A 116,837-nucleotide genomic window follows, 5' to 3' on the forward strand; every position below is an offset into this window, starting at 1 on the left:
TGGGAAAAATGAAACAAAATGAAACAAATTAAAAATTAAAAAAAAAATCCCCTCAGGCTCTTAGACTTAACCTGAAGGTGTATATGTAAAGTGCCTGGCATAGAGGGGCTCTGACTCTGCTTGGAAAAAAAAAAAGAAAATTAAATAGATAAAATATATTTTAATTTTTTTAAATTTAAAAAAGTATTTTTTCCCCCAGGTTCTTAGACTTGACCTGAAGGTATATATGTAAAGTGTCTGGCATAGAGGGGCCCTGCCTCTGCTTGGGGGAAAAAAAAAAACCAACAAAAAACCAAAAAACCCCAAACAAAACCAAATGAAAAAAAATTAAAAAATATTTAAAAAAATATTTTTTTCCCCCAGGCTCTTAGATTTAACCTGAAGGTGTGTGTGTAAAGTGTCTGGCATAGAGGGGCTCTGACTCTGCTTGGGAAAAAAATAATAATAATAAAAAAATAACGAAACAGATAAAATATATATTAAAAAATGTTAATCTAAAAAAGTATTTTTTTCCCCCCAGGCTCTTAGACTTGACCTGAAGGTGTACATGTAAAGTGTCCGGCATAGAGGGGCCCTGCCTCTGCTTGGAGAAAAAAAAAAAGAGAAAAAAAAAAAAAGGAAAAAAATGAAACAAATGAAAAAATTAAAAAAAAAAATTTAAAAAATATTTTTTCCCCCCAGGCTCTTAGACCTAACCTGAAGGTGTGTATGTAAAGTGTCTGGCACGCAAGGGACCTGCCTCTGCTTGGAGCTGCTGGACAATAAAAAGACCCCGACCCTCACCCCGCCGGGGCCAGCAGGGTAAGGACACCTGGGTGACGGGCAGGTGCTGGGTGACCGTGTCACCGGCGCAGTGCCCACCAAAGTGGCAGTGAGGCCCTGGGGGCGTTGCTGCCAGCTTCCGTGGAGGCAAATTTCAGCTGCGGCTTTTGTTGAAATCGAGTGTTAGGGTACAGCACTTGTGATTACGGCCTCTTGGGTCTGTCACGCTGTATTTGCTCGTTGCGGAGGTCCTTAGGCCTTCTGGCATGTTCTCCAAGGGGATTGGAAAGGATCATTTACAAATACCTAACTGAATGTTTACTACCCTTGCCCCAAGTGGAATTGTGCCGGTTTATAAATACGCGTCCAATCCTTCTTGGATGCAGAGGAGTCTCAGCTCAATTTAAATCCTGTGGGGATGAGTTCCATACGTTGCGTATGTGCTGGATGCAAAGGGATTTTATACGTTGAAACATTGCCTTTCGAACTGAAGTCATCTTGTTCTTGTATTATTAAAAGGGGGTAACCAGTCAGCCCAGAGCTGACAACAGAGACCTTAAACTGTGCATGTTAGTGTCAGAACATGTCAAGCACAAACAGGACTTGGGTTACTATTCACTGTTGTTAATGTCCAGACTCTCTCTAGACTCACTTAAAATTTCTGTGTGAAACAGTGTTTCCTCTGCTCAGATTTGAGTTTTGCACCCGTTCCACTTCCTTGCACATCCGTGTATTCAGACATCAAGACAGGAGAGAGCCACGTTCCCATTCCTGTGTCAATCCTGTTCATTCCAGGGTGTGCTTATATCAAGTTTTCTCTCGCTTTTCTGTCCCGAGAAGTCCTGGCCTTTCAATCTTTGAATTTTCCCAGGGCCTGTATCATCAGCATCTCTGTGAAGATGAAGTGGCAACAGCTTGAGGGCGGGTGTTTTACCCCGTCACGGGCAGGGCTGTAACCTCCCTTCCTTCCTCGTACCGCTTAACACTGCTCATGATTTTTTTCCATAAGCTGAAAGAGTAGCTGTTTGATTTCACATAGTCACAGCTGCATGGTGCTCACGTATCTCAGGTTCTTGCAAAGATATTTTATTTTTTCACTGTCCTGTACCTCAAGCACCCAGATGCCTTGCTGCCTTCGTTGACCATAGCTACACGTTCCCCTGCAGGCTTTCCAAAGATGTTTGCAGTAATACTCAGGTAGATTTTGTATCAGCACCATTAACTGTGAGCAGCAAGGTCTGAAAACAACCATGCCTAATTACTCTACTGAAGTACAATTATCTCTTAAAATGCCCGGACCAGGCTAGCCTTCATTTTATCCCCTATAATTGAAATTTGGCTTGAAGTGTTTCTAACTACAGCCAGTAAACAGGGAGAAAACCCAATTCCTCAGCAGTAACTCATTCACCCGTTGTCCACCGCTGTCTCCAGTGCTTTATTTGATGACTGTTGCTTGGCTGTGTACCAGGTGGGGTGAGCATCAAAATGATGCTCATCAGGACAGATAGGAGTGCTGATGAAAAAGCAGGTTCAATACCGCTGAACGATTTGGAGAGTGTGTTGGAGACTATTGTATATACTGAAGATCGAAATGTATGTTTCTCAAAGGAGTAGGAGATGGTGTCAAAATACGTGCATCTTTAAATAAGCGGGCATCCAGATTTTGTTACCCTTATTTAAGGTTAACCCAACAGGCCAACTCTCAGACTTTATTGAAGTTTGCTCATATAAGGACTGGGTTCTCTTTCTCCTTGGATTTTGTCCAGAAAAAGTAGGGAGCAGCCATCAGCGAGCTTCCAGTAGTGCTCCGAGTAGAGGGTATGGCCAGCACATAGGAAAATAAGATAGCATTACTCACTGTAAGAAGTGGCAAATCTGGCCTGTAGATATCACCACTATTTTTCTACTTATACAGAGTATTGGTCATATGCCAATAGAAAGAGCTGCCAACTAAAATGTTTTAAGAAAGGAAACACTGTTTGAAGCCTGGCAATAAATGTTTTGTTTCCCCTGAAATATGTGCTGAACATATATAGAAAGAAGACTCCAAAGAAGTGCCTAGCGAGGTTTAACATTTTGTAATTGTATGGATGGATCTGCTAACATTTTGCACACTTTGTTCTTTAATAGGTGAGCATTGTAACTAACATTGTTTGGTTAAAAACAGCAATTAAACACTGAAAACAAGAGATAATGTAACGCAGTTGGATAAATCCCTGAAAAAGGCAAGAGTGTAACATTAAAATGCCAACACCATGAATTCTTTGTTGGTTTAAAATTCCTTTGCTGTTCTGCCACTTTCTTTGTTTCTTTATGCTGCTGTTTTTTCTTGTAACTGAAAACATCAGATGACCACGAGTGATGAATATGCAGCGGTGCTGCCTCCCAGGATGTGTAGCTGCAGCCTCTAAGCCCAGCGTTAGGGCAGCAGTCAGGATCCACGTGGCCGATTGTTTTGCAGACATAATGGTGGCGTATTTATATATTTCTAAACTTGTTTTTCAGGATCTGTGGCTGCCTGCGTATCGTGAAGCTCGCTGCTTAACAACAGAAATAAAGCACTTGTCAGGCAGAAGCAATGCGTCAGTGCGAAATGGAATTCGCAAGACTAAAGTTTACACGAGGCAACAACAAAATCTACTGTGCCATTCTGTTAGGCAACAAAGGTAATTTGTTATGCAATATAATGAGGACTTGTGTGTGATAGACGGCAGCGGCTCTCGGTTACAGGGCGTTGACATCAACAAGCACATGCGGCATGCAGATATAAGAGAATTGCTCTACATAGCAGAGAATTCAAGAGCTTTGTTGTTATTACGGGGGGGTGTCCAACTTCAAAATCATGGAATAAACAAACACACTGAGACCAGTCCTGCAGTCCTCTATGGTCTGGGTAGGACCTTCATCGTTTCCTTTTGGGTTGGTCCGTGTCTTAGAATTGACTGTCAGCCTAGGGGCCACAAGGTCAGGGCTCACCCGTGTCACGCGTTTCATGTGGCTCTGACACATTTGGCAGCCCTCAGGATGACAAGGGAAGAGCGAGTGGAGGGGGAGAAGTAAGATACACTCGCAATGCTGCTTGCCGCTGCCCAGAAGTCCACGATGTCTAATCCCACGTGCTCCTCTGCTGCTGTTAGCATATATGCTCCTACAAGTCGGTTATCCTTCCTGTAGGGAGGCAACGGTTATTCACCCATTCCGTACACAAACTGCCAGCAAGAGGGCTGTGTACAGAGCTGGGGACAGAGCCGTGGTTTAGCAAGCAGCGAGGTTCATCTGCTTTGCTATATCACCTTTCAAAACAAATCTACCTGCTGGTGCGATTTGGCCTCTTGTTTATGATGACTTCGGCTGCTCTCTGCCTCCGGAGCTGGGGCTAGACCCAAAGATCCTGTTTGCTGACATTCCAGTGCTGTCTTGCAAATGTTTGTGTAACTCACTCTCAGGTATGTGTTCTCCTGGCCCACACTGAATGTTTCCCTTGTGGTTCAGCTGGAAAAGAGAGTCTGGGAGCAATCTCTTCCTGAGAGCTGCAGGGATGAGTCTGGGCTCAAGCTTCGCTGGTAAATTCATACAGGAAAAATAAGGAATCGAGGCTGTTGCTACATGGCATGTAGAGGACTAAGCTGAAGTGGTGTTGGTAGCTTTTGCCCTGGTGATTTGTGGGGTTGATTCTGTTTTTTCAGCGTGCATGTAGCATTGTACCTTACACATGATATTCTGGAATAGTTCATAATCAAGCGAAGAGTTTTATTCCATGACTGCTGTGTTAATCTGGAATTAACACTTGCTTTTTGCCTCAAATCATGGTCAAGCCTGGTTGGCCCAACCACATTAGGGGAAGCTGCTCCTGTAGAAAAGTCGAAGATGCCCATTCCCGTGTGTACTGTGCCTTAAGCATCCCTGCCCGTGCCAGGATGTCGGAGTTCTGACTGTGCCAGTGACTCAGCAAGGGCCTGATCCGTTTGCTTCTACTCCAACAGGAGCATGACTACTCAGTGCAGTTATGGCAGCAGTACAGTTAAGTGTAAACCACTGAGTTAGCCACTACTTTGGTCAAACTACTTTACCTCTCGGTGGCTTGGGCTACACAGGAGTATCATCGACTTACTGGCTGGTGCTTGAGGGTTTAACCAAACAGGCTGAAATAGCTAGAGAAAAGCTGTGAAACAAAAGCTGCTTTAACGATTTACAGAGTAATGCTGGGCATGACACTCAGGCTGAGGTATTCAAACTAGTAGGTGATTGAGAAAAATTTTGCTTTTGGTGCCAAACAGGCAACCTGTACTCCTTTTCCTGAGATGCCAGGCACCTGCTATTCAGCAGTGGTTTTCCCACATTATAGGGCAGATGGGATTGTCTGGCCCTGTTTTTCTTGTGCATTTTTTTTTTCACAGCCTCTTGAACAATAGGAATCTAATCATGATGGAGATATTTTAGGATATGATAGAAATACTTCATGATGATACTGGTTTGTTTTTTTAATTTAAGAAATGTTAATTTAATTACCAACCAAAGTAATGAAATTAAGTCTAATCAAATTAGTATTGCATCATAAGAAGCAGTAAGATTCCATACTGTGAGGATAAGAAGCAAACCAACCAACCCTTCCTTTCATGCAGAAGATGCTATCTGGCATTTGCATAGATATTGTATATGTAATTAAAGCCATCCTTAATACGTAATGCTGTTACTAAAGCCCTTGCTATTTTGTACCAGTTGGTAGACCTTATAATGAAGAAGTATAAAAATATCCCAGGGACTCTAGAAAGCATTACAGCAACTTTGCAGACAATGACTATCTTAAAGCAAACCCCAGAAGCATCCTTACTTTTTTCACCGGGAAGCATCTTGTTAGCATCCGTCAGTAGGAATGCCATTTTGCATCAAGCAAATGCTGATCATAGAACAGCACTGAAAGCTCACAGGTGAGTAAGCCGGCTGGCTCACTCTGCAGTGCAAGTGCAGAGTGTTTTCCCGTTCGCAGTGCTGCTTGGCTGAGCCTCGGGTCATGGGGAGGTGAGCTGCTGTGCCAGACAGCCCCGGTGAGCCGCCATCCCGGGGGTACCGCGCTTGGCTGCGCGGTACCGCGCAATTATGCAGAGGTAGGTGATCCCGTGTCGGATGTGCCGGAGGGTTGTCTTTCCGCCTGAATGCAGCGACTTGCATATGTAATGCTGCTTCGTTCCTCTGCAGCACTGCTTTCAGGACCAATTCAAGGTCAAGGCTGTTAGCCGGGCTGAGTGCAGCGCTCCCTCCCAGGCTGTGAGGTCCTTGGTACAGGGGGGATTATTTACGATACACTTGTACGGTACCTAGTACACTGAAATACTGCTTTCCTCAGCATTTGCAACCTGCCTAGCAGCTGCACAGTTCGTGTGCATTTTGTGCAGCTGTAAGCCCTGCTGCCTGTCCCCCAGGGTCCCCAGGAGGGCAGCTGGGCTACCCCAGGTACCGTTCACAGGGGGCAGCTGGGGGGATCAAAGCCAGCTTCTGGGGCTTCCTTCACCAGCCCTTCCCTTTCGCAGGGAGCACACAGCCTCGAGCAGTGCCAGCACGCAGAACCACTTTTGGACCCCTTACCCAGCCCCGAGGTCTCTCTGTCAGCACTTCTTTCTCCCTCACTTGTTCTTTCATCTCCTGCCCCTGTAGCAGAGGATGCCCCACTACTGTCTCAGGTCCCTTGCCCTGTTCTGTGGAGATGTGTGTTCCCTTTCCAGCGCTACTTGAGTCACGTACAGCAAGGTGAAGGAACAGCAACGTTTAGCCGAATAAAATATCACACACAGAACTGCACAGAACTTGCACCGTTTCCATCAGCAGCTTCTCAGAATATGAATATGATTGTTCAAAAGCCACATTAGGGATTTTCACAAGTAAGCATTTGGACCAAGATTTGGGACGGTGGCAGATATATGTGTGGTTTAGGTCTCTACTGTCTTCAAGGTACTGCACTAGTGTCAGGCTCATCTGGGCCGAAATGGTGGAATTTGCTCCTTGGAAGGAAACCTGCCATCTGATTGCTTCATGTTGTTTTTCATGCACATGGTGTATCTGGAGTGCTTCAAAGTCAGCGTTGTGCCCAAACTGCCCCTAGAGAAGCCTTGTCAAACTTCAGGAAATGTGTCCATAGCAGGATTTTATTTTAATGATTAAAAGGACCAAAAGTTAATAGATATCCCTTAATCTGCTTGCAAGGAACACTGCACCAGGTGAGTGTTAGACACAGGAGGAGTGGGACTGTTAAGGACTGATAGGTGACCAACTTTAGTTGACCAGATTGGTGGGTTTTAAATTGTAATTTAAATTGAGGTTCAAAGCAGGTGTGTTAGAGGTATTTGCTAAGTGCTAGGGCTCAGTAAGTGCTGTTAGTAAGATGAAACTTTGAGTTATACACTTTGAAAGTCGGAACAGGTCAAGTGGCTAAAGAAAAACTAAAGAATGAAGTTAGTGGGGACAAGAGAGCTCCCACCAGAGCAATAACCCAGTCCCTGAAAGCAGCCAGCAGCCTCTGTGGAGGGAGTCAGCGTGCTCTCTTCCTGCTGTGGAAGCTGTGGCTTGCCTTAATTTTCATTTTGTTTGTTGTCAGCACAGGCTGATTTGAATATGGCCCAAGTAAAAACAGTTAAAATCTCAAGATCTGCCTCCGAGAGAGTTTCAGCTGTGTTTGCAGAAGTGGCCGTGCACAAGGGTTCTTCACTTAGTAGTCTGTTATTGCATAGCCTTGTCTTACTTTTGTACCTCTTAGTTACAGAGCAAGAAACACTCAGAAATCCACTGCGTTCATCGTAGACAAAGATAACTTACTGAAAGGGAAATGTTTGGGAGTAATGTGCCAGTTTTCCCCAGCGTTTCCTTACCTAGGGCTTGGGACTACCAGGAGTTACTGCAAGCTCGCTCTGCCTCTCAGCCTGCTGTCTCCTTCCCTTTGCTCCCCTGGATCAGCTCATGGGTTACACTGAACGCTTCTTACAGGGCTGCTCGCTCCCTGAGGCTCACTGCTGTGCTGCTGCTTTACGTGGACGTGGACGGTTGGGTTTGGCTGCCTTTTCTTCCCCCAGGGAAAGTGAAATGCTGGGCACCCCCATTGCCCATTGACACAGGGCCCCACGCCAGGGCAGTGGGACCTCTTGGTGGTGGTGCCAGACACTGACTCGAGCACATCTTCTGGTGGGGGTATGTGGGGGTGTGCGTGTGCTGGTTTGGGGTTTTCTTGAAAGATGCTTGACCTTTAAAGTTATGGTAATAAAAGAAAGTGTCAACCTGAAAAACAAAACCCCACCCCCCATCCCCCCAACATACCAAACCCCCATTTGTAGTCCTTATAAAAAAGAAAAGAATTTAAATGAATAATATATTATAAAATATAATTTTTGTCCGAATGGTTGCATGAAAAACATTTGAGATGCAGCTGTAACCTAATAGTTCATGCAGAAATTAACTGATAATTAATATGAAAATGTCAAACCTTTAAATCCATTTGCATGATTTTTAAATGCTATCATCTTTTTAATGGCTAAATTCAAGACTACGATACTGTTTTTCCTCCAAATAATGTAAATATGTAAAAGTATGTTTAATACTGTTAGTTAGTATGTTTAATACTGTTAGTTGATTAGAATTGGGTGAACATACGCAAGCAAAAAATACGGAACTACACAAAGTCATTTCCTTGCAGACTTTACAGGACCATCAGGACATTCTCACTGCTTATCAGAAAATATGTAAATAGCTCCTGGCTCCCTTACTTCCTCAGATAGTGAGGCAAGATCTTTTTCTGTAAGCCTTCTTCCAGGAAACTCACCCTTCTCAAGGTGTGTAATGAGATAGGACAGTAAAAAGAAAAAACAAGAATAAAAGGCAAGGCTGGATAATGACAAGAATACAAAGATCCTGGGAAGTGGTGAGGGAGAGGCATGGATTGCCAGGATCTGAAGAATGCTAAATGTGCTGATAAGTGATAGTTGGAGGAGATGAAACTGTGGTCAGGAGTATTTAAGTTAAGCCAGGCAGACAAGCTGTCTGTGGGCTGAAAAATTCAACTAGGCTAGTGGACATTCAAAGTAAGATTTCTTCACAGCAAGGGCAAGAACCTGAGCAAGTCAGTCTTGCTCTGCAGTACCTTAGGACTTATTTTTACCCTTTCAGGTGATGCTTGGGTGCTGCAGCTGTGTTCTGTGCATGGGGAACAGCCTTGGGGAGAACCATCTGTGCAGGGGTGGCTGGTGGAGGGTGGAAGAAGTGAACCATTAAGCTTGCTCTGGGGGAGGGAATTGGAGATTTGGATTAAGGAGCTGTCTGAGGGACACTGAGTGAAGAATTGGAGCCAGCAGTGCCTTTGCTGCTGGTAGTTCTCTTGGATTTTTAAGTTGACACATTAGCTCCCATGGCGTAGGTGTTCATACCGGCGTGTCAAAAGGAAGAGGAATCCTTTCAACATGTGGTTTAACCTACAGATGCCATAAGAGCTGCTGGTAAAGTGCTGTCAAAAGTCAGTCATGGAGATCTATACTTCACTCAAAATCTGTCAGTTCTGATGCAGATATAAATTCAAAACCACCAGTAGCCTCTGAGACTTAGTGGTGGAAAACAATTCATAAGGTCCTGACCAAAATTATTTCTCCTAGTTGTTCCTTCTCAGCTGCTTATAGGGTTTTCAACACATCTGCTGTTGATTTTTATAGGTGTTAGGGTAGGTACCTGAAATTAGATTATTAAACAACCACTTCCAGATACAGAAATTAATACTGGCACTTCTGTGCTGTAAGAAACCAGCAGAATATGTTCTTTTTCCTTTAAGAAGGCAGTTGTTAAGGAGAAGTCACAAGTACATTGGGAAAAGAAGCAATAAGCTCTGGTTTAGCCTGGGTTAGTTCACTCATCCCGTTTGCCCGGTGGCAAAGAAGCTTGCAACAGTGGAAAGGAGGTGGCAACGCAGAGAGCATCAGTAGTGGGCAAGGGAAGGTGGTGTCTTCTTGTGGTGTGGGTTTATGCCAGATGAAATTTTGACTAAACTCTGGCTTTACTCTTTCTGCAACTCCAGAAGGAAGCTGCATGTCCAGAGTGCCCTGAAGCACTTCTCTGTAGGGAGGGTGAGTTGCAGTGTGGTAAGGCAGTGATGGTAGGCAGTGATGTTTGTTCAAGGGGAGGGGAACCAGCACCCTGCAAGAAATGGCAAGGAGGCTACTGCTAGCTGGATTTTGTTCTCTGTCGGTGAAGAGGGAGGGTTTTGCTCATTCCAGGGGATGGGGAGGCAAGACCTGTGGCACTGAGGATCTGCAAAGCAAACCCATGAGCATGGGCTCCAGAGCAGCCTGGAAAAGGAAACTCCAGGTGGAGGCTGCTTTGCGTTCTTTTGTTCTGTGCCACTGGCTTTCCTGCCCTGCTCAGACCTTCTTTGTGACCAGTACAGCTGTAGAAGGGAGTTTGGAGTTGCTATTGTTCACTGCAGCCTATTGCCCATACCAAGCATTAAAAGAATGTCAGGCTTCACAAATATGTTGCCGCATTTTTAGTGTGTGTTCCAACTTTGTAGGCTTGAAAATTCTCATTAAACCTTTCTGCAAGTACTAAAATTTGCAAAAGACCATTGCCTCAAGTTCCTCTGCTGCTGAACACTATTCTTGCTGCTTATGACAGCCGATAAAACAGGAATATGATGTTCAGCTTGCCCTGCGGGATGTTCCAGGCCTCCTGCTAGGGCACTTTTTTGGATTCATACTTTTCTTAGAAGCCACATTTGCGTTTGCTCCCAGTGATTGAGGCCACCCCTTCTGTGGGGGCTGCTTACTGTCCTTTTCGCTCTAATAGTTGTCTCCTGTCTCCTACAGCAGACACCCCCCGCGGCCTTCCCACCAAACACAACCTGCAGCTCACAGCAGCAAACGTTTTGTGCTCGACTGTGCTCAACCTGACATATTGCCAAACGTGGCGACCGCATCTGCGCATCCGTGAGCCCCACACCCGAAGTTACAGGTTTGGACTTATTAAAATACCGTTTCCCAAGCGGTGGCCTGAAACCCGGTGGCTGCATGGCTGGTGAAGGTTGGCACAAGATGCTACTGAAGTGCAGAGGAGGGTGCTTTGCGTTCAGGCATTTTGAGGGCCAGAGGCTAGCAAGATGTGTGTATTTGACTGTGGGTAGCTGGTTTCTGCTGATGAAAGACATGCAGCAGTACTGGGCTGCCTCGGGCAAGCCGGAGCGTCCCCTGGTCTTGCAGGGCTGTCCTTGCGGGATGGCGTGTGTCAGTCTGAGGGGCTGACAAGGGGCTTCTGCATGAGTTTCTCTGGTAGGCAGAGGCCTGTGGCACGTGTGACATTTGCGAGGAAGGCGGGTACCATGGGTGGCTGGCTGGATGCACCACCCTGAGACACGGCTGGGAGGAGGAGGAGGAGGTGTGAGATGGCAGGGATGCAGTGCCCTGGGCTGGCCATGGCAGAGCTGGGGCCTGTGTCCCGCATCGGTGTCACCTATTACCTGGTCCTTTCCAGGCTGTTCCTCCGGAGGAATTGCAGACTGGGGTGCGACCAGCCGGCAGTTTTTATAGCAATAATCACCTTTCCTGCGGGAAGGAGATAAAGGGGGAGAGAGAGCAAGGAATAGCTGGGCAGCATTTGCATGACTCCGTATTTCACTACCAAGTGTAAAGTCATGGCTGAATAAAACCGTGCTTGAAAACCTTGAGGGCTGGCCCGTTGTCCTGCCCGGGGGAAGGCCAGCCACTGTCCCGGGCGGTGGCCCGATGGCCGCCTGAGCGGGGCTCCCTTCGGCGGTGCTGACCCGGGCGGGGAGCCAAGTCGGACCGTGCCGAAGCCCCGGGGGGAGCAGGGTGCCGGGAGCCCAGCCCGGTACACCCGGGTGCGATAACCCCGCGGTCCGGCTGTGCCTCGGCTGCGGGGCCGGGCCGAGCAGCAGGAGGAGGAGGAAGAGGCGGCGGCCGGCCCCGGGGTGGGGCGGGCGGCCGGTGCCGCCGTGTGGGTGCGAGCCTGCGGCAGACGGGTCCCCGCCAGCACAGCCGGGTAGGGCCGCGGCGCTTGTTCCTCCTTTCCTTCGTGTCCTGCCTCCCCCCGACCCCTTCCCAGGACCGGGAGCCCCGGGGCGGGCTGCGGGTGCCGGGGGCTGGCAGGGCGGGACACGGGCTCGGCTTCCCTCGGAGCGCGGCTCCGCTCCGGGGGGCTGGCATGGCACGGCTCGGCATTGCTCCGGCTGGCTGGCACGGCTCGGCTCTGCTCCGGGTGGGTGGCTGGCACGGCACGGCTCCGGGTGGCTGGCACGGCTCGGCATTGCTCCGGGTGGCTGGCACGGCTCGGCTCTGCTCCGGGTGGGTGGCTGGCACGGCACGGCACGGCACGGCTCCGGGTGGGTGGGTGACACGGCTCGGCTTAGCTCTGGGTGGGTGGCTGGCACGGCTCGGCTCGGCTCCGGGTGGCTGGCACGGCACGGCTCGGCCTCGGGTGGCTGGCACGGCTCAGCCCTGGGTGGCTGGCACGGCTCGGCTCGGCTCCGGGTGGCTGGCACGGCTCAGCCCCGGCCACGGCCACGGCACAGCTCCGGGTGGCTGGCATGGCACGGCACGGCTCGGCCTCGGGTGGGTGGCACGGCACGGCTCGGCGCCGGGAGGCTGAGGGGGAGCACATCCCGCCCCGCTGCCGCGCCAGCCCGGCCGCTGCGGTGGGGGAGCGGAGCTGGCCCTGCCCCACCGCGGGTGCCCCCCGCCCCGGAGGTGCTGCTGGGGGCCCTGCCCGGGCTCGGGGGTGCGCTGGGGGGCTGAGACTGAAACAGAGGGGGGGATGCTGCTGCTGCTCCAAAAGAAACCGGGGGTGGGGTGGGGTGTGGAGTTAAAACCGCCGCGGAGAGGTGACTGCAGAGGCGAGCTCGGCAGCGAGCAGTGGGAGCAGGGCCTCCAGCAGGGAACCTGGCGGCTGCCGGGAGCGGGACGTGTGGCTGGCAGCGTGGCTGAGGCTCACACCTCCCGCCTGCCAGCGTGTGTCAGGCTGCTCAGGGTGTTAATGGGAAGAATTCACCGACTGAACATTTCATCTTTTTTCCCTTAAATGTTTTCCATGTGTGCTGTCTTGAAGAGTAACCTCAATTTTTTGTAACAATGTAAAGCATTAGTGTCACCTGTCTTCTGCAGCAAGGTGTTTTCCTTAGCGGTGATTAATCACCCTGTTTTTCTGTTCTAATTAAGCTGCTCGCTTGGAGCACCGAGACCATCACTGTCTCATCGGCTAAGCTGGTCTCAGAACCACAGCAGGTTTGTGCCTCAGATTGAACTCTTGGTAGGCCGGAGGTATTTTCAGTTTCAGGTTGTTGTATTTTACTGGCAATTGTAACGTGCGGGAGGTTGCTGGTGTCGGTGACCTGTTCCAGCATGAGCAGGCTGGGAGGGGTGTGATAAGAGCAGCGCTTGATTGCACACCCATGGGTGCGCTGGGGCTGGCTGACACCTTGTGAGGGCGCAGGCAGCTGCTGCGGCGCCATGGGCCACTCATTGCCCTCGGATCAGAACCTGTGTGAACCGATTGAACGCGATGTTCCAGGAGTAGCTTTTGTACATTAAACACAGAGCCCAGCCAGTTAATCTTTGACATCGACATCGTCAGGGTGATGGGCAAGGTTTCCTGGTGAGCTTAGTCCCCTTTGGCAGTACGAGTGGACTGGTGCTGGAACCCAGTTGCTTGCGGAGGGGACGAAGTGGAGGAGGAGGAGGTAACTCCTTGCAATTCCCAAGCATGGGAAGAGTCTGGCAGTGGCTCCCATTGCTGGGGCCTCCTGCATCCTGGTGTAATTGGCTCCATCTTTAGCAGTGGCAGCTTCAAGGGTCCCCAGAAACGGTGAGGAGCACACCTGATCACCAAATATATTATTTTGCATAAAATTTTGAAGTGAGACAGATTACTTTTACTGACACTAATGGTATACATATATATATATATATATATATATTTTTTTTTTTTAAGTTTTGAATACTTTTGATTGGCAGGTTTGACTCAGCTGCAGACTGACTTCCCTGGCTGGGCTGTATCTCCCTGGTGGTGTCACCACCCCCCTTTGGGTGCTGTCACGCTGCCCGGTGGGAGGTGTGCTCTGGTGGGTGCTGAGCCGCAGCCCCTGTGAGGCACCACTTCAAACTCTAGTTTTTGTTGGAAAACAAAAGGTAGCAGGTCTTGTGGGTTTAGAAATGAGATACTAGCCAGAGTGAATGCTTTTAGTGGAAAGTTTTGGGTTTGGTTTTCATTTGTTTTGGGTTTTTTTGGTTTTTTTTTCCCCTGAAGAAAGCCACAATTTCCAGTAGAAAAACATAGTGAAGGGAGTTTTTGGAGCAGCTCCGGGCAGCGGTTATTCAGATCCAATATTAATGGAGGGATGGGAAATGAATGCAGTTGATCTTGTCTGTTTCTTGCCTTGACAGCAACCATGAGTGAAACGCTGACTGCCACGTCATCCCAGTGTGGCACTTTCTTCCTGAAGAGTAGGTGGCCTGTGTAAATCTTTACACTTCGCTCCCAAAGCCTGTGTGGAGTGTGTGGCAATACTAGTCCCTTTCATGCCTTGCTGAATTTTGTACTGTTTGTGCACCAGTTGCCTCCTTCCTAGGCTAACAGAGCAGTGAGTAGCCAGGTTTATTTTCCATGCTTTTAAGGCATAGATGAAAGTTTTTAGGACCTGAGAGTTCTGCTGGGATGCTGTGTGCTGTACCAAGTGTTGTTTTCAGGGAAAAAAGTTCTAAACTTTATGACCATGGATGTCACGTTCCAAGCAGTGGATCTTGTTTTCTACCTTGCATAATATTTCTCTAACTTGGTAGTGAATTTTAGCAGAACTTCTTTGGCCTGTCTTGCAGGAATCGCATTTAAGTCTGTCAAACACTGGCTGGGAACTTTCCTCTGCAACATCTGGATATGAGCAGTGCTGGAAACAAGATCCTTGGCAAAAGCGAACCTTGCCTCTGAGCCATTGTGGGTTTTTTAATGAGATCAGTTTGCCACCTGCATCTCACTGGGTTGTGACTTAATTTTAGAGATACTGTAAATGTATAAACAACCTTCTGACCTTCCTCACTTCCATCTTTTGCTTTATTCTCCATTTCCTTCTCTTCCTCTTCATCCTCTCTCACAGCCCTGTGTCCTGGCAGGCGTTCCTTATTGCTGGCTTGAGACACGTTGCCAATTGACCATTGTTTCACAGCTACTTCAAACAAGAGGAGGAAGGAGCTTGTGCCGTGAAACAGATTGCCTTCAGCATTTAATGAGCACCCCCTGAATAGCACAATCAGCTAAGCTCTGGTGTTTTTGTTTTTTTCGAAGGCATCACAGTACCCTGGTCCTCGCCCTCTGACTCCTGACCATTTGCAGTGGCTTGGCAGAGCTCAGTGGTGGAACCTCTGCGTGTATATATCGAATTAGCTTCTTCATTTCTGGATAGAACGGACTTTAAAAAAAGTTGTGAACAGTGTGACCAGAATTCCCCAGTGGCACTGTGATCCAGGAACTCAATTACCCTGTGAGAGGTAGGTTTATTATTATTTTTAATGGAAGTTTTTCAGATATAAGGAATTTATGTGCAAGGCCTAAATATTTGGGATAATATTTTTTTATTAATTGTCATCAGTCAAAACAACATTGGCACTGAAGCTTCTGTGGGAAGGTTGTTTGTGAACTATTAATTCTTTTCAGTCTACCTGGCGTAATGTGAAGGGTTATTAACATAACCAGTCTTGCAGGTGATGAGAAATTCAACAAGCATTACTTCTACTTTTTAAAGAGCTTGGGTTTCATTATTATGAATCTTTCACATAGATGCCCTCTTCCAGCTGACACAAAATCCTTTCAGAGCTGACCTAAACCTTGTAATTTGTCAGGAATCTGAGATAACTTTTTATTTAAAATACAATTTCCTCTCTTAACGTAGTGACCAAACCCAGGGCTTTCATTTCATCTTGTTGAAAGCGAAACACCATGACATTATCTCAACATTGCGAAGTTACCTTACATTCAACTCTGTGTCTTACCAATTAATCTTAAAAGGAATAAATGTCTGTTAAATCACAGGGTAATTTTTGTCATCTTTGTCAATTAAATACCTTCCCTCACCAATATGGTCAGGAGGAAAGTTGTTTTCGGTTGTTCCTGTATATTTACTTTCAATACTGAGTGTAGCAGCCTGAATGGCAGAGGTCAGGCTGAGAACGGCCGTGATGCTGGTGAGGAGGATCTGTGCATCTTGGACCAGCTTGTACTTCGGATCTACCTACAGCCTCCTTCGTGGGGTTACTCACAGCTCTGCCTGCCATAGTACTGTCAGCACATGCGTAAGCATTAAATTGCTTTTGTGGCTTTGATGGACATTTGTTTGGGTGAATATATATTAGTTTCTTGCTGCAACTAGTATCCAGGTTGAAATGAAAGACCAGTGATGTAATCTTACTCCTTTTACTGCATGTGTTCAGGTCATTTCTAAGCGTGCGTTTGCTGTGCGGTACCATAGTATATTGAACCCATGGGACACCTTAGTAGTCAACGACTTTTGAAAATGCAGCAATAAAACATAAATTCATAAGAAAGTAACAGATAGGCATTCACATTATATATTGACTGAAATGTATGTGTGAGAAAAGTTAGCCTTCTGATAGCCTAAATACAGAGCTACTCGTGTGCATCTGTAGGAAAGAAAAAAAGTTGTTTCCCCCCGCAGTCTTATTTTTATTAATAGTAAATACTTTTACCTTTTCCCTTATTGAGCAGGTGTAGTAATGCTATATCTGTAGTTATAGGAAATTAATCTGTTCTTGGTTTAGTCGCTTGCTTGTTTTGGGGCATCAGATGAGTGAAGGTCACTTCCCATGGTTAGAAGTACTCTGGTTCTGATGTGACGACAGCATGACTCTTCTGATGAAAACATACCTTTTGGTATCCCACCCTTACAGCTCTTTTATCAGTGACTTACTGAACTGTCCCTAGCCTAAAAAAAGCTTTGGTGCTGCTGTTTGTGTTAGTCATTTCATTGTAGACACAAGTACTTTTTTTTTTGATTTTTTCAGTTCCACTGAAATCTGCCCTGCGTTGTTCTTTTGATACAGATGGCTTTGTGGAACTTGAATTAAGCTGTCATGAGAAATATTGGTTATTCTAAGCTGAACTTAAACAGAGCCTTAGTGCTTAGAGCGGAGAGTGCAGGCATACCCTACAAGCAGTGATGACATGTGTCATCTCCATATGTCCTTAAGTCTTTTTGCTTCCAGTTAGAGACAGAAATGTGTAGCAATGTACATAATTGCTTATATCCCTCTTTTCTATGTGCCTCCACAATTAAAATGCTGTAGACAAGTAAATATTAAAAAAGAATGTCTATTTCTTGTCTCACTTTTAACTCAAGTAACATTTCAATGGCAAATTTCTATCCTTTCTATCTGCCGTTCTCCTTTTGTGACATGGTCCAGCAAGTAAGTGTAAACTGTATTTAAAAATACCAATTCTAAAGAACAAAGAGATGGCTGGGAGAAGCTGGTATTGCCAGTACACATTTCAGGGCTCCTTCAGGAGTACAGGTGACACCAGAAGTCAGCAAGTGTCCTCTCAACTTTGTTTCCTCAAATACAGATTCAGCTGAATTTCCTTTGCCCGATAACTGAGCTCTCAAGGCGATGGCCACTTCCTCAGAAGGGCTCCAACCTGAGTTAATACTGTGGGGAACTTTCTTATGAATGACCTAAGTGAATTTTATAGTCCTCCTTTCAATTTTTTTACTTGCTTTTCCCAGCTTTTTCAGCTGCGTGTTTTACACTATTTGCACTCTGGTTTTGGTGAGCAAGGTGGGAACACGGAAACCCCATTTTTCGTGTTCCCCAGCTGCACAGCCGGTGTATTACAGTTCCACCTGTGTTGGCAGGAATTTCCTGTTTTAGAAGCTTAATTAGAGTTGAGTAACTCTGAGTTCCTCTGAAAGAAATGGTTTTCCTTTCCTATATGGCAAGGGAGATCACAATCTTCTGAGGCTGTAAACTTGTTCATACCTATCAATGACGCAGCTGTACTGTTTGGAGATGCCTGCCTGCCTGGTTTCAGTTCTGTTCTGGTACATGGATGTAAATCTGAGTAGCTGCTGGGGCTTCTTTTACCTCTTTTAGAGATTGTTGTCCTCGTAGCCAGATTTTTTTCATCCAGCTAGAAGTTTTCCTCTCACTCTCTCTTTTTTCCAAGGCAAAGGCTGCTCTATCTGTATTTTACTACATCTTAGAAAACGACTGTCCTGGTTGGCTTCATAACTTTAATTCAGCAAGTGGCACAAAAATGGTTTCTAACATAGCTTCCCAGTTTGGATGTCCCGCCGGAGGTATTCATGGGAAACAGTTTCACTTGTGTTTTGGGTTGGGGTTTTTTTGTTTGATTTGTTTTGTTTCTGTTTTTTTCCTTTTCCACTCCCCGCCCCCACTGGTTGAATGGCTAGTGCTTCTGCCTCACCCAGCAGCTTGTCCTGGTCTAGTTCCAAAAGTCAGAGGGTGAGGAAATGGCCTTTTTCCTGGTGAATTTGGCCTGTGACAATTTTTCTCATTCATGTCTACCGCATTAAATTGGCATATTTCTTACCTTGTTATGAAATAATATTTGAACATAGCTTGCTTAAGAGAGCTAGATTCTGGCTTTGTACCCATTTTGTTGGGCTGTCGTTGGGTGTGTGGTACCATTTGGTTTGAATATCGACATTTGGGTGCACGTCCTCATCCCCTGGAGATGCGCTGCCAGAACCACAGTACAATTAGCCTTGATGTACCGATGTCTGAGGAAGCTGAAGGAGCCGGTAGTGGCTGTGTTGCAAGACTGCCTGCCTTTCACAGTGGGGTGAGGGCAGAATGTATAAAGAAGGCAGCGCCGAAGCCTTCTAATCCAAACCTGGACCCAGCAGACAGATGAGACGCATGCAAAGTGAAGCAGCAGGGATGTACGCTGGGCTTGTTTTCTGAAACATGTTGTGGTGATAAGTGAACCAGAAAGAAGGCTCTTTCCACATGGTTCTCCCCAAAGCCCAGCTGTCTACCTTTGCTAGCCTGAGCTGCAACAGAGGTGCTCGGCTTCTCGGGCAGCGGCCAGTGGCAGAGGTGCTGCAGGCAGCCAGTGCTTGGGCTGCCGACCAAAAGTTCCTTCTCTGATGCTCTACAGATCTGTGAAACCACACTGCAGCAACAGAAGCACATGGCACGCATGGCGTGGTCTTATTTTCTTCACCTCTATAATACAAGCAAGTAGGAGTCCTATTGTTGAATATTCCATTACTACAGTTACTATAAGGCTGTTACAGGGAAACATAGGCGGCTTGGTTAAGGTAAAATAACTGTGCCAGAACCTGCAGCCAGGCTGCTGAGTTCAGATGTGCCCTGAGAAGGCGGCCCTGCCCCTCAGGATTTCTGGCATAGTTGTGTAATTATGGTTTCTGCATACTTCCTGGAACGAAAATATTAAAAATAATCTTAGACAGTTTAAGCTGCATCTGCTGCTGGCTTCTGCCAGTGTAACTTCATCATTTTGCTTGAAACTGGGAACACTCGGGAAAGATAACACCATAATTTTAAGGAGTTTTAGATTTTACTGTTTGTTTTTGGCTGGTTTTTTTTCCTTCTGTGCTTTTTATTAATGGCTTATTTGGGGGAGGCAAGATGGGAAGGTCTCTTCATAGCTGGAAATTGCCAGATTTCCAAAATGCCAGAACTTGGTGCATCACATCTCTGAATCCGGTATGTGGTTACAAGTGAACATGAAGTCAAGATGCAGTAGGATGGGAAGTGTGGAGAGACAAGGGACAAGAAAGGATGAGAGGAAGAAAAAAAATAATAAAGGGCACAGTGTGTCATCCAAAATGAATAGGAGAATGTGGAGAGAAGGGAAGGAGTTCATGAGGGACGTTGAGATTTTAAATCTTGTTTCTAATTTAGGCACTAGATATAAAAATATATGTATTCATATTTCTCTCATGTGACTTGCTTTGAAGGCTAGTAACATTTTCCATGAATAAAGCTCTTTGTTCCTCTCTCTGACCTGCCATGCTTAATCTGTTAAAATAGTTGGGATTTAAAGAAGATATTTGAACTAGTCTCCTGATTCCACCCGAGCATCCAGAACCAACACACCAATCAGTGACTTAGCTGTAAGAAACAAGCAACTTGGTCTGCATGTGCTGTGGGCACACAACTTACTGGAGATGGCAGGGCAGCAGGATGGGATGTTGTCCTGTACTATTTTCAACAGATCTCATCGAGCCCAGATCTAGCACTGTTGATTTGAGACTACTGTTGATGTGAGATTAAGAAAGAAAATGATTCTTAACAAACACTTGGGAAATACTGTTCAAGAGATGTAGTTTTTCTCCCACTCCTGCTCTGTGTCTAGGTGGAATTTTGGCCACAAACCAGGCTTTTGTGTGTTTTTTTCCACCATGCACTTCATTTGTCTCATGCAGTTTGAAAGAGTTAGATTAAAAGATGTTAGCTCGGCTAGAGAGCATTTTTTTGATCTGATGTAACAAAAATAATTTGATACTGATTTTAAAACTCACACTGACAAAAACTGGAAAAATAACTTCACAAATGACAGGCCTGTGCCAAATGCTTTTGAAAAGGTCACAGTCAGCCAGCCGGTTTGGAGAAACACTATGGAAAGAAATTGAGTCAAGCTAGTTCTTGAATAAATTTCCCCTTAATATCATTACAATGTACATCAGATAGGAAAAACTGAAAGGAAAAAGGTGAATCTGAAACCTTGGAAAATCATAGTCAAGTGGATGGAAAGGCTATAAACAGATGGGATGAACTGGAAAAGGGCAAAATGTACAGAACCAGACATGCACTGAGCGCAGGCTGGTTTGGAAAGGTGGTTGAACTTGGCAGGATTGCTCGTGTGTGTAAGGTTACGTGTGCGGGTATGTGGAATCGATCACTACAGACCCAGAGTGCAAAACAAATTATGATTTTCTGTCCATTAAGAAGGCAGATTGCTAATTAAGATACTCAGTATCTGTCAAGGAACTCGAATGAAGCAACAGCAGTAATGCAGATCTGGCAATAAACTTGCTATACAGAAGTTCGTTGGTCATCTTCTGGCTTTGGTAACCTTAAATCTAATCCTAATGCGTTTGTGTGCTATCAGTTGCAAAGTACTCGGCTAATCTGCAGGTTAGTTACTTGCTACTGAGTGAATTGGTCATGTGTATCAGCTGCAAGTGCGTATTCCCATCAGTGTGAGCTGCAGGTGGGAGCGAGAGCTGATTTTTAGCGTAAGGACTGGGAGGAGCTGCTGTCAGGATCGCTGAGGTTGGTGACAGCCTGCAGGCAACGCCACGGGTGCCCCCACTGCGCCGTACACCTTGCACGTGCTCTCTGCGCCGGCGTGCTTGAACGTGGTGTTCAGGGCTACCTTACTGGGCAGGTGATTTATTCAGACTTTGCCCAGCAGGATTTATTTCAAAATTCTTAGTTTCAGGCAAGATGTGTAGCACGGGACACCGGCTTGTCCTTTTCAAATACACTACAAAAGCGCCTTTCAGGTATATCTTAGCAGGGCGTGGAAAAAATCAGATGATGGCATTCAGCCTGCTTGCAGTGCTGGAAGGGGCAGGCGTGCGGAGGAGCCCGTACCAGCTCCGGTGGGAAACACAAAGCATCTTTTGTTGAGTCTCCCTATATTATTAGTCTAATTCAGGGTTTACACAGTGCAACAGCCCCACTTCTTTATCAGATACTAATTAAGATCTGTTCATATTTTTTTATCTTTTGAAGGAGGTTATCACCTGATCTTTTAACAACTTGAAATAATCAGTTTTTTAATAGAGTTCAGGTGGCCAAGCCACTGTAGAACTGCATGTCTGTTCCCTCAGCTGTTGTCATGCGGAAGGAGAGAAAACAACAAAAGAAAATCATGCTGTTTTTCAAGTTATGTTTATGGTAAACGACAATTTAGCTGAGCATCATTAACTCCTAAGTTTGCATAAAATGATTAAGCCACAAAGTGTAACAGCATGTTCTTTGATAGGAAACTTGATATCCTGTTTTTCCATATCTATGTGTATTTCCATACCTATTTTCCATATCTATGTGTATGTCTCTTTAACATATATCTGTGAAAAATGGTAATTTGAGATGTGACTAAGATTAGAAGAGGTGAGGTACATTATTCTCTCTAGTTCTTTACTCAAGACAAGACTTTTTCTCAGAAGACTGTTCAGCATTGGAGTCAAGATTTGAAGGTTGACTATAAATTTTTAAGTTAAATTTTTAAAGGAGAGCACTGATGTTAAATTGTAGTGTTTTAAGAGGTTATTTTGGATATGTTATATGAAGAAAATGGCATAGGATGGGTTTTAAGTTTACAGGCCATATTTCACAAATAGAGACTTTTTTTGCTGCAGTGTGGAGATTTTTTTCTGTGTTGTGGCTGTTCTAGGTATTGGATCCATTTGTTGTTAGTGGTGCTTGAGAGCAAAGATGGCATTTTTGAGGCGCGTGAGATCTGATACTTGATACCTTTTGCTGTTGTGAAACACCTCTCTAGTCCACACTATAATTGATTGCCCCTAACTGGAGTTGTGCTTGGGAGAAGAAATTTTAAAAATGGTTTAATGACAAGGTAAGGATATGTTTAGAATTTCAGTTTAGACGATTCTGTGTTTGTACCAGTTGTATGGTGACGTTAGAAATGCTGTTGGATTTGCGTGGGATAATTGAAGGCAGTGTGCTCTCATTTAACGTCATGGCATCACTGCTCTGCTCTAGCAGCTCGCTGCAGTGTCAGGTATGGATCACTGCAGCTGCAACAGGCTTGCCAAAGTCCTCGGCTCGAGGCTCTGTGACTCCGCGTACAGCAGTAAGGATACAGATCTATGGGTAGACAGGGTAAACATCTCAACAGGCTAAATGTGTATGGACTCTCGGTACCGTCCAGTCTTGGCCTTCCGTAGTCATCGTTATCTCCCTGGCGGGCTGCGGTTACGGAACTCATGCGGAGAGGGCACGGAGGCTGCGCAGGGGCTCTGCAGTCTTGCCAGGCACTGCTTTAGAACAAGAAAATGATGGTGGACGTCAGGCTGAGGTCTGTCATTTCTTGCATGTACTGAAAGACAGAAGGCCAAGTTGCGGTGAAGTCGCAGGGAGGTGTGTGTTATCGGGTGGGTGATGTACATCTATGCGTGTGCAATGTGCACACCAATAATACCCCTCAGGAAAGCCCCTCTCCCCTGTCGGCAGTGCTGCCCCTGCTTTATCCCAGATGCTGCTGGTGCGGAGGCTCCGGCAGAACCTGCCTCTCCCCCGGATCCCTGCAGAGGCATCTCGGGGCACGAGCCATGGAGACGCTTCTTGGCTGCAGGTGGTGGTGGGTGATGGGGGAAAAAGGAGAGTGCAAATGCATTTCTTTACCTGTCATCACATTCCTCCTGTATAGGGAGTTTATACCTGAGCTCTGGGGCCCTGGATGAAAAATCAACAGCTTTTCAGTTAAACAGAATTTCTTGAAAAATCTAGAAGCCACTGGTCTTTCTGAGAGTCCACTTAGCTCTGGCAGTAATGTTCTTAGAAGCCTAGAAAGCTGACATTTTATTAGTCTTTCACCAAAAAAGCTTATTTCATGGTACAAAGAAGGATGAAGAATGCCTTGAGTTACTCTTTCTTAGGAAAGCAGCAGTGGCTAGCCAGCAAAGGTGTTTGTGGGTGGGTTGGTCTTTCCAGTAGTTCCTCTTCTGTGAGGGAACTAAAAGCAGCAGGGAAGTAGCATTCAAAAACCTTTCTTTAAAAAAACACTCCTTACTGAGCACTGGCATTCCTGCGATAGCTGTAATGCAATCATTAACTCATTGCTGTGTTGCTGGAAACAATTTTCTGAGCAAGACAGGCTCATTCTAGCGTGGTTTTTGCTTTGTGCCTGTCCTGATCAGCCCAGACACAGAAATAGGCCCACATCAGGTACTGAGGTGTGCACAACCATGTTCCTGTTATTGTGATCTGATTTTGCCATGGTGGCCATGCTTTGTTTCCCTGTGCTTTGCTGTCTTTGAACAGCCTGTGATGCCTACGCTGCAGGTACCGTACAGAGGTGGACATCTACTGAGAGCTGGTGGCCTTGGGGTTGGGAGCTGTGACATTCAGCACCATTAACCCATGACTTCTCATCCTGGTGTGACAGATCAGGCAAAAAAAGGCTGCTGCTGTAAGCAGGGGGAAAGAAAGAGCGTGGTAAAGGTTGTCCTCTGGTATTTCTGCTTTCCATATATTGCCCAAACAGAAGCACATTTCTTACTCGGTGCAGTTGGTCTCTGGGAGCAGTCTTGTTGCAACTCCATAATGAAGCCCAAGGAAACTCAACTCACTTTAAGACAGTCTTCCAAAAAGTTGTATTGGAGCTAAATGATTAGTGAACATCAAAACAGGTTATTAATCTTCTGTTCTTTGGGTATTTTTATGTCTTGTTGTGCCAGAAGACTCCACGTGTGTCATTGTTTACAAGCTCCTATAAAAATCACATTGAAACCCAGTGTTAGTTCCAGCTTGGAAGATCAACTGAGCTTTTTCCTTTTCGAGCATCTTTGAGTACTGAGCAAGATTTTATTTTATTTTTTGGGATCAGTGAGACCCTTGGTTCTAAGCAATATTTAGCACTGCTGGTGTCATGCCCTCCGCTGGGCTGCAAACTGGATTGCCAGGAAAACGATTCCCTTAGGCAAAGGAGAGCAATCCAGCTTGCCCCACAGCTCTCAGCCCTGTGCAGCTAGCAGGCATTAAAATACATTTATACTTGGAGAAAGTTGTAGCAAATGCATTATTTTACCTTCCTACTTAACAGCTCTGTTCAAACTTTTCACCCAAACACTTTCCAGAGTGGAATTTGGTGTGTTTCCTAGGAGTTCCTCAGATACATGACCCTAGGTCAGTTTCTTCTACAGAAACCCCTTTGGGAAAGTACAAATTCCAGTGGAAAATCCCAGAAATTTCCTTTGGCAGTTCTCCTTTGGGATTAATGGTTCTCAGTCTCATGAAGGTGATTCAAGAGCCCGTTTTCACCCCAGTGATGCTTTAGCTGTTCAGCATGTCCCGGTGGGGGTAGCTGGCTCTGAGCCACGTTTGCCCCTGTTGCGGAGTGTCACAGACAGCAAAGGCAAATGAATTACTGGCATATGCTGTACAAACCGTATGTGCCTGGAGCGGGACTAAATTCCAAGGGGATTTCCTCTACCAGATTGAAAAGGGCTGTGGCTTCCCAACACTGTGCTCTCACACCCTTGGGGAAAAATATGTAAAAATACATAATCTCGAAATTGATTGGCCTGGGGAGGGGCACGGAATATTGTTGGACAGTTCATGTTGGGAAGCCAGGGGTTGATAGAAAACATCCTTGGTGGCATGAGAAGAAGCCAACTCGCTTCCAATTGGAATTTGTCATTTGTCCTGGAGTGTATTACCAGAACTGTAATACTTTTGGGACGTCAAATTACCCCATTGCATAGGCTGTAGGGTCAATTAGGGGCTTTCAGAGAAGGACATCTCTGAGTAAGGCATCATTAGATAAGTTTTCGAGGGTTTAAAAGTTTTATTGAGAGATAGGGGAGGAGGAAGATTTCCGTCAGTGACTGGTAGGAAATGCCTCATTAATATTAAGCTTTAGGTGCAGAAGAGCTAAGGAAGTTGTTTTTCCATTATCACAGAGGGAAGCAATACCAGTTAAGCCAAGGTCTGCAGTGGGAACATTTACTGGAAATGTTTACATGTTACTTAATACCTTGACATGCATTATTCAACTTGTGTAATGTCAGCTGGGGTGGAGCAGGGGCGAATGGCTTTGCAGAAGAATTCATTTGCTCCCCATGGAATATTTTCCTGAGCATAGCTACCTTCTTTGGCAATGAGGTACATTCCAGGAATAAAAAAAGAAAAATGCTCTTCAGCCACGTTTTTATTAACTGCTGGAATGTGTTCTCTTGTAAAGGTGACCTAACTGTGTCCAGCTGGCTAGCCCTTCTCTGGGCAGTGATATCCTGTCAGTCTGTCTTCATAGGGCAGAACAGTAACGAAAACCCCCTCTGAGCCCCTTCTAAGCAGGAGGGCTAAGCACTAAATGGTGGAGCTGTTTAAATGGATGCACTTCTTGTGTTGGAAATGAACACCCCCCCCCATTCCCTCTTAGAGGCATACGCAGCAAGCATGCACTCCTGAGCAAACCCCTTAAGCAAGTGCTTCAGTTTTCCTGATGTGTCTAAAGGACTTTCTGAACTGCAGCCAAATGGGCTGCGTGTGCAGGGAAATCAGGCAAGAAGAGTTCGGTGCTATTAGCAGTGCCACAGTGATACGGCAGGGGAGATGGGAAGGAGGAATAGACTGGGAAGTGTGAACTTCAGCTGGCATCTCCCGGCTTCCCTCTCTTGTTTACTTGGCATCCACAGAGACAGGAATTTCATGATTCACCTGCTGAATGATTTGTTTCGCTGACAAAGCTGTGATAAATAGAGACTTGGCATCATTTGCATAGTTGTTTAATCTAAAGGCGTATGAGTCATATAAATGAAGCTTTCAGACTTGTTGTGATAGATCGCCAGACAGAGTGGGTGAAGCGCACACATATTTTGATTGGGTTTATCAATACCTGGAAACACTGTTGTAAACAAAAAGTGATTTAGCACAAAGCCTGGAGTTTCCAAAATAGTAAGGCAAGCTTAATTTGTTAGTTTTGAAAGTAATAATAATACACTTTTCCTCTTATGCCACAAGAATCTTTTTTTTTTTTTTTTTATGGCATCTAGCCAGGTTTAGTAATGTTAACTATTAAGGACTAAAAAAAGATGATGATGCATATGTAGCTTGAAGAAATTGTCTAAAATGTAATTCTTAGAAATAACACGAGTCTTTCTGATTCAGGATGACTGGATTGTCTTGCAACAAAAGGTTGTCCGGAGTATTGCTCCCAGAGATGTACTGGCACTTTTGGAGTATTCCCAGGATCTCTCCTGCGTTGGTGGTGCAGTGCCCGTTAATAGCACTTTGTGGGCACTGTTCTGGAACGTGTCAGAGTGCTGGATTTTCTGAGGGTGGGACTCATGGCTCCTGATCATGGGAATTTAAATTAATAGAATTGTGAGATGAAAGTGATTTTGTTTGTTCCAGCACAGCACTGAATGTTCTTGGTTCTCACTGTGTCTTTAGTGACTGTTTGCACTGATCCTAGTGTAGAAGAACAGTTTTATAGCAAAAGAAACATTGATATGATTAGGTGCTTGTAAATTAATATTGGAGAGGTTTCTAGACACTTGAAACATCCTTAATAAGAAATCTTTAAATGCCTCTTAGCTAGGTAGCTGTATTTTTGATAGTTCTTTTAAAAATAGAAAGTCATAAGTAATATTAAAATGGTAACTCATTCACCAGAGGGAAGAAGTTCAAATCTGAGATTTTAAATAGGGATTGAGAATAATTATCCATTTCTAGCTAAGAACTGATATTTTTAGAGGAATGATGTTACATATAGTATTTGTTATTTTTCTTCTGCTTATTGTTTTTTAAAATATCACATGAACTTTTTCAGTTTGTCTTGATACATAGGTATAGATAGATACAGATGTACTAGCTTTCCAGTAGTGTGTCATAAGCAATGATATTAAAGCAATCATGTTTTCCCGTGGGCTAGTGAAATGTTAATGTGTACCTGTGTTCTATGGTAGCAGCAATATATTGCATTTGCTTTTCTCTCTTTATTTGATTTGCACGTGACTTATAACTTGCGTGAGATAAAGATTTATTTTTGAGCAAGTCTTTCATGGTTCGCAAATGGTACGTGACCAAAATCAGAGGTGATGTTCACTGTGTACTGCAGGTCAGTAAATGTATTTGACTCAAAGGATAACTACATCGGTGTGATTTGGGGCTAAAGACTCGTGTTGTTTTCTCTCTTATGGCAGTTCTATGCAAAATGAAGTCTTGCTAACCCTGACTCACACCGTTGTGACTGGCCAATGAGCTTCTCTAAGCAAACTTGACAAACCATGAGTTGAAAGTCTTCTGCAAGGCCAAATCCAGAAACAATATAGTGTATTTCATATCCATAGTCATTAAAAAGTGCAGTAGGCTCAATAGTATTCATGATCGTGATTCGTTTTCACAGTTGTTACATCTATTCTGTTATCAGAATAGCCTTAGGAAAAGGCCAGCTATAAAATAAATATGTAAAGAAGGTGGGAGAGATATGGCTTGCTTTAAACCATTTGTGTTCCAGTTCCCATAATGAATCTCTTTCTAGTCTTCGCCTCTGGCTGAGAATAGTAATATACCATTAACCCAAGAGATGTAAAACATGCTGTGCTGTGCTTCGAAGGGTGTCAGAAACTCTTCCTGTAAGGATGAGAAGGTATTTTACTGCCTTTTCAATTGTTGGATAGTCTAATCCTAGTAAGCATTTTAGCAAAATGGAACTACTAAAGTAATTGTGAAGCCTGATGTTTGATCTTCATCATCAGCATCTTGCAAAGACCAACTGGTAATAAAGCTGTATCGAGCCAGGTACGGCAGCTATTACACTTGAAGTGCTTTCTAACACATTACAACCTGCTGGACATTGAAGCCTATTTTTAGTAAAAGAATAAATAAGCCAGCTGTGCCCTACTTTTTGTCAAAATGTGTCATGGGATCTTTATATTTGATTAGAAAAGTCAGCAGAAATAACACAAGGGAACTCAGTGCCTCATCTAAAAACTGGCAGTTCTAACAACGCAGTGCTGCTCTTTATTACAGAAATATGTTAGTATTGGGTGTGAGGTCAGACCCATAAAGTGGGCAGAGGAGAGAATAGCTGGTGGGGTACTTGCCTGTGTGGTGAGTGACGTTACATGTGGACAGAAGTCCTGGTTCTATCAGGCACCAGCTATTCACGATGCTTTTGATGAAACAAGTTGTTTTGTATTGATGAATGGAACTATTTTTGCAAAATCTGTATTAGGAAACTGGAAAAATGAAAAACTGTGTGAAGGTATTTATATAAAAAGAAAGAACATTGCAGCAAAGTCAGATGGACTCTTCAGGACACTCCTGATCTTTGTAAAGACCTAACTCTTCCTAATTCTGGGCAACGTTTTTGATCTTCATTGGCTGATACAAGGTGGGTGTCCACATACCTCAGGAACAAGCTGTCAAGTGTGGCCGTATGCAGAAACCTCTGTTTGTCATGAGCAGATGCAGAAAATAAGCAACTACATATACAATTGCTGTAGTATAGAATTAGTGACAGCAAAGTGCTTTGAACCAGTTTCTCTACAGATACGTGATATAAAAAATCAGCTGCTTTATTACAATAGATTTGGCATAAAGTGATCAAGAATGTCGCCATGCCTAAGAGCTCCTGATGGTGGAAGCAATATGATGATGTGTCTTCCAGGTGTGGATTTACAGGGTAGGGTAGGCAGGTTCAGCTCCCAGCTCTTACTGGCATGCTTGCAGCCTCCATACAGAGGGACTCTCCAGTTCCCCCAGTCCACAGCCCAGATTTAGGGAGCCTGAGAGAAGCAGCCATGCTTGGTGGGATCACAAGCAAAGCTGGTGCTCCAGAAGGAGAGCTTTGGTCAGTTAAGGCCTCTCTTCAGCATGGACCTGCTGCTGCATGCCAGCTCACACAGCTTGCCTGAGCAGGCAAAAGGGGAAGGAGCTCAGCCCACTCATGCGCAGCGGGGCTCTCTCTGCCCTGACGGGTGAATCAGCTGACGTGCTGGTACTGCTGGTGTGTGCAACAACGGGCAGCGGAGGTCAGGGAGGTTGAGGAAGAGGCCCTCTATTTCAAGTGGCGTTACGTCATTTACGTTAGGCTTAAAATTTTAAAATGAGAGGCCTCAGACACCAAATTCAGTAGGGGGAACGGAACAGTAAAGTGGCAGGGTGCTGAATATTTGGGTATCAGTGCTGCTGGCTGTTTGAGCTGCTGCTGTAGATAACAGGTTTGCCTCTCTGGCTCCTGTACGTATGCTGTAAGTTCTCAGAGAAGTTTTCCACTGAATTTTACGCATACCAAATCACTCGGTTTAGCAAAGCACTGTTAAAAGCTGCTTGTTCTTGCTGCAGGCTGTAGCTTCATTAGCCAAATTCAGCATCCGTTTTGTCTGACATCTGCATTTGCAGTCTGGTACTGAATGTCACTCAGTCCATTATTTGCTGCTGCCTCCCCCTTCACCGGAGTCAGTGTGGGAAACAAAGAGAAGCTTATTATAGACACACATGCTGGTGCAAGCGCAGGAAGAGAGACCAATGCACTGTACAGGACACGTTTAAGGGAACGTTATGTTTACAAAATTGAGCCAGAGTGACACACCGCTTTTTTCACCATGCCATTAGCACTTTATCAGTGCACCGTGAGAGGCCCTAATGGCAGTGGCCAGCTTTGCTTTCACAGCTTGGTCTAACATCTGCAGAGATGGGGAAGGTCCAGTCCAGCAGGCCAGCTTCTATTTATCAGCTGAGACTGTTGTAGTGTCATGCTGTCTGCATACCATATCTTCTCTGTCATATCATTCATGTATGTTGTAGTATTTTAACCTAATGCCTGAAATCATGTATAGACTTAGTAAATGTATTTTTAACAAACAAAATTCCTTGGGAATCTCTTAGTGATTCCTTTTTAGGAGATGAAATACAACTTTGACGTATAACCTGATTCTTGTGGTTTATTTTTTCTAAACATGTTGGCTTGAAATAGTCACGTCAAAATTATTTGCTTGCTTATTAACACCTCTTAAATTTCAGTGACTAACCAGCGATTCTGTCCCCCAAATGGTAACAACTGACACCTTAGGCAATGGGACATTTTTTTTTCTTCTAGTACAGATAAAGGAGGGACTTCTTCATTTATGTCAAGATGAAAGTTTTGTTAATTCTAGATAAGCTATTTTTTGAAAGTTATAATCCAAACTGGCTTTCCTTTAGTGACTGCTTAGGAGGCTGTCATGTTATTTTTCATACACAAGATGTTCTAAAGCCTTTTATTAGGATGACAGTAGGCAGCGTGCTGACAAAGGAATGACTGCATGGTGTAAAGTGGCCATTCTTCTTTCTACCATTGCTCACACAGTTTTCATGTATTTTTTTTTTTAAGAAAGAAAAGAAAGACTCATGAGAGATTCTCATCTTATTTTGTATTCACCACAAAACATTCCTGTGCATTAACTACTCCAAGCTGATTTGGTTTGTAGATGTTGCCATTGTATCACTGTATCAGACACTAGCAAGTTGCTACGAACATTTACATTTTGTAATAAATGATTTCTAAGTATCTCCTGCCCAGTATTCAGCTGTGCTCTGGATCACTGTGTTTTAGATTTACTAACTTTAATTTTTCTCAGACCAGCTTTTTCTATTTTAGGCCAAACATCCTTCATGTGGCATTTCACTTGAATTTTCTTTCTCGCTCTGTCCGGGTCTGCTGCCACAGTTCTGTTATGTCTGCAGATACGCAGACAACTTGAGTGTTAGTTCCTTTCTTCTGATCACTGCAGTGACACAGGGCTGAAATAATGTAAACCCAGAATGCTGAAAATGACACATTTTCAAGTGACCAAGAATATGCCCTAGGTGTACAGCTGTTTCACATGCAAAGACATGACTCAGATACAGCCTTACAGCCTTTTTAGACAAAACCCTTTTGTTACACTGAGAACACATGTAACAATAGCCGGGGGAGGAGGGGAGAGAGAGAATAATAGAACATTGGTTGTTTTGTGAAGGGAGGTAGGAAGAGAATCTAAAGATAAGGAAATTGAAAATTAAAATTTTATTTAAAGTCTGTTGGTTTTTTTTCATTGCCACGTAGGTATCAAAACATTTAAGATGTTTCAAGACAAGTTCCTTATCCCTATTGCACACACTGTCCATAGTAACTCCACGTGTGACAAGAACATGAATATATCATGCAAGTGGGTCAACTATAATATGAAGTATCTTGATAACTACTGATTGAGATCTCTTTACTTCCACTGCTAAATACTGATATTGTTTTTGCAGGCATTAAGACACAAAATGGAAAGGAAGTTTGAAGCCAGGGATTACAACCCTACAGAAAAACTCTGTGTGGGCAGATTTTGTTGAAGTGCATTCATAGATATAGCAGAAGTTGTTTATACAAGACAATTTTTAAGTGCTTGGGGCTTTATGCATGACAGACACTTCAAAGTATCATTATTAAATTGAAAAGATGGCAGCACAGACAGATTTTCAAGTTTCTGGATTGTAGCCCTTTGCTCTGTCTAGTAAATCACATCATAGTTAACTTACACTTCACAAAGACTGCACTGGATCTAGTAGAAGAGCAACATAATGTTGCAAGATCCAGAGTCAGTACCTCTTTTTCTAAAAACAAACCCATTATCTAGCCTTTCCAGGCACAAACGCATTTGTCATCAGTGAGGCCACCTAGCAAGCCACGGCTTGAATGTCTAGGCCCAGACTATCTGGAATATTTAATGTCAAACCCACAAGTATTAGGATGGTTTGAAAAGTTACATATCTGGGTCTTTTTGCACTACTGGATTTCATTAATACCTTATTTTTTCATATATATATTTCAGTACCAATAAACTCTAAACAAAAAGAGACAAGTAGTTCAATGTGTTGAACTGAATTTCATTATATAGGACATGATCCACAGAGATGATACTGTCTTTGTATGATCCGTACGCTTGCCTGAGAAACTGGTTACTTTCATTTGAAATCGATTGGCTTTATTTTAATTTTTTTTCCAGGAATAAGGGAAATCAAGTGAAGTTACCACACCCCTGCGGTATGAAGCAGCAGCATGACGTTCAGCAACAATGCCTGTAGTACTGAGTGGCCTTAAAAGAACTGGCTAAAAGCAGGAAGGGGAGCTGTTAATTGAAACAGGCAACAGGCGGGCTGTGGAGGCAACTGGTGGTAGGCAAGGTTTCTCATTAACTTCTGCCCTTCCACTGAGATTTGCCTAGATGCTCTATCCCGTGGTCACCGTTCCTGAAAAAATCCCATTTGCTGAAGTAAGTGGGGAGATAGCTGTCCTTCCCACGGATCCAGTCAGTCCACGTTGTAGTTGTTTGGAACAAACAGCTAAATATTCTCTAGATGTTGTCTAATTCAAATTTAATGAATTTTTAGCGCCTTGAGGATCGGCAGGCAGATGAAGTTGATGAGGAAGTAGATCCATCCATCTTTCTATTGTCAGAACTGGAATAACTGGGAAAAGGAACAGAGTACACTAGACAAGAGTTAATAACACAGCAGGATTATTAGCAGAGGGATGTTAAAATAGGCATAACGTGATCACAGTCCCCCGGAGCGCGGGCAGGGATGGGGCGCTGGGCCCGTTCCCTCACGGGCGGTGGGGACGCTGCTGGTTTGGGGGGGGGGGGCGGGGCCAGCTGCCCCCCAAAGTCAGTGGCTTCATTAACGGCTACATTCCGCCTTCCTTTTCCTTGATTGCTACTTTTAACCCTTGGAAACCCGCCTGTTTTTCACGCGTGCTGGTTTCGCGGCAGTCACTCCCGACAGCTCAGCGCCGAGGCCTCCCGCGAGGGCGCAGCACCGAGGCCGCGGGCCGGGCAGCGGGCGCCTGGGGCGCGGGCCACGCTGCTGCCTTCCCACCGCCGCTCCTGTGCACACAGGCAGCTCGTCAACCGGCGGGGCTGGGCGGCAGCCGGCCGGGCCCCGCTGGCGGCGCTCCGCGGCACGGCCCCTAGGGCGCACGGCGGGACGGGCCACCGGCCAGAGGCGCAGCGGGTGCCCGGGGCAGGGCCCCTCGCGGGCCAGGGGGCGAGGCCGCGCGGCGCGATTGGCCGCCGCCCGCGATTTGATACCGAAAGCCGCACTCGGGTTGGCGGCCCGCGGCGAGGGGGCGGGGCGAGACCCGGGGGTGGGGGGCGAAGCTATTGCCTAGGTAACGCGCGGCACCCCCCCGCGGAGAGCCGGCGGAGGAGGCGGCAGCGCGCGGCGCGGCGCGGCCGTGGCCGGTGGCGGCGTGAGGGAGCGGGTCCCCGCTGGCGCCGGCGCCGCCGCGCTGGCTGGGGGCGGCGCAGGGGACGGCGGCGACCGCTGCCCGGGCAGGTGGGTGTGCGCGGGCGCGTTGGGCGGCCCGAGCTGGTGGTGCCGCGGCGTGCGCGCCGCGCTCTGAGGGGGACGCGACGGGGCGGGCGGGTCTGCGTGGCGATGGGGGGTGCGGCGGGGCTTCCCCTCGGCCAGCGGCGGCGGCCCGGTTTGGTCCCTCCCCGCCCCGCGCGCCGAGCCCCGCAGGAAGAGGGCACTTCTCGGCTGCCGCCCGTTGCGACACGGGCAGTTGCTCAACGGGGCGGGAGGCTCTGCCCGCTCCCCGGCGCGGGGAAGGGCCCGGCAGGGGCGGCCGTTCTGTCAGCGGAGAGGGGCCGGGGGCGGCGGGGGCCGCGCTCCGGTCACCGGCCGCCTCGGCGGAGCGGGCGGGAGCCTTTGTGCCGCCCTGCCGCCCGCCGGCGCTGCGCAGAGTGCGCGGCGGGAACGGCCACCGCAACAAGTGGCCGGCGCGACCCCGGGGCTCGGCAGGCGGTCGGCCGGGGCTGGCCGGGCGGGCGGCGGGCGGCTCGCAGGGCGGCCCCTGGGCCCCGCGGGTCGGGTGCGGGCTGTGTCCCCTTGTCAGAGCCCCGCGGGGCCCCCTGCGCGGCCCGGCCCGGCGGCACCTGGCAGGGCTCGGCGGGCCCGCGGTGCCCCGCCGGGGGGCTTCCCCGGGCAGGCTGGGTCCCTGCGCTGTGCCTGCCGATCTTTACGTTTCTTTTTCCGAGCGATAGCTTTGTGATCTTTGTGACGTTTGCATTTACTTCTGGCTGTTTTCAGCCAAGTTTCGAGCCCTGTTTTCCTCCCGAACCGCAGGAATGTCCGCGGCGAGGCAGCGCGCCCGAGAGCGGAGGCTCCAGCCCGCTGCGCCGTCCCTGCAGCCCAGGGGCAGCGCGGAGCCGCCTTGGCAGGCTGCTGTCATCGTGTGCTTTCCAAAGGGACAGCTAAACCCTTCCCCAGATGAGGGACCTGTGTCTGTGTTAGGGGGGAATCAATCTTCATTAGTCTCAAAGAGTTCCTGAAAGAGAATCGGAAACTTTTTGTGCCAGAATCGCTGGTTTGTCTAGCTCCAACGCATGTGTGCTTACAGACTGGTGTTGGATACCTTCCAAAATCAAGAAAGCTTTCAGTTTGGGTTTTTTTTTCTTTTTTTTTTTTTTTCCTCCCAGAGCTTTCTGCGTTTACAGACTTTTCTTGTCACCAGATAGGTTGATGAGTTTTGTTCATTTGGAACTGACGGCTGTAGCCAAAGCAAATGTTGTGCACTCTCTTAAGTCAACACTGCTGTTATGCTGTTGATACTGAACTTTATTCAGGCTTAAGGAAGTTTTTGAAGCTGGGCATTACTAGAGACCCCAGTAACACACCATTTATGTTTTCAGGACTGTAGTTTAGCATTTCAAGTTATGTGAATACATGAAGGGTGTCTTAGAAATTCGATCAGCCTGTGGTTTGCAGTATTGTCCAGGGACTCCCACAACTATAGGTCTTCAAAGGTTAATTAAAAGGCAAAATAAAACTGTATAATACGCTTGCTTTTAGGAAAATTGCATATAAAGAAATACTGAATATCCATGCACTTGCTGAAGCGTTGTGAAGCCTAGTGGAATGCATTAAGGTGGCTGGGGAATCAAATCACCAGGTCACTTGGAAACTTCCATCTAGAAGCTTCACTTCAGACTGATGGTTTTCCAGACTTGGGAAGTTTCATGCCAGCAGGCAGCTCTTCCCAGACAAGTGAGAGGAAGAAAAGGTTTATTGAACAGAAATTCTTTGGTAACTGTTTTTTTTTTTTAGCCTTTTAAAAAATAACGTTAGGGATATTGGTAATGTTAAAAATGTTTTGTTGTGGATTGATTTGGAAACATGTTTGGGTGGGGTTTCAGCTTGTAATTCAAAGTTTTTGAAAAAGTTTTTTAAAAGGAGCTTCCTTCATATGTGGTCTTAAAACATTTTTGTTGATGCCATTTAAATACATGGTTTTTTTGAATAAAATTCACTTCCGTTAAATCAGGTTTCACTTCCTTGGAATATCTGTTGTCATAAATTCACCAGTTCTCCAATTGTCTATAGACTTGGCAGAACTCCAAATTCTAGTGTAGGAGAGCCTTCTTAAAAAAATAAAAATTTCTTTGATTCTTGTGATATAGTAAAGAGAGAATGTATCCTGCCTCTTCTACTCTACAACTCCTTTCACTTTCTTGGAAGTTGAAGGCAGAGTCAATAGGCTTGTGAAGTGTGCACGCTTTTTTAAAAGTTCACAACTGACTGCAGTATGTTCTGTTTTGCAAATGTGAAATTTAAAACCAAAATCCAGTAAAAATGCAAGCCGTCGTAATGTTATATGTACAAGGAGGCTACAGGAAAAAATACTAACCGTTGTAATTTAGAACTTGGGTGGAAATGCATGCTGGTGTTTTGGCGGTTCAGCTGGAAAGTTGGTATTGTGTTTCAGTGACAAGAGCCACAGAGCTCAAGTAGCTTCAGTGTTTTTTCATAGATCTAGAGATACATATGGAAGCTTTGCCCTTGGTTCTTGAAAAGGTGCCACCAGTTAACTTATCTGAAAATAAATACTTGGGTTGTTGGGCAGTGGAATGTGGCGCATTGTATTTTATGCAAAGTCCATAGGGTTGCTTCGTTTGAGGTGGGCTTTCTGAATTGCCACACTTGGTAGCAGCAGACCATTAAGTTATGAAGTTAACCCTTCTTCACAGCTGGCGGTCTCTGTGAAAGCAGTCCAGGAGCAAAAAATCTGAAATAAGTACTATTTAAAAAATTACATAGAAGAGCTTGCTTGTTTAGGTTGTTTTTTTTAGTAAATGCGTGTTTGTACTCAAACTGATACCCTTGGAGCATTGACACGGTATTGTGTACTACATCTCGGTTATTTGCCTCAGAATATGAGGACTTTGAATCATGGAGGGCTAAAAAAAGTTCAGTTTCAGCATCTGAGTGCATTAAACAATTTGTTTTGTGGCAGTGCTGTTACTCCTCACAATCACTCAGCAGTGTGTTTTGTTTTGGTAGCTGAATGCTATCTGGTGGTAGAAATTATCATGCATTAGAAATGTAAGGGGTTTTTAAAAAGTAATTCTTAGAAATCACAGTAGTAACTTGTCAGCAGGCGGTTTTGCTTCAGGTTGTTGAGGTGTATACTTAGGGTCCAGAGTTAACAGCAGGTAACATGGTTCTGTCAAAAATCACAAATCTGAGATTCTGCAAGGTTAAGGTGACATGTATTGTATTTGTGTAATACCTGAAGTACCGGTTAGTTATGTGCAACATTGACCAATCTGTGTTACAATCTGTCAGATTTACATGGGTAAATTTTTGTATCTCAGCCTTTGGTGGAAGTAACTTCAGGAATGGGGTTTCATTTACATGTATTAGAGCTGCAGAGTGAGGCCTTCATGTGCAAATGCTTGTGGATATGTAGCCACCAAAATAATTGAATTTACATACTGGCTTCAGAAGATTAAAGAAACAAATAGTGACACTGATGTGTCAAAAAAAGCTTCCTTGGAAAAGTAGGATTGGAGCAATTATACTGTCTGCCACTGATGATTTTTTTTGAGGGGCTGGGGCATGCACATTGTTTATTTGTTTTGGTTTGGCAGTTTTAGGTAGCTAAAGTTTAATTGCTAGTGTGCTACAAAATACAGCCTTTTGTAGATTTGGTTGTGCGCAAATAAGAGAACCCAGACTGTCCTCAGGTACCATCTTTGCTATTTCCACTTCAGAGCTTTGGCTGTTGGCCATGGGGGCGGGAAATGCCCCAAATCTTTTTCACTTGTATTAAAAAGAGAAGGGAGGGGAAAAACCCAAACAAACCAACCAGGGAGAGGGCAGCTCCGAGAACTCTGATTATTCAGTTTCTTACCTTAGACACTCTTGACTTAAAATTGTGAATTAATTGAACTCAGGAGTAATTTTGTATCTTTGGAACTAAATCTAGATATATAGAAATAATTTTTTGTATTTACTTTAAAAAGAACAAAAGAATTATGAGTACTATAATTTTTCTCTTGATGCAAAATATAATTAATACAAATTTGCTACTCACAGCTTGCTTTTGTTTCTTTCAAAATTGTCAAACTTGCATGTTTTTGATAGGTGCTGTTGCATTTCATTATGAAGCTGAATTTAAGGAGTGCTCTTTTGTTTCCTGAATATTTTGCTGCTATTTGCAGTAGTTATTCTGATTTTTAGAATAGCTCTGTGAATTCTGCATCAAAATATCTTACAGGAGCTCCATCGTATATATCAGTGTCTATAGTTTTATGTTTGTGTAACTTAACTCTCTCTGTTGCTGTAATACTGAACGAACGATCCCCAGATTTTTTACTACTTCACTTTTTTTTCCCTTCTTTTTTAAAACAGAAAATTTGAAGAAGTGAGGTACAGTTCCTTGGGGCAGCGGTGGACTGAGTTGACCAGGTGGGATAGATCTGCCTCTAAAAATAAAGTACTTCTAAGAGATTATGAAGTATTGTGAATATTGCACATTAAAAAAAGCTGTATAAATACACTTTTTTTTTCTTCTTCTGGAAACGATGATGATTGAATGGGAAAGATATGCCCTGTAATGGAAAAAAAAATTGCGTTGTGGGTTTAATTTTTGTGCCAGTATGTGATGGTATCTTTCTTTGCATGAGTTTACATGTAAGAGGGGAGGAGGCGACCATCCTGTGATTTCTAATTTGTTTTTACAAGACCCAAGTAATCAGTGTCTGCGTGGTACTGTCTTTTGAAGTTCACTTTTGGGGATTACTTAAGGTTTGGACTGGAGAGTTTAAACTTCCTTTCACAATGTTCTTCTGAGGCTTTTGTTCCCAGATTTCTTGTATCCAGAGCAGAGGCTTTTGTTCATGTGTTAATTTTGAACCAATGAACATTTTTGTCCGTTAGGAGCTTGCACTGTTTGCTCTCCCTTTGGGTCATTCCTGTCCTCCACTTGCCCCCAGTTTATTTTATTTTAATCCACTGGATTAAAAAAACCTGAGGGGATTCAGAGATGAGTTAGATGATGTAAGTTTTGAGTTCACATCAACTGGCAGCATGTGTGCAGTAGCTTGTTTGGTTAATAGAGGTAGATAAATGTTTTTGTGGAAGTCATGGGAGTGTTTGTCAGTTTTGTGTTGTCACTTTTATTAAAAATAATAGTGTGCCTTTGGTTTTATGATGTGGTATTGTTATGAAGCGTTTGCTGATTTTCAGTGTTTCTGAGAGTCCTTTGTTGTCTGAATGCACAGAAGATATCTTTAAGAAGGCAATGAAATATTTAAAAAATAAGCATAAGAATAGTCAGTTGTTCCTAAAAACTTTTGTGTGGAATGTGCAATAGATGGTGTTCTGTAAGACTGACCTGAGATGGCAACAGGCTCACAGCCCTGCTGTCAAGTGGTTTTGTGGCAGATTTAATATGGAAGACTTGTGCTTGTATGCAGCTACAGAGTACTAGAAGCAGTTTTAAAAACAGAGTAGGTAGATGGTTTTGAGAATCTTGTAAAAAATCTCTAAAAAATAGAGTAACTGGTAACATTTGTAGTGTTCTTGAGGTTCATGTGGTAGTTATGTATTGAGCAATGCCTTTTTATCTTTTGTAAATAAGGTGCTTGAGAGATGGATTTTGATGTTGTTGCATCTGAGATTGAAAGGTGATGTTTCAAAATGTGCTAGGGTCAGTTAACAATTTGACGTTTATCAGCATAGAATGTTAATAACAGAATAATCTACAGCATATCTGGTTTTGAAAACTGATTAAATCTGTGTCACTACAAATAAACCCCAGAAAGACTGCTTTCGGGTGCTACAGTATGATGGTTTCTGTCAGTGGTGTAGTGCTGTGCCCTCCAGAAGGTAAGTTAGCCTGTGGTCTGTGTATATGCACACAGGTACGTACGCACAGAAGAGAACCAGGTAAACAAAGGTAAATGTTGTCAGTAGAAACTCAAAGCTGAGTACAAAGTTGATGTGGTAGAAAGAAACACGTAAAATGTTATTTAAAAATTGTATCACCTTCCTGATAGGCTTCATGCCTCAAATTCCTCTGGTTTTGAAAAGCCCTTTGGTCCTTACTCCTGTACTTTTTTCCACTTTGCCTACCTTTCAGTATTCCTGCGTTTTTACTTTTTTCCCCTCCTCCATCTTCTTGCAGTCAATCAATAAATTTACTGCTCTTGGCTTATTCCTTCTCCCCAGATCCCCCATTATTTCCCTCCCAACCCACAATGAAACTAAGACCTGTGTGTTAATCAAGTGTGAGTCTTCACTGAGTGTCCTGTCTTTTTAGAGTGCTGTTCCTGGAGGCATAGGTTAACGTTCCTTACAGTGCTCTGCGGAATTCTGTGGTGAGGGGGTGTATTGGAAATAACTTATGCTTTACAAAGTATAATATTCTGTAAAATGGAATCTGCAGAAGCAAGGACTCTGGTGACAGCTGTAGGAGGGAAGGGAAGCAGTAGTCACAGATGATGTCCGGACTGGGAAACGAGTGGACTGCTATGGTAAGGGCTCAGCAGTCTGAGGCTAGAGGTATACTGGGGAGGCGCAGGGGCTGGTGTGGTGGGAATTGTGATACTGGGAGACCTGCTTTTGGATCCTCTATGTTTCAATGTTTAAAGTGGCTGGCAGTAATGTATGTTTTCTGCTGGCATGTTGTATGGTTTCTTTTTATTTATTTATTTATTTTTTTAGGTCCCTGCTAAGGTAGCCAAAGTCTTTGGGATTCTCCATTGTGTGTGGTGCTCTGAAAGTCGTGTGGGTTTGGAGTGTTTGTATTCCCAGCCTTTGGTGCTTTTGTTTCAGCTGATACAGAGGAGGACATCTGAATTTACTGTCTCGTTATCTATATGCCCTCCTAAGGATGTAATTCAACACATCTGTGAAGATATTTAAGGAGGATTGTCTGAGTAATAACTGGGGATCCTCTAGGCAAAGAACAGTTAGTAGGTGGTATATAGACAGCAGTAAACCACAGATAGATATATGTGTGTATATGTGTATGTCATATCCATATAGGCATATGAAATAGCTGGATATCAATGAGACACAGTAGGATGTAAGTCCTGTTACTTATGGATGGAAATCGGCAAGAATAAGAAATGCAATAATGAGTTCAAACCTAGTAGGAAATAAAGTTGGAAATGTAGCTTTGCAAGTACCTGGCGGGAGGTTGTAGTGAGGTGCATGTTGGTCTCTCTCCCAAGTAACAAGCGATAGGACAAGACAAAACAGCCTCAAGTTGTGCCAGGGGAGATTGAGATTGGATACTAGGAAAAATTTCTTCACCGAAAGGGTTGTCAAGCATTGGAATGAGCTGCCCGGGGAAGTGGTTGAGTCACCATCCCTGGAGGTATTTGAATGACATGTAGACGTGGCACTTAGGGACATGGTTTAGTGGTGGACTTGGCAGTGCTGGGTTAATGGTTGGGCCCTTTGTCTTTTCCAACCTAAACAATTCTATGATTTTATTCTTTCAGTTTTCTTATGTCAGGTTTGCATGGAAGTTTCGTGTGCACCATGACATTAGGATTAAGCCATAATATCAGGAGGTGAAGAATGCTTGTCTGTGTCTGTTGAAGTATTTTGAATTATTTACTTCTAGTAGTAATTTAAATGTGAAGAGTCATGTGTATGTGGGTGTGGAGAGGAGCTGTCTTGTTTTTCTTTTCATGGGAGGACTGTATTCCGGAATCTGTAATAAATGCTGACTGGAAAGTGAGTAGCAGTTTCTGAACCCTCTTGAGTGAAGAAAAGCATCATTAGTCTGGCAGGTTGTCAGCAGCAAATGGTACATTAACTTTTGGCCCAAAACTCTTGGTAGCAAAAGAAGAGAATTTCCTTGCTGCTGTTAATAATAAAAATAAGAAGGAACTGATTCTCAGCAGGCAGGTATTGTTCAGCTTCTTTCTAATATCCACATAAGAGAGACAATGCTTTTGATAAAGTCCTTTTATATTTTAAAAAATACTTCCTAGTATACTGATAATCTGCATCCATCTACATAACTAACTTAACTTTTCTTTAAATAATAAATCTATTATGACATAAACTATTACAAACTATGTATAAACTATTGCAAAATTTCGAGTGTTATTAAAAGATAAAAGAGATACCACTATTAAGTTGTGTATTAAACTGTATGGAATATGGTAAGCTGTTATCCTAGGAGCAATTTTACTTGCCCAGTGCTTCAGAAGTACTGTTTTATGTCTACTAGTAGTGGAAATAATATAAGGAAGTCATATTTTTAATAAAAATATAATTGTTTACCCTTGAATTAGGTGATCTCTAGCTATGTCAAATTTTACGAAGCTTGATGATTTAACTTTATTTTTTTATCTGAGTAATAATAAAAGCATTTGTCTTTAGTGAATTGTTGCTTTAAGTGTTAGGGTACCATTTTCTACTACTAAATGTGATACTGCCTAAGTTCTTAGAGCTCTGATAGCACAAGTACATAAAGATTGTTTATTTTTATATGGCAGTCTGTTTTGATAACTATAGTAAATTCTGCTTCCTTTAAGTGCTATAAATAAATCTGGTGTATGAAGAGCTACAGTGATTAAGAATAGCGATAAAGTATTGCAATAAAAAGGAGAAGTTATTAAATAGGAATTGAGTTCTTCAGTAAAAACAAGATTTGCAAGAATGTGAAGATGAAATTTTAAAGTTAGAAGTGATGTTAAGGCCACAGTCAAGCCTTTTCCTCATAATTTCTGGTCTGAATTTGTAGTGGTTTCATCAAGATTTGCAGGAGCTCCGTATCTTTTGAAACTGAATGTGCATATTGTATGCTTTTATAATTTCTGACACTGCAAATGTGCTGGTTTACAACAAACTTTGTTTGATTCGCTGTTCACCACAGAATGACAAAAGGCCTTATCTGTTTCTGCTTTTTAAATAAAGAACTTCTGTTTTTCCTTTACTCCATTTTGTTAAACTTGAAAGCTTCAACTTAATTTATTTGGGTGAGAAGTACTGTGGGTAGAGCACTGGCTGGGGATTTCTAATAATTAGATCCTGTTTCCAAGTGTGTCACACGGCTGTTGTTTGAGTTTAGCCAAGTTTGATTATCATGATATATCTATGTGTTGGGGATGAGGTGGTTACTTTTTCGTCCATCGGTGTCTTTGCTGGATAAACTTTTGTGTTTATGTCATTGAATGTCTATAATGTCATCTGTCATCCCCGGAGGTATTTAAAAGATGTGTAGATGCCATGCTTAGGGACATGGTTTAGTGGTGGACTTGGCAGTGCTGGGTTAACAGTTGGACTCAATTACCTTAAAGGTCTTTTCCAACCTAAACAAATCTATGATTCTATGCTAATTCAGGATAAATGCAAATGCTTAATTGAAAAATACTTTGTAGCAGCTATGGTTGTTGAAATGAATAGCAGATAGGTTTTATGTGCTTTATATTAGGATGGAGAAAAGGCAAATGTATTTTTAAGTGGCCTCATTTAAAAAGATCCATTTAAATGGCCACATACAATCGTCCCAGCTGATGTACAGCCTTGTGTTGCCTAGTATCTGTGAAAATGCTTCTGTTGAAAGAAAATCTCGGTTACTGTGTTTTAAAAAAGAAATAAGAGAAATTACTCATAAAAAGTAGGTAGAAGCAGACTGTAGTACAGCTGCTAAAGTATTTTCAAAGCATCACATTAAAAGATTAGCAAGTTAGAATCTTTAGTGTATTGTTGTCATGGGAAAAGAACTTTGAATGATTAACCCCCTTCTATTTATAGCTGTTTTCTCTGAGTTAATATTCCCATTGCAGTTAACTTCTAGGTAAATTTTATGAGAAGGCAGAACAATTCTTGCCTTAGTCTATCACTGCAGCTAATCATTTTAGTGTCCTCAAGTTACTTTTTTTAATGTGAATTTCAGAAATCATGTCACTATATTTTCAGATTTGTAGTTTGGTAACTTGTCAACTTTTATTGCATGCAAGTACAGAATTTAAAGAGGCCTTCAGCATTTGGTGGCTCCTTTGGTCCTCCCATCACTGCTTGATGGTTTTTAAAATACTGGTGTATCACCGATTAAGACTGATCTTGTGGGGTTATTGGCTGATGAGAACGAGAGGTGCAGGCTATGTGTGCTATACTGATATGGATCGAAAGAGCCAGACCTAATATATACCAGTTATTATGAAAATTTTCCACCCTCTTGATGCCAAAAGTTCCTTCTTCATTGTTAATTTAGTTGGGGCTTGTTGGCCAGGAAAGTAGCATGCTGCTTTTACACTGGTTTTTAACACTTCTTCGTGGGGTAATAAAGTGTTTCTGCCTGCGTAATGGTGATTTGCTTGAAAAACAGGCAGTGAGATTGGTCAGACCCCTCCTGTAAGAAGTCTTCAGAAAGAGCAGCATTCCTGAAACTTTCAGCTCAAGCTTCTACAGTTTGGGGATTAACAGTTAACCTGAAGAAAGATTTTTTTGGGATGTGCTGGCAAATGAAACGGTCTCAGTGTTGTTTAATTTTCTGTTATTCTGTGATGCATTATTTTTTCCTGTAATTTACTTGTGAGAAGTAAAATAGGATTATAGAGGGCCTTTGTTTTCTTTCTGGCTTATCATGGGAGAGAATTTGAAAGGAGTTAAGGCAAGTATTTTTTGAGTCTTTACTCAAGATTGCACCCCTTGGCCAATCACACTTTTGTTGTCAGAGGTGATGGTGAGAAATACTGAAAAAAAGCCTTTGCTTTCATTTGCAAGAGCCACTTTTTTGCTTTCTGATTTTATGGCATGATTTTAAGAATAGTTTTCTTAACTACAGATGCTGCTGCTCCAGTGCTCTTCTATGTGCCCAGGTTTATATACCTTGTATACTATCACTGCTGTTATTTGGAGGTGAAGCAACATGCAAAAGAAAGTTGTTCTGATGTGAAGTGGTTGTCAAGGTCTCTAGTGGTTCACTGTGGAAGGAGGAGGAGCTTATTCTCATTTATCAGAAAGAGCTGTTTTTAGGTGCATGCTGCCAGAAACTGATGTAAATATTGATCTTGTAATTCAGTGGTAGCAGGGGGATAAAAGCATTCTCCAGAATGCATCTGCTCCTCATCTCCTCAGTCCTTCCACACCTTGCCTGGGAAAATATCAGAAAATGTATGATTTTCAGTCCAGCCTTTGTCAGGTTCCTCTTTTGTGGTTTAAGAGGTGTTACACAGAAGGCTGACGGCTGTATTTTATTGTCCGTCTTGCTGTTCATGGTTCATCTCCGTGTCAGGAATCGCTTTGCAATGTGAACATGTTGAATACAGAATGAAGCCGGTTAGAGCAGTCCTGTTCACCATGGCATCTACAATACTATGGGTAAAAAGGCGTTCATCTATCTTAGAGATCTGCCAAGCAGATTGCTCTCTTTATGGAGGAAGCGTATTCCCCAAGTATTTCTGTGCTTTGCCAGTGCTGCTTTCACACGGGGTCATAGCTGTTGCTACTCTTTGTGCAAAATTGGCTGAGGGGAATACACATGGCAATGCACCCAAAAGGGCACTTAGAGCGAAGTTTCAACTCTAGTAGTACTTAGCTCTGTTCCCTCTCAGCATATAGAGGTAAATTTCTCATTGCCTTGTTCCCTGATGCCACAAAAAGCTTTTACTTCTGCCAGAAATAAGCCTGTAGAAAAGAGAGTTCTTCAATGTACTGAAACCTTTTCGTTAATGAAGGAAGCTGAAAAAGGTCATATAGTCTAAATTACCATGTTGAGCATTGCAGCTGATGAAAACAGGGGTTGGTTGGTTGGTTTGTTTCTTACATCAAGTGTTATAATTTTAGGTGATATGTCTAAAGGCAATGTAAAACACATGAATGCTATTCAAACCTGGTCTTTGGATCCAAATCGAGATTTGAACTGTTGATTTGATGAGAGGAAGGCTGTCTTTTGTGGTTGGTTGGTTTGTTTTGCTTTTTAAATCAAATACTCCCCTGCTCCTAGCCTGGGAGTAGTGCAGATTTAGGGTTCTTAAATTATGCAGTATTATGAATTGTCATGCTGAAATTACACTTGATATTTTTACATATTTTTTTTCCTGAAAAACACCCAACAACCAAACAACACCCAAACCTCAAAATACCCACCCAAAACCCAGCTAAACTTCCACGAGCAGAGCTGGGTAGCTGCATACTTGTTGAGTTATTCTTCCTGTTCTTGATACGTAGTGACTTTAATGAAAAAACACAATTAAGCTTAATATGGAGGGGATTTTTTTTTTTTAATAAAATTTGTTGGTGATGCTAGGAATTATCAGCTCTAAGAAGACAAATCTTTGATCACCACACACTTTTTCTTGTTAAATAATGGATGTACCAGATGATTGAGAAGGTTGTGGAACTTTTATGTAAAGATGCGTTAAAGAAGGCGGTCTACCAATATGTATCAGATTGCAGCTTTTATTATATTGAAGAAAAAGTAGTTAATTAAAGGGATGAAATAGCGTTGCTATAACTATAGATATTAATGTGAGAGGTTATATTACAACCTGGGAATATCATTGTTTAATTTTATATTAGAAAATTTGCTCCCAAATTACTCCCAGGTACATTCTATATTGTAAACTGTGCACCGCCAATCTTAAATTCATACATACGGACTAGAAGGAATAGGGATATCATAAAGCTTCTGTCATTTCAATGTTTCAGAGGAAGTGTAAGAATTGAACCAAAAGCCCAAACTTTCATTCAGGCTTGCTATTAGTTTTCTGTTCAGTTTCCTTGTTTTCCCCCACCTTTTAAATGCATATCAGGCTTGCTGTTGAGCAGCTAGTAGGAGCAGGAGCGCGGCTGTCCTTGCTTTCTTCTAACTGCTCATCTTGCTTCCATGTTCCCCTAGTGATACTCTCCCTTTCCGTTTTGTAACACAGTTGAGGTTCTTGAAGGGTTTCCATACATACACTGAGAACCTGAATTTGTACGTTCTGGCATAGAACATGCAACTTCTTTGCTAATACCCTGAGTTTTCAGCACTGGAGCATGAGGCCATAGAAGTCTCACTACCTGAGAAAGGGGGAAAAGAGGAGAAAGAGCGAATTAAAATGCAGTGTTTCATTACCTAGAAGACCTTAATAGATTTGCTTTTGAGTGTTGGATATAGCTGAAGGTAAACTGCTTTTGTTAAATGCCTGAAATTTTCCTTCTCCAGCACAAGGAATAGTGATTACTTTTAGTTTCAGATGGTATTTACTGTATACATGATGTTAATGATGAAATACTGTTGATGCTTATCATGTGGTGATACTTGGAATCAAACCAAGTGGGTAAGTGGGACCACAGCAGCATGTCTTTGAAGTACACTTAGCTGGATGCTGTTGTGTTTGTTCATATTCTTTTGCAATCCATGCTTTGGAGTTCGTTTTTTTTGTAAAGAACAAAGCCTTTATACTGGTACCTGGAGTGGAGTGGGAAGCAGCTTTGCAAAATGGTTCGTAACAATTAATTACTGAAAAATTGTTTATTAAACTCCACTAATAGTTCTCATTTATATAAAATTAAATGTGCACACACCAAAAAGCAGAATTTGAGAACTAACTAGAAGTAAATTGGTGTAGTTTCACCATATTCGGCATCTAACAGAATGTAAATGGGAAGTGAAACATCAGCATGTGAAAGTAGCGAAGAAAATAGACTACACAGAAGGGATCACAAGAAACAGAAATCACGAGTAATCCTATTAATAATGTTTTGAGTAACTAATTAATTGTGATGAGATCTTTGCAGAGCCGAGATGAAGACTCACTGTTTTATTTCTGTGCTTTAAATACAAGGAAATATTTATTCATTTAGTAACTTTTGGGTGGAACCAGTAGGTTTTTTTTGCAGTGTTTTTGCAGTCTGACACACTAGTGAGTAGTAAATGCATCAGCAATAAGGGCCATATTCATGTATCCTGAGTTCTGAGGAAATGCCTGGTCAGTGAGAACTATGCACCTTAAGGCTTTCAGAGTTTGAGCCAGAGGGAGATCGTGGAGAAGGACTTCTTCATAAACTTCAGCATGTCTGAAAATGGCCCTGAGCTTATTAAATCAATATAAGATTTCTTTATCAAAAAATAATGGCATGGAGGCAATTTTATTCCTTAGCAGTTCCTGGTGTTCTGTGTTATGCCGAATAGTTAACTTAGCTTTGAAAGTAGGTTTTAAAAACAAAGTATGGGGCATAATTGTGGTGTGATACAGGACCAAAAGAGCCAGTGCCTAACTGACATTTCCCAGGTACAGCAAATGCTGTGCTGCTGGTAATCAATGCCCCCCTCCCTGAGGCTTCTATTTTGAAATACTGTGTTAGATGTAGTGAAAACCCATGCAGAATCAAATTCTTTATTATTGCTTGCAATCCATTTCAGTATTCAGAAAGGTGAATTGCAGTAGTGTGACTGCTGAGGGAGCACAGTGCTTGCTGACCAGCTGAGTGGCTGTTCATTAACTGTCGCAAACATCTCTGTAGATGTCACAAGGTCTTGTGTGGGGTGGTGGGTTTGTTTGCACCTGCCTGAACTACTGTGCAGCGGTTGTTAGCTCAGCCTCCAGCCTTTGAGCTTCACGCTCTGTGTGTGTGTGCATGTGCGTGCACGTCTAGGTATGGATTTCTTGGAAGAGGAGCACTGCTCTGTGACCATGACTTCTAATTCTTTACTTCTGTGAACCAGGTGTAGAAAAACTGCAGCACTGCCTGGAGGTGCAAGTGATCTGTGGGCTCTGAGACAAGGTGGACAACTATCTATCTACAAATCAATGTTAACTGTTGATTTCTTTGTCACCAGCTTTGGAGTTTCTGAACCAGTTGGGTAATCGCTTATGCACCGAACGGGAAATGAGTTGGAAAGTGCTACTCATTTGACTCCATGTTTATGAATCAATGTAAAGCAAATCTAAGCACTTATTTGTGAGTCATCCGAAATAATAAAAACACTGCTGTTTTTAGAAAATAGTCACATGCAGCCTAGAACTTTGTGCTTTTTGAACTATAGAGCAGCCTCGGATCTAGTACGTTCTCCAGCCTGGAATCTCTTCTAGGATGTGTTGGTATTTTGCAGTTGTCACTGTAAGTTGTCAGCATGGCAGCCAGCTCTCTAATGCTGAGCACATTTGCAGGGTTTCCCCACTTAGAGAGACTTTGCTAATCTTGATTTCAGCACACTACTCTCAAATCGGGGAATGTTTGTTTGACCAACAGAGTGAGAGGAAAAATTTGCCATCTACTAGAGTCTTTTTTTTTGTTAAGCTTCATGAACAGTGATGTCTTCCCCTTCTGCTTTGCCCAGAGGCATTTCTTTTGAAGGTGGCTGAGTGGAAGAAACATGGCTGAATCATTTGGGGAAAATAAACATGAATTATTTTTGTTTAGGTTTTTGTTGTTTGATCCTGACTTGTGGAGGTGATGATGCCTTGTCATCTGGAAGTATCTGTGCTTTGCTCCTTTAGTTGCAAGTCCTTTATTTTCCAGTGCCGGTAAGAACTGTAAGATTGTAATTTGCCTCACAGTTTCAACGATACCGAGATCTAAACTACAGTGGGTAGGAGGATTAGTGGGTTACTTAACCCTGAGCACCATCGAGATACATCACTGTGAAAGAGCGATTTGCTTTCCCCACACCCTCCCCTTAAATTTCCATGTCAGTAACTGACACGCTGTTAGAAATCAGTGTCAAAATAAAGAGTTGATGAAAACCTGCAATGTCTTTTTAGTATTGTCTTACAGTTCTAAAGTGAAAGGAATTCAGCAGTGTGTGTAACAAAGTAAAAAAATTTATTGTAAAATTGATTTATTGTAAAGCATATTAGTATGTGCTTGTGTGGAGTATAAATTTCTTTTAAACAAGCCTGTTAGACACTGCAGGGGATTTCACAGAGGTGAGCCATAGCTTGGTGGGGCTGGCTCTCTGGGAAGAGTGGGCACGGCTTCGTTAGAGGGCAACTCATTGCAGTGGAGTAAAGAGCTCCTACTCTGAATCACTGACTGGATAAATGTAATTATGATACAGAGTTCTTAATGAAGACATGACTGAATTTACATGTTTCTAACTGTTATCTGTTTAACTTAAAGAATAACACTGACCCACATCTTTTAGTTATTCATGAAAATGCTCTGTGGTCTTTGTTTTGTCCATCTTGAGAAAAAAGAAAGGCTGTAATTTGGCTTGTAGTTCTGACGTCGATCTCTCTTTGCAACTCATTTGGCTTAGAGCTTGGTTTTCAGCAGTTTCTGTCTCTGCTGGGGTTTTCTTTGGTTTTGTTTTTTTTTTTTTTTAAATTTTCTGTGGGTATTTGTACGTGATGAGAGCTTGTAGCTATATGCCTGATTTGTTTTGGTTGAAGAGATTTTATACAAGATACATAGGTTTTGTAGAGCAATTGTGTTCTGCATTTTAAAGTGTCATATTTCAGAAAAGGTTGAGGCTTTTTTTTAAAAAGGGTATTACTGGTTTTTGACCAACCACCACACCTGTGAAAGTAGAACATAAGGAAGAACACTGCTGTGCGTACACTGTCCATTAGCAATAAAATATTTTGTTGCTTGATATTACTGCAGAAATATATGCCACCTTTAAAAGGTTAAAACTGCTCTCTGATGAGATTATGGACACTGCATAATTAGGATGATGCTTATGTATAGTTCTACTGTTTGGATCAGTTTGCATGCAACACTGCAATATATAGGAAATAATTTTTTCAGATTCAGGGTTTAACTTGCATTTTCAACATTTACGCCAAGATGTACAGTATGTGGAAGTCAGAAGTTGCTGTGATTTAGCCAAATGTGCATTGCTGCAAGTTCTTTTTCTCACTGTTTTCTGTTTCTTTCTCACTGTTTCTCACAGGCTTAATTACTGATAGTGAAAATTCTTGGAGAATTTTGTGCCTATTATTGTTGAAACTTAAGACTGTAGAAGGAGGGAAAAGAACGTTGCTTTATATTTCTCAGTATTTTTTTCATTTGAAGATATTTAGTGTATTTACTGACGGTTAATCCTCTTCTTGTCTCGGACTTGGTGAAATGGTGAGTTTCTTCATTGCTGAGTGGATGCTACAGCAGCTAATTCAGCTTGACATTTGCTTGTCCATTCTTCAGTGCTATTGAGAGCATGAAGTGCATGAGACAACTTTGAGGTAGCTGAAGAGGTGAACCAAAAGCTATGAAATACCCTAGCTATATGTTTCTCTATGTGTCGCTGTCCAAAACATCTGCTAATGTTCTCAGTGCTGTTCCTGATGTCTTCCTCAATGTATTCTTCCAGAGTAGATTTATTTGCAGAGAGGAAGATACTCAAGAAACTGCTCTATCATGTCATTCAACCCACTCAGAGTTCCTTATCCTAAAGCAAACCCAGAGCATCCTCTCTAACAAACGGTTTCTTTGTCTGCTTTGGCAGAATTCACAGAGGAGCCTGGCTGATGCATCTGGGACTTGTTATAGAGCAGAAGACCACAGGGCCACAATTAGCCCAGTAATTTCGATGTGGCACCTTTATATTGCTTATTTTTCTTTTTTGTTCCCGCCCCCCCCCCCCCCCCCCCCCCGCCTTTTCTTTGCAAGTGGCCTACTTCCCTGGCTTATAACTGTTCCTGTTTTACATTAGATGCCACACAGGAATTTCAGGCAAAGTTTGTTGTATGTTTTCCCCCTTTCTTCCCTTGTGGTACAGTATTTTTGGTCATACATTCATAACTGTTTTTGGGGCCAGAAAGAAGTATAGAGGGTGTAGAAAGTTTTACTGTATTGTCACAGCCATTTTGATTGCCAGCAAACGATTTTATGATTCCTGAATTACTTTGTAGGACTTTTTTTTTTTTTTTCCCCCTATAACAGTTATGATTTGCATGAAAACGGTATCTATGTAATAAAGGTGTACTGAAAGGAGTCATGAAAATGATTATTCTGCACAATACAACTTCTCATGCAGAAGTTGCAAGTTGAAATGGAACAGAATTTCTGTTAGGTCCCTGGTGGCACTTTCTGCAGAAAGGCTGTGGACCCAGGGGCAGGGTCCCAAAGGTGGTTCTGTGTGATGCTTTTGGCTGAGCTCGCTGTCAACAGAGACCCATGAAGGAGGCCCTGCTGGTACCATCCAGGTGACAGTTCTGCTTTTCCTGTGTTCCCCAGAAAGATGCAGTGGGGAAAAGGTGTGTGCTGTTTGTGTTCCCTGCTTGAGGCAGTTGCTTCAGGTCTTTCTGATCTTTATTCTGTTCCCAGAGGTTATTCTTCTGTATTTCTTGTAGTTGGGAGTTCTCACTACCTGTTTATGGTAGTTAAAGGGCCAGCAGAGTTTGTACCTTGGTCTGTTAGTCAAAATAGCTGCCAGCCTTGGAAAAATGTTTCACTCGTGCTTTGAAGGCAGCAAGTGTACTGGCATATGAAAGGTTGACCGTGATGTGATCTGCAGTTATATGATAACCATCTCTCCTAACCTCTCTTCTGCTGGTCTGAAAAACAAGAAGTGTTGATTAGCTGGAAAATAAAGCTGCACACTGTCATCCTGTAATTATTTGTTTCTAATGCTTGAATACAGTAGCAGGTAGTTTGTATGCATCAGAAACGTTTGAAGGTCTGGAGGGCTAGCCATTCCCCTGGCTATCCCCAGTGTACAGTCGGTTGCAGAGGACCAGCAGGAAGCCTGTTGTCAATGTCACGTTGGAATTGCAGTGGAAATGCAAACTACTGTGAGAATAGAGGGGAGGAAAGGACAGAGAGCTGTAGGGAAGCGAGCAGAAATCTGGCAGGTAAGAGGCTGTGGAGAACACAGGAACTGATAAACTGTGACAGGAGCTGTTCACGATGTACTGACTTGTTAAACATGTACAATTTAGGGACCCTGAGTATTTTCTGGGCTTTATGCTTGTGCCCAGCTCTTGTATCAGACACCAGTACATTGACCACTGTGCTAATACACGTTTCTTTTATTTCTTAACCAAATTCTGAGTAAGGCATGAGGACCATTAGCTCTCCTTGCCTTGCTAATGTCTTGGAGATGCATACAGCGCAGGAGGTTGACTGTTTAAGATGGGGATGATTTGAAGCACGATGGGAACCAAGCAGCTGTCTCCTGTTCCAGGTCACAGTTCGCCCTATGTGGTGTGAAGAGAAAGGAAAGAATGAGACAGAAGAAGGTTCGGAGCAGAAATTTCAGTGCTAATGTGACTGCCTGCTTTCTCTTCTGGTATTTATTTCACCAAGTGCATTTCATTTTTTCTAGTGCCAACTCTGTGTGTGTGTGTGTGTGTTTCAAATGCACTTTTAGTCAAGAAATCTGACAACATATCTGTGTTACATTTTTCCCATTTATGAACTTAATAAAAAGGATAGATAGTATGGTATAGGGAAGGAATAGGGTCACAGTTTTTTCCAGTATATCAGTGCTGACATTACAAAATTAGCATTGTACATTTTGCCTGTGATTCCCGTGTTTCATTTGGGAGGGTCCTCTGTGGTTTGCCAACCTCTATGGATGTGGTTGACTGGTGGGTGGTAGAGTAAGTTTATATTGTAATACCAGCAGTGGCATATATGCACTTTCAAAACGCTGTTCTTTGCTATGCTGGTAGGTTTCTCGTGAAAGGTTTCCTGTGAATTTAGAGTGGTGTGTTAGGCTCCCACCATCTGACTTGTCATCACATGACTAGTTAGCCACAGACCTCTAGAAGGTTGGGATGTCCAGTGTTGTGTTAAAATAACATCCTGCTTCTGCCCCATGTTATGGTACTTCAGACATACACTGTGTCTCCCTCCCTCCCCTCTCCTCCTTTGAGGGGCCACAGATCATAAAAGATTGCTTCCACAGGTGGAAGTTCTGGAAGCAATGACTATTTATCTTCTATCTATAGTATGATGCGTTTCACACCCTGTCCCAAGCGTCTGCCTTCTGGCCACTAGCTTTTGATTCTGATTTTTCTGACTCCATAAGCACAAGTTTGACATGGCTGTCAACATTAATGCGAGACTGGTACTTCAGCATTGGTTCTAAGAAATTCACACTGTTCCTTTGTCCTTGCAATTTCTAAATTGTGTAAGGCTGCCTTCATTTTTCTCTAGTCTTTCATTTTGTCTGTTGCCTGCTGTAGGCTCCTGGGCTTTAATTGTGAGAAGTTTCTGAACTGGTTCATACCTTTTGAAAACAGCAATGTGGTACATAAAGGTTGTGCATGGTGCGGTAACAATTCTTTCAGACTTAAACAGATGGGGCAGCAACTATTTTCCCCTCAAAGCCACTGAATAAATGTAAGTTGCTTCAAAATGCTCTACATGCTGATCCACAGAGAGGTTCTGCTCTGCGTGGGACTGAGGGAATGATAGTTCCTGATCGCTGTATGGAATTGTGTCCCTACAAGCACTGTGTGGACTGCTTGGTGTGGTTTAGAAAAACAATTGTTTGTAGGAGGAGGAATGTAGTTACATGCCTTGTGTTTTGTGGCTTAGCCTACAAACCTGTAGATAATATCAGTGCAAACTGATAGCACTACTTTGTTCTCAATGGGGTTTTAAATTATTTTTTGTTTATTTCAGTTTGCTGAGAGTCTGGTTTGCAAGGTAGAGTTAAATGGAGATGATATCTTGGCTTTGTGGCTGCATTTTGTCCTGTACATCTGCAGGATGTTGGTAAGGGGAGATGTGTTGAACCTTTCTTCTGCTGCTTCACAAGTTGAAATATGAATAGGAAGATGGGATCACTTGTGTCATCAACTCGTATTCTCCACAATAGAACTACAGATGGCATTACACTTAAAAACCCACACCAACAAACAACCAACAAAACAAAAAACACCAAAAAAACTCACCAGCTTACAGCCAAGTGTAAAAGAAAAGATGTGGTTAGGAGAGCAAAGGCAACTCTGATTCCCTTTCTTTTGTCTTTAATTACAGTGGATGTCTGTTGATCTCATCCACATTGAGCATACAAAAATTTACAAATATTTGTAGCAACTAAAAAATGTTTTTGGCTACGTAATTCATGATTATGATGCCTGTATTGTTAAAATTACATATTTTTCCCTTTTTTTACTTTCTGGTAACTGAGTGAGTATTTGACATTCGTTTAATTGTTAGATTGTGTAATGTGAATATGGTACTGTAGTATCCAAAGATTAGATATTAGAGTTAATTCGATACTTCTGCACGAAAAAGTTTATGGAGCTATTAAACCAACTATAAATTGCTTGTTTTCTCATTTGGTTAATTACATTATGTTGTGTTTTGCTTCTTTAGGTCACATTTAGGTCACCTTGCAGAACCTTCCGAGAAAACAAGGGTTATAGTAAGAAAGCGATGTTTAATAGCACTATCTTCACTACACAGTCAGACTGAAACAGGAACAGGTCGTCTGGAGTAAGTATTACGGGTTGTGGTTGGCTGTTTTGGTGGGTTTTTGTTTGTTCTGTTTTTTTTTTTTTTTCTTTTCTTCCTGTAAACTCAGTAGCATAGTTATTAGGCTATTATTGTATTTAACTTTGTTATAGTTGCTTTTAAAATAAATCCATCAGTGACTCCATACTTATTTCATTTGATCAGCTGGTAATGGACACTCTTTTGGACTCTTAGTGAAGCGTCTCCCATCTTGAAAGCAATTGTGTCTTATGAAATTTAGATGGGCTTAGGATTTTTCTCCTGTGTATTCTGGGTATGGTTTTGAGCGGGAAGCAGCCTAGTGTCGATGTACTTACGTATAACCCCAGATTTGCTGGGAAAAGTTAAAGCCCTGCCTGTATCTTCCAGGGAATTTGAAAATATAGTTGTTTTTTTAGCAGTAACTTTTCCCTCCTGGCTCTTTCTGTGTGATATTCATATTTTTGTTGTCTGTTTGTCTTGTATTGCAGTTCCATCATCCATCAAACTAGGATAAGTCTTTAGTTATGGATCTCAGATATGTCTTTTCTTTGCCGTTTGTAGGTAACTTCTAGCTTTTGTAAATTCTAGACTGTGATATGTCTGTCTCATTTATGCTACATGAAGCTTAACTACCTAACTCAGGGACTGTGGATTGCATCTTTTGGTAGTAGATACCTAAACATTTATATACTGATGCAGTGTAATTCTTAATTTCTTTGTGCTTCGCTTGCTTGAGATGGGATATGTTATCATTTTTCTGTCACCTAGTTTGCATCAGATTGTAAAATGTTTAAACATATTCTTGTAGGGGTTAGAAACTGGGAAAAATCTGCAGCATTTTCTGTCTGATGCAGATTTTACTCATGCTGTGTGATATATTCATGTAATTCTGCAGGAGTCATTGGAAATACACTTGAATGCATAGTTAGGAATGAAAAATATCTGGCCATTAGAACTGAAGGGGTGTGGAAGATGGTTTTAGTGTGCAAGAAGTATATTTTGACATATTGCTTTATTGCCAAGAGGAAATGACTCTTCTTAGCTTCTTCTTTAAAAAGGGATGTGTACATGGTGTCATAATTTGGGCAGAAAAATGTCTGTGAAACCTAGTCAGACAAGCTAAACTTCCTACTTGGTATTTTTCCAAGGTGTTTTTAACTGGCAGGTTTGGATTTATAACTTTTTTTAAAGGCAGGACATTTTTATAAAATTTTAATTAAATGTGGATTTGAAGAGGTCAATGTGTGTGCTAGTTCCCTTTCTGTAAGTACTTGAAGCAAATGCTCCAATTTTAAGTCAGCACATGTAAATTTGTATCAGTTCCTGATCTAGGCCATATGTCAAGTGACAGGTAAATATACCGGTGAGAGGTTCTTGTAGCACCTGATACTTGAATTCTGGCTTCTGAAGTTTTCAGAAACTGTGTTTTGTGAAGTTGTTTGTCTTTAACTGACTCACCAGACAACACAGTAGAAATACAGGCACCTGTTACAATGTCCTAATAAAATAACACCTATTTGCTCCTTACACACTATTTTGACAAGTTAATTCTTGACTCCAGTAGTCAAGTTACTCAAATGGTTGGGCAATAGAGTTGAAACTGAGCTATTCAAACAAAGGAAATTTAAAAATGTCTACTGGAGGCAGCATTAGTCATATTAAATAGTCATATGCAGGCTTATTGCAGGCACAAAACTTGCTCATGGTTTTAGCGGCCAGTGAACTTTTCAGATGCTGTAACCTAAGATTGATTCTAATTTTTCCTTTTTGCGGAAATATTTTTGAACCCTTTTTGTTTGTTTGTTTAGATTTGGACATTTGAGTATGCTTGTACAGGTTTCAGTCATCACAAAGTATTTTACAATTGACATCTTCCATTGAAGTAGTAAAACAATTAAAATAAAGTCTGAGTAGTGTCTATATTCAAGATAAAAAGCCAAGTGGAGTTCTCACAGTGTTTTAAAAGAAGGAAAGGAGACAAAGATCTTTTACTAGAGATTTCCACTGCCTGAAGGAGGCTGATTATAGAGAAGATATGGCCACGTGTCTGCAAGGTGGAGGGAAAGACAGAATGCAAGTGGCAGAATGTGCAAGTTGCAACAAAAGAAATTCCAGTTGCACAGGAGGAAAAAAAAATCACTATGAAGGTGGTTAAGCACTGGAGTGGGTTGCTCATGGAGACTTTTAAAAATTAACTGTGCGAACTCTTAAGCAACATGCTTTAACTTCAGTGTTGAAACTGATCTTGGGAGCAGTAGAGTCCCACAGGTTCCTTCCGACCTAAATTAGTCTGTGATTCTTAGATAATCTTAATTATTTTTGGTCCTTATGATGAATGGCCAGGCCTACTTTTGGCTTTATTACCATTAACTTCATGACAAAAGCATTGTTTGTGTGCAATTTTTAGGATTGTTCTTTTCTACCAAATAGCATTATATTTCAAGTTGACTTAAAAATAAGTGTAATGAAAAAGGTGTATAAAATATGTCTAAATATTTGCATTAGACTTGAATTGTTGGCTTTCTTTCAATGCTTGTTCAGCATTAAACAGTCCTGTTCATATAACAAACAGCTGTGAAACAGCCACCTCTGAATCTGTATAGTGGGTGACATGGAAGCTGGTGTTGGAAGAAAACTAAGTGCAAAAATCCAGACCAGATCGCTCTGTGTAAGAAACCAGCCCGGTCAGGAAGAATGTCTGACGGAGGATGTAAATTATTATTCTATTTTTTCCTTAAAGGGCATCTTTTTAGCTTTTAATATCCGTAGCATCTCTGTATATGAGACTTAAGCACAGTCTGCTTATGTGACGGCTCTGTGTTTTGGTCTGTGTGCCCTCCTTTTTGGACAAAATTTCACTCCTCGTTAGTTTTCCACTCTTTAATTATTTCACTTTTTTACCTCTCTTTCTAGATGCATACAATCTGTCTGCTGGAGAATAACCCTCTTTCCTAGAGGTTTTGATTGAAATATCAGAAATAATTGAAAAGTGAATCTTTTAGTCCCTGTGTGAAGAAGTATCTATATATAGGAAAACCTCAATTTCTAGTCTTAACTTTTTTTATAGTAGAAAGTCATTAGCTCATAATTTAGAGACTTAACATTTTGATAGCTGAAAGAAATAGTGAGCTGCTGGTAACACTTAATGGTCTAAGTCCCTTTGTACAATTCAAAAGGAGAGGAAATACTAACCATACATTTATGTATTTGAATGTATTGTGGGTGGAATATTTCCTTGTCTTTTCCTCTGTGTTTACAGTGGGACAAGTAATTACTCTTGAGTGGTAGAACAGATGAGAAAATACTGGGGAGCAGAACTAATACTTACTTAGTATTTCCTAGTCTTTTTGTTAAGACTATTAAGAATTCTTGTATAATTCTTTCATAGCAATGTGGGGATAGAGACCCTACAGTTTACTTAATACAGTAAATCAATAAGAGCACAACTCCAGATAATTAATGCATCTTTTCAAATTCATGACAGACACATTACATGCTTGAATAATAGCTTGAGCTGTTATAATGCCAGGCCTTTAGGCTGTAGTTTTACCTGCATTTGTTAGAATGAGCTTAAGAACTGTAAAGTGGCAACCCAGCCCTGGGGCTGGAAGAAGCTGTCACTCTTTCTCCACCACTCATCCTGCTTCTATTTACATCTTCACTTTGCTGGCACAAGCAGTTATGCAGCTTTGTAGGAAATTGTCTGACTCACCTGTGTTAAAATGACATCTTTATTCTTGGTTAAAAGGTTCTTCTGGGCTGAGGTTGAGCTCTTTCGCCTCCTTTCCCTTGCAGTCTGACTGTCCAGTCCTCTTTCTTCCCTTGTGCCAGCTACATTCACCTTTTTTGTTAAGCTTGATTTTTTTTTTTTATTGTTTAAAATATCTATGTGAGCATTCCATCATTGAGATGTTTAGTAGAACCTTTTTCTAATATTAGAACTCAACATATCCTAAGATTTCATGCTAACTTTCCCCTAGTACATAAAATTATCTACAGTGATCTGGATTATCAAAAGCAAATTATCTAGGTTGTGAACTAACCCGGTCTAATCTTCTCTCAAATCATCATCAGTCTCACTTTACTCTCCTGGAGCATGCTATACAGAATGCATTGGCCTTCACGTGAGGTCCCACTCTGCCTGCTGCTATTTAAAACCTGCCAAAATATCTAAGAGAGCTGTTGACACATTTTCCTAGAGGTGAGCATATGAGATGTTCTCACAGCCCAGTTGACGTAGAATGCTGAATTACTTGACTTCTGCTTCATTTGAGCTTCTTTCCTTCTTGTCTCCCTGACTGTTGGTTGAGGTGTCAAATTAACTGTTACTTACATGACAGTGCTCTTAAAATCTGCTGTTTTCTTCCATTTCTTTATATTCTTTATATTCAGAACTGGAATCCATTGAGCTGAAAGGGGATGTTTTCTTATAGCGGCCCCAGCTTCAGTGTGATCCCTGATCAAATGCTTCTAAAGACAATTTCAGGCAGTAGCATTTAAATGTGAAAGAAGTCTTTATTTCTCCTTGCCACTCACTTTAACAGTACAATACAAAAAGATGACCTGAACTCCTTATTTTTATGTATGTATTTCAGGATAGAGCAAAGGATAGTCATGAACTGGCTGTGAGAAGCTGTTATGTTACTTTCATATTTTGTGTTCCTTGTGAACGATGTGCTGTCTGAAGCCTATCAGAAGCCTGAGCTTAAGTTTTATTAGTTTGGTTCATTGAGAATAATATCTGGAGGGAGCAGGAACTGTGTTTAGTTACCTGAGTATAAAGTAACGAAGAGTAATAATTTCCTTTTATCCTTGTTGTTCAAACCAGTTCTGATAAGTCTTCTGAGCCTGGACTACCAGTTTAATAGTGTTGTTTCCTACCTGTAGACTTGTTTTGCAGGAAAATTTTTTCTGAAGACGATAATCTCATTTACAGCTAGTTTTAAAATTACACTTTAATTGAATCATAGAATAATTTCCATAAGAAGGGATGACCAGAGGTAATCTAATCTAACCGTGTGCTCAAATCAAGTTGCTTAAAATTGAATTAAATTTTAATTTGAAACCAGTTAATGTTGGCATTGTTTTCATATCTCTTTTTAGTGGCATTAATATCAAAGTAGAAACTCCATTTATTGTGGTTTTAAAATTCTGGCTTTAGTTTTTAAAACTTACTCTGCAATTCTATAGGTACAGCAGAGGAATAAAGCTACAGAAGATGAACAGGCAAAGTAATCGGGGACCATGGAAAAAACCCTAATTTAATTCTTTGTGGGAAATTAGCTGTATTTCATGAGGAACATGAGAGAATTGAGATTTGAATGGCTGAGAGACCACTCTTGGTACCAGTCTGAGCGTTGTGAGGGAATCACATTTAAATAAGTACTTTCATGTTTCCTATGCATAGATATTTTTAGAAAAATAAACAGCGATATTTTTATTCTGATTTCTGCAGGAATCCTGACTAAATGGACACTTAATCTTCCATTCCATAGGGCCAGCTCATGTGGCAGTTGAACTAAACTGCTGGGAAATATTTATAGTACCACATGATCTTTAAAAATAACTTTACAGGCTACGCTGTAGATGTCTTGAATTCTTAAAATCTTTGCTATTGTAGATAGATAACTGTGACATTTCTGGAGTGGGAAAACCTTAGCTTTGCTGATATAGGCATTTGTATTTATAATCAAGTTGTTTGTATTTATTTTTAAATTAGTAAGCAGTTTAGATTGAAATTCACCTGTGCAGCTGTAGAAGGCCTTGAGCGGGTTCACTTTTTAGGACAAAACAGGAATTTCAGTGGCATGGTGTGAAATGACATACAGCATAAACTTCAAGTGTCATCATCATACACTAAAGTGTATCAGATCCCATGTTTAGAAGAGGGTCAGTACTGATCCTGTGTGAACTGTGAGGTCCAGTGAACAGAAAATACAGTTTTTAGTAGTACGTGTGTTGCTTAGCATAGGTGCTTTCTCTTGTCATACTAAACCTTTAAACAAAACCTAGGCTGTAATTCTGCTTTACACCTGACTTCACCCCTGTGACTGGTGCTGGAGGGTATGGCAGTGTTGTCACCTCAGCATCGCTTCAGATACGATATCTGCTTGTCACAGGGTGAGGCAGATCGAGGCCCGAGTTGGTGGAAGACTAGTAATATTTGTTCGTGCTGGTTTTCCGTTGTGTGGCTAGGCAAGTGGGGACCAGCCAGGAAGGGGAAAATCGTAACAGTGCTGCTTCTCCCTGTGGGCTGCCCTCAAAGCGAGCTACGGAGAAGGTGAAAAGGCACGCAGGGAGCGGTGTGGCTTACGAGGGTCAAGCCAGTGTCTGAAGTGATGCTGTTGCAGATTATTATATGTATAAATAGAGCAGCGTCAGCAGAGTGGGAGCCCCTTGCAACCCCGAGGCTGCTGCCAGTGTGCTGACTGCAGAGCGGTCCTGGGCCCGCGAGCGCACGGGGGTGCCAGCAGCTCTGAATTTGTCACAGGTTTGGGAACAGAAGAGGATGCAGCTCTACAAAGCCATGAACTGGCACACAGATTTTAGTGTATGTATTGTTGAATTCAGAGCCTTCAGAAGTCTGTCAAATACTATGAAGGAGGAATTTTTCCTTTGATGTTTTTTTCAAGTGTCTGCTAAGTTGCATAGGACATAAACCTGCCTGCGTATTTTGACTCCTTTTCGATCTTTGCTGCTAGATTCTTTTCCCTTATTTGTTCTCAAATATTTCCTTTATAGCTCGCTCATCTTTTTATAGTTCTGGATGTTTGCGTAGTTAGAAAAACGATTACAATGATTTTATTGTGTAAGTGCTTAGTGTTTCTCCTACTTACACGATGTGATATGCTGCTGCTGTTTCCTAGAAAATTACTGTGGTCAGATTGTCATCTAGTCTGTTCTGGACAGTGAGATATTGTTTAAACAGTGTTCTTGTGTGCCTGGATAGGGTGGCCTTTTTCAACTGCTTTCACTGCTACAAGACTTTTTTTTTTTTTTTTTTTTAGCCCCTTGACTGCCACATGACAGAGCAAGCAGTAGATAAAGAGCTGTATTGATCACAGTGATGATCTCCTCGAATGTGGTGCTTAACAGTTGTATTAACTTATTATATAAAGCAAAAATCTGGATAAGCAGAATACTCTTAGGTTTTGCATAATCAAAACAAGCTAGTTTCTGAATATTTGTCCTTTATGTAAATATTCATGTTTTTAGTGAAAAGAAAAATAAACCCAGGTTTGTATTTAACATGCAGAGCTGTAGATACTTCTGTGCCCTTAAAATGCAACTTTGCTTGAAAGAGGTCGTGTAAAATAAACTTAATTCTTAAGGAAATGGACTTTTTCATACACATAATCCTGCCCCCCCCCTCCCCCCAATTTTGCCATCTATTTGGGATAGCATGCTTACTTCATCCTGTGGATTGTGACCACATTTCAGGGATAAGTGACAATTTCAGATGTCTGAAGACTGGATTTCCTTGGTGCTATGAGGCAGCCCAGGAGATGCTATGAGAGGTAACAGGGCATCAGAGTTTTCCTCTAACACTTTATTATATGGGTATTTATATTCACCAGCTTCCTTGCAGCTTCTTTTACTTGTCTTTTATTAGATTCTTTTTAATTATGCTTCAGGATAATAGGTTGAATGTTCCATTGGATTTTACATTGACATTCTTTTAATAACAGAAAAATACACCTCAGAGGATGAGCGTTAGGAGATTTGTGGTGAGTTCACAAGTAAAGGAGAATTTCTAACTTAATGACACAGTGTGAGATTTCAGAGTTGGTGCATTCTTCAAAATAATGTTTGTTTCGGAAGAACTTACCTGACAGGGATTAATGTTGGGTATTGATAACAATCTATGCATATTTGTGAGTACTTTTTAACGTCTAAGTCTTTTGCTGAGATGATAAATTAGTTTCAAAGGGAAGTTCATTGCATTGTTATTCCACGTCTTAATATTTTGCAGTACCTCCAGACAGGCTCGCTTTCTCTGCGCATATTCTTGTTGAGCTCTTAATTTGAGGATAACCTTATAAAATCTCTCCTGCGCTTCGTTTCATCCTTCATACCTTCTTGGTCAGTACTGTTTCATGTCAGATATTTGCACCTTCTGGATTTAATTCCTTTACATGAGCAAGTTAACTACTCGACGCAGGTAAAACTGAGTTTACCAGCTCTTGTAGCAGTGGTGTTGAAGCCTGTGCAGCTGGGTGGGCTCTCACACTGCCTTGTCCTGAAGTAGTCGTGATGGAATTGAGTGTGCCACAAACTGGTCTTGCCTGCCTTCTTGGCAAAACGGGATTAGCTTCTGAGTGGATGGCTTAGTAAGGCAACTTGGCCCCAGCTTGTAACCACAGCTTCTGAAACCCTCCTGATCCTTTAGTCTAAAAGAAGTCTTGTAACTCTTGGAATGTTGTGAATGCCTGGGTTCTGTAAATTTATACTGTGTAATGTTCTGGTGGTTCTGCTAGTGACTGGCACTGGCTGGAAGTGTTGCCTATATTGTTTTACAAGCTGCTTTTGTACCTGCACTGTACAGCCCAGGCACGCATGGTTCTAGTTCCATGTTTTGGTTAGGGGAAAAAAGATGAGTGGGCTGCAATTCACCGAAAAACTTCTATAGCTTACTTTTGACTTGTCATCTTTCCTGAAACCCTTTTAGGAATCAATGAAGAAGCAGCCTGCGCCTGGTAGTCCTTTTTTTTCCCTGTTTGGTTAGTTTTTTTCTGTTTTTCCTTTATTAGTGGTCTCTTTGGCTAGACGATGAGAGATACTTTTGTTGGGGGATGGAGAGGAAGTTACAAGGTCTCTTTTCTTCTGGAATAAGGCTGTTGGAACTAGAGCAAATTTTTCTGTCTGCCTAGAGATGGTTAAGTCCTTTAAAAAACAAAACGCCCCCCAACAAAACAAGAACAATAAAGAACTCTGCACCTGGGAACACATAGCTGTTCTCAGTAGCTGTTCAGGGGCTGTGGCCTGTTGGCTGGTCTCTTCTGCTTAAAATATCTGATTATTTTATGATCAAGGTCACAACACAGAGGAAAGACAAAGTTAAATTCTGTAACTTTCACATTGGTTTCACAGAGGAAATTCTCACTCTCTGCAGGAATCCATAATGGAGACAAAAATATGGTACAAGAGGCTGGTCCGTTGGTGAAGCAGTTTCAAGACAAGTGAATGTTTATGGAAGACACCAGTGATGAAAATCTATGTAACTTATTGTATGGTTCACAAGATTCCTCCCTCCCCTTTTACCGAGCTGGAACTGTGTTATTATGTGAAGTACGCATTTTGGTTTAGGCATTTAGAGTTTTAATTGCCTTTTATTTGGGAATTCTTTCTTTCTGGTGAAAGCAAATGAAAGTGTTATTTCATGTGTCGCTTCAGTTGTTCAGAATGCAGACTGCTGTCCGAAGGGATGCTCCTGCCCTGCTCCCAGCTAAGTGTTACCACCACCTTCTTTCTGTGTTCATGCAGCCTGCCTGCTTGGAAAGCTGTTCACTGAAAACTGTTCTTAAAGAAGAGAAATACCTAAAGTCTCAGTTGGATCAGTGCTCTTACCACGCTGACAGGAAGAGCAGTGTGATCTCCTATCAGTTTTAGCCCACTGTAGAGCTGCGTTTGAGGCCCTAGTTACCTGAAGCGCAGTGACACAACCTGGGGCCTTGCTGCTGATGGGAAAGTCCTGCTTCCATTCCTCTCCTTTCAGAGGCTCTGGCACCCTTCAGATCCTTCTGTGATTTACTTCAACTAGATAACGTGAAGGAAAATTACTCATTGATTCCACCTGGATGATAAGCTGATACTGTTTGTGAGGTGTGCTGGGGCAGGATGGGGCAGCCTGGAGTAGAGGGAGCAGAAGCGGGGAGGTGGGCATTCCCCTCTAGCTGTCGGTGGGCCGGGCGTTGGATTGCACGGCTCACTTGGGAATGTGTTAGGAAAACCGTATTATGGTGCAGTGTGGAGGCTTACAACCTAGATGTTGACAGCTTGTAGTGATAGTTGTTCCACTTCAGTCTTAACGCTTGGTGCACATACCAGATGTACGGATTTATAGATGTAAAAATTGCAGGCAGTTGTCTTGGTTTGAGAAATCTTGTAGGGCTTCTTGTCTGTGTATATTAAATATAAAGATGAGTGTTAAAATTTTCTTTCTGTCTTTCCTGTTCTGCAGATGTTTTGTTTCTTTCCATTAGTCTAAGCAGCTCTTTTGGAACTGTTGGTATATTAAAATATAAATTGAGCAGTTTTGAGATTGTATGTGTGTGTCACATACATATATATGAATCTGAAAATAATAAGTCAAAGTTTAGAGATAATTTACAGCTTACATGGGAAGGTTTGAATGCTGTCTGTCAATATTACATACCTGTGACTTAGAAGAGCATTTAATATTTGGCTTAACTGCTATTAAATGCAAATAATCATTGATTAGATACTTGAGTAGCCAAGATTAAGTACTCTTTTAATTACTTCCTCCTTTTGCATGAGAAGTTGTTTTTACCATGACAGTAGGCAAGAATAGCTATGAGGTTAACAGCCTGAAATAGCTTTTTATTATTATTTTGATTGTTCGTTTTTTCCTTTAGCTGGAAGTTGTTTAAAATGTCTCCGGTGCTATTGCTCCCAATCCAGATGGCTTTCTGCCTTTGTTTCAGTTACTAGATGTCAGATTGTTAGTCACTAGTGCCACCACACATTTTACAGTTTGGCCCGTGACTCATTCTCACAGCCGTCTTATGTTGGCAATCAGTGTTATTCTCAGTATAAATACTTGTTCTCTCTTGACCCCTGTGATGTCAGCTACTGGTGGAAACTGGGTGATGACTGTGTAAGACAGTAACCTGTTTCCTTGAGGAAGGAAATATTGAGTAAGTGTCTGAAAGCAAGAATAGCTTCCCAGCATGCTCAGATTGATGTGATGATTTCTCTTCCCTTTTTAGTTGAAAATGGAAATGTAATTTTAAAAGATTCTGATGTTTGTTTTGGAAATCCATAATTATAAACAAGTGTCTTACAAGAAGTTTATAACTCTGTGCATTGCGGTGCCTAGGTTATAGGGTATGTAACAGCATTTTTGAGTTTTGTTTTTTAGAACGTTTTAAAATTTTGCTGATGCGCTAAAGTGGTTTCGACAATTGCAAATGTGCTGGAAAAACATCCAAAAGAGGATGAAAATAGAAAAGGTCTTGTGCTGAATTAAAACAGAAATGATAAACAAAATATATTCACCTGTTCCTTGTAGTTTTTCCTTGCTGCTGTACCTGTTAAAATAATGCTTTATAATGGTGATACTGCTTTATTTTACCATGATGACCACAGATAACTGAAAATATACCATGTCCAAGTATGAAAAATTTTTAGTTTTAGATAATTCACATGATTTTTTCTGTGACTGCTGTTGTCAGTTACAACAAAATTGCAGCCAAGATGTCACGGGTAGAAGTAGCTGGATGAAAGAAAAGAAATAGTTTCATATTTAAGTAGTAGCTTGTTAAAGGTATACTGATTGATAGTGAGGAACTATGCGTTTTCTCTGGACTTTTTGGGTAGATGCTATGTTATTCTAATAGTGTAGTCTGTGTTGCATGATGGGGTTAAATTTTATTTCTTTTAGACAATTTAAAGGGATCATACACCATGCTAAACTTTCCACACCCATTGATGGGTGAAGGATGGATGGATTTGTAAAGATCTGGTAATTAAGAAAAAATATTTCCATATCTGATCTGTTGTTTTTACCAGGGCCGCACTCTCACCTCCAGTTCAGTTCTTGTTTTGATTCAGTCTGGTGCAGTGTAGTAGATTTTATTTTTGGGTGTGAGGACCCAATGGTGATAAACTATTATTCAATAATGATAAAGATTGGAGCTCCCTAATTGTTGCTTCTATTGAGTAAAAATATTTCTCCTTATTTTATGCTTTCTGAAAGTTAGAGGGGGTTTGTTTGCACTTCATTAAATTTCTACTGTATTTTTATCTAGTACAGGCAAAAAATTAAGTGAATGCATATTTAGTGTGGTAACAAGTTGTGTTGGCAGCAGTCATGCTTGTGTGGGTCCTCACAACCTTGCTAAGACTGTATGGAAAGGTTTTGAAATGACTTGGGTCTCATTATTCAGTGTATTTACGTGGCAGTTAGAGGTGAGACTTAAACATGTTCTCTCATACCTAAGGCAGCTTTGGACTAGCAAGCCGATAGTAGCACAGCTGTGGTACCGAGTAGCTGCTTTGAGTATTTAGCTGGGCTCCATGGGCGTGTTGGACTTGCTGTGCCTGGTAAGCCTTAGGACATTTCATTCCTTTGTAGCCAACCTTCTTTCTCTGCTGAAGATTTTAATCATCTGAATTTTTCTAAATGTCAGATGAGCGATTTTATATATTTACGGTAACTGGAAGTTGGAAACCAGTACTTAGGAAGCAGAGATGGACTGTGAATATTTTTAAATGGTCATTTAAATGATACTGTTTGTTTAACAATGATGATCATTAAAAGTTGGCACTGAGCAGCTCTTTATAATATGTACAAAATGTCAATAGCTTGTTTGTCAATAAAAAATTAGTAATTGATTTTTGTGCTGCTGGCATATTCTGTTACTCATTGTAGGCATATTTAGCTTTCCCCTATGCTTTCTTGTTTATTTATTTCATTGCAAGCTGTTGGTATCGAGCAAGGGATTACAAAGAGACTTTCTGAAGTACGACTTCTGCATTTCTGTTGTCAGTTAAGGACAACAATGCATATGACAATGAATTGTTTGGTTTAAAAGCCTACCAATTTACAGAGTTGAATTTTTGTGAAATAGGAGTATCAAATAAATTTAACTGAAAATATATGAAGCATTAACTCCTGCATATCGTAAAGTTTGGATTTAGTAACTGGCGGTGTGATTTTTTTCCTGAACTAAGCTGTTCTTTATAAAGAAAAAATGTAAGCAGGAGATGAATGAAACATCTTTCTTATGATGATGTAGTTGGTTTCCTGCAGTTTTGTGGGGGGTTCAACTATGGTGCACTATAAAAAGATTTCCTCATTGCTTGTTTTGGGGACAAATAGTAATAAAGTGCTTTGGGATTGAACAGCTGTGTTCATAAATGCATATACATTTGGAAAGTTTGCATACAGTGCTAATTGTCTGTAATTCAGTGGCATGACCAATTTAAGCAACGTAGTGCAGTATCTAGTTATACCCTTATAAGTTCTGTAGAAAGCATTAACCTTTGAGAATGGATTTTGCCTAGTGTCTTAACAAAGGGGAAAATACTGTGTGTCAAACATTTTTTTTTTAAGCCACGTACTCAGCAGTAGCAACTGGATTTTAGAAGGCTGTTGTGCTACATCTTTTTCTTTTTCTTGTTTGAACCTGCTCTGTGATGTATAAAGAACAGCAGCCCTGTGTATTGGTTATATCCTGCTTTTTCTACTGGTGCTGTAATAGGGGAAATACATTCAGTTAAGCAGAACCGGCCTATTTCAGAGCAGGAAGGGCATCGAAAAGAGAAGGGAAAGAGTGGCAAATGTAGTGGAAAGCTGTAGCAGTCGTGGAGTTGCACATACTGGCTAGCTTTTTTTTTTTTTTTTTTTTTTTTTACAAATGGTGACTTCCGACATCTTGTGATGTCTCAGAAGAATTAAAAAGGTGTAGGGATAATGTGTCCTTAGTGGAGAAGTGCTTTACAATAGTGTTTTACAACACTTCCTAGCCCTTTGTCAGCTGAAGAGCATTGTCTGGATGAAGAGGAAGGTAAATACTTCAGTGAACAGTGAAGACACATCTTTAGAGAGTGGTAATCAAAAAATAAGACTTGGAAGGTCAGAAAGCCTAGTGGTAGAATGAAGAGTAAATAAAAAAGTCTTGAAATACAAGGAAAAGTAATCGGGAAGCCAGTGTAGTGAGTTGAGGTAAATCACACAAAGGGTTTCCTCCTATCCTGCAGTGGATGTAGTTTACACAGTGCGTTGAATTCATAGGAGGTGATCTTTATTTAAGGGTGAAAGCAAATTGCAATAAATGTCTTTAGAGGGAAATGTCACTTTGTAATAGAGTTGAAGGTGATTTTCCTGTGTTAATCTAGACTTTCAAGTTGAATATGTCACTTTGGCCACATTTATGGACAACTAATGGGAAATATGCAAAAACAAAATTAGGAAATTCATCATGTGTTTTCATATTAAATGTTGCCATGCTTCATCCAAGAAGGTTGTTTTGATTGTATTTTATGAAGATAAATTGTTTTAGAGAAAATCTAAAATGAATTTCAGCTAACCTCTAATTAATTATTTCTGTTCTCGTATCACTTTATCTTAATGACATAAGCATCTCAACAATAGTGCTTTACCAGGCAAGTGCTTTTATTACGCATTAATTCCATTTAGTATAAAAACTATGCTTATGTGTTTGCAGTATTGGCATTTGAGACCCCAGACTTGCAAGCTGAGCTGTACAAGCAGGCTTATGTAATCTTTCCAAAGGCTTTAAAATGTGTGTCTAATTATCGAAGGTTAAATATACTGAATTTTAATATTTTTTTTTCCCCCTAAGGCCATGTGGTTATGATATTATTGAGATTCCATAATGCCTCCTGCCGTGACAGACAGCCTTGACATCTGGGCGGTGGATTCGCAGATTGGTGCTGATGGCTCAATATCTGTGGACTTCCTGTTGCCCACTGGAATCTACATCAACCTGGATGTCCCTCGAGATGCCACCATATCTCATATTAAACAGGTAATACCAAATGGTCAATTAACTTTGAAGTTAAACTTATATTTGGAATGAGTGCTGTTTCTGACTTTTATGTGCTTTTTGGAAAATCAAGTGTATTGAATGTGCATGCATAGCAGATTGATTAATAAAGGTGTATATGACTCTGGGGGTTTGGAATGTTTTTGGGCAGATGGCAAGGTTTGGAGAAATTGCTTCTTGCTGTTGGTTACACTTCAGCAGAAACTGTTCTAATAGCCCTGTATTAATACTGTGTTGCTACATCTAAGCCTTATTTTAACACATTGATAGTATGTTGTACATTGATTTAACATGTCTCTAATTAGTGTGCAAAGAGAAGACACTGTGCCTGATTTGATTTTTAATGGAGAAGTCACAGGTTGTGCTCCTGCTTCTTTTAATTGACACCAAAGATGGGTACTTTAATAAAAACGGCGTATGCCACTTCTTACAAGTTGTGCACAAGTGCCTTGTTAGGGCATCACTTAAAAAGTGAGGGAATACTCAAAGCAAAGGAAGGGGAGCAGGAGGTAAGGAAATAACCACAGATATTAAAGAGTAATCTACTGACCTTTCATCAAATAATGGCCATGTGAGGGCATTTAACCAGGGTACTGTGGAATTATGTACTGGGTGAAGTACAACACAAAGTAATCTGCTCCTTAAGCATAATAAACTTCTAAAAGAACATAAAACGTGATTTACTTGCATTGCCTGGTAAATAAATACATTGTTTTTCATTCCTATTCAATCTGACAGTATTCACTTGTTTATAGAAATTTTCTTTGTACCAGTAGTATAATTTATTGTACTGTAATTTGAAACATTCTAGACACTGAAGTATTATTTTTTTTTTTATTCCGTGGACCATTTAGTGTTTTAGAAGAAGTGAGAGTGCCACTAGAAATTGAAGTGATCCAAGAAATAAGTTGTGTGCTATATGCAAATACTTGAAATGATTCTTCACTGGAAAAATGTTAATTGTTCTTTTAGTAAAAGGGTAACCTAGGCAACTACAGGTTAATTGGTGGGTAAGATAATGGAATAGCTGATTGTGATTTCACATGATAAAGAATTTAAAAAAACAAGTGTGTAAGTGACAACAATAAGGGACTTGAACTAAGCTGTTTGGTTTTCTTGATGGTTTTGGCACATTAAAACTTAATGTGCTATAAACAGGTACTGTTGATATTTAGCTCTTTTTCAAAGAAAAGGGATGTTGATTATAACTACAGAGGTCTTTCACAGAAATCACTGTATTTGAAAACAAAACAATAATGAAGACTTTGAGGGCAATACCGGATTAGTAGCTTTGCTCCCACCACGTTACTGTGACAAGCCCAAATTGGATGTATAAAAAGATGACTTGATAAACTTGTTACTGTAGTGACAGCCGCAGTCCTGCAACTTTTGCTGCAAGTAGGACTATGTTGGGTCAATCCCAGGATAAGCATCAGGTTGAGGGTTAGTGCTGCCCTTCTCTCATCACCTCATAGTACTTGTCCCTATGTATTTTTTACCCCTGGGATATTTATGCACACAAGTTGCTGCTTAAAAATAACCTCAAGGTAGAGCCTCCAAACAAGAAAAAGTAAATATGTAACCATATATAGGGATAAAAATGAACCAAGTTAGGCAAACATGTTATTCTTACATTCTATTGGGAATGTAAATAGAAATTGATGTTACCTTCAGTGCCATAAGATATGTCCATGCTTTCTTTATTTACTTTCTTTGCAGCTGTTATGGAAGCAGGCACATTCCTATCCGCTCTTTCATCTCCTCATGGAGATTGACTCTTACATGTTCTCATGCGTGAATCAGACTGCTGTACATGAAGAATTAGAGGATGAATCACGGAGACTTTGTGATGTTAGACCCTTTCTTCCTGTCCTTAAACTAGTGACGAGGAATTGTGATCCAGGAGAAAAGTTGGATTCCAAAATAGGTGTCCTTATAGGCAAAGGTAATTACATTTAATTATTTTGAAAAACAAAGGTAAACTTTGTTTTGTATTGAGGGTCTTAATAATTGGGCAGGGAACATGAAGTATTTCCCTGACAGAATTTCCCTTTCTTTGTCTGATACTGATGTAGTTTAAAAGAATTTAAATACTCAGGAGGAAACATTTGAAAGTTGTTGAAAACTACTTTCTCTATTGTGTTTTGGCACTGAATTGTATTACTACGTCAGACAAGAGCAAATTTTATCTTACTAGTTGAGGGAGAAATCTGTACTGTTATTACCAAGTGAAGGAAAGCATAATCCCTGAAAAGTGTTGTCATAAATAGCCTAATAGCAAACTGAAGGCGCAGAAGAAACTAGAAATTATTGTGGGTTTGTTATACATGGTTTCTGAGTTGGTTAACAATATGATTCTTGTTTTTACTCTCAATTGTGGCGCTGATTTTCAGCAAACAATGAAAAGCTATTTTTAAAAGTTTCACAGTAACTTGTTTTTGATGTTATTACAGAATTTTTAGCTTTTAAATCTACTCTGCTTGGTTATACAATCAAGATTGACAGGGTCGTGTGAGGTCATACCTCTTGTTTTAAAACAATGAACCATTGTTAGCTCTTTTATAAAGACTGCAGGTTTTGTTTAGATTTCAGTAGTACACTGTCTGCCTATTTGTTAAAACTGACAATGGAAACAGTTAGCCAGTTTAACCATTCAAACATATTCTGACAGATTCTGAGAAATTCACATACTTTAATTGAGTATTTTGCTTATTATAGCTGTGCGAGATCCTTCCTTAGGCAGCCCCTCTTTTGTACCTTAGGAGTGGAAAAAGTGGGTTCCTGTCTAAGCTTCTGAACTTAGCGGTTTGTTCTCAAAAGGTGTTCAGTTCTTTGTGTAATTTGGACGATGTCCTTCAAATTTCAAGAGAAAAGCAAGAAACACCCACTTGCAGGCCATATACTCCCTTAAGTACCAAAGAATCGCAGCTGTGTGGACTCTCCACTGTGTATTCTCTCTTTATGTGTTTTGGAAAAGGAACTTGACTGGTCTTGAATTGGTTGAAATTTCAATCCTGTCATTTTGCCTTGAGTAGAAGATTTTAGTCACAAGGAATATTCAAGAACAAACGTATCTATTTACAGTCCCACTATTGCCCTTTTTTGTCTTTTAAACAAATCAAAAAAGATTGTTGGCTTTCTGTGGAATTAAAAACCCCCCTCGTTTGCAAACACTTAGTCCCCTCTATGGTCTTTATGATGCATTTGCTCGTGTGAGGAGAGGCTTAAAACTTTCCAAACTGTCTTGAACTCAGGGTGGGGTTGGCTTTTCCATTTAATAGTCCCTAAGAGAGGCATTGGTTCTTGCTATTTGAACTAAACTCTTGTGCCAGGTTGCATGGGAATTGTGCAAATAACTTTGCAAGTCCACTGATGTACAGAACACCATAGAACCCAGCTCACTTTTGAGCACCCATTTTGGATGTGATATCTGAATGTGATTCTGTAACCTTAAAGATAATAAAAGTTTGAGTGGGGTGGTAAATAAATGGGCAGTGTTTGTCTAGGTAGGTATCCTTTTGCTTGCTTGAATTCTTTCAGGTCTCCATGAGTTTGATGCCTTACAAGATCCCGAGGTGAATGACTTCCGAGCTAAAATGCGGAGAATCAGTGAGGAAAAGATTCAGTCGCTTGTGGGTCTCTCCTGGATGGACTGGTTAAAACACACTTACCCACCAGAACAGGAACCTGTTATTCCAGAGAGCTTCCAAGATAAGCTCTATAGTGGAAATCTTGTAGTGGCTGTTCATTTTGATAACTGCCAGGTAGGAGTGGTTGTTCATCACATTTCCTGTGCTGTTCTTGATCCTGATCTGAATTAACATGTGATTGATCAAGGACATAATGAAATAAAATACTCACATTAATGGTGTTTGCTTTAAAATGCGAATTCTTTCACCAGGATCCTTGACTCTTGAAAGAAAGTGAGGACACAAACCTGCAGTTGTGAACTGAACTTCTAAAGTCAAATTACAGTTCTGCTTCTAAAATCGAAATGTGTAACCTGTATATTCTATATTATTTCGCATTTGTTTAAATGTAAAGTGTAATTCAAAATTGTCAGGACTTTTTTGCCAGCTGTTACTGTGTTGCTTCGTTAGCATTCAGTTTTAGGCTCAGGGGATGCCGGTGAATTGGGAGGCACCATATTCAATGCACTTTCTGTGATGCATTGTTGAACATCTTTGGAGTTGATCTGCTAATGAGGTTGAGGAATACATTTAAAAAAAAGAGGAATTAGTATTCCCTAGACTAGACATGCACATAGACAGATAAAACACTAGCTAAGACTTAGAGGTACCTTTTTGTATTAGCTAACAAATTCCTAGTGTATTTTTAAAATAAAAACACCTGTGGTTTCCACCTGGAATTATTTAGTCTCAGGTTTTTGGTATTGAAGAGGCTATAATTCAGTACGAGTCCAGATTCCCATTACTCATTTTCGCACTGTATTCTTTTGGGTAATGGTGAGGGCTTAGCATTGGAAACCTTAAAATCTCACAGGTGTGTTAATATCTCAGTCTATATTTGGTGTCCATTTTGATCCAGGTGCTAGATACTGATTTACTAATGATTCAGCTGATTTTATTTACAAAACTTTATTATTTCTGATACTATCTTTTTTAAAAATTAAAAAATAAAAAATTCCAAATGGTAAAATCATACCTGACTCTGGAGACACTTAATGCAGAGGTGAATGCTGAATTTGGTCCAGTACCACTAGCTGATGTTGGATGCATAGGTGTTTTTATGACAAAACCTTTTTCCAGTCCTCTTGGGTTAACAGAGGACTTGTAGCTGTTTTGGAGTGAGAATATCTGTGTTTGTCAGCTTTAGATTAAAGTATTTCATGTGTATATATATGCATATGATAACAGTACAAAAGCAGTGCAAAAGTTCATGCTGGTGCAGAACGTATTTGCCTGCCGCTGTAATAGTTTAGGCTGCTGACATTTCAAATGTTTCGAATGCTTCTGCTGCCAGTTCTGACCTTCAAAACTATTAACAGTTCAAATCTGAGCTGCTTTTTAGAGCAGTAAACTCTGTTCCAGAGTGTTAGAATCATCTGAGTATCAGAATAGTCTCACAAGAATTAAATAGGAAGGTATGGGGGACTGTTGTGTTCTTTCAGTAGGAACGCTGCAAGATTGAGAGAAGGGAATATTAAAATATTTTTTATCTAGGATGCATGAGTGAGCTATAAAAGCTACCTGATCGTCTCTGGAGCAAGAGAAAGAGACTGATCCCCATTTCTGTGACCTAAGTGCAAAGACCTACAGTTTGGAAGTAAGGCAGCCGTCATAGCTGTCCCCAGCTTCCTGGGAAGGAAAAATGTCATTCCCTGTCTACCCACTACCAGTTATGACAGGAGAAGAAAGCCTTCGCGGTTTGGCAGCTTTCTGAAAGGGGGAAGCTGTTGTGAACCATGCAGAACCTGAGAAAATAACATACAAAGTTAGATTTTTCCATTAGGGCAGCTTGGCTTCTTACTAGTAAACTTCTATATAAATAAAGCACAAGTCAAAAGAATGTAAGCCAGACAACACTTCACATTTGTAAATGATTGCTTTTAGAATACTTACATCTTCAGGAGTGTGTCTGTGTGTAAACAAAAAAATAAAATCAAAACAAAACCCCAGAACTTGCTGGATCAACCTTTGCAAATAAGCATGTGCAGAGCATAATGTGGTAGATTAAGGGAGATAAGTTTTCACAGAAGAGCTTTTACATTAGAAACTTCAAATTAATTTAAAGCTTTTAAAAAAAAATTAAAGAAAAATGTAACTTCTTACCTTTATCTTTTTAGAACACATCAAAATTAGAGATACTTCTGGAAATATTTAGATAGTCTCTAAAGGTCTGATTAAAAACTTTCATTGAAAATGCAGCACCTTTCCATGTTGTATTTGGAATGCTACAGGTGTTGGCTGCTACCCCTCTTTTCACAAATCTCCAAATAAGATGGTGGTTTTGTACATAAATCACATTAACCGTTTCTTCTGCTTTATTACCTGAAGCTTTCTTTTTCTTCTGAGTACAGGGGTACCTAGAAAGAGGATAACTTGCTAGTAGCGAGAAGGAAGAAAAATTTACACATCTAGTACAGCTAAATACCTTGAAATATATGCATGGTTTATTGTCTCACTCATGCGCATTGTAAAATACAGGCTCCTAGATCAAAATTAAGTTCTGTGTTCTTTGAAGTACTTCTGATACCATAAAAGTTTGGGAATTTACCCTTTTGCAGCTTTTAGGGTATCTGTTGCTCTGATTGCACTGAAGACGTAGACATTACCTGTGAGTGTTAAAATAGACTTTTTAAGTTAACTACTTCTGCCTATTTTATTGTGTGTGCTAGAATTTAAGCCTTGTACCTCTGACTACGGATATTCAGTATTCCTGTTTGTGTTTTGTTAGGATGTATTTAGTTTTCAGGTGTCTCCTAACATGAATCCCATCAAGCTGAATGAGCTGGCAATCCGAAAACGTTTGACTATCCATGGAAAAGAAGATGAGGAGGTTGATCCTGCTGACTATGTGCTGCAAGTTAGCGGACGACTGGAATATGTTTTTGGTGATCACCCATTAATTCAGTTTCAGGTAAATAAAGGTCTTTGAAACTTATCATAACAGTTCTCTTGGTGCCTTGGCCAAAATTGGACCTTGCTTCTTGTGCCACTGAATGGTCACCTGTGCTGAGCAGTAGTATACTTCCTCCTCATGTCTGCAGCCCTCTCCAATTGTAAAATACATATACACGATTTCCTTAGTATCTTTGTAATGTATTATGTTTCTTTGACTTGAAAGTTGCCATAAAAGTAGTCTACTAGCTGATAACAACTGTTTCCCATGGGCTTTTAGTATATACGCAACTGTGTGATGAACAGGACTCTTCCTCAGCTGACTCTAGTTGAGTGTTGCACCATAAAGAAAATGTGTGAGCAGGAGATGATTGCCGTAGAAGCTGCCATAAACCGCAAATCATCCAACCTTCCTCTTCCTCTGCCACCAAAAAAAACAAGAACAACAACTGTAAGTTGATATACGGAGAATATCTAATACCCCAAAGAAACAGTGACTTGTGGAATATAAATCACAGTGCCTGGGACTTGTGCTACTACTGCTGTTTTCCAGTGTAGGTCTCCTGGGTCTCCTTGGAGCTTTCTGTTGCTTGTGAGGTTTGCATCAGAAATAGCAGAACTTGAGGCTTTTTGGAAACTTCTTACCTTCCCTCACCTCATCCATTCTCCTTCTCCCCGCACAGTCTCCTTTCCTATTGATTCTGCTTTTAATCACAACCCAGAAGAGTTGATCAATGTAACAATGATCTGTTACCACCAACTGGAGAAGTTATTGCAGAGAACCTGGATTCTGCAGCCTCCCTGCAATGTGTAGGCTCCACTAGCTTGGGTAGTAGTGGTCCGACCTTACACATTGTGCCAGATACCTTTCATGGTGTTGCGACTTCAGTGATGGCAGCTTTTGCCATAATACACATCTAACATCTTTTAACATAGTGCTTCCTTTATTGCTAGACTTATGGCCTTACAGCACAGTTAGGATTTATGTACTGTCACTCTAAGAAATGTGGACAGACTTGGCTCTGTTATGCACGCTGTATATATTCACAATGAATAATAAACTTGAAGAGTTATTCTGAATTGTCAGCCAGTAGTACTCAATGTAATTTGCCAGCCCCACCCCACTCACCTTTCAGCTGAGCGTTTTCTCCAACTTTTTTCCCCATTTAGGGCATCTTGTATACTCTTGTATTTATGGTAACTGATTTATTTTTTAACATTCCAAACTTATATTTTTAAAAATGCATCTTCTTTTAGTTGGTTTATGGCTTTTGCTTAAAACACTTAGCTTATAAAATAGGTCTGAATATGTGGCATTGATTAATGATGAACTTGTGTATCTTTGTTTCTTTCTCAGAGTGTATGGGATATTTCCAACCCTTTCAAGATTATCCTATTAAAGGGTAATAAACTAAATACAGAAGAAAATGCCAAAGTAAGTAACTATGCCTAGTATCAGAAGATATTTTGTTCACCATTTTAATGATTTATTTTGTTCATAATTTTAATGATTTTCAATGTTTAGTGAACTCAAAATCATAGATTTCAATTTGAACAGGTATAAGCTTTTTTAGTTATTCACAGTTATATTGGTCGCGTTGGTTAAAGACTTGCTTTATTGCTAAAGTTTTGCTTTTTTGTCTGAAGTTGGGTATGTGTATTAGAACATTATCAATAATTATGGACAGTGTGATGTGAATGTTCATATGGTACTGATCTTATTAAGATGGTATCTGTAAAGTACTGATATTGGTGTCAAATAAGTTTATTTTAACTGAACTGCTGTAAACATCTGACAAACAGATGTAGATTAAGTACTAAACATTTTTCAATGGAACGTAAAGTATTTTTGTAGTCCAGAATACACTCTGTGTCTGTCTAAGCATGGACTGCATGCCTCTATACAATCTGTCTTTTATTTTCTAAACATGCTGAACACACACAAAAAAAGCTGTAGTATCGCTTCCTGTAAAAATGTACATGACTGGGCTTCTGACTGTTTCACAGACCACAGGTTGTTAACACATGGGAATTTGTTACACAATTACTTTAAGACCTTGCAGGACACTTGCTTGTGAGGTAGCACATTGATTTCCTTTATTTTGTTTGGCGATCAATGAGCTATATAGCTTGTCATGTAGATTAGGAAGAAATTTAATTAGCCATTGAGGTTTGCTGTTCTGATGCTTTATTCGGGATACTCAGTGCGTTTTTTTCTTTCAAAACTGTTGTTACAACCTCCTTGTATATTAGCAGTACTACATTTTACTGTCTAGCTAAATGAGCCGTAGTTACAATTTTACTACCCGAGACATCATGACTGTGGAAATGGATGCCTGCAAAACCAGCTGTTTCCCTTTTCTTTGTCTAAACCATTATTTAGCTAGGTGTAATATCTTCTTAAGCCTACAGAATGTGGACTCTTAAAGTTTTCAAAAGAAAAGGGAAGGGAAAAAAGAAGGTGAATTTCAGAAGCTTTCAAGTTTGTGGGTTTTTCTTCTCCCATATTTACAAAAAGTGAAGTTTGGTTATTTGCAGTATGCTTCTAGAAGAAAAAGAAAATATGTTGATTGTAAGCTGGAGGAGAAACAGGAAAACCTGACAGTTCTTTGGTATTGGTGCCAGTGGACAGTATCTAAATATTATTTAATATTTTGAATGCTTTTTAATCTTGAAAACTTTAAAGTCCTGTAGTTACCAAGAAGGCGTGTAGTAACCTTCCAAGCTTGTGCATGTTTCCCTGCATTGTCTGTCTATGCTATTATGGAATTGTCACTATTGAGAACGTATTTGTTTCCTAGTCCTGACTCTAAGGCTGTTTAATTCACTGCCATTGTTCTTTTAGTTTCATTGTGCTTTGGGTCAAGCCAATATTCATCCATTTTTGCTGAAACCACCAACAGGGTTCATAAATGCAGTGTTTGTAGTAGGAAACAAAACATTTGTCAGATGGATAGCACTCCACTGATGTGAGCTCAATTGAGTATTTTCACCTAGAGCACAAGTGACTTCATTCAGCTGTCTAACACCCAACCATATACATGACATTTGAAATTGCTTTTCCTTTTGTCTTGCTCTTTGGCTGCACCATTGGTACATACCATTTCATTAGTAAAAGTGGAGTGTCAGAGTGAAAAGAATAACAATAGGATCCAATCTCTGACATGAACAGGATGGGAAAACATAGAATTAGAACTAGCCAAAAGGCAAGCAAACCAGCGATGTGTTCCAACAATACAGTGCTTTTTTTACTGTCAAATTTTACTTGATCACTTACGCTTTTTGTATTAATGAAGTATGAGAAAAGTCAGGGAAGTGTGGTGGCGTATAAAGTTATATTATGAGATGAGAGCAAGTCAAAGAACGGTATTCAAAATTATGCAAATGTGAATAAACCCCTGATTTAAAAAGAGGAATCAACAGGCAGAGTTTAGAAATCGGTTCTACCTGAAGATATGAATTTGTATCCAGAAAACTAGTCTTATCTTTTTCATTCTGCTTAGTTCTTTGTTTCCTACAATTTCATTTCCTTCTGTGTTAAGTACGTTGTCAGAAGCATTTGTGTATTCTATTTATTACTACAGATGAGTTGTTATTATTAGTCATATGTGATAGTGTAGGTAATTCAGTACTGAAAAAATTGGTAGCCAACATTATTTAAACAAATATGTTTCGCTTTGGCCAGGAACATGAATAGCAAAGTAAAAAGAATTTGTTCTCAAGAATTGTTTTGTTCATTTTAAAACCTAAAAATTAGTATTTCTTTTCAGAAAGAAACATTGATGTAATGCATATATGTATGTTCTGTATAATATTCTGTGCAGAATTCTGTAAGTTCTGTGGCAAGCTTAAAACTTCTCATTTCTTTATTGCAGGTTCATGTTAGGGCTGGTCTTTTCCATGGTACAGAGCTCCTTTGTAAAACAATTGTAAGCACAGAAATATCTGGGAGAAGTGACCACATTTGGAATGAAGTACTAGAGTTTGAAATAAACGTCTGTGATCTGCCGAGAATGGCAAGGCTCTGCTTTGCAGTTTATGCTGTGATGGATAAGATGAAAACTAAAAAGTCAACTAAGGCAATGAATCCTTCCAAATACCAAACCATTAGGAAAGCAGGAAAAGTGGTAATTATTTAATTATTTTTTTTCTTGAGCGTACCTCTGAAGTATATTGAAACGAGTATTTGGAAACCTTCAATTGACCTCACTTTAGTGTTCAAGAATGCAAAATGAAAAAAAAAATAGCAAAAAGAGTTATGTATCAAGAATTGCATGTCTTGGTTCGAAAAAAACTTCATACTTCTCAGACACTGAAAAAGGCATGAAAATTTGGGTTGTAAGCCAGCTGGCAAACGGCTATTTAAAAAACTGTGTTTTAAAAGCTTGGGTTTGATCTGAACTATAGATGAGTTGTAATTGTGAAAAGATGAAAAAATTGGCATCTTGGCACACATTCAGGGAACTATGTATTTTTACACTGGCAGAGTGACACCCTTAAAATTAAGTTTTACTCTCCTCAGTGGTACTGGAGTACATACTGAAAACTATGGATGTGTTTAGCTGCTTTTCTGAAAGGTATCACCATCTAAAAAAACCCACCCCTCTCAATTGTCCTTAACATTGTAGTGCTTGCTGCATAGTAATGTTCACTGGCATCTTAATTTTCATGTAAAAATTCTTTCCTTTAACAGCATTATCCAGTAGCCTGGGTAAATACCATGGTATTCGATTATAAAGGACAGTTGAAGAATGGAGAACTGGTGCTGCACAGCTGGTCATCATTTCCTGGTAAACTTCAACTTTTAAGATTTAGACTTTTAAATAGTTATAAGACTGAAGAGGAGAATATATATTGTATGCATGTCCGGTTCTTCTGTCATAATCTCTTTACTGCTTGTACTTTTTATGTGGATAAATATATATCGTCTTAATCTCTTTTCTGAAAGTATTGAGTGTCGGGAAAGAGGAAGGGCAAGAGTCTGCTTGGAAATAGTACTCTAAAAGTTTCATCTCTTATGGAAGGAAGATCACATAAAAGTAGATGACACGTTTATATCTGGTGTACCCATTTTTAAGATGCAGTTTAGGTTTCATTTGATTTCCCGTACTATGCTTCCTAAACTAAATAGGTAAGCTATAATGTTTTGCCAATGCAAATATTGTCACATACAAATAAATTAAATTTTTTTTCCAAGTCTTTCTTCCCTGGCATCCAGATTGATTAGTAGCAGTGTCTGAAATCTCCATTTCACTCTTCATTCCACCGTGAGAAACACTGTATGAGCTTGCCTGTAGTGCTTAAAGAAATCTGGCTCAAAACTCTTTTTTTTTTTCCCGTACTATTTGATACAGAGGCAGTGTGTGTACTGGTTTACAGGAGCTGCAGATCTTACTGGGATTTGGTTCATTATAGGGGTATCGTGGCTTCCCTTGACTGTTACATTTGTTTTGGAAAGAGAAACAGTTTCTCACTGAGTGATAATCCAACACTTGTGAATGTAGGTAGCATGGGTAGTTTATGCTGGAAATGCAGTGTGGTGCAGCAAAACATGTTATCTGTCCGTTGTATACAGTAAGCAGTTTCTTATTGTGTCTTTGCCTTTCAGATTTTTTAATTTTAATGCATGCCTAGCCTATGGTATTAATTTCTCTGTCTGATGTTTCAGATGAACTTGAAGAAATGTTGAATCCAATGGGAACTGTCCAGACTAACCCTTACACTGAAAATGCAACGGCTTTGCACATTCGATTTCAAGAATATTCAAAGCAGCCTATTAATTACCCTCCCTTTGATAAGGTAAGGTATGACATAAAGAGCAGTCATGAAAGCTTATGTGTAAATAGCTATTTCTTCTTTCCTTTCAACACTGGTTTTCCTGCTGAATTCCCCATTTCCTGCCTTTTAGTTAACACGCTGCAGTTTTTTAAACGTGCATTGCATGAGAGTGCCAGTGCCCTGACTTGAGGGTCTTCAGATAGTGTTTTGAAAATGTATGCTTTTAAAATACTCTATACATAGTCTCTTGAGGGTCAGAAGCATGATCATTTTCCCACATCAGTGGACTTAAAAAAGCTAAATTTATCTTCCATTCTGGAAACCTTAAAGCTGTGCTTGCCTGTGATCTAGAAAGATCTGTTAAGTCTTTGTACAAATGTATCTTACCTATCTTTGGGACACTTCTTTCCTCTATGAGGTAAAATCCTTTTAAGGATAAACAGACTTGTAATAATATATGAAAAGGGATTTCTGAAGGTCTGCTCTTGAACTAAATCCACTTAAGTTGTCCTGCACTTTTCTACAGATACAGATAAGAATATCTGTCTAGAAAGGAAGTATATATTTGGAATGCACATGGTAATGTCTGTAGTGTGAACGCTAGACAGCAAGTTGTTCACAAACCAGCAAATAAAGCTAAGACCAGGAAACAAGTAGTAAAGTAAGTGTTAAAACAGACAGCTAATGATGCATCAGAAAACCAAAGTTTTAACTTGTAGATACATTAGTCTGAATTTTGTTTTGGGGAAAGGTAATAGCCACTTAGAGAATTTACACCCCCCCACCCCCCCACACACACCCTACTTTTTTTCTTTAAGGGTTTTGCACCTTTGTGGGGCGTGAACAAAAAGACAGAAACCACCAAGCTTTATCAGTTCGATCAAAGAGGGATTTTGGATTTAAGGTTCATCAAAATGAAATCAAATAATAAGACACGTTTTTCAGTTTTGAATTTTTGGTGTTCTGGGCCCCGTCAGCATAGTGCTTGTTCTTCTATTAAAACAGCATTGGAAATGCCTTAAGAGCTAAAAAAGTGCTGACTAATTGCTGCCTTAACTATGGTTGAACCAGCTGACTCTTCATACGGGACATTAGTTAGGTTTTTTTACTGGTTTGTTTGTAATGCTTGTAAGTTTTTTACTCATTACACTATATGTGTTTAATTTCTAAAGAAAAACACTGCTTTTATGTGCATATTACAAACATGAAAGTGTGCTTCTTAAGTAATTGTCTATTTGTTCTAGCTCTATTGTTCCTTTTGTTTGTACCTGTAATACCAAGTATGCGGTATGTTAAAAGCTGGGGTGAATACAGACAAGATTTTACTGAGTAGTTACTTGATATATTGACATTAAGGTAGTGTCTGATGGTCTTTACCATCCCTTGTAACTTTAGTTTGGCTGCTAGCTTTTTTGATTTTGTGGCTTTGCCCCCTTCTTGAACTGTACCTGAGAACATCCTGTGTATCAGATAGAGGAAAATCCCAGAGCATCTTTATAAAGTGATTGCAGAGCTGATGGTGAAAGCACTGAAAGCATTCAACTTTGAGGAAATGCCACAAAATGTGCTTTTTTTTCAGCAGTTCTTAGTTTTTCCCAGTAACTTTTGCTACTTGTTATTCCCTAGAGTTAAACTGTTTTGCAGTATCACTGGGAAAATTGGAACTCTAAACTCTATGATAATTTGTTTCATATATGTGAGTATACTGGCATTTCTCTCCCAGAAGAGTCAGATACCTGATCTCTGAAAGATTCTCTTGTTGAAGGTCTTGTTGAATCAGGAGTAACATTGTAGCTGCTTGAATTCTATCAGCTGAGAATCTTGTTTCTCAACATTGTCCAGCTGAGATGTGCTTAGTGTACGGCTGCTTCTAATTTTCCCAGTGTTTTCGCTTGTTTCTGCCAAGAAAATGGACAATCGGATGCCAAATCTTTTATTTTAAGAAACATAATGTGCGAAAAGATTAATCTTTTCAATCATAGCATCAATCTACTTGCAGAGAACAGCTGTTTGGGGCTGAGTGGGCAAAAGTGCTTTCACAGTCAATAAGAAAGCTGTTGTCTAATGCAGGAGCCGTATATTGGGCTGGTTAATGATCAGTGCTGGTTAATGATCAGTGCTGCTGACACTGAACGGCTTGTGGTTCAGTTGAACAAAGCTGGACACTGACAGTTTATTTGCAAACCAGTAACTCTAAAAAGCACAAGGAGGCAAGCATCAAACATAGAATTGGGACATACTTGTTTTGTCCTTGCATGTTTTTCACGCACAGTATGAAACAAACTTTGTAGCCAGGCAGCAGATGTGATACATCATATTAATAAGTATTTCATACAGACAAAGAAATAAAACAAGTTAGCATACCTTTTTAAGGATTTTAGCTGCTGGGTATTTATGGTCTGATTATTGTAGTCTTTTGTTGTTTCTCATATTGCCTTAGTAAAGACAATACAAGCCTTGCTGAATCTGTGTCTGAAGGTGCTGGTATATTCCTGAGTGATGAGGGAGGTGGACCTCTAAGGGAAAGGATGTGGTGAAGTTCCTTTGATGACTTTCTTAATTGATATTTCATTTTATGAATTGTTTCTCAAAGCAGCATCATCTCACAGCTATGGGTATACCTACTTGACAAGTTCAGCTGGTCTAATTAGCTTAGGCGCTCACCATTCTAACACATCTCTGTTGGTTGAAATTGTGTGCAGAATAAAGAACTGTATTTACACCTGTACTTAACTACCTATCATGAGTTATTACATGAGCTTTGAAAAAGCAGCAGAATGTTCAAAAGGAAAAAAAAAAAGGGCAAGCGTAACTTGGAGCTAAGGAAATGTTGCCTTGCTGTTAACAAAAGTAGCAGTCCTTGTTGCTGAGGGTTACAATGTATTAATTGCTGAGAGCTTGTTGGTGGAATATTCATGTTACCATTAGAAGTTCTTGTTGGAAGCTGATTGTTCATGGTGTTACACAAGGGAAGATCCTAGATTTAGGGAAGTGACTGGAAATGGAAACGCCAATTGAGTTCATATCAGCAATCTAAGGGGATGGTGTAAGGAGTAAGTTTATGGATTTGTAGTGAAATAGAGAGCTGGAAGTATGGATCTGTGCGTAACAGGTATGACTTTTGGAAGCACTGCCATGAGAAACAGCAGAAGGAGAGATGAGAAAGCAAAGGATGATTTATTATTGAGGAATTGGTTTGCTGTACTGAAAAATCTGGAGGAAATAAAAACAGAAACAGAAAACTGTGCTATAGGGAAGACCATTTAGCCCTAGCCCAGGAGTGGTGAAAAAGAAGAAAACTGAGGTAATCATGAGTGCTCCTGTTCTTGATATCCACAGTCCTGCAGGTTAGAAAAGGGACACAGTGTAGAAGTTCATGTTCTTATACCACTGTATATACAGTACTGTATATATATAAATAGTGCTGTAATTACCTGGAAGATAGCAAAATTTCCTTATCTGGTTCATTTATACAGTATTTGTTTTTTTCAAAGCTGTCAGCTTTGTTTTTAAATCTTATGTATTTAAAAACATCTTTTTGCAGATACTTGAAAAGGCAGCTGAGATTGCAAGGAACAGTGACAATGCTGCAATGGCGGTAAGCATCTGCTAAACACCATATGAACAAAAAAAAACCCCAGAGAATATTTATTAAATCTTCTACATCAATCTATAAATAAATAAATCACTGCTCCGATAATGACAGTTCTATTGACTCTGTTTTTTAATCAGTGACCCACCTTACAAATCAGGTATATATCCTCCTTTTCCAGTTTATTTTGGACTTAATGGCTTTTTTTGTTAAAAAGCACAGTTGCAGATTTGGAAGCCAGGTAAGATTTATATTCGATCTGGAAAACATTCCTAGGGTCCATAAAATATTGCTGGAAAATTGCACGGTTTTATTAAATGTGATCATTTGCTTGTCAGATATTTCCAAATAAGCGCTCTCAAAAATGGTCATTGATCTGTAAGATGTTGTTTCTTAAATACAATGATTATATGCTCTTATTGAGGAGAGGGATAGTTCTAAATAGATAGGACAAGTTTTGAAAAAATCACCAAAATCTGAAGGTGTTTTCTTTGTATTATGTACAAAAATACAGAAGATCGCAATTTAAGATGGTGAAAGCCCATTGGGATCAACAGTAATAACTGCATTTGAGAATAATTGAAATTGCTAATTGAAAAATGTGTCAGTTACAAAACCAAGTGCCTAAAGTGCTCAGGAAAAGTAGAAACTCACTGCTACTTTGGGTGCAAATAATAGGAAATGTTAAATAGCAGCATGCCAACTTGACACTACTGTGAATTTGAAAGCTTAACACTTTCAAATACAAGAATCACCTTATTGTCCAGACTGTTCGCTTATTTTGGTACAGAAACAGAGCATGTGCATAGTTGTTATAACTAATTATTCCCTGCAACTACTGCCTCCTTACCCAAAAGCAGCAGTTTCTTTTGCCTCCCTTTAATTTATGGAATGCTATTGTTGCCGGTATCGTTGCTTTAATTTCTGCCCTTGCAGTTTGCATAGGGGTGTGGCTGGGAACGGAAGGCTTATTCATGCAAACTGATTTACAGAATCAGTGCTAGTGTTAATGTTTCAGAGGTATACAATGGAGCAAAGTGTCTGGAAAAGACAAGTCTGGATTAGTAGACAAAAAAATAGGTGTTTGTATACTTGGCAAACGTACTTCCCTTTGGTTATTGTTGGAAAAGTACTTTTTGGCTTTTAATAATTAAAAAAAGTATTTGTATGTATAACTATTAAATCTGATCACCTGAAAAACAAAAAGAGAAAGTATATGCATCATAAATGAAAGTTCTCCATGGTAGTTGGAAAATAGAATGTTGCCATCTAGTGTCATTAACTCTGAAGTTTAGTTACTTTTTCAGAAAATTCTATACACTCAGTTTTGAATCTGTTAGTTGCAGTTCTTACGGCGTAAGAAATCTGAAAGAAAGGCATGGTAGTCATTCCCCCTGTGTTTCATGAGTTTTAGATGGTATTCTTCCTGCTGTAGAATTTCTAGTATTTGAGCTAAAATGCAAGAACCTTACTACTGAATATATCAAAACAGTATATGTTTCTTATTTTCTAGGGTCGAGGTGGTAAGAAGTTTCATGCTGTGCTAAAAGAAATAATGGAAAGAGATCCTTTGTCTCAACTCTGTGAAAATGAAATGGATCTTATTTGGACTTTGCGCTATGACTGCCGTGAAAATTTCCCACAATCATTGCCAAAACTGCTGCTGTCTTTAAAATGGAACAAACTTGAAGATGTTGCTCAGGTAAGGGAAAACGCAGTGATGGTGGGGAAAAACACTGGAGCTGAACCACGAGTAAACAGGGTTTCTTTCCCAAGTATAGACATTCTGAAATGGTACTATTGTATAAACCAAAGTTCATTGTATACCTTCTGTGGCCTGGACATATAAGCAAGAACTTGCTATCTTAAAAAACCTGCAAAACAAAAACAGAACCCAAAATACCTATCAGAGTTCTCTGAATGATGAGAAAATCACAACAATTACTTATGCAGGTTAACTTTAAAATGTTGTGCTCAACTTCTAAATGCAAGGAATTTCACAGTCATTTGTGTTGGAACGGTGTTCCTGAGATCTAGTCCAACGCCTGTGTTCAAGCACAGTCAGCTAGAGCAGGACTGTCCCGCTGAGTTTTGAGTATCTCCATTGATGGAGACTCCACGATCTCTCTGGACAACAGGTTCCAGTGTTTGACCACCCTCACAGTAAGGACTTCTTCTATAAGGTTATCTTTAAAAAAAATAATAAAAGTTTAAGTTTGTAAATCAAGATCTGAAATAAAGCTTCTTACAAAAAATGTTAAACTGTTCAAATACTGTAAAAAACCCCCCACATCTCAGGCTGGGTATTTAAACCTCGTTGAGTCAAACCATTTTTCAAAGAGCTATGATACCCACTAGTGCTACAAGATACTTTATTCTCATCATGTTGACTGAGCAAATAGTATCTTTTTAAAGTAACTGTAAGTAGTTAAGTACTTGAAGACTGGTGCTGTGATACAAGATTACATTTTCATTAAAATTGTATCATTTGTTTGCTGTATTGTTATGCAAGGTTATTTCATTATACAGTAAAGTAGTTGGTGTAGCTCCCTTTTTCTGTACTTACCCAAATAGAATCCAACTGTTGTGATGCTTTTTGGCAATAGGTGCAACTTTGATATAGGAAAAGTTATATGAGTTTATAGTGAGACCATTGGTGCTCCGTAGGCTCACTTACAGGTAACAAAATGACAGATTAGTATTGAAACTTTTTAGTCTGATTGTGTACCGAGCAGATGGGCAAAACTATGAAGTCCAGCCAGTGTTAACAAGCACACAGTACTCTGAGGGCTGAACCCAGACATTACTGTGTTCATCTGCTTATCCTGACAGAATTGCATATTTAAATGACACTCAACTTCTTGCAGACTGTTACACTGAGATAAGATTTATGTCTTTCCATGACACTCATTTTTTAAATTGAGAGCGATTTTTTTTTTTTTCATTTAATTTTTAAAAAGCTTTGAGCTAAAAAGCATTTGCTGTGAAGGATTATGATGGATAGTATAAATTTCTATTCTGGCTTAGTATTCTGACCTTTGCCTGTTACAGGCTAGGTGTTCTTGGAAGAAAAGGAAACCACTCCATGAAAACTCAACTTCCATCTAGTCATCGTGTGATTTTTTTTTTGCGTGTGTGTGATTATCCAGTTAGTCAGAATCTTAGTTTGTCTCCAGCACAGGTTATTTTCTATTATATCCTTCCTACCAGCTAGATGTATATGTTCTGTGAACTTGTAAAAATAAATGCTCATCCTAGCTCATTCTCCATGGCATGAATGCTACATAACAAAATGTAGCACCCACACATTCCTTGCTCACTTGTATTCTTTCACATGCAAGAATCCTTGTTCCTTAGTATTTCCATTGTGTGCTTCTGAATTTAATTTTAAAAAGTTATCTGGAAATCCAAACTGTAGAAATATAAGCAGGTATTTGTTTACTTATTAAAATATGTGAAGGTAAAGGCATTCTGATTGCTTGCTAGGGGCTGTGAAATATGGCCTTTGGTAGCAGAGTTTTGGGAAGGTGTGTGGAGTATGGATATTAGCTGACAGCTCAAAATCCTTTAAATTTGGAAATAGTAAAAAATATGTATAAAGCATAATATTTGGACAGATGGTTGAAAATACAGTCATCTTGCTTGTTACTGTGTACTTTTTGGAAGGAATGTAGTATTTATGTTTGCTTATGTATAGAAAATAACGTGGTTTATATTTTAATACTGTTTTTGGCAGCAAGAATAGTCTATTTGAAAAACGAGATCTTATTCATAGCCATGCCAAATATTTCTGTAGTACATACACATGTAAGTATTTCCAATGACTTACCTTTGCAGATAAGGCAAGACAGCATCATCAACTTTATGAATCCCAAAATTAGCAGGGCTAATAATTTACTTCTCATTAAAATTAAATATATATAGTGCTAGCTGTATGGTGCAATATTTGTGCTGGTACAACATGCATGCTGTGTGCCAGACATTTTTTTAAGGCCTGTTGTTAGCTGTGTTTTGGTAAGTCTTGACACTTAAGGCAAATGTTTTTAAAAACCCAACCAAACAAACAAAAAAACCCTAAACCAAAAACACCCCCAAAACAACCAAACACCCAGCTATTTATAAGAAAAATGAAGTAAATAACTGTATTCCTGTTTCTATTAATGCAGCTCCAAAGTAGTAAGGTTTTTTTTGGAAATGGGGTATTAGACCATCTTTAATCTATTAGTTCAGTGGTCTGTAGAGTAGTGTACAATGGATTAAAGCAGCTTTCTTGTATTATTTACCATATAGATTTTTTCCAGGCTCTCATTGCAATATATTAGTAGAAATTTGCACTGAAGGGATTCTGAGGTGTTTGCCTTTACTGCTGCCATAACCTGCGCGCTCAGCAGAATAGTAGGGGGGCAGAACTTGTTAGCAGGAATCACAACAAGTATTTATTCTCAAAGCAGAACTTAGCCATTATTTAAAAAAAAAAAATAAAAATCCACCCACTTTCAAGTGAAGTGATACCGCCACTAATGAGAACTAGAGAAAGGACAGCTAATCTAAATATTTGAAGTAACAAAGGAGGGGAAAATAGTGTTCTGTGCTGAATTGCATTGTTTCTTATAGTAAACTTGTTTTGTTAATTATAGTTATTTCTTTAATGGAAAAATATTGATACACTGAGACCAAACTTGAGTTTTCTCTGATAAACTTGTAGATGGTTGTTGAGATTGCAGTTTCTTTTCTCACTGCTTCTCAGGAGCTGCAAACCATGTGAGAGAAATACGCAATATTTCACGTGTGTGGCATTTTATAATGTTTGATATTGCAGATAAATTTTAAGAACTGGAAACGCCTCTTTGAAATGTAAAATTTCATCACAAAAGACAGGTACTTGGAAGTTCTTCTTGGTCACTTGGAGTGACCTTTCTGTTGCCGAAGCAGATGAGGGCATTTCATGATGCATGTTTCTTTGGTCCAAATGCAACAAGTATCTCTGAGACCCTCTCCTCCTCACTTTGAGAAGCATGCAGTGCGCCGGGGGTGCGCAGCTGGCTGGACTGTAGGCACTTGGGGAAACTTTCTTGGCTGTTTTCATTGGTCATTTAGATCTTGCTTTCTCTAAGCTCATACCACTTAACATTTTCTCGTTGTAATAACCTCTGAAATAATTTCAGCAGTTAAAGTGAGGAGGTCTGTATCTTCAAATACAAACTTCACAGTTAATGTGCAGATTCATTGCCTGATATGTGAGGTATGTAAGGCCGCTTTGACTCGCCTTTTCAGACTGTATTTCAGGCTCTACGTACATTTTGATAGTTCATTAGTAACAAAAAGTTTCTATATTTTTGTTGTTTTCTGCACCTGATTTGAAGTAGGTTGTCTAGAAGTTCTGATACATTTGTTTTGAAGTTTCTTACTGTGCCTGACAAGCATCGTGGCCGCTTGCATTTTCAACATCTGTTTTATGGTATTAAGTATCTGCTTAGTGTTAGTATTTCTTTCAGAATTTCATGATTATGTGTTTAAGCATTCATGATACGTAAATGTGGATGGCTGTAGTTCTTCTTGACGTAAGGATGGGTGTCATTGACCCTTACTGGGCTATGGATTGGATAGATTTTTGCCTGTGTATTTTTTGTGGGATTATGACATCTACATTTAAAAAAATATTTAATTTTACTTCATATCATTATGAATCTTGTATATGCCATACCAGTATTTGCCCGTGAAAACCATTTAATTGATTCTCCGGCTTCTGGAATTGCAGCATGGCCACTGGCGTTGCATTGCGATTGATCTGTGCCCGTTTCTTGCTTTCTGAATTTCACAAAACTGCACAGATGAACTAGTTCAGAATATGACCCCCTAGTTGTTTAAGTAGTGTTATGACCATGCCTGTTAAATGCAGGCTGAGACTGTGAACTCAGATGTGTTTGTCATACTTGAGCTGGATGCATTAGTTGAACTATGACATATGGTAGAAATACAGATTTTTCACCATCGGTGTAAAACGATTACGAAATCAGGAGGACAATAAGGTCTTCCTAATCATTCAAATTTTCTAAGTTGTTATTTAAATACGAAATACCTGTATTATCTAATTTGTGGGAAAGGGTATTTTTATCATGACTTGTGACTTGTTCCTGTAGAGAGGAAAAATTTTTGTGTTGTCGATACACTGCATTTATGCATTCAAGTTGGTTTATTTTGAATAATAGTGTACTGTTTTAGTTGTACAACTATATACATATTATAAAAAATATACTCTCAGTGGGTAGCTTCATTAAAATGCAGTAAAACTAGCTTATATTGTGAGACCTTTAGATGTTGTTCTTCCTTGGTAGTCCTAAATAATACACTAGTGTTTTCTCTAATTTTTTTTCCAGCACATCACTACCTTCAGTATTGGGTTGTTTTTTTTTTTTTTTTTTAATATATCTAACCTGAATAATTCTTTTTGCAATTTAAGCTCATTACTATTCACAGTGCGTGTGAGAAAAGGCTCCCTCAGTTGAGCTGGATAAATACTTTTGGTAAAGATCTCTTTCAACAATGTTTTTTAATGGAAAACTTTTATCATTACCAAAGTGTTTATGTATTTATGAGAGCACTTAGAAAACAACGTCTCAATTTTATTGGAACCCTTTCTAAACCATACATTTATGGGGCTAGCTAATTGTTTCCTGTGCACTGTGTCTGTATGTGAAGAAACAGATTTTTCACACTAAGTGTAAATGAAGTCTGGTGCTAAAAAAACAATCTGGATCATTGTAAAGGGTAAGAAACTTAATCGGGAGTGGGCCCATTTTCCAGAATTACTTTTTGCTCTTTCCCCCTCCCCAAGCAGCCTGTAACCTCCTTCTGTTAGTATGAACAGTTTCATGAGCAGTTATACCCATCTGTTTTCTTTAGTTACTTTATCTGTAACTTAATAGTTGTCTTTTTGGAACAGCTTCAGGCTCTCCTGCAGATATGGCCCAAGCTGCTGCCTAGGGAAGCGTTGGAATTGTTGGATTTCAATTATCCAGACCAGTACGTCAGAGAATACGCAGTGGGCTGTTTAAAGCAAATGAGGTGAGTATATTATATTAAGCGTGCATGGGTTTTTGAGATGAAAAACTGCGTTCTGTTTGTTTATGGTTATAACAGAGGGAGAATTTAACAATAGCTGAATACTATAAAAACTGCCGTCCAGCTACCTCACGTTCTATGTCAGGTATCGGCTGTATTATTTAACAGAAATGTAAACTGTAGCATACAATAAATGCCCAGTTTTTCACAGTAGGCTTTGTTATCTGCAGTTCTTCCTTTATAGGCTATAATTTTGCTTTTCACTGTAACCTAGGGCAGGATTTGTATAACATTATCATTTGCAGCATTATTGCATATTTCCTGTCCTTGAATGTGAAATTCTCTGTGGTGAATAGTTTAATGATTAATTTTTTTAAACGGTCAAGGCTAGACTTTTGGGGTAAAAAAAAAAAAAGAATATTTTGACTTCTTTCAAATGCAAACAAGCTATTTAGCTGCTGGGCTATCCTAATATTACTGAATTGCTGCATCTGGAATTATGTTGAGAATTCTCAGTTCTGGCTCTGAAGCAAAACAGTGTTGGGCTGGATGTCAGAAATCAGCTTTCAGCCTTTTTTAAGTCTGATGAAGGCAGCTGGTAAAAACTGTAACTTAAAGGTGATCCTGTTAGCTGAAATAAAAAAAAAAATAGGTGAAAATAAATACAACACAGCATAATTGAAAGTTTTTACCTAGTTACTGAAGTTTTCCAGAGTAAGAGAGAAAGAATTAAAAGAGTTCAGTAGTTGCACCTCTGAAGTCTTCAAGTGATGGACAGAAGAATTTCTACTCTTTTCCTTCTATCTTAGACAAAGAATTTGAATTCTGCAGGCCTTTCATAGTAGAAAAGATACTAAAATGTGTATAAAAGATAATAAAAAGTCAGGGAACATTCACATTTGTTCTAGAGTAACATAATTGTCAAGCGTGAGAGGGTTTTGTTGGGAGGCGAATACAGGATTTTATAGAAGATTATTCGGAGGTTTTTTTACTATGTCAGAATATTACTTGAAGTAGTTAATTAGCATAGAGGCTTTTCAGAGGTATGTTTATGAACTGTGGCTAAATACTTAAATTGGCACTTTGAAGTAGTTGTAATTTGGGCACTGTTTGGTTTCTCTTGAGATGGTGTGTTTTCCCTTATCTTCTCAAAACCTTCATGTTGTTGGTATGATTTAAAGAAAGAAAACAAACACAAAACCCCAATCAAAACATTTTGGCTAAATGGATCACTCTGTAGCTGTTTCTTAATAAATTAACACCTATTAACCGACAGGTAGTAACTTTTAAAGACAGGTCAATTGTATTGCTTTTGGTGGAACTTCTCCCCCTTTGTAAGCTGAGTGACTTTGATAGGTATATGCAATTAGTACTTTGATAGGTATATGCAATTAATCACTATTCTTGTCCATACCCACCCAGCTGCCTGCCAGGTTACAGGCATTCTTTATGTGGTTCCAAAGATCCAGCACATCAGTCAGAGGCTGAGTGGTCAGAGGGAGCCAATATCCACTTGGAAATAATTGAAAATAATTAATCTCCCAGATACTTCACTCAGACTGAGATCTTGATCTTGTAAAAGCCTGTGACAGAACAGCAGGTTTTTATTCACAGGTTTGAGGGCCTTAAGTTCTGTTAGAGGTGTAACTTATGAATTGATCAACCTGGCAATTGCACTAAATTGTGTATTATTGTCCTCCTCTGTGTGACTGAAAAATTGGGGGACACTCTTGCTGTTGAAACAAATCTGTCATTGTTGGATTTGTCCTGCATCTGAATTTCTGGAATATCATGATCTAGTTACTCTGTTGCTGACTGCTTTTATGACCTCATTCTAGTGATGAAGAGCTCTCTCAGTATCTTCTTCAACTTGTGCAAGTCCTGAAATACGAACCTTTTCTCGATTGTGCACTCTCCAGATTTCTTTTAGAGAGAGCGCTTGCTAACAGGAGAATAGGACAGATGTTGTTTTGGCATCTAAGGTAGGAGGTTTTTTCCTTATGTCTTTTTGAAACGATTGAGCCTGATTGGACTTTCAAATATGATTTCTTGAGGGTTCTTCTAAATGAGCCATCATTGTAGTCCCCTACAAGTCCTCTCTGTTTCTTCAACTTTTGGCATTTATACATCAGAGCAAGCCTATAATCAAAGGATATATTACAATGGGTTTTAATCTACTGTTAGAGCTGAAGTCAGGTTGGAATACTTTCATCAATCTGATAAGTTAGGTTTGAACATAACCTTAGTGTTTGTTTTGGCTGTGTGTGCAGTAAAAGTACAGTGTTTATACCTCACAGTTGGGAAAAATGTATATTGCTGAGAGTCTAACACAAAATAAAAGCAATTCTGTGTGTGGTTGCTACTTTTGATGACCAGTTCCATGAATTGCAGAAACCTTGCAGAATGGGCTGTAGGCTGATTCTGTGTCTTCAAAGCACAGTTTATTTTAATATTTCTAAATAAAAAGAGCAAGTATGTTATATAAAAAATGTTTTGGAGGGTAATTGGCTCTGATATAAGGTTCAGTGGTTTGCTTCAAAGTGTTCCCCCCTCAGGCAAATACTGGCTTTTCCCTTACAAAGGTTGAGAACACGTGGTTTAACATCAGCCCTGACTGTCAATATCATCTTCTATGACTTAGCATACTACTTTCTTGTATAGGAGGAGTTTTTGAAAACAGATAACAAATTGCTACCTTTCAACATTGCTTCAGAAGTGACAGAACATTCTGGAACTGTTCTGAGGAAGTAATCTGGCTTTTTGTTTTATCTACGTGACCATGAGGTGTTTTGGTGTTTGGGTTTTTCAGTTTGTTCTTTGGGTTTTTTTGTGGGTGTGAGGGTTTTTTGGTGTTTGGCTTTGGTTTTTTTTTAAAGTTTAATTTTAATGACTTGGAGAATGCTAATCTGTAAATGCTGTGGTCTGATGAGAAGCTTTTCTCCATATAGGTCGGAGGTTCACATACCTGCCGTGTCTGTACAGTTCGGTTTGATACTTGAAGCTTACTGCCGAGGAAGTGTTGCTCATATGAAAGTGCTTGCTAAACAGGTATAGACTTCCCTTTTTCTTTAAATCTTGACCTGTCCTAGCCTGTAACTCAGATACTTATTCCATTGCTCCTACGGGGCATGTTGGTTACTTTGACAAAGTCCATCTGTTGGGGAGCAGGGTTCGGAAGGAAGGATGGGGCAGAGAAATAAAAGGGCTAAATGGAATGATGATGGAGCAGTCCTCCCTGGCACGGAAAGCAGCTCGTGCTGAGGGCTCAGAGGTAGGGAGCTGTTTTTTCATGGAGTTGTGAGATGTGTGAGATACTTTCAGCAGTACACATACGTTCTGAATGGAACAGTACAGTATCTGGATTATTAACTGAAAAAGGGTTTCTGTGCACTTAAAACTTGTGACCTTTTTTCCCCAGTAAGGGTGGCTTGTTTGATACAAACTATTACCTTTCTATCTAAACTTTATCTAGATGACTCCAGGACTACTTTCTGCAGCTTTGGCTTTTGGTAAAAGGTGATGCAAAACCCCCTGAAGTTGTAGTATAATGTAGTACTCCCTGGAAACAGAGGTGTTGAAGTAAACCAAACACTCGTTTTTGTGTTAATATAGGTATGCCATTTGGAAAAAAAAAAAAGTTTACTTTTACATACCCTAGTAAGTGTGAGAGGTTTACTTTTAAATACACTAAATCTATAAGCAGATCTTCAACAGACACTCACAAAACATGTTTGAAGACTCTAATGCAGTTTTAGCAAGTTAATTCAGATTATGACCATAGAAATCTCTGAAAAATGATCTCTGGAATGAATGTATTTGCTGTATCAGGCTACAGACTAACTCGGTAGGTGTCTGTTTGATGAGTGTTATTTCTAACAGTTTTGATACGGTCTACATTGAAACTACGCTTTGAGAGGCACATGGAACAGGAATGTACTGTTGTGCTCTATTCCTGCAGTTCACAGGACATTGAAAAAAACCATCTCTTACACATGTGTGCTTGTTAGTATTGTCAAAATCATAAAAAGATTAGGTGATGAAATGCTTTAAGCAATAGACCTAAGGTCAGTAAAGTTTTTGCGCACTTCACAGGAAACAAATGTCAGTACAATCAAAGAAGGGGCAAAAAAATTCCCAACTGTGCAAACACGGAAGAAATTCATAGTAGAAATACTTCAAAAAGTTCCTGTTTGTACAACACAGGTTCCATTTTGTTCCCTTGTCAGTTATGTTTGTACAGCTCCTAGAATAGTGGAAAAGCAGAGCGCTTTTGGTTTTGACAGATGGCTGACCTGGCAGGTCTCCATTGCCTCGGTTTTATAATCAAACTGCATACAATTTCCCCAGCATCCTGCCTGACGGGGTTCTGTCTGTCTGCAGAAGTGCTAAGTTTTGACTCAGCACCTTGTAAGTTAGACTGAAGCTTCCTTCTATAGAAATCAACTTTTGTAATTATTAAATTGATGCTGTTTGCTAGAGAATATGTGTGTTACTGAGTGTAGTAACGGTGGCTAGTGCAAATACAGGTGATTGTTATAACAACTATTTTATACCTGGCTAACAAGTTGCTTAGATGTAGATGTAGAAATTTGTATTTGTTGTATGTGCTATCTAGGTTTGTTACTGAAGGTGTTACGTACATTCATTCACATCACTAGTTTACTTGTTTTCTTAGAAAGTGTGCCAATAGAAAACTTTCCAAAACCGGAAAAGGGAGAGAAAAAGGGTTAAACCCACCTGTATTGATTGCAAATAATTGCCTTGACTTTTTACACATTTTTAAGGTAACTATTGCTTAGATGAGATATGATATGGAACCTCTTCATTGATTAGAGCATTTACCTCACCCCTAACTTCAGCAGGATTTTAATGAGCAAACTCTGCTCTGTAGGAGTTGACGATGTCTAGTTAAGTATATGAAAATTCTCTGCAAGTAGTCACGTGGCCATTTCATATTGTATGCAATTAAGTGAACATGTGCAATGGAAGTATCTGCATCCATAGCTCGTCTCAAATAATGTTTGGTTTTGTTAGCAGTATGAAGCACTCTACTTCTGTTGACTTCTGTATAGATAGAGGCACCTATGTTAGGTGCTTTGTTGAATTAGCAGACAAAAGTTGTGTTTTAAGGAAGGAATTTATGTAAACCCATCGTACGTTAAAATGCCTCATTAATTTTTGGAGATGTTAAGTCATGCTTTAAAAAGTGATTCGACGCTTAGGAGCTTTCATCCCATCAATGGCTTTGTTACTTATGACAATGGGATTTCTGGGACATGAGCAAATTAAAAAAAGGCTATTCTCATATTTTTTCAGGAATGCCATCTTAATTGGCATTTTCCATTTCTAGAAAGTTGTAGAATTATTTGTTACTTTGTTGTGTTTTGAAATGGGATTTTGCATTATGTATAAAATCAGAGCAATAACTTCTAAAGATAAAATATCTCTTTCAGGTGGAAGCCCTTAATAAAATGAAGACTTTAAATAGCTTAATTAAGCTGAATGCCATGAAGCAAAGCAAAGCAAAAGGAAAAGATGCAATGCATACGTGTTTGAAACAAAATGCTTACAGAGAAGCACTTTCTGACCTCCAGTCGCCTCTGAATCCTTCTGTTATACTTTCAGAACTACAGTAAGTTGAGAATGAGTGAATAGAATGTCGCTGTAGCTTTTGCACAGAAACAGTAAAGCAGAAATGCATACTTGCTTTGACTTCCTTTGGCTGTATTGTTCAGCAGGTATGCTGTCAGAGGGAACTTTTCCTATAGTGAGAGAAGGTCTGTTGGGAATCTTCCTAAGGTTAAGGTATCAGTTAAGTCAGAAGGTTCTTGTGATTTGCCATGAAACTTAATACTCTCTTAGCCAATGCATTACCATAGCTTAATATGTTCAATTGTAAGCCTAAAAGTGAGTTAGACTGCATTCCTGGCTTCTGTTTGTAACTATAAGCACAAAAGCCATTAGAACCTTTAACAGCACTTAGATGATGGGAAAGTATATAAAGAAAACTTTTCCCTGAAAATGCAGATGCTTAAATTAAGTATTACATATGTGCGTGCTAATCACGGTGTCTGTAACAGGTATGTTCATAACTTGGTATGTGCTCATAGCGTAGTAGCAGGACGAAAGCAGAGATAACTTCAGAAGTTTTAAGTCCTTCCAAACTGAAGTGTATGTGTTCTGTTGTGTTTTGAACAATGTTTAGACCTTTCCAGTTGGATTATTCTTATTTGACTAAAACTTTTGTATTTTCTTCTAGCGTTGAGAAGTGTAGATACATGGATTCTAAAATGAAGCCCCTATGGATAGTATACAACAATAAAATGTTTGGAGGAGATCTTGTAGGGATCATCTTTAAAAATGGTGATGGTAAGCAATGCTAAAAATTTTTTAATTTTTCCTTTCCTTTCTTCACTCCCACACTTGCACTTAAGCTATGTTGCTCTGTATTGCCACAATACAAATGTGGTTTACTCTAACATCGGTAAACAAATTGAGCATCATCTTCTAACTAGGTTTCAAATTATAGACATTATCAGCCATGAGGATGCAATTATGGTTAATTCCACTTTAATCTTTAGGCTTGACAAATATTTTTAGATACCTTTTCCTGAAGGCCTTTTAAACATTATAAAGTTTGTCTACAATACACTGAGAAATTGAAGTAGCCATTTCAACCTTTCATTACAGATCTGCGACAAGACATGTTGACGCTCCAGATTTTGCGTTTGATGGACATACTTTGGAAAGAAGCTGGTCTGGATCTCCGGTAAGGATCTTGAGGGCTACTTTATTTGGGTGGAGAGTCCACTTTTAGCAGTAAAGCTTTCCTGTTTTTTAAATACCTACCCTGCTGTCCCCTTTCTAAACATCTATATCGAAGCCCAGAAGTTTCAGTTGTCACAGCCAAGGTGAACAGGCTGGAGAAGGCAGTTGCTTTAACTAATTAGATGGCTTCTGTTTGCACTTCATTCCTTAGATGGCCCACAGTCCAAAAGAACTTAGCCTTAAAAAGAAATAATGGAAGAGGTGAAACTTTGAGATTTTTTTTTTTTATTATCAAGCAGCATCTTTTTCCTGGTGCCCCCTGTCTCTTGTTGTTTAACTCGGCATACTGATTATAAATTCCACTCTTCTCTTACATAGTTTACTGTTTTCATCCTTTGGAAAGCATCTAGATAAAAAGCATTGTATGAGGTCGGGAACCAGTTCTTGAGTTAAGGCTCCAGCAGGCAGGTTTTGTGCCTTTTTATGTTTGTGTCTGTGACCTTCCCAAACGGAGGCGTTTCATAAATTCCTCATGTAACCAACTTACCTATTAATGGTCACTAATTTTCCAGGCATGTGCAAAAATGGGACTTTAATGATTATGGGAATTACAACTCTTAAGGTCTAAGATACACATGTGCAAGTGAGGTATAAACACAGAACATGTATCTGCTGGTCAGGTATTAGCTGCTGAGGATTGCACCTGGAATGCACCATCAAGACTCTCTAATAGGTAGAACTAATAGGCAAAACTTCTGTAGAAATTAGTACTGGTAATTTGGGGGTTGGGGAATAGAGGGCTTGAGGTTCTTTATAACAGAATTTCATTTTATGGTTGAGAATAATCAGATTTGTGGAATGCACAAACACAGGTTCTTCTTGTTAACATTTTCTTATTTCTCTTGATCTTACTTATTAAGGGCATGCATGGTTCGTGCTGCCATAGCCACAAATTAACGTATTACTCTCCAAATAAATTTTACACTTGTGATCTATTTCCTACAAAATTTAACAGAAGAATATCTGTCTTGTATTAATTAAATGACAAGCCTCATGAAGATGAGGGTCTTGGGAGAGAAGTTAGTTACTTGTGCTTCTCTTCTAGGAGAGCTGTTGTGCAAAGAAAATGATGGTGATTGAGAACAGTCGCGATGGATTTACCAAGGGTGAACCATGCCTGACTAATCCAATGGCCCTCTTTGAGGGAAGGGAAGAGTAGTGAATGTCCTTACCTTGACTTTAGCGAGGCTTTTGAGTCTGACTCCCATAATATTCTTGCCTCTTGAGTTAGGATGTTACAGTCTGGAAGGGTGGACAATTACAGGCTCTTCTACCTGAAAGCTGATGCCAAATGGCTTATCACTGGATTCTGTATGGAATTTTGAATGAAATTCATCTGTATGTGAAAATCTTAGCCTTGTCAGTATTCTGCGGTGGAAGACTTATATTATTGAAGTATGTATGTAAGAAAAAGTACTGCCATCTGTTTTATGCTTACCACCCACTAATGTCAATAACACTGCACGGTTTCAGTTGTATTTTTGAATCATGATAAACGGTGCATAGTCAGCAGCAAGACAAGTAAGATGAGGTTGACAGGAAAGGCGTTATATTTAGAATCAATACTATAGCGGGGGGGGGGGAAATATGTTGCAGTTCCCTTGAAATTTTCAATGCCATTGCAATGAACTAGTTCTAACCAAGCCATTATAAAGACAGTGGAGAAAAAGCATGATGTTCTGGTGCATTTGTACTGAAGTACTAAAGACGTGTTTATGGTGTTGAACTCACTTGTGTTTCATGCTAAAACTTCCATTTCTGCTTCCTTTAGGCAGGTTTTGTGAGGTTGTCAAATGCCTGATTTGTTTTCTGTTAAGACAGAAGTCCTGTGTTTAGAAAGAGTCTTCTCATTTGCTCTGCTGCTTCTGCAAAGCCACTTCTTTCAAAATGAAGTAGTAAAACCTTTCCAAGATGCCATGAGCACAGGAGTTTCCAGCATGTGGAAAACTTGTTTCATAATGATGAGGAGGGTTGTGGGATTTTCGTTTGTTACTAGTTTATCAGTCAAGTCTCTAGGGCGATATCTCTTCCTATGTAAACTAGTCACTTTTAAATCAGCAAGTAGCAATGAACTCAGCTATTCTTTGTAGTAGCCATTTTTCCTTCCTTCCGTGAGCAGCCCACTGGTTACACCGAGACTGACGGTCATTGTGAACATCAACGTACACTCTGAAGTCCCACTTTGCATTTTTTTTCTTGATAAGACACTATCTGGATGTCAGAAAACATTCTTCAGACCAGAAATACCTTAGTATCTTCCAAAGTCTGTTGCAAAGCTGAGATAAACATGACTTCTTTCTAGGAATAGGAGAGTATTCCAAAGAGCAACAGTATTGGGCATTGTTCGGTGTTACCGTGCAACCCTCTGGTTCTATGTAGGGAATTTTCCCAGCCAAATCATGTGCCAGTTTTAGCTGATACAATTCTCAAATTCTAATTGTTTTTAGGAGAATAGTTCTAAAGAAGATACTGGGTGTCACATTATTATAAGCCATTAGGAAGCCATAAATTCAGTCTTGTATGCCTGTGAAAGAGCTGTAATCCTTTGTGTTTAATTTTTAAGTGTTGTTTATAAGGTTAAAAGTACTTATTTAAATATTACTTGAAATATTTCATTTGGATTCTTTGAGCTAGTTTCAAATTTTTTGTGGTTCGAATGTAATAGCGGGAGCTTCGTATCAGCCTGCACAGATAAGTAAAAGTATAAATTTGCTACTTACGTTGCTTAAGGAAAGATTCCTCTGAGTGAAATATGGGATGAGGGAATTAGGAATGTGAATAATAAATTGTTTCTGGAAGTGTATGTTTGTGATGAGGTGGCTGAGTGGGTGTTAAGTTGAACGATGATTGGAAGAAACTTCAGATAATTCATGTCATTATAAACAGACTGCGAGGAGACTGATCCAGCGTTTAGGAGCAAGGACAACCTCTGGCAGCTGTGGAATCCCAGATGAGGCATACTTGTGCTGCTGCCTTCCCAGAAGCTTAGGTTGTGGTTCTAGCCTGGGCCACACACTGTGCCTAGCGAACAGGAATAGTGATAAGGAGACATCAAATACGCTTTTCTTGACTAAGGCATTTTTTTAAACTCAGCAAAGGAAACCGAAAAAATAGCTTGTCATGCCCAAGATTTCTCTTAAAACTCTCAGAAGAAAAAAAAAAAGTAGAAAGGGGAAGTTCCTGGTGAGACTTGAAGTTCTATAATTGGCCTCTTCCATTTATCTACTTAAGTGGCAGCATTTTCCTTCCATTCATCCTTTCATAGTTATGATTATGAAATAAAATGCTGGGATTGAGGCAGGTTTATAATTCCATATCTGACAAAGAGAGGTGAACCAAGAGAGATTGCCAAGAGAAGGCTTGAAATGGCCTTAATTGAAAGGAAAATTTGACAGAACCACCACTCTGCACACCTGGAGCACGAGGATGCAGCTAAGAGGGTACAACTTTGTGATCTCTGTGTTTACAGTCTACTTGCCTCTCGGGAAGAGATAACTTCAACATCTATGAATTAGCAGCAGTGTTAATGAGTTCTGTTGCCGTGTGTGAGTCGGGACTTGTTGGCTTGCTTCTTTCTGCTTGGGTAAGAGGCATGGTGTCAGACAAAAAGGTAGTGTCAAATCGATGTGCTTTCCTGAAAAATACAACTTCATACGTCCATACCAATGAGTGAATTCTTTTCTTCTCACCCCGTGTCGTCCTTGGAGGCTTTAGTTTCCCTGAAGCTGTTGCTTCCTTTTATCCACGACAGAAAGTCTGATAACTCTATTCAGGCTTCTCACTTGTTTCACCGGTGTAAGAGCGGAAGCAGTTGCTGTTTGCCTCTCTCTTCGATCAATAATACCTAGCCACAAGCAAATCGTACAGCTTCTGTGAAGCACGGATCAAATGGCAACCAGTATGCTGCCATCGAGGATTTTGGGGTGGGATCGGTTTCCTTATAATTGCACTGCAATCTGCAGTTAGTTATTTAGTAGTAATTTAAAATGAAATCTTAGCCCAGTCCGTGCCTAAAGCAAGCACAATATTCCCAGTGGCATTTCTCTGCTCTGGAGAGGAACACAAAATATATATTGCTTTTGAGATCTCCAAAGCTGAAGAAGGAGAAAGCTTGGTTGGTTGGTTTGTTCGTTTAATTGTCAACTGATTTGTCTCCTGGGTAAATCACACATGCTGTGTTTTGTTGCCTAGGTTCCCATGTGTGCGTTCTGACTAAATACCAGAACAAGATCAGGATTTGTATCAGAAAAGTAAATATGTGTAGATGAGAGGACACAGCCTTGAACTGCAGTAGGTCCTTCGTCCTGGGCTATCGCTGGATGGACTGTGGAGTGCTCGGCTGGGTAGAACTCCAGGTGTAAATTGCATCTGCTTCTCGGTGCAGACCCGGCCGTTAGACAGCAGATGCTCACCCAAGACGAACACAGCTCTGTCATTTAGAGAAGTCTCATTCAGAGTCATGTTCCTTAGACATCAGTTGTTCAAGTACCAGAGAGAAATGAGAAAACCAAAAAAGGATATTCTTTAATTAATCCCCATACCTATTCATTTCTAAGACAAACTACTATCTGAAAATTGAGCAGGAAATAGTTGGCCTAAGACATTACTAAGTATATGCAGGCAAACTTCCTCAGTTCTTTCTGTAGTTTATCTCTAGTTGTTTCTTCAAATATGGGCAATTGTGGAACAAACTTAAGTCAAATGGTATTTATATTGAGGTTGCATCTGCAGAGAAACGAAAAGCCTTTCAGAGATTCAAATTCCCACTCTTCAAGTTAATTTGCTTTAAAAAATTCTACCTCCGAAGTCATGTGTATGGACATACTCATAGTAGATTAAATAACTTTCTGTTATTTCAGTGAGGACTGTTTAGATATTACAAATACATGTCACAGCAGAGAAGCATAACATCTGTCTTCCTAAGCATGCTGCGGGGTCTGCAGCATTGCACCTCTTAGGAGAGCGATCCCGGCATCAAAAAGAATTTTGGCTGCTTTACTGATGTTATAGCATCGAGATGGTGTTAAGGGAGAAATTAGTGAAGTAACAGAGCAACAGAAAATCCTAAGTCAGAGGAGTTTAACCTGTGTTGAGTGACCTCTGCTGTGGTAAATTGTCATAAAAGTATTTAGTACATGGGTACTTTTTGAACAGATGGGGGGAGTTCCCCAAACTATTTAATTTCACTGCCTATTTATAGTGAGTTTTCATTTTCACCTCCCTTAATACGTGTGAAGTTTGATAGTAAGCAGCTGTGTATGAATGAAGTCTGAGTTCACAAACACACTGAAAAATGTATTCGTTACAAGTCTAAGGGATGCCATTATTTTTAATTAATGCCTGAAGTTACAGAGAAGATGTTGATAAATTGCTAGAGCTTGGTGTTGTATTTGGAAAGATACTACTTTGGAGAATTAAACTCTCGAAATCAAGAACAGTATTAAATGGAGCAAAGAAGAAAACTCCCTGTCCTGCCCAGGACTGCCGGTTTGATCTGTCTGTGGTCTTTACTGGCATTACAAAGCAGGGAGCATATCGTGCTGACAGATGTTGAAGTCAGAAAGACCAGGATGAGATGGAAAGGGCCCAGAGGATTTGTCCCTAACTTGACTCCTGTCAAACTGTCTCTCTGACAAGGATGTTTTTTCCTGCGGTTGTAAGCACACGGCCCTCAAGGGGCTGAGTGCTTTCATCATTGCTTGCTTTTGAAGGGGAAGTTGTTGGACATGTGCCCAGTTAAGCTGTGAGTAGGGTGGGTTGAAATGCCATGGAAGAAGGCCAGCGTGCACTTTAACCTAGCAATATTTGGCTTACATTTGTCGTGTCGTGATAAGGATGGGCAGTGCTTCCTTCTATCATGAACGCTGGTGCTCAGTAATTGCAGATACCTTTGTGGTCATTGTGAGGAGCCTCTACTCTGGTTTTTAATCGGGGAAGTAGATTAGAATAGACGTGGGAAGAAGGTTCCAAATTTTCGCTTCTTTTTTTGTTTTGAAGTTGAGTGTTCTCTAAATACTCTGTTGAATCTGGGTTTGAGTTTGCTTTGTGGCCAGTAGAGAAGAATCCCCAACTATACAGTTACTACTGCTTGTGCTGCTTCAGTTGTGTGTTATCACTGAGGTGGAGAAACTGTCCAGTTATCTAGTAGCTGTTATGTCAAAGAGCTTGTCTGCAACCTCATTTATTTTTCTTCTGTGGCTTGGGATAATAGGCTGTGTCAGTAAAGAGACGTGGTTCTGCTTTGTAACAATCAAGACTTAATACCTGTTTTATGTATAAATAACTAACTACTCCACCAGCAGTGGGGTTTTATATATCTATGTCCATATATCTATACACATGCACAAACACGCAATTTTTTAGTATGTCCTGCAATTTTTTTGTACAAGTTTATAAGTTAATGAGTGCTAGTCTATAGCTTGTGTACCGCAGTTAGATTTGCACAGGCATCCATTCTTTAGTACGTGAATTCATGCCCAGAGTTGAGGTAACATTCCTGACCTGAGATGCCTGGCGTGAGGGTAGGCACCTCCCGTTGTGGTGCAATGCCTTTGAAGAGTTTGCTTTAAGTTCCCATTGCATACGTTGAGCTCCCATCTAAGTTGCCATTCTGTTTAGCATCTGGAGTGAGGAAATGTGTTGGAAAAACACTTACCTATTTAAACATCTCTCTCCTTCATTCCTGTCTTTAACCGTGTCTTATTTTAATGTAGTGATACTGGTGTATATATTTTTACTAGGCTTAGTGTATGAATGCACAGGAATATTCTTAAATATCAGGTGGGCTAAAAGATGTACTCCTGGTTTTCATTAGGTTTCAATGCTTAAAATCAGTGAGAATTGGAAAATGTTATCTCATGCTTATATTTATAAGGTTTGCTAGCTTTTTAAGTTGAAATAGGAAGAGTGGGGGAAAAGGATAAGATTATTTTTTCTCATTTACACAAATAATTTAGTCCACAGTGAACATTAGTGTCACTTAGTGTCTGTTTAGCCAGTAAATTTACAAATGAAAACAAAGGGCTCCATCTACGGTTCCTCTTGTAAAATTACAAGTAAATGTGTTCTTAGTAAAAGGGAAAAATTAGGATTGCTTGTAAGTTCTTTTTTTTTACATAGATAATAGGAAAAATCAATGTTTTAAATGTATTGCTGCTATTTGGACTTTGCAAGCATTATTTGTGTGTTAACCTTTGAGAGTTTAATGTTCACGTTAGCACGAGTATTCAGCCTGCTCAACATATTGCTACACCGAAGAAACATTCTTAGTGTTTTTTTGGTTTTAACCTAAATCTCTGTTTTGTTTCAGGATATTGCCCTACGGCTGTTTAGCAACTGGGGATCACGCTGGCCTTATCGAGGCTGTGTCTAGCTCAGAAACCATTGCTGACATTCAGTTAAATAGTAGCAACGTTGCTGCTGCTGCCGCCTTCAACAAAGATGCTCTCTTGAACTGGCTGAAGGAATACAATTTAGGGTAATTTCTACAGTTATTTGCTCGTAGTGTAAGCTACAACATTCCTGTAACTTTCTTTTTCAGTTTTGAGGAATGTGTGCCTCTTCTGGCTGGTTTGTTACTAGTTATTTTTCTAGTATGTCACATTCTGACTCAGTTTCATGGTGCCATTAGAATTCAAACAACGATTGAGCTGAAATTCTGCCATTTGCAGCATTTTGACTGCATGTTGTTAAGTTTTACTAGATTTGGCAAAACAAAGAAACCCAAGAAAAATACATGGGTCTCAAGTCTTGATGTTGTTGCCTTTCATAACATTTGCATTTCTCCTATACAAGAGAGTATTATTTTTTTTTTACAGTGTTTTCTCTCAAATAAGTCTAGTTTTACAGCATCCTAATGGGTTTCTGGTTTAAACAAGCAAAAATCCTTATTGAGGCACGACATGAATTACCAGTAGCGTGCACTAATCTTGTTTGTCTTTGTGGTTATAGAGATGACTTGGATCGAGCCATTGAAGAATTTACTCTGTCTTGTGCTGGCTACTGTGTAGCTACTTATGTATTGGGGATTGGTGACAGACACAGTGACAATATCATGGTCAGAAAAAATGGTCAGGTAAAAATCTCTTCTGTAAGCAAAATGACTGCAGTATCTGTTGTGCAAGAATTATCTTGAGAACTTTTGATTTCTTTAGTGTCTCGGTAAAATCAAATCAACATGTTGCAACTGATGTCTTTGTTTACTGAGAATTGGAGAGAGCTTCAAAGAAAGGGAATGTAAGACTAGTGGAAGGTCCAACCAATGCCTGTTTCGTAAGCACTTTGATATCAAGTGAGGCTGTTCTGTAGAACTCTTTTCAGAACATCCAGATGGCCTGTTAATGGTTTGGATTCCTTGAGTAAAAGTAGTCATTCGAGCAGTGTAGTTTTCCTGGAGTGAGTCTCTGCAGCCCACCTGTGCAGGCATTTTCGATACAGAGCTCAGTACCAGCGTGATGCTGTGACTGAGTTTCAATGCCTAGAACCTAGGTAAACTTAGAAATGTATTTTCCTGTTTAATTGTTACTTTCTACTGTAACTTGTCTCATTTTACTTAAATTATTCTGCCTATTAAACTAGCAAAGATTATGAAAGTGAGAGGTTTATAGATATTTGCATTATTCTTTTAAGTTTTTACCTACTAGAAGAAAGCTGAAGTGCTCTTTGACTGTAAAATGGGAGAACTCTCACAAGTTTCTTGAGCTTAACTTAATTTCTGCTAGCTTTGCTCCTGTCTTTTATGTAGGAAGTCCTTGGATATGATGTTGAGCCTCAGGGGCTTATTGTTGGGCTCGTTGTTGCTCATTTTTCTATCTGATGTTACCAGCAAAGATGTCTGTTGGCAGACATCGAAAGCTTAAACCTGAGATAATCTTTTGCATGCAGATTTGTAGCAGTGGTCCTTGTAAGACTGTGAATGTTACCACTGATTTAAAATAAATTTTGGAATGTTTTAAAACTAAACACTCCCAAGGGGTTGAAACCATGGGCTACGGAGAGCAGCATTGTGAATTAACTGTTCTTGATACCAGTATCCTATGGAGAAATTAGAAAAGTGAAGCATTTTACAGAGGAAATTAATTTTCACTTCTGGTTGCTTTTTAGCTTTTTCATATAGATTTTGGGCATATTCTTGGAAACTTCAAGTCCAAGTTTGGAATTAAAAGGGAACGGGTACCTTTCATACTCACCTATGATTTCATTCATGTTATTCAACAAGGGAAGACAGGGAACACTGAAAAATTTGGTCGGTGAGTGTTATTTCAATCTCTTCCTTTTGTAACCAAGATGATCTCTGGTGATAAATTCCAGCCCACCCAGGAACCTGTCTGGGTTTGGTTTGACCATTTGTACTGGTGTGGGAGTGCGCTAATAGGCGTTTAGAATCTACTGATTGCATAGACATATGCATATACAAGTGCATGAATGTGCATTTGCAATTTACTATCTGCTTCTCTGCCTGAGCTAGAGTATATACACAAATTACTTCGTACAACAGAGGTTGCAGCTCTGCGGTGGAAAGATAGAGTTCCTTTTTATCTCCTCTGGCAGGAGATGGCACGTTCTTCTGGGCTCATCTTGTTTTACCTTCAGCAGCACTGGGCACTAGGGAGGGATTCCGCAGACTGTTGTTCAGGCGAGATGAAGCACTGGAGCTGGGAACAGGCTCCCTTCTGCCCTTTCTGCACATCGGTGCACATCCAGTCTGCTGATGGATCCCAGCCTTACTTGGATGCTTTGGCACATAGAGCCATGTGCTCATAGTCCAACACTTTGACATGCCCCTTCCCATCTTGGGTTAGAGAGCTGCAACGGAACACGAAAGGGAAAACTACCCTCTGTGATCCCGCCTGTCGAGGCAGATTTTTCTTTTTCCTTTCTGTGTCATTCTCACCAATGACAGGAGGGGCATTCTGAATGTTTTGCTCTCACTTTGCTATCAGTTTGCACAGGAAGAATTTATTAACAGACATACGGAATGAAGTACCTGGGTATGGCTTGATAAATCTTACGGCTGCTTCTGGTGGAAGAAGCCTTACGTTCGTTTGTAACGGTGTGTCTAGTAAGAATGGAAAGCAACTGCCAGTGACCCGTGTCTCTCCTGGAGAGTAAGGAAATGACCCTGTGGCTCCATTTTTAAAACCATGAAGTAAAAGCTCTTAGGTGACTGTGCTGCTGCAAGAGCTGTGGAATATGGAGTACTTTAAATGGCAGTAGGATTCCACTTTCACTTGAAAAATTCCTCAGAAGATAGTTGATTCTTTGAAGTATAACTTGTCATCTTAGTCTGAAGGGTTTTTCCCATTTCCTGTGGAAATCTACGGATCTGACAGTGGACGATGGCACATTTGGGGGCACGGAGCAAGTTTTCCAATGTCTGCACAATGGGTCTTTGTGCTAGATGTGGCTGTCGGTTCAATTGTGACCGTGTTTGCAGGAAGGAATTACATTACAGAGACAGGCTGGATTGGTAGGGACTGCTGGAGGTTTTCCTTTTTCCACTGTAGATTCATCATACGGAATCATCAGGGCATTTCACCTAACAAATTCTCAGGGAGGCAGGACACTGGCATTACCTTTGCTATTTTTTTGTTCCTTCTGAAGAACAGTGGGGTTTTTGGTCTTGAGTGCTGATGCTTTAAGGACTTGTTGGAGAGGCAAGGGATATTTTGGTGAGAATACACTGGAGGTTCCAGAGACATCTCTGTCCCTTCTGTTACTGGGTTCCTATGATGTATGTGTTAGACCAGATAAGAGTTGTTGGAAATAGTTATATGTGTTTGTCAGCTCTGTAAGTTCTCATGTGTTGTCTTCATTGCATGTGCTTTGTGGGTGAACGTGAAGGTTCCGCCAGTATTGTGAAGAAGCATACTTGATTCTGCGAAAACATGGAAACCTATTTATTACACTCTTTGCACTGATGTTAACTGCAGGGCTTCCGGAGCTAACCTCTGTCAAGGACATCCAGTATCTCAAGGTAAAGTAAGATGTACAGCTCAGCAGGACCTGGCATCTCTCCAGTATGTGAAATTTGATTCTAAGACAAATACGTTTTTATTGTTGCCCATTTCTGTCAAGATTTTCCCATAGTTCTCAAAGCTTTCAGCTCTATAGAACAAGGTCTGTGGTCAGTCCTGGTGGTCAAAGGAAACTATGATATGAATGTATGTTCCTCTGAACCATTCTGTAATGAGTTTAGCATTCCTGCATCTATGCTATGACTGTGCTATGACTACAGTCATTTCAGGGTGTCTTATGTCCTGGCTCATGCACAAGCATCTGTAAAGATGAAATTTATTTGCTTAATTCTTTAGTTTTATATTAAACCCAGAAAATATCACTGATGTATCACTCGATGAATAATAAGTGAAAAAGTGTCAAAACAAAAAACCCCAACAAAACAGAATGTGGTTTATGTGGAAAGGTGAAGGAGACCTTAACTGTGGCTTTCAGAATTCCTAACAGTACTTGTTTTCCTGTCATTTTAGGACTCTCTCGCCTTAGGGAAGAGTGAGGAAGAAGCACTAAAACAATTTAAGCAAAAATTTGATGAAGCACTCCGTGAAAGTTGGACTACTAAAGTAAACTGGATGGCTCACACTGTTCGAAAAGACTACAGATCCTAGAAGATTTTTGCATTTGCACTAAGCTGAATGTTACCTTGATAAGTGTTTTTAAGGGGGGTCTGTAGCGTGGACCAACAAAACTTATTTTAAACAAGAAAGAAAACAAAAGATCAGCAGAAAGAAATAGGCTGAAATAATTCCTGAGTCTTTTGCACTCTGCTTCTGAATGCTTCATTCCAAGACTGTCTACAAATATTGAACATCCTGGATAATCAGTTCCTGCTGACTTTGCACGCTGGGAGCTACTAGGCATTTTAAAAAATTCTCTGGTACTTTATGGAGGTGTAAATATTTGGTTTTATACGTTAGGGTAATGTGCTCTAACATACTCGGGAGGTTTGAAGACCTCGAACGAAACTGTTGTTTGTTTGAAGTTGGGACTTGAAGAGTAAATTTTTTTTATATCCTAATCTGGCTAAAAATGACCATATTGTGTATATTTTTCATACAAACCCTGCCCTACTGGCACAGATGCATTAATTCTACTGTAAATAGCAACCACAGTATTGTTGTACTGCAGGGAGCTGCTTAATGTCTTACGCTGCTGCCGAAAGAAGGGTGGGTGTTCGGAAGATGTGGGCGGGGGGCGATGTCACCACCAACACACCTTGGAACATGATGCAGTGTCCAGATGTTCAGGGTTGCAGGATTTTGTTCCTGTGACACACACACACACAAGAAGCCCTTCAGTGAGAGGAAAATTAGGCCAATTCCAAATATGCCTGAGAATCCCTCATCGGTAACACTCTCCCGTTTGGCCTCTGGGGCTTTGTTTTCAACTCCTGAAGAGACACAATTATTTTGGGTTCAGCAAGAAGCTCCTTACAACCTTACGTTGGAATTCATATCTCAGATTAGTTGTGCCATGCAAATGTACTGACTTATGTATGGACAAACTTTCATTAAATGTACCACACAGAGTGATTTTTAGAGCAAACATACCAAAACCCCCAATTGTTTGGAAAATGAAGTGTTTATGGAAAAAAGATCATTCTATAAAACACCAGTGAGAAGTTAATCTTTTCTTTCTGTATTTATTAAAAACTTGCAGTAATGTTGCTTTACCAAGATATATATGTTGAAGATGGTTGCTGAAGAAACTGGATTTGTTTTAATTTATTTACTGAGGTACCAGGCTTTTAGGTGCTTAAATGGAGAGCAAATTTGTGACGTGCAATAGGGAACTGCTGGTTAAAAGATGTAACATACTGTTTCTGAACATCAGCAAGGCAGACTTTAACTACTGCTTGTTCTCCAAGGAACACTGGTAGCTCTCAATTCTTGTTGACGTTTGAAAGAGAATTAAACATATATATTTACTTTTTGACTAAACAGTTGTTTTGCATAGAGATGTTGTTTTATGTAGGAATTTAATTAAATGTGGTTTTACTTTGTTGAAAGTGATTTATTTTTGTTGTTGTTTTGGGGTTTTGTTGTTTCTTTTAAAGGTCAAGAACCTTATCTGGAGCCAGGAAAGCATTTTATGCAGTGGTTTGGTTCTTTTGTCCTCAGCCTTTGGGCTAATCTCTCTGGAAAGATCTCTGCTTCTAGAATATTGTGAAAGAGGTTTGATTTTGGGTTCTGGTTTGTGGCTTGTTTGCGTTTTCTTTAAAAAATAATACAGTGGCATTTAAGGTGTGGCATGTCCTCCTTTTTAATTTTTGTATTTTCCATTTTTAAAGCAGGTGGGAGGAAGGGTAAAGAAACCTGCATTGCAGGTGACAACTCGGAATGCTTTTGCAGGTTCACCTCTCAGGGATGAGCCTTACACGAAGCAGTGTTTATAAGGTCACGAGGGTTAATTTTGTGATAACTTCATGTTGGAGTACTGGTTTGCTGAATTGTATTAGTAAACAGATCACCACTTTCCCTGGGTTTCTATCATCTGTGCTACAGCACACAGGGTTTCATTCAGAAAATAAATAAATAAATAAACTGCTCTGTACAAAGTAGGAGGGAAGGCCTGTTCTCCGCAGTGTCTCCTCCAAGAGGAGAACGCTGGAATTCTGTCACGTGAGCCCGTTAATTATTTCTGTACTTACTTCCCAATATCCAGCTATACTGTTAAAATGGTAAGTTAATTTGGGCTGAGTGGGATCGTACTTTTTTTCTTTTAAGCCATTAATTTAGACAGTTCGCAGAATTCAGAAGGCATCAAATGGTCAGATTGTAATATGAGAGTTTAAAGACTTTCTTTGTAACGGTGAGTAGAAACATAACCTTTTTAAATGTGGAAAGGATGTAGCTTTATGCAGGTGTAGAAAAGAAACAAAAGTTATAACTTTGGTCTAAAATACCTTCAGTTGAGAAGGTCTCGCATTATGTTAATTACTTCTAATCTAGACTGCGCATTTCCTTGGAAAAATTACCTTTCTTAAACCAACTCTGCTCCTCAAGGCCACCATTGTACAGGACAGGGGGAAAAGATACCTAGACTGCTTTAGAAACAACAACCGAAATGTGGTATATGTAGTGTGTATATCATATACATTATTCTATTTGTTTTTTCTTTTGATTGCATGATTACTTGATGGGTTTGCTTTCTTTACCTTGTGTCGTGTGATTTGTGACAAATGGTGATGACTGCTGCTTTTACAGTCCTGCTTGTCCTGTATTTGATTTCCAGGGAAAGAGCTCCTGTGAATGTGCCCCTCACCACTGGAGCTGCTTGCTTTCCCTTTGATGCTTTTATCAGTTTTATTGATGATGTACAGATTGCCAAGTCATTCACGTTGTAGCGAATGCCTTTGACAGAGCCTATTCATATATTTTATATAATAGAGTCCAATATTCCTCTTTAATCTCCTAGAGCTATTGAAATTGGTTAATTAAATAGTACAGGCTCTTAATAATTAATATGTCAGGCTATGATCATAGCTTTATTCTTTAGGAATGATTTCAAGCCTAAATCTTTCAAGTATGTAATCAGTATTTCTATTACTCTTTCACAATATATTGTATTAATATAATAATTATGTGTCTGGGCTGGCTTTAAAATCTAAAACTGAAATTCTTTGCTCACAAAATGCCCTCCAGTTGGCAAATTTTCTTAAAATAGTTTGTCTGGCATAATACTGCTGAGAGGCGGGGGAGTGGAGCTGTCCTGATGGAAAGCAAGTTTTATGAAGTGCTGCCATACGAGACGGCAGGGCTGCATTGCTGTTGGACCTCACGGTTTATATGTGCCTGTGGTGGTTGGTGGTTTTGGTTTTTTTTTAATAGACAAATGTGCCTCATTCTGGCTTGGCTCACGATAAAAGTCAGATTGAGCTCAAGGTAGTGGTTTATTGCCTGATTACAGCACTCACTGATGACTATTTAATCGTTTGAGGCACATCTGCCTGCTGTTGGCTGGGTGGGTATCACCTGGGCTTGCGGTTAGTAGTGAAATTGTTTCTCTAACTGGAGTATCTTTGCAGATCAGTCACGGTAAGATCATAATTGTAGACTCTCCAGTGATTAAATGGACATAGGAACTGCTGGTCATTCATGTTTTGGCCTGTCAGGTTGGAAAACCAGCCTTGCCTTTCCTTAGAGAATCCGTTCCGGTGGCATGGATGCGAGAGCTGATGCTGTCTGTGGGAGCAGCGTGTGTAACCGTGCCCACACGGGTCACTGCCCTCGGGGGCACAGCCCCGTACCCCTTACTTCAGGGGCTGGTGACTCAGCAGAGCTGGGGTTTCTAACGTTTCTATGGGGATGTTGAGGATTTTTTTTGTATAAAACCGAGTGCACAGGTGGAGCAAGAGTGGTCTCAGGAATACGCAGGACCAAGCAAATTTTGTTAGCCAGCCCAGGAAAGATGCAGTAATTTCAACAGCTAATGCTACTGCGGAGACTTGAGTACTGCGCTGCTTGCGCTGCCTCCGCGCATAATAAAAATCTTGTCGTTATTCCTTCCAGGCCTGGCTCCACGACTGACCAAGAAGAGGGTAGGTGCTCCTGCTGGTGCTGAGCAGGGAACTGAGGTGCCTTGCCCACGTTACTAGCTGGGCTTCAAACAGCATTACGGCAAAATAGCACGAGCTGTTGGTGAAGCCAGAAGAGAAGGGTTTCCCTTTGAGCTGGGTGTCCATGCTACGATTATTTGGGTGCCTTTCCAGCCCAACAGCCCACGTGAGGAACTCGCTGTCTGTCCTCTTGCAAACCACAGGAGGGAATTCTGCCCGTCGGATGCTGTTAGAACCGTGCTTGTGAAGTCACCTCTAGAACACTTGGCTAAAAGCCGGCTCAACTGTGTAACCTGTTTTAGCAGGATTTACTGGATTGGACTGTCAGATGTAAAATAATGCTACTGTGATGAGTCCTTTGTCCTTTCGGTCTGTCACCTTGCTTTTCCTCGGGGGAGTATCTGGGGAAATTTCCCTTGGATTGCTTGATGAAGGGGGATGGGAATTAATATGTATTTATTAACTCTTATTTCTTAATTTTTATATCTAAGAAATACACATTTCTTAATTTCTTATTCTTGGGAAACCTGTGAAGGGTCACAATTTCAGAATAGCAGTCAGAGAGAAATGAAAAAGGTTAATTCTGATTTGCCAGGCATCTTTTGGCTTTTATGAAGCAAATGAATGGAAGCCACAGTCAAGCCCCATGGAAACGTAGCACAAGGATGTTGGTGAGAGGTAATGTTAATGTTTGGCTTTAGAAGTCTGTGTTTGGGCAGGGCAACTGGGCACGTGCTGCGGGTGCCCAGAACCATCCAGTCTGGGCAGAAGTGGGGAACCTGGTAGTGGTTTCTGATGGTGAATCCTGCCTGAGGTTTTCTTCTACGGGTCTGACCTGACAGGCTTTGCCCCGTGAGCCCTCTCTGAGCGTGCATTTGCCATCTGACCGCCTGTGTGACATGGGCAAAGCAGCTCATTCTTGTTTCTGAAATTGTCTCTTCAACTCCGTTGCATAAGGAGCACTGGGTGTCCTTTTGACATCCCACGGGGGGAGCTGGTATTGCTTAGGATACTGCGGAGTGTGGGAATGTTGTGTGCGCAGCTCTGGGTTCCTCCTGTCAAAACCCTTTTCCAAGGGGAGGTGCAAAACCGCCACACAAGAATGGATGACGGAGTTGAGTTAAAGTGCTCTCTAGGGACAGAAAAAATACAATTTGGATTCCAGTTCCCTTACCAAACATTCATTGGAACAAAAATGGAACAGCGCCAAAAGGGGAGTGGGGAGGACAGAGTCCTTTCCGTTGTGGACTAGTGGATTGGGAACATAGGAAAAGGAGTGGTGAAACAGAGGTCCAGACTCCCCGGCACATGTTCTGTCTGCTTGTCTAAATAAAAGAATCGTTAATATTAATGTCTGTGTGAGATCAAGTCTGTTTAGCCTGTTCCTTACCAAGTAAGTAGCCAGGAATTCACCCTGCGTACGGAGTCGGGCCGGTTGGCCTGGGAGGAGAAGATGCGTGCTGCTAGGCTTGGGGTGACCCGCTGCAGCGGCTACTTCCACTCTTAACCTTTTATGGATTTTATATGGAATTTATT

The 116,837-nt window shown here is 40.5% G+C and overlaps 1 protein-coding gene across 7 annotated transcripts; it reads left to right on the top strand.

Annotated features, from left to right (window-relative positions):
* The first annotated feature begins 11,716 nt into the window (after positions 1–11,716).
* Positions 11,717–112,755, top strand: PIK3CB (phosphatidylinositol-4,5-bisphosphate 3-kinase catalytic subunit beta). 7 transcript variants are annotated; one of them, XM_080409492.1, is made up of 27 exons: positions 11,717–11,781; positions 15,073–15,275; positions 32,504–32,672; positions 38,193–38,249; positions 55,014–55,133; positions 69,683–69,868; positions 71,606–71,831; positions 73,427–73,650; positions 76,304–76,486; positions 76,748–76,918; positions 77,825–77,902; positions 80,343–80,594; positions 81,161–81,257; positions 82,136–82,266; positions 85,790–85,843; positions 87,351–87,539; positions 92,781–92,902; positions 94,738–94,881; positions 95,848–95,947; positions 98,353–98,531; positions 99,159–99,268; positions 99,590–99,668; positions 107,037–107,204; positions 107,678–107,801; positions 108,830–108,975; positions 110,570–110,702; positions 111,214–112,755. In XM_080409492.1, exons 6-27 carry the CDS (start codon positions 69,716–69,718, stop codon positions 111,349–111,351), a joined length of 3,201 nt encoding a protein of 1,066 aa, XP_080265618.1. In that variant the 5' UTR covers positions 11,717–11,781; positions 15,073–15,275; positions 32,504–32,672; positions 38,193–38,249; positions 55,014–55,133; positions 69,683–69,715; the 3' UTR covers positions 111,352–112,755. The 7 variants fall into 7 exon arrangements, with proteins under 7 accessions (XP_080265618.1, XP_080265623.1, XP_080265620.1 ...); XM_080409497.1 differs by lacking the exon at positions 55,014–55,133 and having other exon boundaries at positions 11,722–11,781; XM_080409491.1 differs by lacking the exons at positions 11,717–11,781; positions 15,073–15,275; positions 32,504–32,672 and adding an exon at positions 33,667–33,833.
* The last annotated feature ends 4,082 nt before the right edge of the window (positions 112,756–116,837 follow it).

Source organism: Falco punctatus (genome assembly GCF_963210335.1).
Source record: "Falco punctatus genome assembly, chromosome: 13".
Lineage (NCBI taxonomy): Eukaryota > Metazoa > Chordata > Aves > Falconiformes > Falconidae > Falco > Falco punctatus.

What these genes read in the sequence shown, in the direction of transcription:
- PIK3CB (XM_080409492.1), top strand. Translation starts at nt 69,716, where the DNA reads ATGCCTCCTGCCGTGACAGACAGCCTTGACATCTGGGCGGTGGATTCG. An exon ending in AACTTGAAGATGTTGCTCAG is followed by an intron (nt 87,540 to 92,780) that starts GTAAGGGAAAAC and finishes TTTTTGGAACAG; the next exon opens with CTTCAGGCTCTCCTGCAGAT. An exon ending in GGCTGTTTAAAGCAAATGAG is followed by an intron (nt 92,903 to 94,737) that starts GTGAGTATATTA and finishes ACCTCATTCTAG; the next exon opens with TGATGAAGAGCTCTCTCAGT.